The sequence below is a fragment of the Schistocerca gregaria genome, unplaced genomic scaffold (genome assembly GCF_023897955.1).
Source record: "Schistocerca gregaria isolate iqSchGreg1 unplaced genomic scaffold, iqSchGreg1.2 ptg000244l, whole genome shotgun sequence".
NCBI classification, from domain to species: domain Eukaryota; kingdom Metazoa; phylum Arthropoda; class Insecta; order Orthoptera; family Acrididae; genus Schistocerca; species Schistocerca gregaria.
This window is the reverse complement of record NW_026061753.1, coordinates 1,093,889-1,238,067: the sequence shown is the minus strand read 5'-3', so window position 1 is coordinate 1,238,067 and position 144,179 is coordinate 1,093,889.

Here is a 144,179-nt window from a genome sequence, read left to right as displayed (position 1 = left end):
AAGCATCCTGAGTATTGGAGTTATTAGGAAAGATCTCTTTCTTTTCCTAGGTGGATTTTTTTTTATTGTTACCCTTATAACTTATATTCATCTGTTTCTCAGTGGAGTAATGTATTTGAATCGTTAAATGTGTGTAAATGTTTTTTGTTTAGAGCAGGGTCATCTGGTTGTATGACCAGAAAGCAGATTATCCATTCAATGGGTTTTTGGTGCAGTTTGGACACCACTTGCATTTTACTGAATAACAAATGTTAGGAATTTATAATTATTCTTGTTTTCGTATCTCCTTCAATTGCTTTAAATTTTCAAAAATCCTTTTGCAGTGGTCACTAAAAATAATCAATGTGCTGCACAAATTGTGGTACTTGTTTCTTCTCTCTCAACCGGGAGATTCCGTTTCATGACTGCTATGTTTATTCAAACATCGAGTGTGATTATGTTGGATGGAAATCACCTCTCCGAGCGTTCTGACGATTGGAGTTATTAGATATGCTGTTTTCTTTTGCTAGGAGCTTCCTATGATTGTTACCTTTTTCACTTATATTGGTCAATTTCACAGTGGAGTAATTTATTTGATTCGTGAAATGTGGGTAAATATTTGTTGTTTACAGCAGGGTCATATGGTTTTATGGCCAGAAAGCAGATTCTCTATTCAATGGTCTTTTGGTGCAGATTGGACACCACATGCACTTTACTGAGTAACGAATGTTCGGAATTTGATAAATCCTCTTGTTGAGGTATGTCCATGATTTGCTTTATATTTTTAAAAATATTATTGCAATGGTTACTAGAAATAATAAATGTGCTGCACAAATTGTGGTACATGTTTCTTCCTTCTCAACAGGTAGATTCCGTTTAATGGCTGCTATGTTCTACTTTCGAGTGTAATTTTCTTGGATGGAAGCACTAATCCGAGCATTCTGACAATTGGAGTTATTAGGAAAGACTTCTTTCTTTTGCTGTGTCCTGGTTTTGATTGTTACCCTCATCACATATATTCATCAATTTCACAGTGGAATAATATATTTGAATCGTGAAATGTGGGTAAATGATTGTTGATTACAGCAAGGTCATCTGGTTGTATGGGCAGAAAACAGATTCCCCATTAAATCGTCTTTTGGTGCATATTTGACACCACATGCACAAATTGTGGTACATGTTTCTTGCCTCTCAACAGGGAGATACCGTTTCATGACTGCTATGTTTATTCAAACATCAAGTGTGACTATGTTGGATGGAAATCACCACTCCGAGGGTTCTGACGATTGGAGTTATTGAAATACTGTTTTCTTTTGCTAGGTGCTTCCTTTGATTGATACCTTTATCACTTATATTCATCAATTTCACAGTGGAGTAATGTATTTGATTAGTGAAATGTGGGTAAATGTTTGTTGTTTACAGCAGGGTCATCTGGTTGTATGGCCAGAAAGAAGATTCTCTATTCAATGGTCTTTTGGTGCAGATTGGACACCACATGCACCTAACTGAATAACAAATGTTCGGAATTTGATAAATCTTCTTGTGGAGGTATCTCCTTCATTTGCTTTATGTTTTTTAAAATATTATTGCAATGGTCACTAAAAATAATCAATGTGCTGCACAAATTGTGGTACATGTTTCTTCCCTCTCAACAGGGAGATTCCGTTTAATGCCTGCTATGTTCTACTTTCGAGTGTAATTTTGTTGGATGGAAGCACTACTCCGAGCATTCTGACAATTGGAGTTATTAGGAAAGACTTCTTTCTTTTGCTAAGTCCTAGTTTTGATTGTTACCCTCATCACATATATTCATCAGTTTCACAGTGGAATAATATATTTGAATCGTTAAATATGGGTAAATGATTGTTGATTACAGCAAGGTCATCTGGTTGTATGGCCAGAATGCATATTCCCCAATCAGTCATCTTTTGATGCATATTTGTCACCACATGCACAAATTGTGGTACATGTTTCTTGCCTCTCAACAGGGAGATTCTGTTTCATGACTGGTATGTTTGTTCAAACAAGGATTGTGATTTTGTTGGATGGGAACTACCACTCCAAGCACCCTGAGTATTGGAGTTATTAGGAAAGACCTCTTTCTTTTCCTAGGTGGTTCTTTTGATTGTTACCCTTATAACTTATATTCATCTGTTTCGCAGTGGAGTAATGTATTTGAATCGTTAAATGTGTGTAAATGTTTTTTGTTTAGAGCAGGGTCATCTGGTTGTATGACCAGAAAGCAGATTATCCATTCAATGGGTTTTATGTGCAGTTTGGACACCACTTGCATTTTACTGAATAACAAATGTTAGGAATTTGATAATTATTCTTGTTTTCGTATCTCCTTCAATTGCTTTAAATTTTTAAAAATCCTATTGCAATGGTCACTAAAAATAATCAATGTGCTGCACTAATTGTGGTACTTGTTTCTTCTCTCTCAACCGGGAGATTCCGTTTCATGACTGCTATGTTTATTCAAACATCGAGTGTGATTATGTTGGATGGAAATCACCTCTCCGAGCGTTCTGACGATTGGAGTTATTAGATATGCAGTTTTCTTTTGCTAGGTGCTTCCTTTGATTGATACCTTTATCACTTATATTCGTCAATTTCACAGTGGAGTAATGTATTTGATTCGTGAAGTGTGGGTAAATGTTTGTTGTTTACAGCAGGGTCATCTGGTTGTATGGCCAGAAAGCAGATTCTCTATTCAATGGTCTTTGGTGCAGATTGGACACCACATGCACTTTACTGAATAACGAATGTTCGGAATTTGATAAATCTTCTTGTTTAGGTATCTCCTTCATTTGTTTTTTATTTTTAAAACTCTTATTGCAATGGTCACTAAAAATAATAAATGTGCTGCACAAATTGTGGAACATGTTTCCTCCCGCTCAACAGGGAGATTCTGTTTAATGCCAGCTATGTTTGTTCTACTTTTGAGTGTGATTTTGTTGAATGGGAAGCACTACTCAAGCCTTCTGACAATTGGAGTTATTAGGAAAGACTTCTTTCATTTGATGAGTCCTTGTTTTGATTGTTACCCTCATCACATATATTCACCAATTTCACAGTGGAATAATATATTTGAATCGTGAAATGTGGGTAAATGTTTGTTGATTACAGCAGGGTCATCTGGTTGTATGGCCAGAAAGCTGATTCCCCTTTCAATTGTCTTTTCGTGCATATTTGACACCACATGCACAAATTGTGGTACATGTTTCTTGCCCCTCAACAGGGAGATTCTGTTTCATGACTGCTATGTTTGTTCAAACATCGAGTGTGATTTTGTTGGATGGGAACTACCACTCCTAGCACCCTGAGTATTGGAGTTATTAGGAAAGACCTCTTTCTCTTCCTAGGTGCTTCTTTTGATTGTTACCCTTATAACTTATATTCATCTCTTTCGCAGTGGAGTAATGTATTTGAATCGTTAAATGTGTGTAAATGTTTTTTGTTTAGAGCAGGGTCATGTGGTTGTATGGCCAGAAAGCAGATTCTCTATTCAATGGTCTTTTGATGCAGATTGGACACGACATGCACCTTACTGAATAACGAATGATCGGAATTTGATAAATCTTCTTGTTGAGGTATCTCCTTCATTTGCTTTTTATTTTTAAAAATATTATTGCAATGGTCACTAAAATAATAAATGTGCTGCACAAATTGTGGTACATGTTTCTTCCCTCTCAACAGGGAAATTCCGTTTAATGCCTGCTATGTTCTAATTTCGAGTGTGATTTTGTTGGATGGGAAGCACTACTACGAGCATTCTGACAATTGTAGTTATTAGGAAAGACATCTTTCTTTTGCTGAGTCCTTGTTTTGATTGTTACCCTCATCACATATATTTATCAATTTCACAGTGGAATAATATATTTGAATCGTGAAATGTGGGTAAATGTTTGTTGATTACAGCAGGTTCATCTGGTTGTATGGCCAGAAAGCAGATTCCCCATTCAATCGTCTTTTGGTGCATATTTGACACCACATGCACAAATTGTGGTACATATTTTTTGCTTCTCAACAGGGAGATTCTGTTTCATGACTGCTATGTTTGTTCAATCATGGAGTGTGATTTTGTTGGATGGGAACTACCACTCCAAGCATCCTGAGTATAGGAGTTATTGGGAAAGACCTCCTTCTTTTCCTAGGTGCTTCTTTTGATTTTTACCCTTATAACTTATACTCATCTGTTTCGCAGTGGAGTAATGTATTTGAATCGTTAAATGTGTGTAAATGTTTTTTGTTTAGAGCAGGGTCATCTGGTTGTATGACCAGAAAGCAGATTCTCCATTGAATGGGTTTTTGGTGCTGATTGGACACCACTTGCATTTTACTGAATAACAAATGTTAGGAATTTGATAATTATTCTTGTGTTCGTATCTCGTTCAATTGCTTTAAATTATTAAGAATAATATTCCAGTGGACACTAAAAATAATCAATGTGCTGCACAAATTGTGGTACATGTTTCTTCTCTCTCAACAGGGAGATTCCGTTTCATGACTGCTATGTTTATTCAAACATCAAGTGTGATTATGTTGGATGGAAATCACCACTCCGAGCGTTCTGACGATTGGAGTTATTAGAAATACTGTTTTCTTTTGCTAGGTGCTTCCTTTGATTGATACCTTTATCACTTATATTCGTTAATTTCACAGTGGAGTAATGTATTTGGTTCGTGAAATGTGGGTAAATGTTTGTTGTTTAGAGCAGGTCATCTGGTTGTATGGCCAGAAAGCAGATTCTCTATTCAATGGTCTTTTGGTGCAGATTGGACACCACATGCACTTTACTGAATAAGGAATGTTCGGAATTTGATAAATCTTCTTGTTTAGGTATCTCCTTCATTTGTTTTTTATTTTTAAAACTCTTACTGCAATGGTCACTAAAAATAATAAATGTGCTGCACAAATTGTGGAACATGTTTCCTCCCGCTCAACAGGGAGATTCTGTTTAATGCCAGCTATGTTTGTTCTACTTTTGAGTGTGATTTTGTTGAATGGGAAGCACTACTCGAGCCTTCTGACAATTGGAGTTATTAATAAAGACTTCTTTCTTTTGATGAATCCTTGTTTTGATTGTTGCCCTCATCACATATATTCATCAATTTCACAGTAGAATAATATATTTGAATATTGAAATGTGTTTAAATGTTTGTTGATTACAGCAGGGTCATCTGGTTGTATGGCCAGAAAGCAGATTCCCTATTCAATCGTCTTTTGGTGCATATTTGACACCACATGCAGAAATTGTGGTACATGTTTCTTGCCTCTCAACAGGGTGATTCTGTTTCATGACTGCTATGTTTGTTCAAACATGGAGTGTGATTTTGTTGGATGGGAACTACCGCTCCAAGCACCCTGAGTATTGGAGTTATTAGGAAAGACCTCTTTCTCTTCCTAGGTGCTTCTTTTGATTGTTACCCTTATAACTTATATTCATCTCTTTCGCAGTGGAGTAATGTATTTGAATCGTTAAATGTGTGTAAATGTTTTTTGTTTAGAGCAGGGTCATCTGGTTGTATGACCAGAAACAGATTCTTAATTCAAAGGGTTTGTTAGTGCATATTGGGCACCACTTGCATTTTACTGAATAACAAATGTTAGGAATTTGATAATTATTCTTGTTTTCGTATCTCCTTCAGTTGCTTTAAATTTTTATAAACCTTATTGCAATGGTCACTAAAAATAATCAATGTGCTGCACAAATTGTGGTACATGGTTCTTCTCTCTCAACAGGGAGATTCCGTTTCATGACTCCTATGTTTATTCAAACATCGAGTGTGATTATGTTGGATGGAATTCACCACTCCGAGCGTTCTGACGATCGGAGTTATTAGAAATACTGCTTTCATTTGCTAGGTGTTTCCTTTGATTCGTACCTTTATCTTTTATATTCGTCAATTTCACAGTGGAGTAATGTATTTGATTCGTGAAATGTGGGTAAATGTTTGTTGTTTACAGCAGGGTCATCTGGTTGTATGGCCAAAAAGCAGATTCGCTATTCAATGGTCCTTTGGTGCAGATTGGACACCACATGCACTTTACTGAATAACGAACGTTCGGAATTTGATAAATCATCTTGTTTAGGTATATCCTTAATTTGCTTTTTATTTTTAAAAGTCTTATTGCAATGGTCACTAAAAATAATAAATGTGCTGCACAAATTGTGGTACATGTTTCTTCCCTCTCAACAGGGAGATTCCGTTTAATGCCTGCTATGTTCTACTTTCGAGTGTAATTTTGTTGGATGAAAGCACTACTCCGAGCATTCTGACAATTGGAGTTATTAGGAAAGACTTCTTTGTTTTGCAAAGTCCTAGTTTTGATTGTTACCCTCATCACATATATTCATCAGTTTGACAGTGGAATAATATATTTGAATCCCGAAATATGGGTAAATAATTGTTGATTACAGCAAGGTCATCTGGTTGTATGGCCAGAAAGCAGATTCCCCATTCAATCGTCTTTTGATGCATATTTGTCACCACATGCACAAATTGTGGTACATGTTTCTTGCCTCTCAACAGGGAGATTCTGTTTCATGACTGCTATGTTTGTTCAAACATGGAGTGTGATTTTGTTGGATGGGAACTACCACTCCAAGCATCCTGAGTATTGGAGTTATTAGGAAAGATCTCTTTCTTTTCCTAGGTGGATTTTTTTTTATTGTTACCCTTATAACTTATATTCATCTGTTTCTCAGTGGAGTAATGTATTTGAATCGTTAAATGTGTGTAAATGTTTTTTGTTTAGAGCTGGGTCATCTGGTTGTATGACCAGAAAGCAGATTATCCATTCAATGGGTTTTTGGTGCAGTTTGGACACCACTTGCATTTTACTGAATAACAAATGTTAGGAATTTATAATTATTCTTGTTTTCGTATCTCCTTCAATTGCTTTAAATTTTCAAAAATCCTTTTGCAGTGGTCACTAAAAATAATCAATGTGCTGCACAAATTGTGGTACTTGTTTCTTCTCTCTCAACCGGGAGATTCCGTTTCATGACTGCTATGTTTATTCAAACATCGAGTGTGATTATGTTGGATGGAAATCACCTCTCCGAGCGTTCTGACGATTGGAGTTATTAGATATGCTGTTTTCTTTTGCTAGAGGCTTCCTTTGATTGTTACCTTTTTCACTTTTATTGGTCAATTTCACAGTGGAGTAATTTATTTGATTCGTGAAATGTGGGTAAATATTTGTTGTTTACAGCAGGGTCATATGGTTGTATGGCCAGAAAGCAGATTCTCTATTCAATGGTCTTTTGGTGCAGATTGGACACCACATGCACTTTACTGAATAACGAATGTTCGGAATTTGATAAATCCTCTTGTTTAGGTATATCCTTCATTTGCTTTTTATTTTTTATAATTTTATTGCAATGGTCACTAAAAATAATCAATGTGCTGCACAAATTGTGGAACATGTTTCTTCCCTCTCAACAAGGAGATTCTGTTTAATGCCTGCTATGTTTGTTCTACTTTTGAGTGTGATTTTGTTGGATGGGAAGCACTAATTCTTGCATTCTGACAATCAGAGTTATTAGAGAAGACTTCTTTCTTTTGCTCAGTCCTTGTTATGATTGTTACCCTCATCACATATATTCCTCAATTGCACAGTGGAATAATATATTTGAATCGTGAAATGTGGGTAAATGATTGTTGATTACAGCAGGGTCATGTGGTTGTATGGCCAGAAAGCAGATTTTCTATTCAATGGTCTTTTGGTGCAGATTGGACACCACATGCACTTTACTGAATAACGAATGTTTGGAATATGATAAATCTTCTTGTTGAGGTATGTCCATGATTTGCTTTATATTTTTAAAAATATTATTGCAATGGTTACTACAAATAATAAATGTGCTGCACAAATTGTGGTACATGTTTCTTCCTTCTCAACAGGTAGATTCCGTTTAATGCCTGCTATGTTCTACTTTCGAGTGTAATTTTCTTGGATGGAAGCACTAATCCGAGCATTCTGACAATTGGAGTTATTAGGAAAGACTTTTTTCTTTTGCTGTGTCCTGGTTTTGATTGTTACCCTCATCACATATATTCATCAATTTCACAGTGGAATAATATTTTTGAATCGTGAAATGTGGGTAAATGATTGTTGATTACAGCAAGGTCATCTGGTTGTATGGGCAGAAAGCAGATTCCCCATTAAATCGTCTTTTGGTGCATATTTGACACCACATGCACAAATTGTGGTACATGTTTCTTGCCTCTCAACAGGGAGATACCGTTTCATGACTGCTATGTTTATTCAAACATCAAGTGTGACTATGTTGGATGGAAATCACCACTCCGAGGGTTCTGACGATTGGAGTTATTGAAATACTGTTTTCTTTTGCTAGGTGCTTCCTTTGATTGATACCTTTATCACTTATATTCATCAATTTCACAGTGGAGTAATGTATTTGATTAGTGAAATGTGGGTAAATGTTTGTTGTTTACAGCAGGGTCATCTGGTTGTATGGCCAGAAAGCAGATTCTCTATTCAATGGTCTTTTGGTGCAGATTGGACACCACATGCACATAACTGAATAACAAATGTTCGGAATTTGATAAATCTTCTTGTGGAGGTATCTCCTTCATTTGCTTTATGTTTTTTAAAATATTATTGCAATGGTCACTAAAAATAATCAATGTGCTGCACAAATTGTGGTACATGTTTCTTCCCTCTCAACAGGGAGATTCCGTTTAATGCCTGCTATGTTCTACTTTCGAGTGTAATTTTGTTGGATGGAAGCACTACTCCGAGCATTCTGACAATTGGTGTTATTAGGAAAGACTTCTTTCTTTTGCTAAGTCCTAGTTTTGATTGTTACCCTCATCACATATATTCATCAGTTTCACAGTGGAATAATATATTTGAATCGTGAAATATGGGTAAATGATTGTTGATTACAGCAAGGTCATCTGGTTGTATGGCCAGAAAGCATATTCCCCAATCAGTCATCTTTTGATGCATATTTGTCACCACATGCACAAATTGTGGTACATGTTTCTTGCCTCTCAACAGGGAGATTCTGTTTCATGACTGGTATGTTTGTTCAAACAAGGATTGTGATTTTGTTGGATGGGAACTACCACTCCAAGCACCCTGAGTATTGGAGTTATTAGGAAAGACCTCTTTCTTTTCCTAGGTGGTTCTTTTGATTGTTACCCTTATAACTTATATTCATCTGTTTCGCAGTGGAGTAATGTATTTGAATCGTTAAATGTGTGTAAATGTTTTTTGTTTAGAGCAGGGTCATCTGGTTGTATGACCAGAAAGCAGATTATCCATTCAATGGGTTTTTGGTGCAGTTTGGACACCACTTGCATTTTACTGAATAACAAATGTTAGGAATTTGATAATTATTCTTGTTTTCGTATCTCCTTCAATTGCTTTAAATTTTTAAAAATCTTATTGCAATGGTCACTAAAAATAATCAATGTGCTGCACAAATTGTGGTACATGTTTCTTCTCTCTCAACAAGGAGATTCCGTTTCATGACTGCTATGTTTATTCAAACATCGAGTGTGATTATGTTGGATGGAAATCACCACACCGAGCATTCTGACGATTGGAGTTATTAAGAATACTGTTTTCTTTTGCTAGGTGCTTCCTTTGATTGATACCTTTATCACTTATATTCGTCAATTTGACAGTGGAGTAATGTATTTGATTCGTGAAATGTGGATATATGTTTTTTGTTTACAGCAGGGTCATCTGTTTGTATGGCCAGAAAGCAGATTCCACATTCAACCGTCTTTTGGTGCATATTTGACACCACATGCACAAATTGTGGCACATGTTTCTTGCCTCTCAACAGGGAGATTCTGTTTCATGACTGCTATGTTTGTTCAAACATGGAGTGTGATTTTGTTGGATGGGAACTACCGCTCCAAGCATCCTGAGTATAGGAGTTACTGGGAAAGACATCATTCTTTTCCTAGGTGCTTCTTTTGATTTTTACCCTTATAACTTATACTCATCTGTTTCGCAGTGGAGTAATGTATTTGAATCGTTAAATGTGTGTAAATGTTTTTTGTTCAGAGCAGGGTCATCTGGTTGTATGACCAGAAAGCAGATTATCCATTCAATGGGTTTTTGGTGAAGTTTGGATACCACTTGCATTTTACTGAATAACAAATGTTAGGAATTTGATAATTATGCTTGTTTTCGTATCTCCTTCAATTGCTTTAAATTTTTAAAAATCTTATTGCAATGGTCACTAAAAATAATCAATGTGCTGCAAAAATTGTGGTATATGTTTCTTCTGTCTGAACAGGGAGATTCCGTTTCATGACTGCTGTGTTTATTCAAACATCGAGTGTGATTATGTTGGATGGAAATCACCACTCCGAGCGTTCTGACGGTTGGAGTTATTAGATATGCTGTTTTCTTTTGCTAGGTGCTTCCTTTGATAGATACCTTTATCACTTATATTAGTCAATTTCACAGTGGAGTAATGTATTTGATTCGTGGAATGTGGGTATATGTTTGTTGTTTACAGTAGGGTCATCTGGTTGTATGGCCAGAAAGCAGATTCTCTATTCAATGGTCTTTTGGTGCAGATTGGACACCACATGCACTTTACTGAATAAGGAATGTTCGGAATTTGATAAATCTTCTTGTTTAGGTATCTCCTTCATTTGTTTTTTATTTTTAAAACTCTTACTGCAATGGTCACTAAAAATAATAAATGTGCTGCACAAATTGTGGAACATGTTTCCTCCCGCTCAACAGGGAGATTCTGTTTAATGCCAGCTATGTTTGTTCTACTTTTGAGTGTGATTTTGTTGAATGGGAAGCACTACTCGAGCCTTCTGACAATTGGAGTTATTAATAAAGACTTCTTTCTTTTGATGAATCCTTGTTTTGATTGTTGCCCTCATCACATATATTCATCAATTTCACAGTAGAATAATATATTTGAATATTGAAATGTGTTTAAATGTTTGTTGATTACAGCAGGGTCATCTGGTTGTATGGCCAGAAAGCAGATTCCCTATTCAATCGTCTTTTGGTGCATATTTGACACCACATGCAGAAATTGTGGTACATGTTTCTTGCCTCTCAACAGGGTGATTCTGTTTCATGACTGCTATGTTTGTTCAAACATGGAGTGTGATTTTGTTGGATGGGAACTACCGCTCCAAGCACCCTGAGTATTGGAGTTATTAGGAAAGACCTCTTTCTCTTCCTAGGTGCTTCTTTTGATTGTTACCCTTATAACTTATATTCATCTCTTTCGCAGTGGAGTAATGTATTTGAATCGTTAAATGTGTGTAAATGTTTTTTGTTTAGAGCAGGGTCATCTGGTTGTATGACCAGAAACAGATTCTTAATTCAAAGGGTTTGTTAGTGCATATTGGGCACCACTTGCATTTTACTGAATAACAAATGTTAGGAATTTGATAATTATTCTTGTTTTCGTATCTCCTTCAGTTGCTTTAAATTTTTATAAACCTTATTGCAATGGTCACTAAAAATAATCAATGTGCTGCACAAATTGTGGTACATGGTTCTTCTCTCTCAACAGGGAGATTCCGTTTCATGACTCCTATGTTTATTCAAACATCGAGTGTGATTATGTTGGATGGAATTCACCACTCCGAGCGTTCTGACGATCGGAGTTATTAGAAATACTGCTTTCATTTGCTAGGTGTTTCCTTTGATTCGTACCTTTATCTTTTATATTCGTCAATTTCACAGTGGAGTAATGTATTTGATTCGTGAAATGTGGGTAAATGTTTGTTGTTTACAGCAGGGTCATCTGGTTGTATGGCCAAAAAGCAGATTCGCTATTCAATGGTCCTTTGGTGCAGATTGGACACCACATGCACTTTACTGAATAACGAACGTTCGGAATTTGATAAATCATCTTGTTTAGGTATATCCTTAATTTGCTTTTTATTTTTAAAAGTCTTATTGCAATGGTCACTAAAAATAATAAATGTGCTGCACAAATTGTGGTACATGTTTCTTCCCTCTCAACAGGGAGATTCCGTTTAATGCCTGCTATGTTCTACTTTCGAGTGTAATTTTGTTGGATGAAAGCACTACTCCGAGCATTCTGACAATTGGAGTTATTAGGAAAGACTTCTTTGTTTTGCAAAGTCCTAGTTTTGATTGTTACCCTCATCACATATATTCATCAGTTTGACAGTGGAATAATATATTTGAATCCCGAAATATGGGTAAATAATTGTTGATTACAGCAAGGTCATCTGGTTGTATGGCCAGAAAGCAGATTCCCCATTCAATCGTCTTTTGATGCATATTTGTCACCACATGCACAAATTGTGGTACATGTTTCTTGCCTCTCAACAGGGAGATTCTGTTTCATGACTGCTATGTTTGTTCAAACATGGAGTGTGATTTTGTTGGATGGGAACTACCACTCCAAGCATCCTGAGTATTGGAGTTATTAGGAAAGATCTCTTTCTTTTCCTAGGTGGATTTTTTTTTATTGTTACCCTTATAACTTATATTCATCTGTTTCTCAGTGGAGTAATGTATTTGAATCGTTAAATGTGTGTAAATGTTTTTTGTTTAGAGCTGGGTCATCTGGTTGTATGACCAGAAAGCAGATTATCCATTCAATGGGTTTTTGGTGCAGTTTGGACACCACTTGCATTTTACTGAATAACAAATGTTAGGAATTTATAATTATTCTTGTTTTCGTATCTCCTTCAATTGCTTTAAATTTTCAAAAATCCTTTTGCAGTGGTCACTAAAAATAATCAATGTGCTGCACAAATTGTGGTACTTGTTTCTTCTCTCTCAACCGGGAGATTCCGTTTCATGACTGCTATGTTTATTCAAACATCGAGTGTGATTATGTTGGATGGAAATCACCTCTCCGAGCGTTCTGACGATTGGAGTTATTAGATATGCTGTTTTCTTTTGCTAGAGGCTTCCTTTGATTGTTACCTTTTTCACTTTTATTGGTCAATTTCACAGTGGAGTAATTTATTTGATTCGTGAAATGTGGGTAAATATTTGTTGTTTACAGCAGGGTCATATGGTTGTATGGCCAGAAAGCAGATTCTCTATTCAATGGTCTTTTGGTGCAGATTGGACACCACATGCACTTTACTGAATAACGAATGTTCGGAATTTGATAAATCCTCTTGTTTAGGTATATCCTTCATTTGCTTTTTATTTTTTATAATTTTATTGCAATGGTCACTAAAAATAATCAATGTGCTGCACAAATTGTGGAACATGTTTCTTCCCTCTCAACAAGGAGATTCTGTTTAATGCCTGCTATGTTTGTTCTACTTTTGAGTGTGATTTTGTTGGATGGGAAGCACTAATTCTTGCATTCTGACAATCAGAGTTATTAGAGAAGACTTCTTTCTTTTGCTCAGTCCTTGTTATGATTGTTACCCTCATCACATATATTCCTCAATTGCACAGTGGAATAATATATTTGAATCGTGAAATGTGGGTAAATGATTGTTGATTACAGCAGGGTCATGTGGTTGTATGGCCAGAAAGCAGATTTTCTATTCAATGGTCTTTTGGTGCAGATTGGACACCACATGCACTTTACTGAATAACGAATGTTTGGAATATGATAAATCTTCTTGTTGAGGTATGTCCATGATTTGCTTTATATTTTTAAAAATATTATTGCAATGGTTACTACAAATAATAAATGTGCTGCACAAATTGTGGTACATGTTTCTTCCTTCTCAACAGGTAGATTCCGTTTAATGCCTGCTATGTTCTACTTTCGAGTGTAATTTTCTTGGATGGAAGCACTAATCCGAGCATTCTGACAATTGGAGTTATTAGGAAAGACTTTTTTCTTTTGCTGTGTCCTGGTTTTGATTGTTACCCTCATCACATATATTCATCAATTTCACAGTGGAATAATATTTTTGAATCGTGAAATGTGGGTAAATGATTGTTGATTACAGCAAGGTCATCTGGTTGTATGGGCAGAAAGCAGATTCCCCATTAAATCGTCTTTTGGTGCATATTTGACACCACATGCACAAATTGTGGTACATGTTTCTTGCCTCTCAACAGGGAGATACCGTTTCATGACTGCTATGTTTATTCAAACATCAAGTGTGACTATGTTGGATGGAAATCACCACTCCGAGGGTTCTGACGATTGGAGTTATTGAAATACTGTTTTCTTTTGCTAGGTGCTTCCTTTGATTGATACCTTTATCACTTATATTCATCAATTTCACAGTGGAGTAATGTATTTGATTAGTGAAATGTGGGTAAATGTTTGTTGTTTACAGCAGGGTCATCTGGTTGTATGGCCAGAAAGCAGATTCTCTATTCAATGGTCTTTTGGTGCAGATTGGACACCACATGCACATAACTGAATAACAAATGTTCGGAATTTGATAAATCTTCTTGTGGAGGTATCTCCTTCATTTGCTTTATGTTTTTTAAAATATTATTGCAATGGTCACTAAAAATAATCAATGTGCTGCACAAATTGTGGTACATGTTTCTTCCCTCTCAACAGGGAGATTCCGTTTAATGCCTGCTATGTTCTACTTTCGAGTGTAATTTTGTTGGATGGAAGCACTACTCCGAGCATTCTGACAATTGGTGTTATTAGGAAAGACTTCTTTCTTTTGCTAAGTCCTAGTTTTGATTGTTACCCTCATCACATATATTCATCAGTTTCACAGTGGAATAATATATTTGAATCGTGAAATATGGGTAAATGATTGTTGATTACAGCAAGGTCATCTGGTTGTATGGCCAGAAAGCATATTCCCCAATCAGTCATCTTTTGATGCATATTTGTCACCACATGCACAAATTGTGGTACATGTTTCTTGCCTCTCAACAGGGAGATTCTGTTTCATGACTGGTATGTTTGTTCAAACAAGGATTGTGATTTTGTTGGATGGGAACTACCACTCCAAGCACCCTGAGTATTGGAGTTATTAGGAAAGACCTCTTTCTTTTCCTAGGTGGTTCTTTTGATTGTTACCCTTATAACTTATATTCATCTGTTTCGCAGTGGAGTAATGTATTTGAATCGTTAAATGTGTGTAAATGTTTTTTGTTTAGAGCAGGGTCATCTGGTTGTATGACCAGAAAGCAGATTATCCATTCAATGGGTTTTTGGTGCAGTTTGGACACCACTTGCATTTTACTGAATAACAAATGTTAGGAATTTGATAATTATTCTTGTTTTCGTATCTCCTTCAATTGCTTTAAATTTTTAAAAATCTTATTGCAATGGTCACTAAAAATAATCAATGTGCTGCACAAATTGTGGTACATGTTTCTTCTCTCTCAACAAGGAGATTCCGTTTCATGACTGCTATGTTTATTCAAACATCGAGTGTGATTATGTTGGATGGAAATCACCACACCGAGCATTCTGACGATTGGAGTTATTAAGAATACTGTTTTCTTTTGCTAGGTGCTTCCTTTGATTGATACCTTTATCACTTATATTCGTCAATTTGACAGTGGAGTAATGTATTTGATTCGTGAAATGTGGATATATGTTTTTTGTTTACAGCAGGGTCATCTGTTTGTATGGCCAGAAAGCAGATTCCACATTCAACCGTCTTTTGGTGCATATTTGACACCACATGCACAAATTGTGGCACATGTTTCTTGCCTCTCAACAGGGAGATTCTGTTTCATGACTGCTATGTTTGTTCAAACATGGAGTGTGATTTTGTTGGATGGGAACTACCGCTCCAAGCATCCTGAGTATAGGAGTTACTGGGAAAGACATCATTCTTTTCCTAGGTGCTTCTTTTGATTTTTACCCTTATAACTTATACTCATCTGTTTCGCAGTGGAGTAATGTATTTGAATCGTTAAATGTGTGTAAATGTTTTTTGTTCAGAGCAGGGTCATCTGGTTGTATGACCAGAAAGCAGATTATCCATTCAATGGGTTTTTGGTGAAGTTTGGATACCACTTGCATTTTACTGAATAACAAATGTTAGGAATTTGATAATTATGCTTGTTTTCGTATCTCCTTCAATTGCTTTAAATTTTTAAAAATCTTATTGCAATGGTCACTAAAAATAATCAATGTGCTGCAAAAATTGTGGTATATGTTTCTTCTGTCTGAACAGGGAGATTCCGTTTCATGACTGCTGTGTTTATTCAAACATCGAGTGTGATTATGTTGGATGGAAATCACCACTCCGAGCGTTCTGACGGTTGGAGTTATTAGATATGCTGTTTTCTTTTGCTAGGTGCTTCCTTTGATAGATACCTTTATCACTTATATTAGTCAATTTCACAGTGGAGTAATGTATTTGATTCGTGGAATGTGGGTATATGTTTGTTGTTTACAGTAGGGTCATCTGGTTGTATGGCCAGAAAGCAGATTCTCTATTCAATGGTCTTTTGGTGCAGATTGGACACCACATGCACTTTACTGAATAATGAATGTTCGGAATTTGATAAATGTTGTTGTTTAGGTATCTCCTTCATTTGCTTTATATTTTTAAAAATCTTATTGCAGTGGTCACTAAAAATAATCAGTGTACTGCACAAATTGTGGTACATGTTTCTTCCCTCTCAACAGAGAGATTCAGTTTAAATGCCTGCTATGTTTGTTCTACTTTTGATTGTGATTTTGTTTGATGGGAAGCACTACTCTGAGCATTCTGACAATTGGAGTTATTAGGAAAGACTTCTTTCTTTTGCTGAGTCCTTGTTTTGATTGTTACCCTCATCACATATATTCATCAATTTCACAGTGGAATAATATATTTGAATCGTGAAATGTTTGTAAATGTTTGTTAATTACACCAGGGTCATCTGGTTGTATGGCCAGAAAGCAGATTCCCCATTCAATCGTCTTTTGGTGCATATTTGACACCACATGCACAGATTGTGGTACATGTTTCTTGCCTCTCAACAGGGAGATTCTGTTTCTTGACTGCTATGTTTGTTCAAACATGGAGTGTGATTTTGTTGCATGGGAACTACCACTCCAAGCATCCTGAGTATAGGTGTTATTGGGAAAGACCTCCTTCTTTTCCTAGGTGCTTCTTTTGATTTTTAACCTTATAACTTATACTCATCTGTTTCGCAGTGGGGTAATGTATTTGAATCGTTAAATGTGTATAAATGTTTTTTGTTTAGAGCAGGGTCATCTGGTTGTATGACCAGAAAGCAGATTCTCCATTGAATGGGTTTTTAGTGCAGATTGACAACCACTTGCATTTTACTGAATAACAAATGTTAGGAATTTGATAATTATTCTTGTTTTCGTATCTCCTTCAATTGCTTTAAATTATTAAGGATAATATTCCAATGGACACTAAAAATAATCAATGTGCTGCACAAACTGTGGTACATGTTTCTTCTCTCTCAACAGGGAGATTCCGTTTCATGACTGCTATGTTTATTCAAACATCAAGTGTGATTATGTTGGGTGGAAATCACCACTCCAAGCGTTTTGACGATTGGAGTTATTAGAAATACTGTTTTCTTTTGCTAGGTGCTTCCTTTGATTGATACCTTTATCAGTTATATTCGTCAATTTCACAGTGGAGTAATGTATTTGATTCGTGAAATGTGGGTAAATGTTTGTTGTTTACAGCAGGGTCATCTGGTTGTATGGCCAGAAAGCAGATTCTCTATTCAATGGTCTTTTGGTGCAGATTGGACACCACATGCACCTTACTGAATAACAAACGTTCGGAATTTGATAAATCTTCTTGTTGAGGTATCTCCTTCATTTGCTTTATATTTTTAAAAATATTATTGCAATGGTCACTAAAAATAATAAATGTGCTGCACAAATTGTGGAACATGTTTCTTCTCTCTCAACAGGGAGATTCCGTTTAAATGCCTGCTATGTTTGTTCTACTTTTGAGTGTGATTTTGTTTGATGGGAAGCACTACTCCAAGCATCCTGACAATTGGAGTTATTAGGAAAGTCTTCTTTCTTTTGCTGAGTCCTTTCTTAGATTGTTACCCTCATCACATATATTCATCAATTTCACAGTGGAATAATATATTTGAATAATGAAATGTGTTTAAATGTTTGTTGATTACAGCAGGGTCATCTGGTTGTATGGCCAGAAAGCAGATTCCCTATTCAATCGTCTTTTGGTGCATATTTGACACCACATGCACAAATTGTGCTACATGTTTCTTGCCTTTCAACAGGGAGATTCTGTTTCATGACTGCTATGTTTGTTCAAACATGGAGACTACCACTCCAAGCATCCTGAGTGTAGGAGTTAGTGGGAAAGACCTCTTTCTTTTCCTAGGTGGTTCTTTTGATTGTTACCCTTATAACTTATATTCATCTGTTTTGCAGGGCAGTAATGTATTTAAATTGTTAAATGTGTGTAAATGTTTTTTGTTTAGAGCAGGGTCATCTGGTTGTATGACCAGAAAGCAGATTCTCCATGGAATGGGTTTTTAGTGCAGATTGGACACCACTTGCATTTTACTGAATAACAAATGTTAGGAATTTGATAATTATTCTTGTTTTCGTATCTCCTTCAATTGCTTTAAATTTTTAAAAATCTTATTGCAATGGTCACTAAAAATAATCAATGTGCTGCACAAATTGTGGTACATGTTTCTTCTCTCTCAACAGGGAGATTCCGTTTCATGACTGCTATGTTTATTCAAACATCGGGTGTGATTATGTTGAATGGAAATCACCACTCCGAGCATTCTGACGATTGGAGTTATTAGAAATACTGTTTTCTTTTGCTAGGTGCTTCCTTTGATTGATACCTTTATCACTTATATTCGTCAATTTCACAGTGGAGTAATGTATTTGATTCGTGAAATGTGGGTATATGTTTTTTGTTTACAGTAAGGTCATCTGGTTGTATGGCCAGAAAGCAGATTCTCTATTCAGTGGTCTTTTGGTGCAGATTGGACACCACATGCACTTTACTGAATAAGGAATGTTCGGAATTTGATAAATCTTCTTGTTGAGGTATCTCCTTCATTTGCTTTTTATTTTTAAAAATATTATTGCAATGGTCACTAAAATATTAAATGTGCTGCACAAATTGTGCTACATGTTTCTTCCCTCTCAACAGGGAGATTCCGTTTAAAGCCTGCTATGTTCTAATTTCGAGTGTGATTTTGTTGGATGGGAAGCACTACTCCGAGCATTATGACAATTGTAGTTATTAGGAAAGACATCTTTCTTTTGCTGAGTCCTTGTTTTGATTGTTACCCTCATCACATATATTTATCAATTTCACAGTGGATTAATATATTTGAATCGTGAAATGTGGGTAAATGTTTGTTGATTACAGCAGGGTAATCTGGTTGTATGGCCAGAAAGCAGATTCTACATTCAATCGTCTTTTGGTGCATATTTGACACCACATGCACAAATTGTGGTACATGTTTCTTGCCTCTCAACAGGGAGATTCTGTTTCATGACTGCTATGTTTGTTCAAACATGGAGTGTGATTTTGTTGGATGGGACCTACCACTCCAAGCATCCTGAGTATAGGAGTTATTGGGAAAGACCTCCTTCTTTTCCTAGGTGTTTCTTTTGATTTTTACCCTTATAACTTATACTCATCTGTTTCGCAGTGGAGTAATGTATTTGAATCATTAAATGTGTGTAAATGTTTTTTGTTTAGAGCAGGGTCATCTGGTTGTATGACCAGAAAGCAGATTCTCCATTCAATTTGTTTTTAGTGCAGATTGGACACCACTTGCATTTTACTGAATAACAAATGTTAGGAATTTGATAAGTATGCTTGTTTTCGTATCTCCTTCAATTGCTTTAAATTATTAAGAATAATATTCTAATGGGCACTAAAAATAATCAATGTGTTGCACAAACTGTGGTACATGTTTCTTCTCTCTCAACAAGGAGAATCCGTTTCATGACTGCTATGTTTATTCAAACATCAAGTGTGATTATGTTGGGTGGAAATCACCACTCCAAGCGTTCTGACGATTGGAGTTATTAGAAATACTGTTTTCTTTTGCTATTTGCTTCCTTTGATTGATACCTTTATCACTTATATTCGTCAATTTCACAGTGGAGTAATGTATTTGATTCGTGAAATGTGGGTAAATGTTTGTTGTTTACAGCAGGGTCATCTGGTTGTATGGCCAGAAAGCAGATTCTCTATTCAATGGTCTTTTGGAGCAGATTGGACACCACATGCACCTTACTGAATAACAAACGTTCGGAATTTGATAAATCTTCTTGTTGAGGTATCTCCTTCATTTGCTTTATATTTTTAAAAATATTATTGCAATGGTCACTAAAAATAATAAATGTGCTGCACAAATTGTGGTACATGTTTCTTCCCTCTCAACAGGGAGGTTCCGTTTAATGCCTGCTATGTTCTACTTTCGAGTGTTATTTTGTTGGATGGAAGCTCTACTCCGAGCATTCTGACAATTGGAGTTATTAGGAAAGACGTCTTTCTTTTGCTAAGTCCTGGTTTTGATTGTTACCCTCATCACATATATTCATCAATTTCACAGTGGAATAATATATTTGAATCGTGAAATGTGGGTAAATGATTGTTGATTACAGCAAGGTCATCTGGTTGTATGGCCAGAAAGCAGATTCCACATTCAATCGTCTTTTGGTGCATATTTGACACCACATGCACAAATTGTGGTACATGTTTCTTGCCTCTTAACAGGGAGATTCTGTTTCATGACTGCTATGTTTGTTCAAACATGGAGTGTGATTTTGTTGGATGGGAACTACCAATCCAAGCACCCTGAGTATTGGAGTTATTAGGAAAGACCTCTTTCTCTTCCTAGGTGCTTCTTTTGATTGTTACCCTTATAACTTATATTCATCTCTTTCGCAGTGGAGTAATGTATTTGAATCGTTAAATGTGTATAAATGTTTTTTGTTTACAGAAGGGTAATCTGGTTGTATGGCCAGAAAGCAGATTCCCCATTCAAACCTGTTTTGGTGCAAATTTGACACCACATGCACAAATTGTGGTACATGTTTCTTGCCTTTCAACAGGGAGATTCTGTTTCATGACTGCTATGTTTGTTCAAACATGGAGAGTGATTTTGTTGGATGGGAACTACCACTCCAAGCATCCTGAGTGTAGGAGTTAGTGGGAAAGACCTCTTTCTTTTCCTAGGTGCTTCTTTTGATTGTTACCCTTATAACTTATATTCATCTGTTTCACAGGGCAGTAATGTATTTAAATTGTTAAATGTGTGTAAATGTTTTTTGTTTAGAGCAGGGTCATCTGGTTGTATGACCAGAAAGCAGATTCTCCATTCAATGAGTTTTTAGTGCAGATTGGACACCTCTTGCATTTTACTGAATAACAAATGTTAAGAATTTGACAGTTGTGTTTTCGAATCTCCTTCAATTGCTTTAAATTTTTCAAATCTTATTGCAATGGTCACTAAAAATAATCAATGTGCTGCACAAATTGTGGTACATGTTTCTTCTCTCTCAACAGGGAGATTCCGTTTCATGACTGCTATGTTTATTCAAACATCGAGTGTGATTATGTTGGATGGAAATTACCACTCCGAGCATTCTGACGATTGGAGTTATTAGAAATACTGTTTTCTTTTGCTAGGTGCTTCCTTTGATTGATACCTTTATCACTTATATTCGCCACTTCACAGTGGAGTAATGTATTTGATTCGTGAAATGTGGGAAAATGTTTGTTGTTTACAGCAGGGTCATGTGGTTGTATGGGCAGAAAGCAGATTTTCTGTTCAATGAACTTTTGATGCAGATTGGACACCACATGCACATTACTGAATAACGAATGTTCGGAATTTGATAAATCTTCTTGTTTAGGTATCTCCTTCATTTGCTTTATATTTTTAAAAATATTATTGCAATGCTCACTAAAAATAATAAATGTGCTGCACAAATTGTGGTACATGTTTCTTCCCTCTCAACAGGGAGATTCCGTTTAATGCCTGCTATGTTCTAATTTCGAGTGTGATATTGTTGGATGGGAAGCACTACTCCGAACATTCTAACAATTGTAGTTATTAGAAAAGACATCTTTCTTTTGCTGAGTCCTTGTTTTGATTGTTACCCTCATCACATATATTCATCAATTTCAATGTGGAATAATATATTTGAATCATGAAATGTTTGTAAATGTTAGATAATTACAGCAGGGTCATCTGGTTGTATGGCCAGAAAGCAGATTCCCTATTCATTCGTCTTTTGGTTCATATTTGACACCACATGCACAAATTGTGGTACATGTTTCTTGCCTCTCAACAGGGAGATTCTGTTTCATGACTGCTATGTTTGTTCAAACATGGAGTGTGATTTTGTTGGATGGGAACTACCGCTCCAAGCATCCAGAGGATTGGAGTTATTGGGAAAGACCTCCTTCTTTTCCTAGGTGTTTCTTTTGATTTTTACCCTTTTAACTTATACTCATCTGTTTCGCAGTGGAGTAATGTATTTGAATCGTTAAATGTGTGTAAATGTTTTTTGTTTAGAGCAGGGTCATCTGGTTGTATGACCAGAAAGCAGATTCTCCATTCAATTTGTTTTTAGTGCAGATTGGACACCACTTGCATTTTACTGAATAACAAATGTTAGGAATTTGATAAGTATGCTTGTTTTCGTATCTCCTTCAATTGCTTTAAATTATTAAGAATAATATTCCAATGGGCACTAAAAATAATCAATGTGCTGCACAAACTGTGGTACATGTTTCTTCTCTCTCAACAGGGAGATTCCGTTTCATGACTGCTATGTTTATTCAAACATCGAGTGTGATTATGTTGGATGGAAATCACCACTCCGAGCGTTCTGACGATTGGAGTTATTAGAAATACTGTTTTCTTTTGCTAGGTGCTTCCTTTGATTGATACCTTTATCACTTATATTCGTCAATTTCACAGTGGAGTAATGTATTTGATTCGTGAAATGTGGGTAAATGTTTGTTGTTTACAGCAGGGTCATCTTGTTGTATGGCCAGAAAGCAGATTCTCTATTCAATGGTCTTTTGGAGCAGATTGGACACCACATGCACCTTACTGAATAAAAAATGTTCGGAATTTGATAATTCTTCTTGTTGAGGTATCGCCTTCATTTGCTTTATATTTTTAAAAATATTATTGCAATGGTCACTAAAAATAATAAATGTGCTGCACAAATTGTGGTACATGTTTCTTCCCTCTCAACAGGGAGGTTCCGTTTAATGCCTGCTATGTTCTACTTTCGAGTGTTATTTTGTTGGATGGAAGCTCTACTCCGAGCATTCTGACAATTGGAGTTATTAGGAAAGACGTCTTTCTTTTGCTAAGTCCTGGTTTTGATTGTTACCCTCATCACATATATTCATCAATTTCACAGTGGAATTACATATTTGAATCGTGAAATGTGGGTAAATGATTGTTGATTACAGCAAGGTCATCTGGTTGTATGGCCAGAAAGCAGATTCCCCATTCAATCGTCTTTTGGTGCATATTTGACACCACATGCACAAATTGTGGTACATGTTTCTTGCCTCTCAACAGGGAGATTCTGTTTCATGACTGCTATGTTTGTTCAAACATGGAGTGTGATTTTGTTGGATGGGAACTACCACTCCAAGCATCCTGAGTATTGGAGTTATTAGGAAAGACTTCATTCTTTTCCTAGGTGGTTCATTTGATTGTTACCCTTATAACTTATATTTATCTGTTTCGCCGGGCAGTAATGTATTTAAATTGGTAAATGTGTGTAAATGTTTTTTGTTTAGAGCAGGGTCATCTGCTTCTATGACCAGAAAGCAGATTCTCCAATCAATGAGTTATTAGTGCAGATTGGACACCACTTGCATTTTACTGAATAACAAATGTTACTAATTTGATAAATAGTCTTGTTTTCGTATCTCCTTCAACTGCTTTAAATTTTTAAAAATCTTATTACAATGGTAACTAAAAATAATAAATGTGCTGCACAAATTATGGTACATGTTTCTTCCCTCTCAACAGAGAGATTCCGTTTAAATGCCTGCTATGTTTGTTCTACTTTTGATTGTTATTTTGTTTGATGGGAAGCACTACTCCAAGCATTCTGACAATTGGAGTTATTATTAAAGTCTTCTTTCTTTTGCTGAGTCCTTGCTTAGATTGTTACCCTCATCATATATATTCATCAATTTCACAGTGGAATAATATATTTGAATAATGAAATGTGTTTAAATGTTTGTTGATTACAGCAGGGTCATCTGGTTGTATGGCCAGAAAGCAGATTCCACATTCAATCGTCTTTTGGTGCATATTTGACACCACATGCACAAATTGTGGTACATGTTTCTTGCCTCTTAACAGGGAGATTCTGTTTCATGACTGCTATGTTTGATCAAACATGGAGTGTGATTTAGTTGGATGGGAACTACCAATCCAAGCACCCTGAGTATTGGAGTTATTAGGAAAGACCTCTTTCTCTTCCTAGGTGCTTCTTTTGATTGTTACCCTTATAACTTATATTCATCTCTTTCGCAGTGGAGTAATGTATTTGAATCGTTAAATGTGTATAAATGTTTTTTGTTTACAGCAGGGTCATCTGGTTGTATGGCCAGAAAGCAGATTCCCCATTCAATCCTGTTTTGGTGCATATTTGACACCACATGCACAAATTGTGGTACATGTTTCTTGCCTTTCACAGGGAGATTCTGTTTCATGACTGCTATGTTTGTTCAAACATGGAGAGTGATTTTGTTGGATGGGAACTACCACTCCAAGCATCCTGTGTGTAGGAGTTAGTGGGAAAGACCTCTTTCTTTTCCTAGGTGCTTCTTTTGATTGTTACCCTTATAACTTATATTCATCTGTTTCGCAGGGCAGTAATGTATTTAAATTGTTAAATGTGTGTAAATGTTTTTTGTTTAGAGCAGGGTCATCTGGTTGTATGACCAGAAAGCAGATTCTCCATTCAATGAGTTTTTAGTGCAGATTGGACACCACTTGCATTTTACTGAATAACAAATGTTAGGAATTTTGACAGTCTTGTTTTCGAATCTCCTTCAATTGCTTTAAATTTTTCAAATCTTATTGCAATGGTCACTAAAAATAATCAATGTGCTGCACAAATTGTGGTACATGTTTCTTCTCTCTCAACAGGGAGATTCCGTTTCATGACTGCTATGTTTATTCAAACATCAAGTGTGATTATGTTGGGTGGAAATCACCACTCCAAGCGTTCTGACGATTGGAGTTATTAGAAATACTGTTTTCTTTTGCTATTTGCTTCCTTTGATTGATACCTTTATCACTTATATTCGTCAATTTCACAGTGGAATAATATATTTGAATCGTGAAATGTTTGTAAATGTTTGTTAATTACAGCAGGGTCATCTGGTTGTATGGCCAGAAAGCAGATTCCCCATTCAATCCTGTTTTGGTGCATATTTGACACCACATGCACAAATTGTGGTACATGTTTCTTGCCTTTCACAGGGAGATTCTGTTTCATGACTGCTATCTTTGTTCAAACATGGAGTGTGATTTTGTTGCATGGGAACTACCACTCTAAGCATCATGAGTATAGGTGTTATTGGGAAAGACCTCCTCCTTTTCCTAGGTGCTTCTTTCGATTTTTACCCTTATAACTTATACTCATCTGTTTCGCAGTGGGGTAATGTATTTGAATCGTTAAATGTGTGTAAATGTTTTTTGTTTAGAGCAGGGTCATCTGGTTGTATGACCAGAAAGCAGATTCTCCATTGAATGGGTTTTTAGTGCAGATTGACCACCACTTGCATTTTACTGAATAACAAATGTTAGGAATTTGATAATTATTCTTGTTTTCGTATCTCCTTCAATGGCTTTAAATTATTAAGGATAATATTCCAATGGACACTAAAAATAATCAATGTGCTGCACAAACTGTGGTACATGTTTCTTCTCTCTCAACAGGGAGATTCCGTTTCATGACTGCTATGTTTACTCAAACATCAAGTGTGATTATGTTGGGTGGAAATCACCACTCCAAGCGTTCTGACGATTGGAGTTATTAGAAATACTGTTTTCCTTTGCTATTTGCTTCCTTTGATTGATACCTTTATCACTTATATTCGTCAATTTCACAGTGGAGTAATGTATTTGATTCGTGAAATATGGGTAAATGTTTGTTGTTTACAGCAGGGTCATGTGGTTGTATGGCCAGAAACCAGATTTTCTGTTCCATGGTCTTTTGATGCAGATTGGACACCACATGCACATTACTGAATAACGAATGTTCGGAATTTGATAAATCTTCTTGTTTAGGTATCTCCTTCATTTGCTTTATATTTTTAAAAATATTATTGCAATGCTCACTAAAAATAATAAATGTGCTGCACAAATTGTGGTACATGTTTCTTCCCTCTCAACAGGGAGATTCCGTTTAATGCCTGCTATGTTCTAATTTCGAGTGTAATTTTGTTGGATGGGAAGCACTACTCCGAGCATTCTGACAATTGTAGTTATTAGGAAAGACATCTTTCTTTTGCTGAGTCCTTGTTTTGATTGTTACCCTCATCACATATATTCATCAATTTCACAGTGGAATAATATATTTGAATCGTGAAATGTTTGTAAATGTTTGTTAATTACAGCAGGGTCATCTGGTTGTATGACCAGAAAGCAGATTCCCCATTCAATCGTCTTTTGGTGCATATTTGACACCACATGCACAGATTGTGGTACATGTTTCTTGCCTCTCAACAGGGAGATTCTGTTTCAAGTTTGCTATGTTTGCTAAAACATGGGATGTGATTTTGTTGGATGGGAACTACCACTCCAAGCATCCAGAGGATTGGAGTTATTAGGAAAGACCTCTTTCTTTTCCTTGGTGCTTCTTTTGATTGTTACCCTTATAACTTATATTCATCTGTTTCGCAGGGCAGTAATGTATTTAAATTGTTAAATGTGTGTAAATGTTTTTTGTTTAGAGCACGGTCATCTGGTTGTATGAACAGAAAGCAGATTATCCATTCAATGGCTTTTTGGTGCAGTTTGGACACCACTTGCATTTTACTGAATAACAAACGTTAGGAATTTGATAAATAGTCTTGTTTTCGTATCTCCTTCAATTGATTTAAATTTTTAAAAATCTTATTACAATGGTCACTAAAAATAATAAATGTGCTGCACAAATTATGGTACATGTTTCTTCCCTCTCAACAGAGAGATTCCGTTTAAATGCCTGCTAAGTTTGTTCTACTTTTGATTGTGATTTTGTTTGATGGGAAGCACTACTCCAAGCATTCTGACAATTGGAGTTATTATTAAAGTCTTCTTTCTTTTGCTGAGTCCTTGCTTAGATTGTTACCCTCATCACATATATTCATCAATTTCACAGTGGAATAATATATTTGAATAATGAAATGTGTTTAAATGTTTGTTGATTACAGCAGGGTCATCTGGTTGTATGGCCAGAAAGCAGATTCCACATTCAATCGTCTTTTGGTGCATATTTGACACCACATGCACAAATTGTGGTACATGTTTCTTGCCTCTTGACAGGGAGATTCTGTTTCATGACTGCTATGTTTGTTCAAACATGGAGTGTGATTTTGTTGGATGGGAACTACCAATCCAAGCACCCTGAGTATTGGAGTTATTAGGAAAGACCTCTTTCTCTTCCTAGGTGCTTCTTTTGATTGTTACCCTTATAACTTACATTCATCTCTTTCGCAGTGGAGTAATGTATTTGAATCGTTAAATGTGTGTAAATGTTTTTTGTTTACAGCAGGGTCATCTGGTTGTATGGCCAGAAAGCAGATTCCCCATTCAATCCTGTTTTGGTGCAAATTTGACACCACATGCACAAATTGTGGTACATGTTTCTTGCCTTTCAACAGGGAGATTCTGTTTCATGACTGCTATGTTTGTTCAAACATGAAGAGTGATTTTGTGGGATGGGAACTACCACTCCAAGCATCCTGAGTGTAGGAGTTAGTGGGAAAGACCTCTTTCTTTTCCTAGGTGCTTCTTTTGATTGTTACCCTTATAACTTATATTCATCTGTTTCGCAGGGCAGTAATGTATTTAAATTGTTAAATGTGTGTAAATGTTTTTTGTTTAGAGCAGGGTCATCTGGTTGTATGACCAGAAAGCAGATTCTCCATTCAATGAGTTTTTAGTGCAGATTGGACACCTCTTTTTAAAAATCTTATTGCAATGGTCACTAAAAATAATCAATGTGCTGCACAAATTGTGGTACATGTTTCTTCTCTCTGACCAGGGTGATTCCTTTTCATGACTGCTATGTTTATGCAAACATCAAGTGTGATTATGTTGGATGGAAATCACCACTCCGAGCGTTCTGACGATTGGAGTTATTAGAAATACTGTTTTCTTTTGCTAGGTGCTTCCTTTGATTGATACCTTTATCACTTATATTTGTCAATTTCACAGTGGAGTAATGTATTTGATTCGTGAAATGTGGGTAAATGTTTGTTGTTTAGAGCAGGGTCATCTGGTTGTATGGCCAGAAAGCAGATTCTCTATTCAATGGTCTTTTGGTGCAGATTGGACACCACATGCACTTTACTGAATAACAAATGTTAGGAATTTGATAATTATTCTTGTTTTCGTATCTCCTTCAATTGCTTTAAATTTTTAATAATCTTATTGCATTGGTCACTAAAACAATAAATGTGCTGCACAAATTGTGGTACATGTTTCTTCCCTCTCAACAGGGAGATTCCGTTTAATGACTGCTATGTTCTAATTTCGAGTGTGATTTTGTTGGATGGGAAGCACTACTCCGAGCATTCTGACAATTGTAGTTATTAGGAAAGACATCTTTCTTTTGCTGAGTCCTTGTTTTGATTGTTACCCTCATCGCATATATTTATCAATTTCACAGTGGAATATGATATTTGAATCGTGAAATGTGGGTAAATGTTTGTTGATTACAGCAGGGTCATCTGGTTGTATGGCCAGAAATCAGATTCCCCATTCAATCGTCTTATGGCGCATATTTGACACCACATGCACAAATTGTGGTACATGTTTCTTGCCTCTCAACAGGGAGATTCTGTTTCATGACTGCTATGTTTGTTCAAACATGGAGTGTGATTTTGTTGGATGGGAACTACCACTCCAAGCATCCTGAGTATAGGAGTTATTGGGAAAGACCTCCTTCTTTTCCTAGGTGCTTCTTTTGATTGTTACCCTTATAACTTATACTCATCTGTTTCGCAGTGGAGTAATGTATTTGAATCGTTAAATGTGTGTAAATGTTTTTTGTTTAGAGCAGGGTCATCTGGTTGTACGACCAGAAAGCAGATTCTCCATTGAATGGGTTTTTAGTGCAGATTGGACACCACTTGCATTTTACTGAATAACAAATGTTAGGAATTGGATAATTATTCTTGTTTTCGTATCTCCTTCAATTGCTTTAAATTATTAAGAATAATATTCCAGTGGACACTAAAAATAATCAATGTGCTGCACAAATTGTGGTACATGTTTCTTCTCTCTCAACAGGGAGATTCCGTTTCATGACTGCTATGTTTATTCAAACATCGAGTGTGATTATGTTGGATGGAAATCACCACTCCGAGCGTTCCGACGATTGGAGTTATTAGATATGCTGTTTTCTTTTGCTAGGTGCTTCCTTTGATTGATACCTTTATCACTTATATTCGTCAATTTCACAGTGGAGTAATGTATTTGATTCGTGAAATGTGGGTAAATGTTTGTTGTTTAGAGCAGGGTCATCTGGTTGTATGGCCAGAAAGCAGATTCTCTATTCAATGGTCTTTTGGTGCAGATTGGACACGACATGCACCTTACTGAATAACAAATGTTCGGAATTTGATAAATCTTCTTGTTGAGGTATCTCCTTCATTTGCTTTATATATTTTTTTTAAAATATTATTGCAATGGTCACTAAAAATAATAAATGTGCTGCACAAATTGTGGTACATGTTTCTTCCCTCTCAACAGGGAGATTCCGTTTAATGCCTGCTATGTTCTACTTTCGAGTGTAATTTTGTTGGATGGAAGCGCTACTCCGAGCATTCTGACAATTGGAGTTATTAGGAAAGACTTCTTTCTTTTGCTGAGTCCTTGTTTTGATTGTTACCCTCATCACATATATTTATCAATTTCACAGTGGAATATGATATTTGAATCGTGAAATGTGGGTAAATGTTTGTTGATTACTGCAGGGTCATCTGGTTGTATGGCCAGAAATCAGATTCCCCATTCAGTCATCTTTTGGTGCATATTTGACACCATATGCACAAATTGTGGTACATGTTTCTTGCTTCTCAACAGGGAGATTCTATTTCATGACTGCTATGTTTGTTCAAACATGGAGTGTGATTTTGTTGGATGGGAACTACCACTCCAAGCATCCTGAGTATTGGAGTTATTAGGAAAGACCTCTTTCGTTTCCTAGGTGCTTCTTTTGATTGTTACCCTTATAACTTATATTCATCTGTTTCGCAGTGGAGTAATGTATTTGAATTGTTAAATGTGTGTAAATGTTTTTTGTTTAGAGCAGGGTCATCTGGTTGTATGACCAGAAAGCAGATTCTCCATTGAATGGGTTTTTAGTGCAGATTGGACACCACTTGCATTTTACTGAATAACAAATGTTAGGAATTTGTTAATTATTCTTGTTTTCGTATCTCCTTCAATTGCTTTAAATTTTTAAAAATCTTATTGCAATGGTCACTAAAAATAATCAATGTGCTGCACAAATTGTGGTACATGTTTCTTCTCTCTGACCAGGGTGATTCCGTTTCATGACTGCTATGTTTATTCAAACGTCAAGTGTGATTATGTTGGATGGAAATCACCACTCCGAGCGTTCTGACGATTGGAGTTATTAGAAATACTGTTTTCTTTTGCTAGGTGCTTCCTTTGATTGATACCTTTATCACTTATATTCGTCAATTTCACAGTGGAGTAATGTATTTGATTCGTGAAATGTGGGTAAATGTTTGTTGTTTAGAGCAGGGTCATCTGGTTGTATGGCCAGAAAGCAGATTCTCTATTCAATGGTCTTTTGGTGCAGATTGGACACCACATGCACTTTACTGAATAACAAATGTTAGGACTTTGATAATTATTCTTGTTTTCGTATCTCCTTCAATTGCTTTAAATTTTTAATAATCTTATTGCATTGGTCACTAAAACAATAAATGTGCTGCACAAATTGTGGTACATGTTTCTTCCCTCTCAACAGGGAGATTCCATTTAATGACTGCTATGTTCTAATTTCGAGTGTGATTTTGTTGGATGGGAAGCACTACTCCGAGCATTCTGACAATTGTAGTTATTAGGAAAGACATCTTTCTTTTGCTGAGTCCTTGTTTTGATTGTTACCCTCATCGCATATATTTATCAATTTCACAGTGGAATATGATATTTGAATCGTGAAATGTGGGTAAATGTTTGTTGATTACAGCAGGGTCATCTGGTTGTATGGCCAGAAATCAGATTCCCCATTCAATCGTCTTATGGTGCATATTTGACACCACATGCACAAATTGTGGTACATGTTTCTTGCCTCTCAACAGGGAGATTCTGTTTCATGACTGCTATGTTTGTTCAAACATGGAGTGTGATTTTGTTGGATGGGAACTACCACTCCAAGCATCCTGAGTATAGGAGTTATTGGGAAAGACCTCCTTCTTTTCCTAGGTGCTTCTTTTGATTGTTACCCTTATAACTTATACTCATCTGTTTCGCAGTGGAGTAATGTATTTGAATCGTTAAATGTGTGTAAATGTTTTTTGTTTAGAGCACGGTCATTTGGTTGTATGACCAGAAAGCAGATTCTCCATTGAATGGGTTTTTAGTGCAGATTGGACACCACATGCACTTTACTGAATAACGAATGTTCGGAATTTGATAAATCCTCTTGTTTAGGTATCTCCTTCATTTGTTTTTTATTTTTAAAACTCTTATTGCAATGGTCACTAAAAATAATAAATGTGCTGCACAAATTGTGGAACATGTTTCTTCCCTCTCAACAGGGAGATTCCGTTTAATGCCTGCTATGTTCTACTTTCGAGTGTAATTTTGTTGGATGGAAGCACTGCTCCGAGCATTCTGACAATTGGAGTTATTAGGAAAGACTTCTTTCTTTTGCTAAGTCCTAGTTTTGATTGTTACCCTCATCACTTATACTCATCAATTTCACAGTGGAATAATATATATGAATTGTGAAATGTGGTTAAATGATTGTTGATTACAGCAAAGTCATCTGGTTGTATGGCCAGAAAGCAGATTCCCCATTCAATCGTCTTTTGATGCATATTTGACACCACATGCACAAATTGTTGTACATGTTTCTTGCCTCTCAACAGGGAGATTCTGTTTCATGTTTGCTATGTTTGTTCAAACATGGAGTGTGATTTTGTTGGATGGGAACTACCACTCCAAGCATCCTGAGTATTGGAGTTATTAGGAAAGACCTCTTTCTTTTCCTAGGTGCTTCTTTTGATTGTTACCCTTATAACTTATATTCATCTGTTTTGCAGTGGAGTAATGTATTTGAATCGTTAAATGTGTGTAAATGTTTTTTGTTTAGAGCAGGGTCATCTGGTTGTATGACCAGAAAGCAGATTCTCCATTGAATGGGTTTTTAGTGCAGATTGGACACCACTTGCATTTTCCTGTATAACAAATGTTAGGAATTTTTATAATTATTCTTGTTTTCGTATCTCCTTCTATTGCTTTAAATTTTTAAAAATATTACTGCAATGGTCACTAAAAATAATAAATGTGCTGCACAAATTGTGGTACATGTTTCTTCCCTCTCAACAGGGAGATTCCGTTTAATGCCTGCTATGTTCTACTTTCGAGTGTAATTTTGTTGGATGGAAGCACTACTCCGAGCATTCTGACAATTGGAGTTATTAGGAAAGACTTCTTTCTTTTGCTGAGTCCTTGTTTTGATTGTTACCCCCATCACATATATTCATCAATTTCACAGTGGAATAATATATTTGAATCGTGAAATGTTGGTAAATATTTGTTGATTACAGCAGGGTCATCTGGTTGTATGGCCAGAAAGCAGATTCCCCATTCAATCGTCTTTTGGTGCATATTTGACACCACATGCACAAATTGTGGTACATGTTTCTTGCCTCTCAACAGGGAGATTCTATTTCATGACTGCTATGTTTGTTCAAACATGGAGTGTGATTTTGTTGGATGGGAACTACCACTCCAAGCATCCTGAGTATTGGAGTTATTAGGAAAGACCTCTTTCTTTTCCTAGGTGCTTCTTTTGATTGTTACCATTATAACTTATATTCATCTGTTTCGCAGTGGAGTAATGTATTTGAATCGTTAAATGTGTGTAAATGTTTTTAGTTTAGAGCACGGTCATTTGCTTGTATGACCAGAAAGCAGATTCTCCATTGAATGGGTTTTTAGTGCAGATTGGACACCACTTGCATTTTACTGAATAACAAGTGTTAGGAATTTGATAATTATACTTGTTTTCGTATCTCTTTCAATTGCTTTAAATTTTTAAAAATGTTATTGCAATGGTCACTAAAAATAATCAATGTGCAGCACAAATAGTGGTCCATTTTTCTTCTCTCTCAACAAGAAGATTCCGTTTCATGACTGCTATGTTTATTCAAACATCGAGTGTGATTATGTTGGATGGAAATCACCACTCCGAGCGTTCTGACGATTGGAGTTATTAGAAATACTGTTTTCTTTTGCTAGGTGCTTCCTTTGATTGATACCTTTATCACTTATATTCGTCAATTTCACAGTGGAGTAATGTATTTGATTCGTGAAATGTGGGAAAATGTTTGTTGTTTACAGCAGGGTCATGTGGTTGTATGGCCAGAAGGCAGATTCTCTATTCAATGGTCTTTTGATGCAGATTGGACCCCACATGCACATTACTGAATAACGAATGTTCGGAATTTGATAAATCTTCTTGTTTAGGTATCTCTTTCATTTGCTTTTTATTTTTAAAAATTTTATTGCAATGGTCACAAAAAAAAAATCAATGTGCTGCACAAATTGTGGAACATGTTTCTTCCCTCTCAACAGGGAAATTCTGTTTAATGCCTGGTATGTTTGTTTTACTTTTGAGTGTGATTTTGTTCAATGGGAAGTACTACTTCGAGCATTCTGACAATTTGAGTTATTAGCAATGACTTCTTTCTTTTGCTGAGTCCTTGTTTTGATTGTTACCCTCATCACATATATTCATTATTTCACAGTGGAATAATATATTTGAATCGTGAAATGTGTGTAAATATTTGTTGATTACAGCAGGGTTATCTGGTTGTATGGCCAGAAAGTAGATTCCCCATTCAGTCGTCTTTTAGTGCATATTTGACACCACATGCACAAATTGTGGTACATGTTTCTTGCTCTCAACAGGGAGATTCTCTTTCATGTTTGCTATGTTTGGTCAAACATGGAGTGTGATTTTGTTGGATGGGAACTACCACTCCAAGTATCCTGAGCATTGGAGTTATTAGGAAAGACCTCTTTCTTTTCCTAGGTGCTTCTTTTGATTGTTACCCTTATAACTTATATTCATCTGTTTTGCAGTGGAGTAATGTATTTGAATCGTTATGTGTGTGTAAATGTTTTTTGTTTAGAGCAGGGTCATCTGGTTGTATGACCAGAAAGCAGATTCTCCATTGAATTTGTTTTTAGTGCAGATTGGACACCACTTGCATTTTACTGAATACCAAATGTTAGGAATTTGATAATTATTCTTGTTTTTGTATCTCCTTCAATTGCTTTAAATTATTAAGAATAATATTCCAATGGACACTAAAAATAATTAATGTGCTGCACAAATTGTGGAACATGTTTCTTCCCTCTCAACAGGGAAATTCTGTTTAATGCCTCCTATGTTTGTTCTACTTTTGAGTGTGATTTTGTTGGATGGGAAGTACTACTTCGAATATTCTGACAATTGGAGTTATTAGCAATGACTTCTTTCTTATATTCATCTGTTTCGCAGTGGAGTAATGTATTTGAATCGTTAAATGTGTGTAAATGTTTTTAGTTTAGAGCACGGTCATTTGGTTGTATGACCAGAAAGCAGATTCTCCATTGAATGGGTTTTTAGTGCAGATTGGACACCACTTGCATTTTACTGAATAACAAATGTTAGGAATTTGTTAATTATTCTTGTTTTCGTATCTCCTTCAATTGCTTTAAATTTTTAAAATTCTTATTGCAATGGTCACTAAAAATAATCAATGTGCTGCACAAATTGTGGTACATGTTTCTTCCCTCTCAACAGGGAGATTCCGTTTAATGCCTGCTATGTTCTGCTTTCGAGTGTAATTTTGTTGGATGGAAGCACTACTCCGAGCATTCTGACAATTGGAGTTATTAGGAAAGTCTTCTTTCTTTTGCTGAGTCCTTGTTTTGATTGTTACACTCATCACATATATTCATCAATTTCTCAGTGGAATAATATAGTTGAATAATGAAATGTGTTTAAATATTTGTTGATTACAGCAGGGTCATCTGGTTGTATGGCCAGAAAGCAGATTCCCCATTCAATCGTCTTTTGGTGCACATTTGACACCACATGCACAAATTGTGGTACATGTTTCTTGCCTCTAAACAGGGAGATTCTATTTCATGACTGCTATGTTTGTTCAAACATGGAGTGTGATTTTGTTGGATGGGAACTACCACTCCAAGCATCCTGAGTATTGGAGTTATTAGGAAAGACCTCTTTCTTTTCCTAGGTGCTTCTTTTGATTGTTACCCTTATAACTTATATTCATCTGTTTCGCAGTGGAGTAATGTATTTGAATCGTTAAATGTGTGTAAATGTTTTTTGTTTAGAGCAGGGTCATCTGGTTGTATGACCAGAAAGCAGATTCTCCATTGAATGGGTTTTTAGTGCAGATTGGACACCACTTGCATTTTACTGAATAACAAATATTAGGAAATTGATAATTATTCTTGTTTTCGTATCTCCTTCAATTGCTTTAAATTATTAAGAATAATATTCCAATGGACACTAAAAATAATCAATGTGCTGCACAAATTGTGGTACATGTTTCTTCTCTCTCAACAGGGAGATTCCGTTTCATGACTGCTATGTTTATTCAAACATTGAGTGTGACTATGTTGGATGGAAATCACCACTCCGAGCGTTCTAACGATTGGAGTTATTAGAAGTACTGTTTTCTTTTGCTTGGTGCTTCCTTTGATTGATACCTTTATCACTTATATTCGTCAATTTCACAGTGGAGTAATGTATTTGATTCGTGAAATGTGGGTAAATGTTTGTTGTTTAGAGCAGGGTCATCTGGTTGTATGGCCAGAAAGCAGATTCTCTATTCAATGGTCTTTTGGTGCAGATTGGACACCACATGCACCTTACTGAATAACAAATGTTCGGAATTTGATAAATCTTCTTGTTGAGGTATCTCCTTCATTTGCTTTCTATTTTTTAAAATATTATTGCAATGGTCACTAAAAATAATAAATGTGCTGCACAAATTGTGGTACATGTTTCTTCCCTCTCAACAGGGAGATTCCGTTTAATGCCTGCTATGTTCTACTTTAGAGTGTAACTTTGTTGGATGGAAGCACTACTCCGAGCATTCTGACAATTGGAGTTATTAGGAAAGACTTCTTTCTTTTGCTGAGTCCTTGTTTTGATTGTTACCCTCATCACATATATTCATCAATTTCACAGTGGAATAATATATTTGAATCGTGAAATGTAGGTAAATATTTGTTGATTACAGCAGGGTCATGTGGTTGTATGGCCAGAAAGCAGATTCCCCATTCAGTCATCTTTTGTTGCATATTTGACACCACATGCACAAATTGTGGTACATATTTCCTGTCTCTCAACAGGGAGATTCTGTTTCATGACTGGTATATTTGTTCAAACATGGAGTGTGATTTTGTTGGATGGGAACTACCACTCCAAGCATCCTGAGTATAGGAGTTATTGGGAAGGACCTCCTTCTTTTCCTAGGTGCTTCTTTTGATTTTTACCCTTATAACTTATACTCATCTGTTTCGCAGTGGAGTAATGTATTTGAATCGTTAAATGTGTGTAAATGATTTTTGTTTAGAGCACGGTCATCTGGTTGTATGACCAGAAAGCAGATTCTCCATTGAATGGGTTTTTAGTGCATATTGGACACCACTTGCATTTTACTGAATAACAAATGTTAGGAATTTGATAATTATTCTTGTTTTCGTATCTCCTTCAATTGCTTTAAATTTTTAAAAATCTTATTGCAATGGTCACTAAAACAATAAATGTGCTGCACAAATTGTGGTACATGTTTCTTCCCTCTCAACAGGGCAATTCTGTTTAATGCATGCTATGTTCTAATTTCGAGTGTGATTTTGTTGGATGGGAAGCACTACTCCGAGCATTCTAAAAAATTGTAGTTATTAGGAATGACATCTTTCTTTTGCTGAGTCCTTGTTTTGATAGGTACCCTCATCACATATATTTATCCATTTCACAGTGGAATAATATATTTGAATCTTGAAATGTGGGTAAATGTTTGTTGATTACAGCAGGTTCATCTGGTTGTATGGCCAGAAATCAGATTCCCCATTCAATCGTCTTATGGTGCATATTTGACACCACATGCACAAATTGTGGTACATGTTTCTTGCATCTCAACAGGGAGATTCTGTTTCATGACTGCTATGTTTGTTGAAACATGGAGTGTGATTTTGTTGGATGGAAACTACCACTCCACGCATCCTGAGTATAGGAGTTATTAGATATGCTGTTTTCTTTTCCTAGGTGCTTCTTTTGATTTTTACCCTTATAACTTATACTCATCTGTTTCGCAGTGGAGTAATGTATTTGATTCGTTAAATGTGAGTAAATGTTTTTTGTTTAGAGCTGGGTCATCTGGTTGTATGACCAGAAAGCAGATTCTCCATTGAATGGGTTTTTACTGCAGATTGGACACCACTTGCATTTTACTGAATAACAAATGTTAGCAATTTGATAATTATTTTTGTTTTCATATCTCCTTCAATTGCTTTAAATTATTAAGAATAATATTCCAACTGACACTAAAAATAATCAATGTGCTACACAAATTGTGGTGCATGTTTCTTCTCTCTCAACAGGGAGATTCCGTTTCATGACTGCTATGTTTATTCAAACATCAAGTGTGACTATGTTGGATGGAAATCACCACTCCGAGCGTTCTGACGATTGGAGTTATTAGAAGTACTGTTTTCTTTTGCTAGGTGCTTCCTTTGATTGATACGTTTATCACTTATATTTGTCAATTTCACAGTGGAGTAATGTATTTGATTCGTGAAATGTGGGTAAATGTTTGTTGTTTACAGCAGGGTCATTTGGTTGCATGGCCAGAGAGCAGACTCTCTATTCAGTGGTCTTTTGGTGCAGATTGGACACCACATGCACCTTACTGAATAACAAATGTTCGGAATTTGATAAATCTTCTTGTTGAGGTATCTCCTTCATTTGCTTTATATTTTTTAAAATATTATTGCAATGGTCACTAAAAATAATAAATGTGCTGCACAAATTGTGGAACATGTATCTTCCCTCTCAACAGGGAGATTCCGTTTAATGCCTGCTATGTTCTACTTTGGAGTGTAATTTTGTTGGATGGAAGCACTACTCCGAGCATTCTGACAATTGGAGTTATTAGAAAAGACTTCTTTCTTTTGCTGAGTCCTTGTTTTGATTGTTACCCTCATCACATATATTCATCAATTTCACAGTGGAATAATATATTTGAATCGTGAAATGTGGGTAAATGTTTGTTGATTACAGCAGGTTCATCTGGTTGTATGGCCAGAAATCAGATTCCCCATTCAATCGTCTTATGGTGCATATTTGACACCACATGCACAAATTGTGGTACATGTTTCTTGCCTCTCAACAGGGAGATTCTCTTTCATGACTGCTATGTTTGTTGAAACATGGAGTGTGATTTTGTTGGATGGGAACTACCACTCCACGCATCCTGAGTATAGGAGTTATTAGATATGCTGTTTTCTTTTCCTAGGTGCTTCTTTTGATTTTTACCCTTATAACTTATACTCATCTGTTTCGCAGTGGAGTAATGTATTTGAATCGTTAAATGTGTGTAAATGTTTTTTGTTTAGAGCAGGGTCATCTGGTTGTATGACCAGAAAGCAGATTCTCCATTGAATGGGTTTTTACTGCAGATTGGACACTTGCATTTTACTGAATAACAAATGTTAGCAATTTGATAATTATTTTTGTTTTCGTATCTTCTTCAATTGCTTTAAATTATTAAGAATAATATTCCAACTGACACTAAAAATAATCAATGTGCTACACAAATTGTGGTGCATGTTTCTTCTCTCTCAACAGGGAGATTCTGTTTCATGACTGCTATGTTTATTCAAACATCAAGTGTGACTATGTTGGATGGAAATCACCACTCCGAGCGTTCTGACGATTGGAGTTATTAGAAGTACTGTTTTCTTTTGCTAGGTGCTTCCTTTGATTGATACGTTTATCACTTATATTCGTCAATTTCACAGTGGAGTAATGTATTTGATTCGTGAAATGTGGGTAAATGTTTGTTGTTTACAGCAGGGTCATCTGGTTGTATGGCCAGAGAGCAGACTCTCTATTCAGTGGTCTTTTGGTGCAGATTGGACACCACATTCACCTTACTGAATAACAAATGTTCGGAATTTGATAAATATACTTGTTGAGGTATCTCCTTCATTTGCTTTATATTTTTTAAAATATTATTGCAATGGTCACTAAAAATAATAAATGTGCTGCACAAATTGTGGAACATGTTTCTTCCCTCTCAACAGGGAGATTCCGTTTAATGCCTGCTATGTTCTACTTTGGAGTGTAATCTTGTTGGATGGAAGCACTACTCCGAGCATTCTGACAATTGGAGTTATTAGGAAAGCCTTCTTTCTTTTGCTGAGTCCTTGTTTTGATTGTTACCCTCATCACATATATTCATCAATTTCACAGTTTAATAATATAGTTGAATAATGAAATGTGTTTAAATGTTTGTTGATTGCAGCAGGGTCATCTGGTTGTATGGCCAGAAAGCAGATTCCCCATTCAATCGTCTTTTGGTGCATATTTTACACCAGATGCACAAATTGTGGTACATGTTTCTTGCCTCTCAACAGGGAGATTCTGTTTCGTGTTTGCTATGTTTGCTCAAACATGGAGTGTGATTTTGTTGGATGGGAACTACCACTCCAAGCATCCTGGGTATTGGAGTTATTAGGAAAGACCTCTTTCATTTCCTAGGTGGTTCTTTTGATTGTTACCCTTATAACTTATATTCATCTGTTTCGCAGTGGAGTAATGTATTTGAATCGTTAAATGTGTGTAAATGTTTTTTGTTTAGAGCAGGGTCATCTGGTTGTATGACCAGAAAGCAGATTATCCATTCAATAGATTTTTGGTGCAGTTTGGACACCACTTGCATTTTACTGAATAACAAATGTTAGGAATTTGATAATTATTCTTGTTTTCGTATCTCTTTCAGTTGCTTTTAATTTTTATAAATCTTATTGCAATGGTCACTAAAAATAAGCAATGTGCTGCACAAATTGTGGTACATGTTTCTACTCTCTCAATCGGGAGATTCCGTTTCATGACTGCTATGTTTATTCTAACATCAAGTGTGATTATGTTGGATGGAAATCACCACTCCGAGCGTTCTGACGATTGGAGTTATTAGATACGCTGTTTTCTTTTGCCAGGTGCTTCCTTTGATTGATATCTTTATCACTTATATTCGTCAATTTCACAGTGGAGTAATGTATTTGATTCGTGAAATGTGGGTAAATGTTTGTTGTTTACAGCATGGTCATATGGTTGTATGGCCAGAAAGCAGATTCTCTATTCAATGGTCTTTTGGTGCAGATTGGACACCACATGCACTTTACTGAATAACGAATGTTCGGAATTTGATAAATCTTCTTGTTTAGGTATCTCTTTCATTTATTTTTTATTTTTAAAAATCTTATCGCAATGGTCACTAAAAATAATAAATGTGCTGCACAAATTGTGGAACATGTTTCTTCCCTCTCAACAGGGAGATTCCGTTTAATGCCTGCTATGTTCTACTTTCGAGTGTAATTTTGTTGGATGGAAGCACTACTACGAGCATTCTGACAATTGGAGTTATTAGGAAACACATCTTTCTTTTGCTAAGTCCTAGTTTTGATTGTTACCCTTATCACATATATTCATCAGATTCACAGTGGAATAATATATTTGAATCGTGAAATGTGTGTAAATAATTGTTGATTACAGCAAGGTCATCTGGTTGTATGGCCAGAAAGCAGATTCCTAATTCAATCGTCTTTTGATGCATATTTGTCACCACATGCACAAATTGTGGTACATGTTTTTTGCCTCTCAACAGGGAGATTCTGTTTCATGACTGCTACGTTTTTGTTCAAACATGGAGTGTGATTTTGTTGGATGAGAACTACCACTCCAGTCATCCTGAGTATTGGAGTTATTAGGAAGGACCTCTTTCTTTTCCTAGGTGGTTCTTTTGATTGTTACCCTTATAATTTATATTCATCTGTTTCGCAGTGGAGTAATGTATTTGAATCGTTAAATGTGTGTAAATGTTTTTTGTTTTGAGCAGGGTCATCTTTTTGTATGACCAGAAAGCAGATTCTCCATTGAATTGGTTTTTAGTGCAGATTGGACACCACTTACATTTTACTGAATAACAAATGTTAGGAATTTGATAAATATTCTTGTTTTCGTATCTCCTTCAATCGCTTTTAATTTTAAAAAGTCTTATTGCAATGGTCACTAAAAATTATCAATGTGCTGCACAAATTGTGGTACATGTTTCTTCTCTCTCAACAAGGAGATTCCCTTTCATGACTGCTATGTTAATTCAAACATCAAGTATGATTATGTTGGATGGAAATCACCACTCCGAGCGTTCTGACGATTGGAGTTATTAGATACGCTGTTTTCTTTTGCCAGATGCTTCCTTTGATTGATATCTTTATCACTTATATTCGTCAATTTCACAGTGGATTAATGTATTTGATTTGTGAAATGTGGGTAAATGTTTGTTTTTTTCAGCATGGTCATAGGGTTGTATGGCCAGAAAGCAGATTCTCTATTCAATGGTGTTTTGGTGCAGATTGGACACCACATGCACTTTACTGAATAACGAATGTTCGGAATTTGATAAATCTTCTTGTTTAGGTATCTCTTTCATTTATTTTTTATTTTTAAAAATCTTATTGCAATGGTCACTAAAAATAATAAATGTGCTGCACAAATTGTGGAACATGTTTCTTCCCTCTCAACAGGGAGACTCCGTTTAATGCCTGCTATGTTCTACTTTCGAGTGTAATTTTGTTGGATGGAAGCAGGATGATTGCAGCAGGGTCATCTGGTTGTATGGCCAGAAAGCAGATTCCCCATTCAATCGTCTTTTGGTGCATATTTTACACCAGATGCACAAATTGTGGTACATGTTTCTTGCCTCTCAACAGGGAGATTCTGTTTCATGTTTGCTATGTTTGCTCAATCTTGGAGTGTGATTTTGTTGGATGGGAACTACCACTCCAATCATCCTGAGTATTGGAGTTATTAGGAAGGACCTCTTCCTTTTCCTAGGTGGTTCTTTTGATTGTTACCCTTATAACTTATATTCATCTGTTTCGCAGTGGAGTAATGTATTTGAATCGTTAAATGTGTGTAAATGTTTTTTGTTTAGAGCAGGGTCATCTGGTTGTATGACCAGAAAGCAGATTATCCATTCAATAGGTTTTTGGTGCAGTTTGGACACCACTTGCATTTTACTGAATAACAAATGTTAGGAATTTGATAATTATTCTTGTTTTCGTATCTCTTTCAGTTGCTTTTAATTTTTATAAATCTTATTGCAATGGTCACTAAAAATAAGCAATGTGCTGCACAAATTGTGGTACATATTTCTTCTCTCTCAACTGGGAGATTCCGTTTCATGACTGCTATGTTTATTCAGACATCAAGTGTGATTATGTTGGATGGAAATCACCACTCCGAGCGTTCTGACGATTGGAGTTATTAGATACGCTGTTTTCTTTTGCCAGGTGCTTCCTTTGATTGATATCTTTATCACTTATATTCGTCAATTTCACAGTGGAGTAATGTATTTGATTCGTGAAATGTGGGTAAATGTTTGTTGTTTACAGCTTGGTCATATGGTTGTATGGCCAGAAAGCAGATTCTCTATTCAATGGTCTTTTGGTGCAGATTGGACACCACATGCACATTACTGAATAACGTATGTTCTGAATTTGATAAATCTTCTTGTTTAGGTATCTCTTTCATTTATTTTTTATTTTTAAAAATCTTATTGCAATGGTCACTAAAAATAATAAATGTGCTGCACAAATTGTGGAACATGTTTCTTCCCTCTCAACAGGGAGATTCCGTTTAATGCCTGCTATGTTCTACTTTCGAGTGTAATTTTGTTGGATGGAAGCACTACTACGAGCATTCTGACAATTGGAGTTATTAGGAAAGACATCTTTCTTTTGCTAAGTCGTAGTTTTGATTGTTACCCTTATCACATATATTCATCAGTGTCACAGTGGAATAATATATTTGAATCGTGAAATGTGTGTAAATGATTGTTGATTACAGCAAGGTCATCTGGTTGTATGGCCAGAAAGCAGATTCCTCATTCAATCGTCTTTTGATGGATATTTGTCACCACATGCACAAATTGTGGTACATGTTTCTTGCCTCTCAACAGGGAGATTCTGTTTCATGACTGCTACGTTTGTTCAAACATGGAGTGTGATTTTGTTGGATGGGAACTACCACTCCAATCATCCTGAGTATTGGAGTTATTAGGAAGGACCTCTTTCTTTTCCTAGGTGGTTCTTTTGATTGTTACCCTTATAACTTATATTCATCTCTTTCGCAGTGGAGTAATGTATTTGAATCGTTAAATGTGTGTAAATGTTTTTTGTTTTGAGCAGGGTCATCTGCTTGTATGACCAGAAAGCAGATTATCCCTTCAATGGGTTTTTGGTGCCGTTTGGACACCACTTGCATTTTACTGAATAACAAATGTTAGGAATTTGATAATTATTCTTGTTTTCGTATCTCCTTCAGTTGCTTTAAATTTTTATAAATCTTATTGCAATGGTCAGTAAAAATAATCAGTGTGCTGCACAAATTGTGGTACATGTTTCTTCTCTCTCAACAGGTAGATTCCGTTTAATGCCTGCAATGTTCTACTTTCGCGTGTAATTTTCATGGATGGAAGCACTAATCCGAGCATTCTGACAATTGGAGTTATTAGGAAAGACTTCTTTCTTTTGCTGTGTCCTGGTTTTTGATTGTTACCCTCATGACATATATTCATCAATTTCACAGTGGAATAATATATTTGAATCGTGAAATGTGTGTAAATGTTTTTTGTTTTGAGCAGGATCATCTGCTTGTATGACCAGAAAGCAGATTATCCATTCAATGGGTTTTTGGTGCCGTTTGGACACCACTTGCATTTTACTGAATAACAAATGTTAGGAATTTGATAAATATTCTTGTTTTCGTATCTCCTTCAATTGCTTTAAATTTTAAAAAGTCTTATTGCAATGGTCACTAAAAATAATCAATGTGCTGCACAAATTGTGGTTCATGTTTCTTCTCTCTCAACAAGGAGATTCCCTTTCATGACTGCTATCTTAATTCAAACATCAAGTATGATTATGTTGGATGGAAATCACCACTCCGAGCGTTTTGACGATTGGAGTTATTAGAAATACTGTTTTCTTTTGCTAGGTGCTTCCTTTGATTGGTACCTTTATCACTTATATTCGTCAATTTCACCTGGGAGTAATGTATTTGATTCGTGAAATGTGGGTAAATGTTTGTTGTTTACAGCAGGGTCATCTGGTTGTATGGCCAGAAAACAGATTCTCTATTCAATGGTCTTTTGGTGCAGATTGGACACCACATGCACTTTACTGAATAACGAATGTTCGGAATTTGATAAATCTTCTTGTTTAGGTATCTCTTTCATTTGCTTTTTATTTTTAAAAATTTTATTGCAATGGTCACTAAAAATAATAAATGTGCTGCACAAATTGTGGAACATGTTTCTTCCCTCTCAACAGGGAAATTCTGTTTAATGCCTGCTATGTTTGTTCTACTTTTATGTGTGATTTTGTTGGATGGGAAGTACTACTTCGAGCATTCTGACTATTTTAGTTACTAGCAATGACTTCTTTCATTTGCTGAGTCCTTGTTTTGATTGTTACCCTCATCACATATATTCATCAATTTCACAGTGGAATAATATATTTGAATCGTGAAATGTGGGTAAATATTTGTTGATTACAGCAGGGTCATCTGGTTGTATGGCCAGAAAGCAGATTCCCCATTCAATCGTCTTTTGGTGCATATTTGACACCACATGCACAAATTGGGGTACATGTTTCTTGCTTCTCAACAGGGAGATTCTGTTTCATGTTTGCTATGTTTGCTCAAACATGGAGTGTGATTTTGTTGGATGGGAACTACCACTCCAAGCATCCTGAGTATTGGATTTATTAGGAAAGACCTCTTTCTATTCCTAGGTGCTTCTTTTGATTGTTACCCTTATGACTTATCTTCATCTCTTTCGCAGTGGAGTAATGTATTTGAATCGTTAAATGTGTGTAAATGTTTTTTGTTTAGAGCAGGGTCATCTGGTTGTATGACCAGAAAGCAGATTCTCCATTGAATTGGTTTTTAGTGCATATTGGACACCACTTGCATTTTACTGAATAACAAATGTTAGGAATTTGATAAATATTCTTGTTTTCGTATCTCCTTCAATTGCTTTAAATTTTAAAAAGTCTTATTGCAATGGTCACTAAAAATAATCAATGTGCTGCACAAATTGTGGTACATGTTTCTTCTCTCTCAACAAGGAGATTCCCTTTCATGACTGCTATCTTAATTCAAACATCAAGTAAGTTTATGTTGGATGGAAATCACCACTCCGAGCGTTCTGACGATTGGAGTTATTAGAAATACTGTTTTCTTTTGCTAGGTGCTTCCTTTGATTGATACCTTTATCACTTATATTCGTCAATTTCACAGTGGAGTAATGTATTTGATTCGTGAAATGTGGGTAAATGTTTGTTGTTTACAGCAGGGTAATCTTGTTGAATGGCCAGAAAACAGATTCTCTATTCAATGGTCTTTTGGTGCAGATTGGACACCACATGCACTTTACTGCATAACGAATGTTCGGAATTTGATAAATCTTCTTGTTTAGGTATCTCTTTCATTTGCTTTTTATTTTTAAAAATTTTATTGCAATGGTCACTAAAAATAATCAATGTGCTGCACAAATTGTGGAACATGTTTCTTCCCTCTCAACAGGGAAATTCTGTTTAATGCCTGCTATTTTTGTTCTACTTTTATGTGTGATTTTGTTGGATGGGAAGTACTACTTCGAGCATTCTGACTATTGGAGTTACTAGCAATGACTTCTTTCATTTGCTGTGTCCTTGTTTTGATTGTTACCCTCATCACATATATTCATCAATTTCACAGTGGAATAATATATTTGAATCGTGAAATGTGGGTAAATATTTGTTGATTACAGCAGGGTCATCTGGTTGTATGGCCAGAAAGCAGATTCCCCATTCAATCGTCTTTTGGTGCATATTTGACACCACATGCACAAATTGGGGTACATGTTTCTTGCTTCTCAACAGGGAGATTCTGTTTCATGTTTGCTATGTTTGCTCAAACATGGAGTGTGATTTTGTTGGATGGGAACTACCACTCCAAGCATCCTGAGTATTGGAGTTATTAGGAAAGGCCTCCTTCTTTTCCTAGGTGCTTCTTTTGATTGTTACCCTTAGAACTTTTATTCATCTGTTTCGCAGTGGAGTAATGTATTTGAATCGTTAAATGTGTGTAAATGTTTTTTGTTTAAAGCAGGGTCATCTGGTTGTATGACCAGAAAGCAGATTATCCATTCAATGGGTTTTTGGTGCAGTTTGGACACCACTTGCATTTTACTGAATAACTAATGTTAGGAATTTGATAATTATTCTTGTTTTCGTATTTCCTTCAGTTGCTTTAAATTTTTATAAATCTTATTGCAATGGTCACTAAAAATAATCAATGTGCTGCACAAATTGTGGTACATGTTTCTTCTCTCTCAACAGGTAGATTCCGTTTAATGCCTGCTATGTTCTACTTTCGCGAGTAATGTTCATGGATGGAAGCACTAATCCGAGCATTCTGACAATTGGAGTTACTAGGAAAGACTTCTTTCTTTTGCTGTGTCCTGGTTTTTGATTGTTACCCTCATCGCATATATTCATCAATTTCACAGTGGAATAATATATTTGAATCGTGAAATGTGGGTAAATGATTGTTGATTACAGCAAGGTCATCTGGTTGTATGGCCAGAAAGCAGATTCCCCATTCAATCGTCTTTTGGTGCATATTTGACACCACGGGCACAAATTGTGGTACATGTTTCTTGCCTCTCAACAGGGAGATTCTGTTTCATGACTGCTATGTTTGCTCAAACATGGAGTGTGATTTTGTTGGATGGGAACTACCACTCCAAGCATCCTGAGTATTGGAGTTATTAGGAAAGACCTCTTTCTTTTCCTAGGTGCTTCTTTTGATTGTTACCCTTATAACTTATATTCACCTGTTTCGCAGTGGAGTAATGTATTTGAATCGTTAAATGTGTGTAAATGTTTTTTTTTTTAGAGCAGGGTCATCTGGTTGTATGACCAGAAAGCAGATTCTCCATTGAATTGGTTTTTAGTGCATATTGGACACCACTTGCATTTTACTGAATAACAAATGTTAGGAATTTGATAAATATTCTTGTTTTCGTATCTCCTTCAATTGCTTTAAATTTTAAATAGTCTTATTGCAATGGTCACTAAAAATAATCAATGTGCTGCACAAATTGTGGTACATGTTTCTTCTCTCTCAACAAGGAGATTCCCTTTCATGACTGCTATCTTAATTCAAACATCAAGTATGATTATGTTGGATGGAAATCACCACTCCGAGCGTTCTGACGATTGGAGTTATTAGAAATACTGTTTTCTTTTGCTAGGTGCTTCCTTTGATTGATACCTTTATCACTTATATTCGTCAATTTCACCTGGGAGTAATGTATTTGATTCGTGAAATGTGGGTAAATGTATGTTGTTTACAGCAGGGTCATCTGGTTGTATGGCCAGAAAACAGATTCTCTATTCAATGGTCTTTTGGTGCAGATTGGACACCACATGCACTTTACTGAATAACGAATGTTCGGAATTTGATAAATCTTCTTGTTTAGGTATCTCTTTCATTTGCTTTTTATTTTTAAAAATTTTATTGCAATGGTCACTAAAAATAATCAATGTGCTGCACAAATTGTGGAACATGTTTCTTCCCTCTCAACAGGGAAATTCTGTTTAATGCCTGCTATGTTTGTTCTACTTTTATGTGTGATTTTGTTGGATGGGAAGTACTACTTCGAGCATTCTGACTATTGGAGTTACTAGCAATGACTTCTTTCTTTTGCTGAGTCCTTGTTTTCATTGTTACCCTCATCACATATATTCATCAATTTCACAGTGGAATAATATATTTGAATCGTGAAATGTGGGTAAATATTTGTTGATTACAGCAGGGTCATCTGGTTGTATGGCCAGAAAGCAGATTCCCCATTCAGTCGTCTTTTGGTGCATATTTGACACCACATGCACAAATTGGGGTACATGTTTCTTGCTTCTCAACAGGGAGATTCTGTTTCATGTTTGCTATGTTTGCTCAAACATGGAGTGTGATTTTGTTGGATGGGAACTACCACTCCAAGCATCCTGAGTATTGGAGTTATTAGGAAAGGCCACTTTCTTTTCCTAGGTGCTTCTTTTGATTGTTACCCTTAGAACTTATATTCATCTGTTTCGGAGTGGAGTAATGTATTTGAATCGTTAAATGTGTGTAAATGTTTTTTGTTTAAAGCAGGGTCATCTGGTTGTATGACCAGAAAGCAGATTATCCATTCAATGGGTTTTTGGTGCAGTTTGGGCACCACTTGCATTTTACTGAATAACAAATGTTAGGAATTTGATAATTATTCATGTTTTCGTATCTCCTTCAGTTGCTTTAAATTTTTATAAATCTTATTGCAATGGTCACTAAAAATAATCAATGTGCTGCACAAATTGTGGTACATGTTTCTTCTCTCTCAACAGGTAGATTCCGTTTAATGCCTGCTATGTTTATTCAAACATCGAGTGTGATTATGTTGGATGGAAATCACCACTCCGAGCGTTCTGACGATTGGAGTTATTAGATATGCTGTTTCCTTTTGCTAGGTGCTTCCTTTGATTGATACCTTTATCACTTATATTCGTCAGTTTCACAGTGGAGTAATGTATTTGATTCGTAAAATGTGGGTAAATGTTTGTTGTTTACAGCAGGGTCATCTGGTTGTATGGCCAGAAAACAGATTCTCTATTCAATGGTCTTTTGGTGCAGATAGGACACCACATGCACTTTACTGAATAACGAATGTTCGGAATTTGATAAATCTTCTTGTTTAGGTATCTCCTTCATTTGCTATTTATTTTTATAAATTTTATTGCAATGGTCACTAAAAATAATCAGTGTGCTGCACAAATTATGGAACATGTTTCTTCCCTCTCAACAGGGAAATTCTGTTTAATGCCTGCTATGTTTGTTCTACTTTTGAGTGTGATTTTGTTGGATGGGAAGTACTACCTCGAGCATTCTGACAATTGGAGTTATTAGCAATGACTTCATTCTTTTGCTGAGGCCTTGTTTTGATTGTTACCCTTATAACTTATATTCATCTGTTTCGCAGTGGAGTAATGTATTTGAATCGTTAATTGTGTGTAAATGATTTTTGTTTAGAGCAGGGTGATCTGGTTGTATGACCAGAAAGCAGATTCTCCATTGAATGGGTTTTTAGTGCAGATTGGACACCACTTGCATTTTACTGTATAACAAATGTTAGGAATTTGATAATTATTCCTGTTTTCTTATCTCCTTCAATTCCTTTAAATTTTTAAAAATCTTATTGCAATGGTCACTAAAACAATAAATGTGCTGCACAAATTGTGGTACATGTTTCTTCCCTCTCAACACGGAGATTCTGTTTAATGCATGCTATGTTCTAATTTCGAGTGTGATTTTGTTGGATGGGAAGCACTACTCAGAGCATTCTGACAATTGTAGTTATTAGGAAAGACATATTTCTTTTGCTGAGTCCTTGTTTTGATTGTTACCCTCATCACATATATTTATCAATTTTACAGTGGAATAATATATTTGAATCGTGAAATGTGGGTAAATGTTTGTTGATTACAGCAGGTTCATCTGGTTGTATGGCCAGAAATCAGATTCCCCATTCAATCATCTTTTGGTGCATATTTTACACCACATGCACAAACTGTGGTACATGTTTCTTGCCTCTCAACAGGGAGATTCTGTTTCATGTTTGCTATGTTTGCTCAAACATGGAGTGTGATTTTGTTGGATGGGAACTACCACTCCAAGCATCCCGAGTATTCGAGTTATTAGGAAAGGCCTTTTTCTTTTCCTAGGTGGTTCTTTTGATTGTTACCCTTATAACTTATATTCATCTTTTTCGCAGGGCAGTAATGTATTTAAATTGTTAAATGTGTGTAAATGTTTTATGTTTAGAGCAGGGTCATCAGGTTGTATGACCAGAAAGCAGATTCTCCATTCAATGAGTTTTTAGTGCAGATTGGACACCTCTTGCATTTTACTGAATAACAAATGTTAAGAATTCTACAGTTGTGTTTTCGAATCTCCTTCAATTGCTTTAAATTTTTCAAATCTTATTGCAATGGTCACTAAAAATAAGCAATGTGCTGCACAAATTGTGGTACATGTTTCTCCTCTCTCAACCGGGAGATTCCGTTTCATGACTGCTATGTTTATTCAAACATCAAGTGTGATTATGTTGGATGGAAATCACAACTCCGAGCGTTCTGGCGATTGGAGTTATTAGGTACGCTGTTTCTTTTGCCAGGTGCTTCCTTTGATTGATATCTTTATCACTTATATTCGTCAATTTCACAGTGGAGTAATGTATTTGATTCGTGAAATGTGGGTAAATGTTTGTTGTTTACAGCATGGTCATATGGTTGTATGGCCAGAGAGCAGATTCTCTATTCAATGGTCTTTTGGTGCAGATTGGACACCACATGCACTTTACTGAATAACGAATGTTCGGAATTTGATAAATCTTCTTGTTTAGGTATCTCTTTCATTTGTTTTTTATTTTTAAAAATCTTATTGCAATGGTCACTAAAAATAATAAATGTGCTTTACAAATTGTGGAACATGTTTCTTCCCTCTCAACAGGGAGATTCCGTTTAATGCCTGCTATGTTCTACTTTCGAGTGTAATTTTGTTGGATGGAAGCACTACTACGAGCATTCTGACAATTGGAGTTATTAGGAAAGACATCTTTCTTTTGCTAAGTCCTAGTTTTGATTGTTACCCTTATCACATATATTCATCAGTTTCACAGTGGAATAATATATTTGAATCGTGAAATGTGTGTAAATGATTGTTGATTACAGCAAGGTCATCTGGTTGTATGGCCAGAAAGCAGATTCCTCATTCAATCGTCTTTTGATGCATATTTGTCACCACATGCACAAATTGTGGTACATGTTTCTTGCCTCTCAACAGGGAGATTCTGTTTCATGACTGCTATGTTTGTTCAAACATGGAGTGTGATTTTGTTGGATGGGAACTACCACTCCAAGCATCCTGAGTATTGGAGTTATTAGGAAAGACCTCTTTCTTTTCCTAGGTGCTTCTTTTGATTGTTACCCTTAGAACTTATATTCATCTGTTTCACAGTGGAGTAATGTATTTGAATTGTTAAATGTGTGTAAATGTTTTTTGTTTAAAGCAGGGTCATCTGGTTGTATGACCAAAAAGCAGATTCTCCATTGAATGGGTTTTTAGTGCAGATTGGACACCACTTGCATTTTACTGAATAACAAATGTTAAGAATTTGATAATTATTCTTGTTTTCGTATCTCCTTCAATTGCTTTAAATTTTTAAAAATCTTATCGCAATGGTCACTAAAATAATAAATGTGCTGCACAAATTGTGGTACATGTTTCTTCCCTCTCAACAGGAAAATTCCGTTTAATGCCTGCTATGTTCTAATTTCGAGTGTGATTTTGTTGGATGGGATGCACTACTCCGAGCATTCTGACAATTGTAGTTATTAGGAAAGACATCTTTCTTTTACTGAGTCCTTGTTTTAATTGTTACCCTCATCACATATATTTATCAATTTTACAGTGGAATAATATATTTGAATCGTGAAATGTGGGTAAATGTTTGTTGATTACAGCAGGTTCATCTGGTTGTATGGCCAGAAAGCAGATTATCCATTCAATGGGTTTTTGGTGCAGTTTGGACGCCACTTGCATTTTACTGAATAACAAATGTTAGGAATTTGATAATTATTCTTGTTTTCGTATCTGCTTCAATTGCCTTAAATTTTTAAAAATCCTATTGCAATGGTCACTAAAAATAATCAATGTGCTGCACAAATTGTGGTACATGTTTCATCTCTCTCAACAGGGAGATTCCGTTTCATGACTGCTATGTCTATTCAAACATCGAGTGTGATTATGTTGGATGGAAATCACCACTCTGAGCATTCTGACGATTGGAGTTATTAGAAATACTGTTTTCTTTTGCTAGGTGCTTCCTTTGATTCATACCTTTATCACTTATATTCGTCAATTTCACAGTGGAGTAGTGTATTTGATTCGTGAAATGTGGGTATACGTTTGTTGTTTAAAGTAGGGTCATCTGGTTGTATGGCCAGAAAGCAGATTTTCTATTCAATGGTCTTTTGGTGCAGATTGGACACCACATGCACACTACTGAATAACGAATGTTCGGAATTTGATAAATCTTCTTGTTTAAGTATCTCCTTCATTTGTTTTTTGTTTTTAAAAATCTTATTGCAATGGTCACTAAAAATAATAAATGTGCTGCACAAATTGTGGAACATGTTTCTTCCCTTTCAACAGGGAGATTCTGTTTAATGCCTGCTTAGTTTGTTGTACTTTTCAGTGTGATTTTGTTGAATGGGATGCACTACTCCGAGCATTCTGACAATTCGAGTTATTAGGAAAGACTTCTTTCTTTTGATGAGTCCTTGTTTTGTTTGTTACCCTCATCACATATATTCACCAATTTCACAGTGGAATAATATATTTGAATCGTGAAATGTGGGTAAATGTTTGTTGATTACAGGAGGGTGATCTGGTTGTATGGCCAGAAAGCTGATTCCCCATTCAATCGTCTTTTGGTGCATATTTGACACCACATGCACAAATTGTGGCACATGTTTCTTGCCTGTCAACAGGGAGATTCCGTTTCCTGACTGCTATGTTTATTCAAACATTGATTGTGATTTTGTTGGATGGGAACTACCACTCCAAGCACCCTGAGTATTGGAGTTATTAGGAAAGACCTCTTTCTCTTCCTAGGTGCTTCTTTTGATTGTTACCCTTATAGCTTATATTCATCTCTTTCGCAGTGGAGTAATGTATCGGAATCGTTAAATGTGTGTAAATGTTTTTTGTTTAGAGCAGGGTCATCTGGTTGTATGGCCAGAAAGCAGATTCTCTATTCAATGGTCTTTTGGTGCAGATTGGACACCACATGCACTTTACTGAATAACGAATGTTCGGAATTTGATAAATCTTCTTGTTTAGGTATCTCCTTCATTTGTTTTTTATTTTTAAAAATCTTATTGCAATGGTCACTAAAAATAATAAATGTGCTGCACAAATTGTGGAACATGTTTCTTCCCTCTCAACAGGGAGATTCTGTTTAATGCCCGCTATGTTTGTTCTACTTTTGAGTGTGATTTTGTTGAATGCGAAGCACTACTCCGAGCATTCTGGCAATTCGAGTTATTAGGAAAGACTTCTTTCTTTTGATGAGTCCTTGTTTTGTTTGTTACCCTCATCACATATATTCACTAATTTCACAGTGGAATAATATATTTGAATCGTGAAATGTGGGTAAATGTTTGTTGATTACAGGAGGGTGATCTGGTTGTATGGCCAGAAAGCTGATTCCCCATTCAATCGTCTTTTGGTGCATATTTGACACCACATGCACAAATTGTGGCACATGTTTCTTGCCTCTCAACAGGGAGTTTCTGTTTCATGACTGCTATGTTTGTTCAAACATGTAGTGTGATTTTGTTGGATGGGAACTACCACTCCAAGCACCCTGAGTATTGGAGTTATTAGGAAAGACATCTTTCTCTTCCTAGGTGCTTCTTTTGATTGTTACCCTTATAACTTATATTCATCTGTTTCGCAGGGCAGTAATGTATTTAAATTGTTAAATGTGTGTAAATGTTTTTTGTTTAGAGCAGGGTCATCTGGTTGTATGACCAGAAAGCAGATTCTCCATTGAATGGGTTTTTAGTGCAGATTGGACACCACTTGCATTTTACTGAATAACAAGTGTTAGGAATTTGATAATTATTCATGTTTTCGTATCTCGTTTAATTGCTTTAAATCATTGAGAATAATATTCCAATGGACACTAAAAATAATCAATGTGCTGCACAAATTGTGGTACATGTTTCTTCTCTCTCAACAGGGAGATTCCGTTTCATGACTGCTATGTTTATTCAAACATCAAGTGTGACTATGTTGGATGGAAATCACCACTCCGAGCGTTCTGACGATTGGAGTTATTAGAAATACTGTTTTCTTTTGCTAGGTGCTTCCTTTGATTGATATCTTTATCACTTATATTCGTCAATTTCACAGTGGAGTAATGTATTTGATTACTGAAATGTGGGTAAATGTTTGTTGTTTACAGCAGGGTCATCTGGTTGTATGGCCAGAAAGCAGATTCTCTATTCAATGGTCTTTTGGTGCAGATTGGACACCACATGCACCTTACTGAATAACAAATGTTCGGAATTTGATAAATCTTCTTGTGGAGGTATCCCCTTCATTTGCTTTATATTTTTTAAAATATTATTGCAATGGTCAGTAAAAATAATAAATGTGCTGCACAAATTGTGGTACATGTTTCTTCCCTCTCAACAGGGAGATTCCGTTTAATGCCTGCTGTGTTCTACTTTCGAGTGTAATTTTGTTGGATGGAAGCACTACTCCGAGCATTCTGACAATTGGAGTTATTAGGAAAGACTTCTTTCTTTTGCTAAGTCCTAGTTTTGATTGTTACCCTCATCACATATATTCACCAATTTCACATTGGAATAATATATTTGAATCGTGAATTGTGGGAAAATGTTTGTTGATTACAGCAGGGTCATCTGGTTGTATGGCCAGAAAGCAGATTATCCATTCAATGGTTTTTTGGTGCAGTTTGGACACCACTTGCATTTTACTGAATAACAAATGTTAGGAATTAGATAATTATTCTTGTATTAGTATCTACTTCAATTGCTTTAAATTATTAAAAATCCTATTGCAGTGGTCACTAAAAATAATCAATGTGCTGCACAAATTGTGGTACATGTTTGTTCTCTCTCAACCGGGAGATTCCGTTTCATGACTGCTATGTTTATTCAAACATCGAGTGTCATTATGTTGGATGGAAATCACCTCTCCGAGCATTCTGACGATTGGAGTTATTAGATATGCTGTTTTCTTCTGCTAGGTGCTTCCTTTGATTGATACCTTTATCACTTATATTCGTCAATTTCACAGTGGAGTAATGTATTTGATTCGTGAAATGTGGGTAAATGTTTGTTGATTACAGCAGGGTCATCTGGTTGTAAGGCCAGAAAGCTGATTCCCCATTCAATTGTCTTTTGGTGCATATTTGACACCACATGCACAAATTGTGGTACATGTTTCTTGCCTCTCAACAGGGAGATTCTGTTTCATGACTGCTATGTTTGTTCAAACATGGATTGTGATTTTGTTGGGTGGGAACTACCACTCCAAGCACCCTGTGTATTGTAGTTATTAGGGAAGACCTCTTTCTCTTCCTAGGTGCTTCTTTTGATTGTTACCCTTATAACTTATATTCATCTGTTTCACAGGGCAGTAATGTATTTAAATTGTTAAATGTGTGTAAATGTTTTTTGTTTAGAGCAGGGTCATCTGGTTGTATGACCAGTAAGCAGATTCTCCGTTCAATGAGTTTTTAGTGCAGATTGGACACCACTTGCATTTTACTGAATAACAAATGTTAGGAATTTGATACATAGTCTTGTTTTCGTATCTACTTCAATTGCTTTAAATTTTTAAAAATCTTATTGCAGTGGTCACTAAAAATAATAAATGTGCTGCACAAATTGTGGTACATGTTTCTTCCCTCTCAACAGGGAGATTCCGTTTAAATGCCTGCTATGTTTGTTCTACTTTTGAGTGTGATTTTGTTTGATGGGAAGCACTACCCCGAGCATTCTGACAATTGGAGTTATTAGGAAAGACATCTTTCTTTTGCTGAGTCCTTGTTTTGATTGTTACCCTCATCACATAAATTTATCAATTTCACAGTGGAATAATATATTTGAATCGTGAAATGTGGGTAAATGTTTGTTGATTACAGCAGGGTCATCTGGTTGTATGGCCAGATATCAGATTCCCCATTCAATCGTCTTATGGTGCATATTTGACACCACACGCACAAATTGTGGTACATGTTTCTTGCCTCTCAACAGGGAGATTCTGTTTCATGACTGCTATGTTTGTTCAAACATGGAGTGTGATTTTGTTGGATGGGAACTACCACTCCAAGCACCCTGAGTATTGGAGTTATTAGGAAAGACCTCTTTCTCTTCCTAGGTGCCTCTTTTGATTGTTACCCTTATAACTTATATTCATCTCTTTCGCAGTGGAGTAATGTATTTGAATCGTTAAATGTGTGTAAATGTTTTTTGTTTAGAGCAGGGTCATCTGGTTTTATGACCAGAAACAGATTCTTAATTCAAAGGGTTTGTTAGTGCATATTGGGCAACACTTGCATTTTACTGAATAACAAATGTCAGGAATTTGATAAATATTCTTTTTTCCGTATCTCCTTCAATTGCTTTAAATTTTTTAAAATCTTATTGCAATGGTCACCAAAAATTATCAATGTGCTGCACAAATTGTGGTCCATGTTTTTTCTCTCTCAACAGGGAGATTCCGTTTCATGACTGCTATGCTTATTAGAACATCGAGTGTGATTATGTTGGATGGAATTCACCACTCCGAGCGTTCTGACGATTGGAGTTATTAGATATACTGCTTTCTTTTGCTAGGTGCTTCGTTTGATTGATACCTTTACCTTTTTTATTCGTCAATTTCACAGTGGAGTAATGTATTTGATACGTGAAATGTGGGTATATGTTTGTTGTTTACAGCAGGGTCATGTGGTTGTATGGCCAGAAAGCAGATTCTCTATTCAATGGTCTTTTGGTGCAGATTGGACATGACATGCACCTTACTGAATAACGAATGTTCGTAATTTGATAAATCTTCTTGTTGAGGTATCTCCTTCATTTGCTTTATATTTTTTAAAATATTATTGCAATGGTCACTAAAACAATAAATGTGCTGCACAAATTGTGGTACATGTTTCTTCCCTCTCAACACAGAGATTCCGTTTAGTGCCTGCTATGTTCTACTTTCGAGTGTAATTTTTTTGGATGGAAGCACTACTCCGAGCATTATGTCAATTGGAGTTATTAGGAAAGACTTATTTCTTTTGCTGAGTCCTTGTTTTGATTGATACCCTCATCACATATATTCATCAATTTCACAGTGGAATAATATATTTGAATCGTGAAATGTTGGTAAATATTTGTTGATTACAGCAGGGTCATCTGGTTGTATGGCCAGAAAGCAGATTCTCCATTGAATGGGTTTTTAGTGCAGATTGGACACCACTTGCATTTTACTGAATAACAAATGTTAGGAATTTGATAATTATTCTTGTTTTCGTATCTCCTTCAATTGCTTTAAATTTTTAAAAATCTTATTGCAATGGTCACTAAAAATAAACAATGTGCTGCACAAATTGTGGTACATGTTTCTTCTCTCTGAACAGGGAGATTCCGTTTCATGACTGCTATGTTTATTGAAACATCAAGTGTGATTATGTTCGATGGAAATCACCACTCCGAGCGTTCTGACGATTGGAGTTATTAGAAATACTGTTTCCTTTTGCTAGGTGCTTCCTTTGATTGATACCTTTATCACTTATATTCGTCAATTTCACAGTGGAGTAATGTATTTGATTCGTGAAATGTGGGTAAATGTTTGTTGTTTAGAACTGGGTCATCTGGTTGTATGTCCAGAAAGCAGATTCTCTATTCAATGGTCTTTTGGTGCAGATTGGACACCACATGCACCTTACTGAATAACAAATGTTCGGAATTTGATAAATCTCTTTGTGGAGGTATCTCCTTCATTTGCTTTATATTTTTTAAAATATTATTGCAATGGTCACTAAAAATAATAAATGTGCTGCACAAATTGTGGAACATGTTTCTTCCCTCTCAACAGGGAAATTCTGTTTAATGCCTGCTATGTTTGTTTTACTTTTGAGTGTGTTTTTGTTGGATGGGAAGTACTACCTCGAGAATTCTGACAATTGGAGTTATTAGCAATGACTTCTTTCTTTTGCTGAGGCCTTGTTTTGATTGTTACCTTCATCACATATATTCATCAATTTCACAGTGGAAGAATATATTTGAATCGTGAAATGTGGGTAAATATTTGTTGACTTCAGCAGGGTCATCTGGTTGTATGGCCAGAAAGCAGATTCCCCATTCAGTCGTCTTTTGGTGCATTTTTGACACCACATGTACAAATTGTGGTACATGTTTCTTGCCTCTCAACAGGGAAATTCTGTTTCATGTTTGCTATGTTTGCTCAAACATGGAGTGTGATTTTGTTGGATGGGAACTACCACTCCTAGCAACCTGAGTATTGGAGTTATTAGGAAAGACCTCCTTCTTTTCCTTGGTGCTTCTTTTGATTGTTACCATTAGAACTTATATTCATCTGTTTTGCAGTGGAGTAATGTATTTGAATCGTTAAATGTGTGTACATGTTTTTTGTTTAGAGCAGGGTCATCTGGTTGTATGACCAGAAAGCAGATTCTCCATTGAATGGGTTTTTAGTGCAGATTGGACACCACTTGCATTTTACTGAATAACAAGTGTTAGGAATTTGATAATTATTCTTGTTTTCGTATCTCCTTCAATTGCTTTAAATTTTTAAAAATCTTATTGCAATGGTCACTAAAACAATACATGTGCTGCACAAATTGTGGTACATGTTTCTTCCCTCTCAACAGGTAGATTCCGTTTAATGCCTGCTATGTTCTAATTTCGAGTGTGATTTTCATGGATGGGAAGCACTACTCCGAGCATTCTGACAATTGTAGTTATTAGGAGAGACATCTTTCTTTTGCTGAGTCCTTGTTTTGATTGTTACCCTCATCACATAAATTTATCAATTTCACAGTGGAATAATATATTTGAATCGTGAAATGTGGGTAAATGTTTGTTGATTGCAGCAGGGTCATCTGGTTGTATGGCCAGAAAGCAGATTATCCATTCAATGGGTTTTTGGTGCAGTTTGGACGCCACTTGTATTTTACTGAATAACAAATGTTAGGAATTTGATAATTATTCTTGTTTTCGTATCTCCTTCAATTGCTTTAAATTTTTAAAAATCCTATTGCAATTGTCACCAAAAATAATCAATGTGCTGCACAAATTGTGGTACATGTTTCTTCTCTCTCAACCGGGAGATTCCGTTTCATGACTGCTATGTTTATTCAAACATCGAGTGTGATTATGTTGGATGGAAATCACCTCTCCGAGCGTTCTGACTATTGGAGTTATTAGATATGCTGTTTTCTTTTGCTAGGTGCTTCCTTTGATTGATACCTTTATCACTTATATTCGTCAATTTCACAGTGGAGTAATGTATTTTATTCGTGAAATGTGGGTAAATGTTTGTTGGTTACAGCAGGGTCATCTGGTTGTATGGCCAGAAAGCAGATTCTCTATTCAATGGTCTTTTGGTGCAGATTGGACACCACATGCACTGTACTGAATAACGAATGTTCGGAATTTGATAAATCTTCTTGTTTAGGTATCTCCTTCATTTGTTTTTTATTTTTAAAACTCTTATTGCAATGGTCACTAAAAATAATAAATGTGCTGCACAAATTGTGGTCCATGTTTTTTCTCTCTGAACAGGGAGATTCCGTTTCATGACTGCTATGTTTATTAGAACATCGAGTGTGATTATGTTGGATGGAAATCACCACTCCGAGCGTTCTGACGATTGGAGTTATTAGAAATACTGTTTTCTTTTGCTAGGTGCTTCCTTTGATTGATACCTTTATCACTTATATTCGTCAATTTCACAGTGGAGTAATGTATTTGATACGTGAAATGTGGGTATATGTTTGTTGTTTACAGCAGGGTCATGTGGTTGTATGGCCAGAAAGCAGATTCTCTATTCAATGGTCTTTTGGTGCAGATTGGACATGACATGCACCTTACTGAATAACGAATGTTTGTAATTGGATATATCTTCTTGTTGAGGTATCTCCTTCATTTGCTTTATATTTTTTAAAATATTATTGCAATGGTCACTAAAAATAATCAATTTGCTGCACAAATTGTGGTACATGTTTCTTCCCTCTCAACCGGGAGATTCCGTTTCATGACTGCTATGTTTATTCAAACATCGAGTGTGATTATGTTGGATGGAAATCACCTCTCCGAGCGTTCTGACTATTGGAGTTATTAGATATGCTGTTTTCTTTTGCTAGGTGCTTCCTTTGATTGATACCTTTATCACTTATATTCGTCAATTTCACAGTGGAGTAATGTATTTGATTCGTGAAATGTGGGTAAATGTTTGTTGGTTACAGCAGGGTCATCTGGTTGTATGGCCAGAAAGCAGATTCTCTATTCAATGGTCTTTTGGTGCAGATTGGACACCACATGCACTTTACTGAATAACAAATGTTAGGAATTTGATAATTATTCTTGTTTTCGTATCTCCTTCAATTGCTTTAAATTTTTAAAAATCCTATTGCAATTGTCACCAAAAATAATCAATGTGCTGCACAAATTGTGGTACATGTTTCTTCTCTCTCAACCGGGAGATTCCGTTTCATGACTGCTATGTTTATTCAAACATCGAGTGTGATTATGTTGGATGGAAATCACCTCTCCGAGCGTTCTGACTATTGGAGTTATTAGATATGCTGTTTTCTTTTGCTAGGTGCTTCCTTTGATTGATACCTTTATCACTTATATTCGTCAATTTCACAGTGGAGTAATGTATTTGATTCGTGAAATGTGGGTAAATGTTTGTTGTTTACAGCAGGGCCATGTGGTTGTATGGCCAATGGCCTTTTGGTGCAGATTGGACATGACATGCACCTTACTGAATAACGAATGTTCGGAATTTAATAAATCTTCTTGTTGAGGTATCTCCTTCATTTGCTTTATATTTTTTAAAATACTATTTCAATGGTCACTAAAAATAATCAATGTGCTGCACAAATTGTGGTACACGTTTCTTCCCTCTCAACAGGGAGATGCCGTTTAATGCCTGCTATGTTCTACTTTCGAGTGTAATTTTGTTGGATGGAAGCACTACTCCGAGCATTCTGACAATTGGAGTTATTAGGAATGACTTCTTTCTTATGCTAAGTCCTAGTTTTGATTGTTACCCTCATCACATATATTCATCAATTTCACAGTGGAATAATATATTTGAATAATGAAATGTGTTTAAATGTTTGTTGATTACAGCAGGGTCATCTGGTTGTATGGCCAGAAAGCAGATTCCCCATTCAATCATCTTTTGGTGCATATTTGACACCACATGCAGAAATTGTGGTACATGTTTCTTGCCTCTCAACAGGGAGATTCTGTTTCATGACTGCTATGTTTGTTCGAATATGGAGTGTGATTTTGTTGGATGGGAACTACCACTCCAAGCACCCTGAGTATTGGAGTTATTAGGAAAGACCTCTTTCTCTTCCTAGGTGCTTCTTTTGATTGTTACCCTTATAACTTATATTCATCTCTTTCGCAGTGGAGTAATGTATTTGAATCGTTAAATGTGTGTAAATGTTTTTTGTTTAGAGCAGGGTCATCTGGTTTTATGACCTGAAGCAGATTCTTAATTCAAAGGGTTTGTTAGTGCATATTGGGCACCACTTGCATTTTCCTGAATAACAAATGTTAGGAATTTGATAAATATTCTTTTTTCCGTGTCTCCTTCAATTCCTTTAAATTTTTAAAAATCTTATTGCAATGGTCAGTAAAAATAATCAATGTGCTGCACAAATTGTGGTCCATGTTTTTTCTCTCTCAACAGGGAGATTCCGTTTCATGACTGCTATGTTTATTAGAACATCGAGTGTGATTATGTTGGATGGAAATCACCACTCCGAGCGTTCTGACGATTGGAGTTATTAGAAATACTGCTTTCTTTTGCTAGGTGCTTCCTTTGATTGATACCTTTATTTTTATATTCGTCAATTTCACAGTGGAGTAATGTATTTGATACGTGAAATGTGGGTATATGTTTGTTGTTTACAGCAGGGTCATGTGGTTGTATGGCCAGAAAGCAGATTCTCTATTCAATGGTCTTTTGGTGCAGATTGGACATGACATGCACCTTACTGAATAACGAATGTTTGTAATTGGATAAATCTTCTTGTTGAGGTATCTCCTTCATTTGCTTTATATTTTTTAAAATATTATTGCAATGGTCACTAAAAATAATCAATTTGCTGCACAAATTGTGGTACATGTTTCTTCCCTCTCAACAGGGAGATTCCGTTTAATGCCTGCTATGTTCTACTTTCGAGTGTAATTTTGTTGAATGGGAAGCACTACTCCGAGCATTCTGTCAATTGGATTTATTAGGAAAGACTTATTTCTTTTGCTGAGTCCTTGTTTTGATTGTTACCCTCATCACATATATTCATCAATTTCACAGTGGAATAATATGTTTGAATCGTGAAATGTTGGTAAATATTTGTTGATTACAGCAGGGTCATCTGGTTGTATGGCCAGAAATCAGATTCCCCATTCAATCGTCTTTTGGTGCATATTTGACACCACATGCACAAATTGTGGTACATGTTTCTTGCCTCTCAACGGGGAGATTCTGTTTCATGACTGCTTTGTTTGTTCAAACATGGAGTGTGATTTTGTTGGATGGGAACTACCACTCCAAGCACCCTGAGTATTGGAGTTATTAGGAAAGACCTCTTTCTCTTCCTAGGTGCTTCTTTTGATTGTTACCCTTATAACTTATATTCATCTCTTTCGCAGTGGAGTAATATATTTGAATCGTTAAATGTGTGTAAATGTTTTTTGTTTAGAGCAGGGTCATCTGGTTTTATGACCTGAAGCAGATTCTTAATTCAAAGGGTTTGTTAGTGCATATTGGGCACCACTTGCATTTTACTGAATAACAAATGTTAGGAATTTGATAAATATTCTTTTTTCCATGTCTCCTTCAATTCCTTTAAATTTTTAAAAATCTTATTGCAATGGTCAGTAAAAATAATCAATGTGCTGCACAAATTGTGGTCCATGTTTTTTCTCTCTCAACAGGGAGATTCCGTTTCATGACTGCTATGTTTATTAGAACATCGAGTGTGATTATGTTGGATGGAAATCACCACTCCGAGCGTTCTGACGATTGGAGTTATTAGAAATACTGCTTTCTTTTGCTAGGTGCTTCCTTTGATTGATACCTTTATCTTTTATATTCGTCAATTTCACAGTGGAGTAATGTACTTGATACGTGAAATGTGGGTATATGTTTGTTGTTTACAGCAGGGTCATGTTGTTGTATGGCCAATGGCCTTTTGGTGCAGATTGGACATGACATGCACCTTACTGAATAACGAATGTTCGGAATTTGATAAATCTTCTTGTTGAGGTATCTCCTTCATTTGCTTTATATTTTTTAAAATACTATTTTATTGGTCACTAAAAATAATCAATGTGCTGCACAAATTGTGGTACACGTTTCTTCCCTCTCAACAGGGAGATGCCGTTTAATGCCTGCTATGTTCTACTTTCGAGTGTAATTTTGTTGGATGGAAGCACTACTCCGAGCATTCTGTCAATTGGAGTTATTAGGAATGACTTCTTTATTATGCTAAGTCCTAGTTTTGATTGTTACCCTCATCACATATATTCATCAATTTCACAGTGGAATAATATATTTGAATAATGAAATGTGTTTAAATGTTTGTTGATTACAGCAGGGTCATCTGGTTGTATGGCCAGAAAGCAGATTCCCTATTCAATCATCTTTTGGTGCATATTTGACACCACATGCAGAAATTGTGGTACATGTTTCTTGCCTCTCAACAGGGAGATTGTGTTTCATGACTGCTATGTTTGTTCAAACATGGAGTGTGATTTTGTTGGATGGGAACTACCACTCCAAGCACCCTGAGTATTGGAGTTATTAGGAAAGACCTCTTTCTCTTCCTAGGTGCTTCTTTTGATTGTTACCCTCATAACTTATATTCATCTCTTTCACAGTGGAGTAATGTATTTGAATCGTTAAACGTGTGTAAATGTTTTTTGTTTAGAGCAGGGTCATTTGGTTTTATGACCAGAAACAGATTCTTAATTCAAGGGGTTTGTTAGTGCACATTGGACACCACTTGCATTTTACTGTATAACAAATGTTAGGAATTTGATAATTATTCTTGTTTTCGTATCTCCTTCAATTGCTTTAAATTTTTAAAAATCTTATTGCAATGGTCACTAAAACAATAAATGTGCTGCACAAATTGTGGTACATGTTTCTTCCCTCTCAACAGGGAGATTCCGTTTAATGCCTGCTATGTTCTAATTTCGAGTGTGATTTTGTTGGATGGGAAGCACTACTCCGAGATTCTGACAATTGTAGTTATTAGGAAAGACATCTTTCTTTTGCTGAGTCCTTGTTTTGATTGTTACCCTCATCACATATATTCACCAATTTCACAGTGGAATAATATATTTGAATCGTGAAATGTGGGTAAATGTTTGTTGATTACAGCAGGGTCATCTGGTTGTATGGCCAGAAAGCTGATTCCCCATTCAATTGTCTTTTGGTGCATATGTGACACCACATGCACAAATTGTGGTACATGTTTCTTGGCTCTCAACAGCGAGATTCTGTTTCATGACTGCTATGTTTGTTGAAACATGGATTGTGATTTTGTTGGATGGGAACTACCACTCCAAGCACCCTGAGTATTGGAGTTATTAGGAAAGACCTCTTTCTCTTCCTAGGTGCTTCTTTTGATTGTTACCCTTATAACTTATATTCATCTCTTTCACAGTGGAGTAATGTATTTGAATCGTTAAACGTGTGTAAATGTTTTTTGTTTAGAGCAGGGTCATCTGGTTGTATAACCAGAAAGCAGATTCTCCATTGAATGGGTTTTTAGTGCAGATTGGACACCACTTGCATTTTACTGAATAACAAATGTTAGGAATTTGATACATAGTCTTGTTTTCGTATCTACTTCAATTGCTTTAAATTTTTAAAAATCTTATTGCAGTGGTCACTAAAACAATAAATGTGCTGCACAAATTGTGGTACATGTTTCTTCCCTCTCAACAGGGAGATTCCGTTTAAATGCCTGCTATGTTTGTTCTACTTTTGAGTGTGATTTTGTTTGATGGGAAGCACTACTCCGAGCATTCTGACAATTGGATTTATTAGGTAAGACTTCTTTGTTTTGCTGAGTCCTTGTTTTGATTGTTACCCTCATCACATATATTCATCAATTTCACAGTGGAATAATATATTTGAATAATGAAATGTGTTTAAATGTTTGTTGATTACAGCAGGGTTATCTGGTTGTATGGTCAGAAAGCAGATTCCCTATTCAATCGTCTTTTGGTGCATATTTGACACCACATGCTGAAATTGTGGTACATGTTTCTTGCCTCTCAACAGGGAGATTCTGTTTCATGACTGCTATGTTTGTTCAAACATGGAGTGTGATTTTGTTGGATGGGAACTACCACTCCAAGCACCCTGAGTATTGGAGTTATTAGGAAAGACCTCTTTCTCTTCCTAGGTGCTTCTTTTGATTGTTACCCTTATAAGTTATATTCATCTCTTTCGCAGTGGAGTAATGTATTTGAATCGTTAAATGTGTGTAAATGTTTTTTGTTTAGAGCAGGGTCATCTGGTTTTATGACCAGAAGCAGATTCTTAAATCAAAGGGTTTGTTAGTGCATATTGGGCACCACTTGCATTTTACTGAACAACAAATGTTAGGAATTTGATAAATATTCTATTTTCCGTATCTCCTTCAATTGCTTTAAATTTTTTAAAATCTTATTGCAATGGTCACTAAAAATTATCAATGTGCTGCACAAATTGTGGTCCATGTTTTTTCTCTCTCAACAGGGAGATTCCGTTTCATGACTGCTATGTTTATTAGAACATCGAGTGTGATTATGTTCGATGGAAATCACCACTCCGAGCGTTCTGACGATTGGAGTTATTAGAAATACTGCTTTCTTTTGCTAGGTGCTTCCTTTGATTGATACCGTTATCTTTTATATTCGTCAATTTCACAGTGGAGTAATGTATTTGATACGTGAAATGTGGGTATATGTTTGTTGTTTACAGCAGGGTCATGTGGTTGTATGGCCAGAAAGCAGATTCTCTATTCAATGGTCTTTTGGTGCAGATTGGACATGACATGCACCTTACTGAATAACGAATGTTCGTAATTTGATAAATCTTCTTGTTGAGGTATCTCCTTCATTTGCTTTATATTTTTTAAAATATTATTGCAATGGTCACTAAAAATAATCAATGTGCTGCACAAATTGTGGTACATGTTTCTTCCCTCTCAACAGGGAGATTCCGTTTAACGCCTGCTATGTTCTACTTTCGAGTGTAATCTTATTGGATGGAAGCACTACTCCGAGCATTCTGTCAATTGGATTTATTAGGAAAGACTTATTTCTTTTGCTGAGTCCTTGTTTTGATTGTTACCCTCATCACATATATTCATCAATTTTCACTGTGGAATAATATATTTGAATCGTGAAATGTTGGTAAATATTTGTTGATTTCAGCAGGGTCATCTGGTTGTATGGCCAGAAAGCAGATTCCCCATTCAGTCGTCTTTTGGTGCATATTTGACACGACATGTACAAATTGTGGTACATGTTTCTTGCCTCTCAACAGGGAGATTCTGTTTCATGTTTGCTATGTTTGCTCAAACATGGAGTGTGATTTTGTTGGATGGGAACTACCACTCCAAGCACCCTGAGTATTGGAGTTATTAGGAAAGACCTCTTTCTCTTCCTAGGTGCTTCTTTTGATTGTTACCCTTATAACTTATATTCATCTCTTTCGCAGTGGAGTAATGTATTTGAATCGTTAAATGTGTGTAAATGTTTTTTGTTTAGAGCAGGGTCATCTGGTTTTATGACCTGAAGCAGATTCTTAATTCAAAGGGTTTGTTAGTGCATATTGGGCACCACTTGCATTTTCCTGAATAACAAATGTTAGGAATTTGATAAATATTCTTTTTTCCATGTCTCCTTCAATTCCTTTAAATTTTTAAAAATCTTATTGCAATGGTCAGTAAAAATAATCAATGTGCTGCACAAATTGTGGTCCATGTTTTTTCTCTCTCAACAGGGAGATTCCGTTTCATGACTGCTATGTTTATTAGAACATCGAGTGTGATTATGTTGGATGGAAATCACCACTCCGAGCGTTCTGACGATTGGAGTTATTAGAAATACTGCTTTCTTTTGCTAGGTGCTTCCTTTGATTGATACCGTTATCTTTTATATTCGTCAATTTCACAGTGGAGTAATGTATTTGATACGTGAAATGTGGGTATATGTTTGTTGTTTACAGCAGGGTCATGTGGTTGTATGGCCAGAAAGCAGATTCTCTATTCAATGGTCTTTTGGTGCAGATTGGACATGACATGCACCTTACTGAATAACGAATGTTCGTAATTTGATAAAACTTCTTGTTGAGGTATCTCCTTCATTTGCTTTATATTTTTTAAAATATTATTGCAATGGTCACTAAAAATAATCAATGTGCTGCACAAATTGTGGTACATGTTTCTTCCCTCTCAACAGGGAGATTCCGTTTAATGCCTGCTATGTTCTAATTTCGAGTGTGATTTTGTTGGATGGGAAGCACTACTCCGATCATTCTGACAATTGTAGTTATCAGGAAAGACATCTTTCTTTTGCTGAGTCCTTGTTTTGATTATTACTCTCATCACATATATTTATCAATTTCACAGTGGAATAATATATTTGAATCGTGAAATGTGGGTAATTATTTGTTGATTTCAGCAGGGTCATCTGGTTGTATGGCCAGAAAGCAGATTCCCCATTCAGTCGTCTTTTGGTGCATATTTGACACGACATGTACAAATTGTGGTACATGTTTCTTGCCTCTCAACAGGGAGATTCTGTTTCATGTTTGCTATGTTTGCTCAAACATGGAGTGTGATTTTGTTGGATGGGAACTACCACTCCAAGCACCCTGAGTATTGGAGTTATTAGGAAAGACCTCTTTCTCTTCCTAGGTGCTTCTTTTGATTGTTACCCTTATAACTTATATTCATCTGTTTCGCAGTGGAGTAATGTATTTGAATCGTTAAATGTGTGTAAATGTTTTTTGTTTAGAGCAGCGTCATCTGGTTTTATGACCTGAAGCAGATTCTTAATTCAAAGGGTTTGTTAGTGCATATTGGGCACCACTTGCATTTTCCTGAATAACAAATGTTAGGAATTTGATAAATATTCTTTTTTCCGTGTCTCCTTCAATTCCTTTAAATTTTTAAAAATCTTATTGCAATGGTCAGTAAAAATAATCAATGTGCTTTACAAATTGTGGTCCATGTTTTTTCTCTCTCAACAGGGAGATTCCGTTTCATGACTGCTATGTTTATTAGAACATCGAGTGTGATTATGTTGGATGGAAATCACCACTCCGAGCGTTCTGACGATTGGAGTTATTAGAAATACTGCTTTCTTTTGCTAGGTGCTTCCTTTGATTGATACCTTTATCTTTTATATTCGTCAATTTCACAGTGGAGTAATGTATTTGATACGTGAAATGTGGGTATATGTTTGTTGTTTACAGCAGGGTCATGTTGTTGTATGGCCAATGGCCGTTTGGTGCAGATTGGACATGACATGCACCTTACTGAATAACGAATGTTCGGAATTTGATAAATCTTCTTGTTGAGGTATCTCCTTCATTTGCTTTATATTTTTTAAAATACTATTTTATTGGTCACTAAAAATAATCAATGTGCTGCACAAATTGTGGTACACGTTTCTTCCCTCTCAACAGGGAGATGCCGTTTAATGCCTGCTATGTTCTACTTTCGAGTGTAATTTTGTTGGATGGAAGCACTACTCCGAGCATTCTGACAATTGGAGTTATTAGGAATGACTTCTTTATTATGCTAAGTCCTAGTTTTGATTGTTACCCTCATCACATATATTCATCAATTTCACAGTGGAATAATATATTTGAATAATGAAATGTGTTTAAATGTTTGTTGATTACAGCAGGGTCATCTGGTTGTATGGCCAGAAAGCAGATTCCCTATTCAATCATCTTTTGGTGCATATTTGACACCACATGCAGAAATTGTGGTACATGTTTCTTGCCTCTCAACAGGGAGATTCTGTTTCATGACTGCTATGTTTGTTCAAACATGGAGTGTGATTTTGTTGGATGGGACCTACCACTCCAAGCACCCTGAGTATTGAAGTTATTAGGAAAGACCTCTTTCTCTTCCTAGGTGCTTCTTTTGATTGTTACCCTTATAACTTATATTCATCTCTTTCACAGTGGAGTAATGTATTTGAATCGTTAAACGTGTGTAAATGTTTTTTGTTTAGAGCAGGGTCATTTGGTTTTATGACCAGAAACAGATTCTTAATTCAAAGCGTTTGTTAGTGCACATTGGACACCACTTGCATTTTACTGTATAACAAATGTTAGGAATTTGATAATTATTCTTGTTTTCGTATCTCCTTCAATTGCTTTAAATTTTTAAAAATCTTATTGCAATGGTCACTAAAACAATAAATGTGCTGCACAAATTGTTGTACATGTTTCTTCCCTCTCAACAGGGAGATTCCGTTTAATGCCTGCTATGTTCTAATTTCGAGTGTGATTTTGTTGGATGGGAAGCACTACTCCGAGATTCTGACAATTGTAGTTATTAGGAAAGACATCTTTCTTTTGCTGAGTCCTTGTTTTGATTGTTACCCTCATCACATATATTCACCAATTTCACAGTGGAATAATATATTTGAATCGTGAAATGTCGGTAAATGTTTGTTGATTACAGCAGGGTCATCTGGTTGTATGGCCAGAAAGCTGATTCCCCATTCAATTGTCTTTTGGTGCATATTTGACACCACATGCACAAATTGTGGTACATGTTTCTTGGCTCTCAACAGCGAGATTCTGTTTCATGACTGCTATGTTTGTTCAAACATGGATTGTGATTTTGTTGGATGGGAACTACCACTCCAAGCACCCTGAGTATTGGAGTTATTAGGAAAGACCTCTTTCTCTTCCTAGGTGCTTCTTTTGATTGTTACCCTTATATCTTATATTCATCTCTTTCACAGTGGAGTAATGTATTTGAATCGTTACACGTGTGTAAATGTTTTTTGTTTAGAGCAGGGTCATCTGGTTGTATGACCAGAAAGCAGATTCTCCATTGAATGGGTTTTTAGTGCAGATTGGACACCACTTGCATTTTACTGAATAACAAATGTTAGGAATTTGATACATAGTCTTGTTTTCATATCTACTTCAATTGCTTTAAATTTTTAAAAATCTTATTGCAGTGGTCATTAAAAATAATAAATGTGCTGCACAAATTGTGGTACATGTTTCTTCCCTCTCAACAGGGAGATTCCGTTTAAATGCCTGCTATGTTTGTTCTACTTTTGAGTGTGATTTTGTTTGATGGGAAGCACTACTCCGAGCATTCTGACAATTGGAGTTATTAGGTAAGACTTCTTTGTTTTGCCGAGTCCTTGTTTTGATTGTTACCCTCATCACATATATTCATCAATTTCACAGTGGAATAATATATTTGAATAATGAAATGTGTTTAAATGTTTGTTGATTACAGCAGGGTTATCTGGTTGTATGGTCAGAAAGCAGATTCCCTATTCAATCGTCTTTTGGTGCATATTTGACACCACATGCTGAAATTGTGGTACATGTTTCTTGCCTCTCAACAGGGAGATTCTGTTTCATGACTGCTATGTTTGTTCAAACATGGAGTGTGATTTTGTTGGATGGGAACTACCACTCCAAGCACCCTGAGTATTGGAGTTATTAGGAAAGACCTCTTTCTCTTCCTAGGTGCTTCTTTTGATTGTTACCCTTATAACTTATATTCATCTCTATCGCAGTGGAGTAATGTATTTGAATCGTTAAATGTGTGTAAATGTTTTTTGTTTAGAGCAGGGTCATCTGGTTTTATGACCAGAAGCAGATTCTTAAATCAAAGGGTTTGTTAGTGCATATTGGGCACCACTTGCATTTTACTGAATAACAAATGTTAGGAATTTGATAAATATTCTATTTTCCGTATCTCCTTCAATTGCTTTAAATTTTTTAAAATCTTATTGCAATGGTCACTAAAAATTATCAATGTGCTGCACAAATTGTGGTCCATGTTTTTTCTCTCTCAACAGGGAGATTCCGTTTCATGACTGCTATGTTTATTCAAACATCGAGTGTGATTATGTTCGATGGAAATCACCACTCCGAGCGTTCTGACGATTGGAGTTATTAGAAATACTGCTTTCTTTTGCTAGGTGCTTCCTTTGATTGATACCGTTATCTTTTATATTCGTCAATTTCACAGTGGAGTAATGTATTTGATACGTGAAATGTGGGTATATGTTTGTTGTTTACAGCAGGGTCATGTGGTTGTATGGCCAGAAAGCAGATTCTCTATTCAATGGTCTTTTGGTGCAGATTGGACATGACATGCACCTTACTGAATAACGAATGTTCGTAATTTGATAAATCTTCTTGTTGAGGTATCTCCTTCATTTGCTTTATATTTTTTAAAATATTATTGCAATGGTCACTAAAAATAATAAATGTGCTGCACAAATTGTGGTACATGTTTCTTCCCTCTCAACAGGGAGATTCCGTTTAACGCCTGCTATGTTCTACTTTCGAGTGTAATCTTATTGGATGGAAGCACTACTCCGAGCATTCTGTCAATTGGATTTATTAGGAAAGACTTATTTCTTTTGCTGAGTCCTTGTTTTGATTGTTACCCTAATCACATATATTCATCAATTTCACAGTGGAATAATATATTTGAATCGTGAAATGTTGGTAAATATTTGTTGATTACAGCAGGGTCATCTGGTTGTATGGCCAGAAAGCAGATTCCCCATTCAATCGTCTTTTCGTGCATATTTGTCACCACATGCACAAATTGTGGTACATGTTTCTTGCCTCTCAACAGGGAGATTCTGTTTTACGACTGCTACGTTTTTTCAAACATGGAGTGTGATTTTGTTGGATGGGAACTACCACTCCAAGCATCCTGAGTATTGGAGTTATTATTAAAGACCTCCTTCTTTTCCTAGGTGCTTCTTTTGATTGTTACCCTTAGAAGTTATATTCATCTGTTTTGCAGTGGAGTAATGTATTTGAATCGTTAAATGTGTGTAAATGTTTTTTGTTTAGAGCACGGTCATTTGGTTGTATGACCAGAAAGCAGATTCTCCATTGAATGGGTTTTTGTGCAGATTGGACACCACTTGCATTTTACTGAATAACAAGTGATAGGAATTTGATAATTATTCTTGTTTTCGTATCTCCTTCAATTGCTTTAAATTTTTAAAAATCTTATTGCAATGGTCACTAAAACAATACATGTGCTGCACAAATTGTGGTACATGTTTCTTCCCTCTCAACAGGGAGATTCCGTTTAATGCCTGCTATGTTCTAATTTCGAGTGTGATTTTGTTGGATGGGAAGCACTACTCCGAGCATTCTGACAATTGTAGTTATTAGGAAAGACATCTTTCTTTTGCTGAGTCCTTGTTTTGATTGTTACCCTCATCACATATATTTATAAATTTCACAGTGGAATAATATATTTGAATCGTGAAATGTGGGTAAATGTTTGTTGATTACAGCAGGGTCATCTGGTTGTATGGCCAGAAATCAGATTCCCCATTCAATCGTCTTCTGGTGCATATTTGACACCACATGCACAAATTGTGGTACATGTTTCTTGCCTATCAACAGGGAGATTCTGTTTCATGACTGCTATGTTTGTTTAAACATGCAGTGTGATTTTGTTGGATGGGAACTACCACTCCAAGCATCCTGAGTATAGGAGTTATTGGTAAAGACCTCCTTCTTTTCCTAGGTGCTTCTTTTGATTTTTACCCTTATAACTTATACTCATCTGTTTCGCAGTGGAGTAATGTATTTGAATCGTTAAATGTGTGTAAATGTTTTTTGTTTAGAGGAGGGTCATCTGGTTGTATCACCAGAAGCAGATTCTCCATTGAATGGGTTTTTAGTGCAGATTGGACACCACATGCACCTTACAGAATAAGAAATGTTCGGAATTTGATAAATCTTCTTGTGGAGGTATCTCCTTCATTTGCTTTATATTTTATAAAATATTATTGCAATGGTCACTAAAAATAATAAATGTGCTGCAAAAATTGTGGTACATGTTTCTTCCCTCTCAACAGGGAGATTCCGTTTAATGCCTGCTATGTTCTACTTTCGAGTGTAATTTTGTTGGATGGAAGCACTACTCCGAGCATTCTGACAATTAAAGTTATTATGAAAGACTTCTTTCTTTTGATGAGTTCTTGTTTTGATTGTTACCCTCATCACATATATTCACCAATTTCACAGTGGAATAATATATTTGAATCGTGAAATGTGGGTAAATGTTTGTTGATTACAGCAGGGTCATCTGGTTGTATGGCCAGAAAGCTGATTCCCCATTCAATTGTCTTTTGGTGCATATTTGACACCACATGCACAAATTGTGGTACATGTTTCTTGGCTCTCAACAGGGAGATTCTGTTTCATGACTGCTATGTTTGTTCAAACATCGATTGTGATTTTGTTGGATGGGAACTACCACTCCAAGCACCCTGAGTATTGGAGTTATTAGGAAAGACCTCTTTCTCTTCCTAGGTGCTTCTTTTGATTGTTACCCTTATAACTTATATTCATCTGTTTCGCAGGGCAGTAATGTATTTAAATTGTTAAATGTGTGTAAATGTTTTTTGTTTAGAGCAGGGTCATCTGGTTGTATGACCAGAAAGCAGATTCTCCATTCAATGAGTTTTTAGTGCAGATTGGACACCACTTGCATTTTACTGAATAACAAATGTTAGGAATTTGATACATAGTCTTGTTTTCGTATCTACTTCATTTGCTTTAAATTTTTAAAAATCTTATTGCAGTGGTCACTAAAAATAATAAATGTGCTGCACAAATTGCGGTACATGTTTCTTCCCTCTCAACAGGGAGATTCCGTTTAAATGCCTGCTATGTTTGTTCTACTTTTGAGTGTGATTTTGTTTGATGGGAAGCACTACTCCGAGCATTCTGACAATTGGAGTTATTAGGTAAGACTTCTTTGTTTTGCTGAGTCCTTGTTTTGATTGTTACCCTCATCACATATATTCATCAATTTCACAGTGGAATAATATATTTGAATAATGAAATGTGTTTAAATGTTTGTTGATTACAGCAGCGTTATCTGGTTGTATGGTCAGAAAGCAGATTCCCTATTCAATCGTCTTTTGGTGCATATTTGACACCACATGCTGAAAATGTGGTACATGATTCTTGCCTCTCAACAGGGAGATTCTGTTTCATGACTGCTATGTTTGTTCAAACATGGAGTGTGATTTTGATGGATGGGAACTACCACTCCAAGCACCCTGAGTATTGGAGTTATTAGGAAAGACCTCTTTCTCTTCCTAGGTGCTTCTTTTGATTGTTACCTTTATCACTTATATTCGTCAATTTCACAGTGGAGTAATGTATTTGATTCGTGAAATGTGGGTAAATGTTTGTTGTTTACAGCAGGGTCATCTGGTTGTATGGCCAGAAAGCAGATTCTCTATTCAATGGTCTTTTGGTGCAGATTGGACAATACATGCACTTTACTGAATAACGAATGTTCGGAATTTGATATATCTTCTTGTTTAGGTATCTCCTTCATTTGTTTTTTATTTTTAAAACTCTTATTGCAATGGTCACTAAAAATAATAAATGTGCTGCACAAATTGTGGAACATGTTTCTTCCCGCTCTACAGAGAGATTCTGTTTAATGCCAGCTATGTTTCTTCTACTTTTGAGTGTGATTTTGTTGGATGGGATGTACTACTTCGAGTATTCTCACAATTGGAGTTATTAGCAATGACTTCTTTCTTTTGCTGAGTCCTTGTTTTGATTGTTACCCTCATCACATATATTCATCAATTTCAAAGTGGAATAATATATTTTAATCGTGAAATGTGGGTAAATGTTTGTTGATTACAGCAGGGTCATCTGGTTGTATGGCCAGAAAGCTGATTCCCCATTCAATTGTCTTTTGGTGCATATTTGACACCACATGCACAAATTGTGATACATGTTTCTTGGCTCTCAACAGCGAGATTCTGTTTCATGACTGCTATGTTTGTTCAAACATGGATTGTGATTTTGTTGGATGGGAACTACCACTCCAAGCACCCTGAGTATTGGAGTTATTAGGAAAGACCTCCTTCCTTTCATAGGTGCTTCTTTTGATTTTTACCCTTATAACTTATACTCATCTGTTTCGCAGTGGAGTAATGTATTTGATACGTGAAATGTGGGTATATGTTTGTTGTTTACAGCCGGGTCATGTGGTTGTATGGCCAATGGCCTTTTGGTGCAGATTGGACATGACATGCACCTTACTGAATAACGAATGTTCGGAATTTGATAAATCTTCTTGTTGAGGTATCTCCTTCATTTGCTTTATATTTTTTAAAATACTATTTCAATGGTCACTAAAAATAATCAATGTGCTGCACAAATTGTGGTACACGTTTCTTCCCTCTCAACCGGGAGATGCCGTTTAATGCCTGCTATGTTCTATTTTCGTGTGTAATTTTGTTGGCTAGAAGCACTACTCCGAGCATTCTGACAATTGGAGTTATTAGGAATGACTTCTTTCTTATGCTAAGTCCTAGTTTTGATTGTTGCCCTCATCACATATATTCATCAATTTCACAGTGGAATAATATATGTGAATAATGAAATGTGTTTAAATGTTTGTTGATTACAGCAGGGTTATCTACTACTCCGAGCATTCTGACAATTGTAGTTATTAGGAAAGACTTCTTTCTTTTGCTAAGTCCTAGTTTTGATTGTTACCCTCATCACATATATTCATCAGCTTCACAGGGGAATAATATATTTGAATCGTGAAATGTGGGTAAATGATTGTTGAATACAGCAAGGTCATCTGGTTGTATGGCCAGCAAGCAGATTCCCCATTCAATCGTCTTTTGATGCATATTTGTTACCACAGGCACAAATTGTGGTACATGTTTCTTGCCTCTCAACAGTGAGATTCTGTTTCATGACTGCTATGTTTGTTCATACATGGATTGTGATTTTGTTGGATGGGAACTACAACTCCAAGCACCCTGAGTATTGGAGTTATTAGGAAAGACCTCGTTCTCTTCCTAGGTGCTTCTTTTGATTGTTACCCTTATAACTTATATTCATCTGTTTCGCAGGGCAGTAATGTATTTAAATTGTTAAATGTGTGTAAATGTTTTTTGTTTAGAGCAGGGTCATCTGGTTGTATGACCAGAAAGCAGATTCTCCCTTCAATGAGTTTTTAGTGCAGATTGGACACCACTTGCATTTTACTGAATAACAAATGTTAGGAATTTGATAAATAATCTTGTTTTCGTATCTACTCCAATTGCTTTAAATTTTTAAAAATCTTATTGCAGTGGTCACTAAAAATAATAAATGTGCTGCACAAATTGTGGTACATTTTTCTTCCCTCTCAACAGGGAGATTCCGTTTAAATGCCTGCTATGTTTGTTCTACTTTTGAGTGTGATTTTGTTTGATGGGAAGTACTACTGCGAGCATTCTGACAATTGGAGTTATTAGGAAAGACTTCTTTCTTTTGCTGAGTCCTTGTTTTGATTGTTACTCTCATAACATATATTCATCAATTTCACAGTGGAATAATATATTTGAATAATGAAATGTGTTTAAATGTTTGTTGATTACATCAGGGTCATCTGGTTGTATGGCCAGAAAGCAGATTCCCTATTCAATCGTCTTTTCTTGCATATTTGACACCACATGCAGAAATTGTGGTACATGTTTCTTGCCTCTCAACAGGGAGATTGTGTTACATGTTTGCTATGTTTGCTCAAACATGGAGTGTGATTTTGTTGGATGGGAACTACCACTCCCAGCATCCTGAGTATTGGAGTTACTAGGAAAGACCTCTTTCTTTTCCTAGGTGGTTCTTTTGATTGTTACCCTTAGAACTTATATTCATCTGTTTTGCAGTGGAGTAATGTATTTGAATCGTTAAATGTGTGTAAGTGTTTTTTGTTTAGAGCAGGGTCATCTGGTTGTATGACCAGAAAGCAGATTCTCCATTGAATGGGTTTTTAGTGCAGATTGGACAGCACTTGCATTTTACTGTATAACAAATGTTAGGAATTTGATAATTATTCTTGTTTTCGTATCTCCTTCAATTGCTTTAAATTTTTAAAAATCTTATTGCAATGGTCACTAAAAATAATCAATGTGCTGCACAAATTGTGGTACATGTTTCTTCTCTCTCAACAGGGATATTCCGTTTCATGACTGCTATGTTAATTCAAATATCAAGTGTGATTATGTTGGATGGAAATCACCACTCCGAGTGTTCTGACGATTGGAGTTATTGGAAATACTGTTTTCTTTTGCTAGGTGCTTCCTTTGATTGATACCTTTATCACTTATATTCGTCAATTTCACAGTGGAGTAATATATTTGATTCGTAAAATGTGGGTAAATGTTTGTTGTTTAGAGCAGGGTCATCTGGTTGTATGGCCAGAAAGCAGATTCTCTATTCAGTGGTCTTTTGGTGCATATTGGACACCACATGCACCTTACTGAATAACAAATGTTCGGAATTTGATAAATCTTCTTGTTGAGGTATCTCCTTCATTTGCTTTATATTTTTTAAAATATTATTGCAATGGTCACTAAAAATAATAAATGTGCTGCACAAATTGTGGTACATGTTTCTTCCCTCTCAACAGGGAGATTCCGTTTAATGCCTGCTATGTTCTACTTTCGAGTGTAATTTTGTTGGATGGAAGCACTACTCCGAGCATTCAGACAATTGGAGTTATTAGGAAAGACTTCTTTCTTTTGCTAAGTCCTAGCTTTGATTGTTACCGTCATCACATATATTCGTCAGTTTCACAGTGGAATAATATATTTGAATCGTGAAATGTGGGTAAATGATTGTTGATTACAGCAAGGTCATCTGGTTGGATGGCCAGAAAGCAGATTCCCCATTTAATCGTCTTTTGATGCATATTTGTCACCACAGGCACAAATTGTGGTACATGTTTCTTGCCTCTCAACAGGGAGATTCTGTTTCATGACTGCTATGTTTGTTCAAACATGGAGTGTGATTTTGTTGGTTGGGAACTACCACTCCAAGCATCCTGAGTATTGGAGTTATTAGGAAAGACCTCTTTCTTTTCCTAGGTGCTTCTTTTGATTGTTACCCTTAGAACTTATATTCATCTGTTTTGCAGTGGAGTAATGTATTTGAATCGTTAAATGTGTGTAAATGTTTTTTGTTTAGAGCAGGGTCATCTGGTTGTATGACCAGAAAGCAGATTCTCCATTGATTGGGTTTTTAGTGCAGATTGGACACCACTTGCATTTTACTGAATAACAAATGTTAGGAATTTGACAGTCTTGTTTTCGTATCTCCTTCAATTGCTTTAAATTTTTAAAAATCTTATTGCAATGGTCACTAAAAATAATCAATGTGCTGCACAAATAGTGGTCCATGTTTCTTCTCTCTCAACAGGGAGATTCCGTTTCATGACTGCTATGTTTATTCAAACATCGAGTGTGATTATGTTGGATGGAAATCACCACTCCGAGCATTCTGACGATTGGAGTTATTAGAAATACTTTTTTTCTTTTGCTAGGTGCTTCCTTTGATTGATACCTTTATCACTTATATTCGTCAATTTCACTGTGGAGTAATGTATTTGGTTCGTGAAATGTGGGTAAATGTTTGTTGTTTACAGCAGGGTCATCTGGTTGTATAGCCAGAAAGCAGATTCTCTATTCAATGGTCTTTTGGTGCAGATTGGACACCACATGCACCTTACTGAATAACAAATGTTCGGAATTTGATAAATCTTCTTGTTGAGGTATCTCCTTCATTTGCTTTATATTTTTAAAAATATTATTGCAATGGTCACTAAAAATAATACATGTGCTGCACAAATTGTGGTACATGTTTATTCCCTCTCAACAGGGAAATTCTGTTTAATGCCTGCTATGTTTGTTCTACTTTTGAGTGTGATTTTGTTGGATGGGATGTACTACTTCGAGTATTCTGACAATTGGAGTTATTAGCAATGACTTCTTTCTTTTGCTGAGTCCTTGTTTTGATTGTTACCCTCATCACATATATTCATCAATTTCAAAGTGGAATAATATATTTTAATCGTGAAATGTGGGTAAATATTTGTTGATTACAGCAGGGTCATCTTCTTGTATGGCCAAAGAAGCAGATTCCCCATTCAGTCGTCTTTTGGTGCATATTTGACACCACATGCACAAATTGTGGTACATGTTTCTTGCCTCTCAACAGGGAGATTCTGGTTCATGTTTGCTATGTTTGCTAAAACATGGAGTGTGATTTTGTTGGATGGGAACTACCACTCCAAGCATGCTGAGGATTGGAGTTATTAGGAAAGACCTCTTTCTTTTCCTAGGTGCTTCTTTTGATTGTTACCCTTAGAACTTATATTCATCTGTTTTGCAGTGGAGTAATGTATTTGAATCGTTAAATGTGTGCAAATGTTTTTTGTTTAGAGCAGGGTCATCTGGTTGTATGACCAGAAAGCAGATTCTCCATTGAATGGGTTTTTAGTGCAGATTGGACACCACTTGCATTTTACTGTATAACAAATGTTAGGAATTTGATAATTATTCTTGTTTTCGTATCTCCTTCAATTTGCTTTAAATTTTTAAAAATCTTATTGCAATGGTCACTAAAAATAATCAATGTGCTGCACAAATTGTGGTACATGTTTCTTCTCTCTCAACAAGGAGATTCCGTTTCATGACTGTTATGTTTATTCAAACATCGAGTGTGATTATGTTGGATGGAAATCACCACACCGAGCATTCTGACGATTGGAGTTATTGGATATGCTGTTTTCTTTTGCTAGGTGCTTCCTTTGATTGATACCTTTATCACTTATATTCGTCAATTTCACAGTGGAGTAATGTATTTGATTAGTGAAATGTGGGTAAATGTTTGTTGTTTACAGCAGGGTCATCTGGTTGTATGACCAGAAACAGATTCTTAATTCAAAGGGTTTTTAGGGCATATTGGGCACCACTTGCATTTTACTGAATAACAAATGTTAGGAATTTGATAAATATTCTTGTTTCCGTATCTCCTTCAATTGCTTTAAATTTTTAAAAATCTTATTGCAATGGTCACTAAAAATAATCAATGTGCTGCACAATTTGTGGTACATGTTTCTTCTCTCTCAACAGGGAGATTCGGTTTCATGACTGCTATGTTTATTCAAACAATAAGTTTGATTATGTTGGATGGAAATCACCACTCCGAGCGTTCTGACGATTGGAGTTATTAGATATACGGTTTTATTTTGCTAGGTGCTTCCTTTGATTGATACCTTTATCGCTTATATTCGTCAATTTCACAGTGGAGTAATGTATTTGATTCGTGAAATGTGGGTAAATGTTTGTTGTTTACAGCAGGTTCATCTGGTTGTATGGCCAGAAAGCAGATTCTCTATTCAATGGTCTTTTGGTGCAGATTGGACACCACATGCACCTTACAGAATAAGAAATGTTCGGAATTTGATAAATCTTCTTGTGGAGGTATCTCCTTCATTTGCGTTATATTTTTTAAAATATTATTGCAATGGTCACTAAAAATAATAAATGTGCTGCAAAAATTGTGGTACATGTTTCTTCCCTCTCAACAGGGAGATTCCGTTTAATGCCTGCTATGATCTACTTTCGAGTGTTATTTTGTTGGTTGGAAGCTCTACCCCAAGCATTCTGACAATTGGAGTTATTAGGAAAGACGTCATTCTTTTGCTAAGTCCTGGTTTTGATTGTTACCCTCATCACATATATTCATCAATTTCACAGTGGAATAATACATTTGAATCGTGAAATGTGGGTAAATGATTGATGATTACAGCAAGGTCATCTGGTTGTATGGCCAGAAAGCAGATTCCCCATTCAATCTTCTTTTGGTGCATATTTGACACCACATGCACAAATTGTGGTACATGTTTCTCGCCCTCAACAGGGAGATTCTGTTTCATGACTGCTATGTTTGTTCAAACATGGAGTGTGATTTTGTTGGATGGGAACTACCACTCCAAGCATCCTGAGTATTGGAGTTATTAGGAAAGACCTCTTTCTTTTCCTAGGTGGTTCTTTTGATTGTTACCATTATCACTTATATTCATCTGTTTCGCAGTGGAGTAATGTATTTGAATGGTTAAATGTGTGTAAATGTTTTTTGTTTAGAGCACGGTCATTTGGTTGTATGAACAGAATGCAGATTATCCATTCAATGGCTTTTTGGTGCAGTTTGGACACCACTTGTATTTTACTGAATAACAAATGTTAGGAATTTGATAATTATTCTTGTTTTCATATCTCCTTCAATTGCTTTAAATTTTTAAAAATCTTATTGCAATGGTCACTAAAAATAATCAATGTGCTGCACAAATTGTGGTACATGTTTCTTCTCCCTCAACAGGGAGATTCCGTTTCATGACTGCTATGTTTATTCAAACATCGAGTGTGATTATGTTGGATGGAAATCACCACTCCGAGCGTTCAGACGATTGAAGTTATTAGATATGCTGTTTTCTTTTGCTAGGTGCTTCCTTTGATTGATACCTTTATCACTTATATTCGTCAATTTCACAGTGGAGTAATGTATTTGATTCGTGAAATGTGGGTAAATGTTTGTTGTTTACAACAGGGTCATCTGGTTATATGGCCAGAAAGTAGATTCTCTATTCAATGGTCTTTTGGTGCAGATTGGACACCACATGCACTTTACTGACTAACGAATGTTCGGAATTTTATAAATCTTCTTGTTTAGGTATCTCCTTCATTTGTTTTTTATTTTTAACAATCTTATTGCAATGGTCACTAAAAATAATAAATGTGCTGCAGAAATTGTGGGACATGTTTCTTGCCTCTCAACAGGGAGATTCTGTTTCATGACTGCTATGTTTGTTCAAACATGGATTGTGATTTTGTTGGATGGGAACTACCACTCCAAGCACCCTGAGTATTGGAGTTATTAGGAAAGATCTCTTTCTCTCCCTAGGTGCTTCTTTTGATTGTTACCCTTATAACTTATATTCATCTGTTTCGCAGGGCAGTAATGTATTTAAATTGGTAAATGTGTGTAGATGTTTTTTGTTTAGAGCAGGGTCATCTGGTTGTATGACCAGAAAGCAGATTCTCCATTCAATGAGTTATTAGTGCAGATTGGACACCACTTGCATTTTACTGAATAACAAACGTTAGAAATTTGATAAATAGTGTTGTTTTCGTATCTCCTTCAATTGCTTTAAATTTTTAAAAATCTTATTGCAGTGGTCACTAAAAATAATAAATGTGCTGCACAAATTATGGTACATGTTTCTTCCCTCTCAACAGGGAGATTCTGTTTAAATGCCTGCTATGTTTGTTCTACTTTTGAGTGTGATTTTGTTTGATGGGAAGCACTTCTCCGAGCATTCTGACAATTGTAGTTATTAGGAAAGTCTTCTTTCTTTTGCTGAGTCCTTGCTTAGATTGTTACCCTCATCACATAAATTCATCAATTTCACAGTGGAATAATATATTTGAATAATGAAATGCGTTTAAATGTTTGTTGATTACAGCAGGGTCATCTGGTTGTATGGCCAGAAAGCAGATTCCCCATTCAATCGTCTTTTGGTGCATATTTGTCACCACATGTGCAAATTGTGGTACATGTTTCTTGCCTCTCAACAGGGAGATTCTGTTTCATGACTGCTATGTTTGATTTTTTTGGATGGGAACTACCACTCCAAGCACCCTGAGCATTGGAGTTATTAGGAAAGACCTCTTTCTCTTCCTAGGTGCTTCTTTTGATTGTTTCCCTTATAACTTATGGTCATCTCTTTCGCAGTGGAGTAATGTATTTGAATCGCTAAATGTGTATAAATGTTTTTTGTTTACAGCGGGGTCATCTGGTTGTATGGCCAGAAAGCAGATTCCCCATTTAATCTTGTTTTGGTGCATATTTGACGCCACATGCACAAATTGTATTACATGTTTCTTGCCTTTCAACAGGGAGATTGTGTTTCATGACTGCTATGTTTGTTCAAACATGGAGAGTGATTTTGTTGGATGGGAACTACCACTCCAAGCACCCTGAGTATTGGAGTTATTAGGAAAGACCTCTTTCTCTTCCTAGGTGCTTCTTTTGATTGTTACCCTTATAACTTATATTCATCTGTTTCGCAGTGGAGTAATGTATTTGAATCGTTAACTGTGTGTAAATGTTTTTTGTTTAGAGCAGGGTCATCTGCTTGTATGACCAGAAACAGATTCTTAATTCAAAGGGTTTTTAGTGCATATTGGGCACCACTTGCATTTTACTGAATAACAAATGTTAGGAATTTGATAAATGTTCTTGTTTCCGTATCTCCTTCAATTGCTTTAAATTTTTAAAAATCTTATTGCAATGGTCACTAAAAATAATCAATGTGCTGCACAAATTGTGGTACATGTTTCTTCTCTCTCAACAAGGAGATTCCGTTTCATGACTGTTATGTTTATTCAAACATCGAGTGTGATTATGTTGGATGGAAATCACCACACCGAGCATTCTGACGATTGGAGTTATTGGATATGCTGTATTCTTTTGCTAGGTGCTTCCTTTGATTGATACCTTTATCACTTATATTCGTCAATTTCACAGTGGAGTAATGTATTTGATTCGTGAAATGTGGGTATATGTTTTTTGTTTACAGTAGGGTCATCTGGTTGTATGGCCAGAAAGCAGATTCTCTATCCAGTAGTCTTTTGGTGCAGATTGGACACCACATGCACTTTACTGAATAAGGAATGTTCGGAATTTGATAAATCTTCTTGTTGAGGTATCTGCTTCATTTGCTTTTTATTTTTAAAAATATTATTGCAATGGTCACTAAAATAATTAATGTGCTGCACAAATTGTGGTACATGTTTCTTCCCTCTCAACAGGGAGATTCCGTTTAAAGCCTGCTATGTTCTAATTTCGAGTGTAATTTTGTTGGATGGAAACACTACTCCGAGCATTCTGACAATTGGAGTTATTAGGAAAGACTTCTTTCTTTTATATGAGTCCTTGTTTTAGTTGTTACCCTCATCACATATATTCACCAATTTCACAGTGGAATAATATATTTGAATCGTGAAATGTGGGTAAATGTTTGTTGATTACAGTAGGGTCATCTGTTTGTATGGCCAGAAAGCAGATTCCACATTCAATCGTCTTTTGGTGCATATTTGACACCACATTCACAAATTTTGGTACATGTTTCTTGCCTCTCAACAGGAAGATTCTGTTTCATGACTGCTATGTTTGTTCAAACATGGAGTGTGATTTTGTTGGATGGGAACTACCGCTCCAAGCATCCTGAGTATAGGAGTTACTGGGAAAGACCTCCTTCTTTTCCTAGGTGCTTCTTTTGATTTTTACCCTTATAACTTATACTCATCTGTTTCGCAGTGGAGTAATGTATTTGAATCGTTAAATGTGTGTAAAAGTTTTTGTTTAGAGCAGGGTCATCTAGTTGTATGACCAGAAAGCAGATTCTCCATTGAATGGGTTATTAGTGCAGATTGGACACCACTTGCATTTTACTGTATAACAAATGTTAGGAATTTGATAATCATTCTTGTTTTCGTATCTCCTTCAATTGCTTTAAATTTTTAAAAATCTTATTGCAATGGTCACTAAAAATAATCAAAGTGCTGCACAAATTGTGGTACATGTTTCTTCTCTCTCAACAAGGAGATTCCATTTCATGACTGCTATGTTTATTCAAACATCGAGTGTGATTATGTTGGGTGGAAATCACCACACCGAGCATTCTGACGATTGGAGTTATTAAGAATACTGTTTTCTTTTGCTAGGTGCTTCCTTTGATTGATACCTTTATCACTTATATTCGTCAATTTGACAGTGGAGTAATGTATTTGATTCGTGAAATGTGGATATATGTTTTTTGTTTACAGCAGGGTCATCTGTTTGTATGGCCAGAAAGCAGATTCCACATTCAATCGTCTTTTGGTGCATATTTGACACCACATGCACAAATTGTGGTACATGTTTCTTGCCTCTCAACAGGGAGATTCTGTTTCATGACTGCTATGTTTGTTCAAACATGGAGTGTGATTTTGTTGGATGGGAACTACCGCTCCAAGCATCCTGAGTATTGGAGTTACTGGGAAAGACCTCCTTCTTTTCCTAGGTGCTTCTTTTGATTTTTACCCTTATAACTTATACTCATCTGTTTCGCAGTGGAGTAATGTATTTGAATCGTTAAATGTGTGTAAAAGTTTTTGTTTAGAGCAGGGTCATCTGGTTGTATGACCAGAAAGCAGATTCTCCTTTGAATGGGTTTTTAGTGCAGATTGGACACCACTTGCATTTTACTGTATAACAAATGTTAGGAATTTGATAATTATTCTTGTTTTCGTATCTCCTTCAATTGCTTTAAATTTTTAAAAATCTTATTGCACTGGTCACTAAAAATAATCAATGTGCTGCACAAATTGTGGTACATGTTTCTTCTCTCTCAACAGGGAGATTCCATTTCATGACTGCTATGTTTATTCAAACATCAAGTGTGATTATGTTGGATGGAAATCACCATCCCGAGCATTCTGACGATTGGAGTTATTAGAAATACTGTTTCCTTTTGCTAGGTTCTTCCTTTGATTGATACCTTTATCACTTATATTCGTCAATTTCACAGTGGAGTAACGTATTTGATACGTGAAATGTGGGTAAATGTTTGTTGTTTACAGCAGGGTTATCTGGTGGTATCGCCAGAAAGCAGATTCTTTATTCAATGGTCTTTTGGTGGAGATTTGACACCACATGCACCTTACTGAATAACAAATGTTCGGAATTTGATAAATCTTGTTGAGGTATCTCCTTCATTTGCTTTATATTTTTTAAAATATTATTGCAATGGTCACTAAAAATAATAAATGTGCTGCACAAATTGTGGTACATGTTTCTTCCCTCTCAACAGGGAGATTCCTTTTAATGCCTGCTATGTTGTACTTTCGAGTGTAATTTTGTTGGATGGAAGCACTACTCCGAACATTCTGACAATTCTAGTTATTAGGAAAGACTTCTTTGTTTTCTAAGTCCTAGTTTTGATTGTTACCCTCATCACATATATTCATCAATTTCACAGTGGAATAATATATTTGAATCGTGAAATGTGGGTAAATGATTGTTGATTACAGCAAGGACATCTGTTTGTATGGCCAGAAAGCAGATTCCCTATTCAATCGTCTTTTGATGCATATTTGACACCACATGCACAAATTGTGGTACATGTTTCTTGCCTCTCAACAGGGAGATTCTGTTTCATGACTGCTATGTTTGTTCAAACATGGAGTGTGATTTTGTTGGATGGGAACTACCACTCCAAGCATCCTGAGGATTGGATTTATTAGGAAATACCTCTTTCTTTTCCTATGTGCTTCTTTTGATTGTTACCCTTAGAACTTATATTCATCTGTTTTGCAGTGGAGTAATGTATTTGAATCGTTAAATGTGTGCAAATGTTTTTTGTTTAGAGCAGGGTCATCTGGTTGTATGACCAGAAAGCAGATTCTCCATTGAATGGGTTATTAGTGCAGATTGGACACCACTTGCATTTTACTGTATAACAAATGTTAGGAATTTGATAATTATTCTTGTTTTCGTATCTCCTTCAATTGCTTTAAATTATTAAGGATAATATTCCAATGGACACTAAAAATAATCAATGTGCTGCACAAACTGTGGTACATGTTTCTTCTCTCTCAACAGGGAGATTCCGGTTCATGACTGCTATGTTTATTCAAACATCAAGTGTGATTATGTTGGGTGGAAATCACCACTCCAAGCATTTTGACGATTGGAGTTATTAGAAATACTGTTTTCTTTTGCTAGGTGCTTCCTTTGATTGATACCTTTATCAGTTATATTCGTCAATTTCACAGTGGAGTAATGTATTTGATTCGTGAAATGTGGGTAAATGTTTGTTGTTTACAGCAGGGTCATCTGGTTGTATGGCCAGAAAGCAGATTCTCTATTCAATGGTCTTTTGGTGCAGATTGGACACCACATGCACCTTACTGAATAACAAACGTTCGGAATTTGATAAATCTTCTTGTTGAGGTATCTCCTTCATTTGCTTTATATTTTTAAAAATATTATTGCAATGGTCACTAAAAATAATAAATGTGCTGCACAAATTGTGGAACATGTTTCTTCTCTCTCAACAGGGAGATTCCGTTTAAATGCCTGCTATGTTTGTTCTACTTTTGAGTGTGATTTTGTTTGATGGGAAGCACTACTCCAAGCATCCTGACAATTGGAGTTATTAGGAAAGTCTTCTTTCTTTTGCTGAGTCCTTTCTTAGATTGTTACCCTCATCACATATATTCATCAATTTCACAGTGGAATAATATATTTGAATAATGAAATGTGTTTAAATGTTTGTTGATTACAGCAGGGTCATCTGGTTGTATGGCCAGAAAGCAGATTCCCTATTCAATCGTCTTTTGGTGCATATTTGACACCACATGCACAAATTGTGCTACATGTTTCTTGCCTTTCAACAGGGAGATTCTGTTTCATGACTGCTATGTTTGTTCAAACATGGAGACTACCACTCCAAGCATCCTGAGTGTAGGAGTTAGTGGGAAAGACCTCTTTCTTTTCCTAGGTGGTTCTTTTGATTGTTACCCTTATAACTTATATTCATCTGTTTTGCAGGGCAGTAATGTATTTAAATTGTTAAATGTGTGTAAATGTTTTTTGTTTAGAGCAGGGTCATCTGGTTGTATGACCAGAAAGCAGATTCTCCATGGAATGGGTTTTTAGTGCAGATTGGACACCACTTGCATTTTACTGAATAACAAATGTTAGGAATTTGATAATTATTCTTGTTTTCGTATCTCCTTCAATTGCTTTAAATTTTTAAAAATCTTATTGCAATGGGCACTAAAAATAATCAATGTGCTGCACAAATTGTGGTACATGTTTCTTCTCTCTCAACAAGGAGATTCCGTTTCATGACTGCTATGTTTATTCAAACATCGGGTGTGATTATGTTGAATGGAAATCACCACTCCGAGCATTCTGACGATTGGAGTTATTAGAAATACTGTTTTCTTTTGCTAGGTGCTTCCTTTAATTGATACCTTTATCACTTATATTCGTCAATTTCACAGTGGAGTAATGTATTTGATTCGTGAAATGTGGGTATATGTTTTTTGTTTACAGTAAGGTCATCTGGTTGTATGGCCAGAAAGCAGATTCTCTATTCAGTGGTCTTTTGGTGCAGATTGGACACCACATGCACTTTACTGAATAAGGAATGTTCGGAATTTGATAAATCTTCTTGTTGAGGTATCTCCTTCATTTGCTTTTTATTTTTAAAAATATTATTGCAATGGTCACTAAAATATTAAATGTGCTGCACAAATTGTGCTACATGTTTCTTCCCTCTCAACAGGGAGATTCCGTTTAAAGCCTGCTATGTTCTAATTTCGAGTGTGATTTTGTTGGATGGGAAGCACTACTCCGAGCATTATGACAATTGTAGTTATTAGGAAAGACATCTTTCTTTTGCTGAGTCCTTGTTTTGATTGTTACCCTCATCACATATATTTATCAATTTCACAGTGGATTAATATATTTGAATCGTGAAATGTGGGTAAATGTTTGTTGATTACAGCAGGGTAATCTGGTTGTATGGCCAGAAAGCAGATTCTACATTCAATCGTCTTTTGGTGCATATTTGACACCACATGCACAAATTGTGGTACATGTTTCTTGCCTCTCAACAGGGAGATTCTGTTTCATGACTGCTATGTTTGTTCAAACATGGAGTGTGATTTTGTTGGATGGGACCTACCACTCCAAGCATCCTGAGTATAGGAGTTATTGGGAAAGACCTCCTTCTTTTCCTAGGTGTTTCTTTTGATTTTTACCCTTATAACTTATACTCATCTGTTTCGCAGTGGAGTAATGTATTTGAATCATTAAATGTGTGTAAATGTTTTTTGTGTAGAGCAGGGTCATCTGGTTGTATGACCAGAAAGCAGATTCTCCATTCAATTTGTTTTTAGTGCAGATTGGACACCACTTGCATTTTACTGAATAACAAATGTTAGGAATTTGATAAGTATGCTTGTTTTCGTATCTCCTTCAATTGCTTTAAATTATTAAGAATAATATTCTAATGGGCACTAAAAATAATCAATGTGTTGCACAAACTGTGGTACATGTTTCTTCTCTCTCAACAAGGAGAATCCGTTTCATGACTGCTATGTTTATTCAAACATCAAGTGTGATTATGTTGGGTGGAAATCACCACTCCGAGCGTTCTGACGATTGGAGTTATTAGAAATACTGTTTTCTTTTGCTATTTGCTTCCTTTGATTGATACCTTTATCACTTATATTCGTCAATTTCACAGTGGAGTAATGTATTTGATTCGTGAAATGTGGGTAAATGTTTGTTGTTTACAGCAGGGTCATGTGGTTGTATGGCCAGAAAGCAGATTCTCTATTCAATGGTCTTTTGGAGCAGATTGGACACCACATGCACCTTACTGAATAAAAAATGTTCAGAATTTGATAATTCTTCTTGTTGAGGTATCGCCTTCATTTGCTTTATATTTTTAAAAATATTATTGCAATGGTCACTAAAAATAATAAATGTGCTGCACAAATTGTGGTACATGTTTCTTCCCTCTCAACAGGGAGGTTCCGTTTAATGCCTGCTATGTTCTACTTTCGAGTGTTATTTTGTTGGATGGAAGCTCTACTCCGAGCATTCTGACAATTGGAGTTATTAGGAAAGACGTCTTTCTTTTGCTAAGTCCTGGTTTTGATTGTTACCCTCATCACATATATTCATCAATTTCACAGTGGAATAATATATTTGAATCGTGAAATGTGGGTAAATGATTGTTGATTACAGCAAGGTCATCTGGTTGTATGGCCAGAAAGCAGATTCCACATTCAATCGTTTTTTGGTGCATATTTGACACCACATGCACAAATTGTGGTACATGTTTCTTGCCTCTTAACAGGGAGATTCTGTTTCATGACTGCTATGTTTGTTCAAACATGGAGTGCGATTTTGTTGGATGGGAACTACCAATCCAAGCACCCTGAGTATTGGAGTTATTAGGAAAGACCTCTTTCTCTTCCTAGCTGCTTCTTTTGATTGTTACCCTTATAACTTATATTCATCTCTTTCGCAGTGGAGTAATGTATTTGACTCGTTAAATGTGTATAAATGTTTTTTGTTTACAGCAGGGTCATCTGGTTGTATGGCCAGAAAGCAGATTCCCCATTCAATCCTGTTTTGGTGCATATTTGACATCACATGCACAAATTGTGGTACATGTTTCTTGCCTTTCAACAGGGAGATTCTGTTTCATGACTGCTATGTTTGTTCAAACATGGAGAGTGATTTTGTTGGATGGGAACTACCACTCCAAGCATCCTGAGTGTAGGAGTTAGTGGGAAAGACCTCTTTCTTTTCCTAGGTGCTTCTTTTGATTGTTACCCTTATAACTTATATTCATCTGTTTCGCAGGGCAGTAATGTATTTAAATTGTTAAATGTGTGTAAATGTTTTTTGTTTAGAGCACGGTCATCTGGTTGTATGAACAGAAAGCAGATTATCCATTCAATGGCTTTTTGGTGCAGTTTGGACACCACTTGCATTTTACTGAGTAACAAACGTTAGGAATTTGATAAATAGTCTTGTTTTCGTATCTCCTTCAATTGCTTTAAATTTTTAAAAATCTTATTACAATGGTCACTAAAAATAATAAATGTGCTACACAAATTGTGGTACATGTTTCTTCTCTCTCAACAGGGAGATTCCGTTTCATGACTGCTATGTTTATTCAAACATCGAGTGTGATTATGTTGGATGGAAATTACCACTCCGAGCATTCTGATGATTGGAGTTATTAGAAATACTGTTTTCTTTTGCTAGGTGCTTCCTTTGATTGATACCTTTATCACTTATATTCGTCAATTTCACAGTGGAGTAATGTATTTGATTCGTGAAATGTGGGAAAATGTTTGTTGTTTACAGCAGGGCCATGTGGTTGTATGGCCAGAAAGCAGATTTTCTGTTCAATGAACTTTTGATGCAGATTGGACACCACATGCACATTACTGAATAACGAATGTTCGGAATTTGATAAATCTTCTTGTTTAGGTATCTCCTTCATTTGCTTTATATTTTTAAAAATATTATTGCAATGCTCACTAAAAATAATAAATGTGCTGCACAAATTGTGGTTCATGTTTCTTCCCTCTCAACAGGGAGATTCCGTTTAATGCCTGCTATGTTCTAATTTCGAGTGTGATATTGTTGGATGGGAAGCACTACTCCGAACATTCTAACAATTGTAGTTATTAGAAAAGACATCTTTCTTTTGCTGAGTCCTTGTTTTGATTGTTACCCTCATCACATATATTCATCAATTTCAATGTGGAATATTATATTTGAATCGTGAAATGTTTGTAAATGTTAGATAATTACAGCAGGGTCACCTGGTTGTATGGCCAGAAAGCAGATTCCCTATTCAATCGTCTTTTGGTTCATATTTGACACCACATGCACAAATTGTGGTACATGTTTCTTGCCTCTCAACAGGGAGATTCTGTTTCATGACTGCTATGTTTGTTCAAACATGGAGTGTGATTTTGTTGGATGGGAACTACCGCTCCAAGCATCCAGAGGATTGGAGTTATTGGGAAAGACCTCCTTCTTTTCCTAGGTGTTTCTTTTGATTTTTACCCTTTTAACTTATACTCATCTGTTTCGCAGTGGAGTAATGTATTTGAATCGTTAAATGTGTGTAAATGTTTTTTGTTTAGAGCAGGGTCATCTGGTTGTATGACCAGAAAGCAGATTCTCCATTCAATTTGTTTTTAGTGCAGATTGGACACCACTTGCATTTTACTGAATAACAAATGTTAGGAATTTGATAAGTATGCTTGTTTTCGTATCTCCTTCAATTGCTTTAAATTATTAAGAATAATATTCCAATGGGCACTAAAAATAATCAATGTGCTGCACAAACTGTGGTACATGTTTCTTCTCTCTCAACAGGGAGATTCCGTTTCATGACTGCTATGTTTATTCAAACATCAAGTGTGATTATGTTGGGTGGAAATCACCACTCCGAGCGTTCTGACGATTGGAGTTATTAGAAATACTGTTTTCTTTTGCTATTTGCTCCCTTTGATTGATACCTTTATCACTTATATTCGTCAATTTCACAGTGGAGTAATGTATTTGATTCGTGAAATGTGGGTAAATGTTTGTTGTTTACAGCAGGGTCATCTTGTTGTATGGCCAGAAAGCAGATTCTCTATTCAATGGTCTTTTGGAGCAGATTGGACACCACATGCACCTTACTGAATAAAAAATGTTCGGAATTTGATAATTCTTCTTGTTGAGGTATCGCCTTCATTTGCTTTATATTTTTAAAAATATTATTGCAATGGTCACTAAAAATAATAAATGTGCTGCACAAATTGTGGTACATGTTTCTTCCCTCTCAACAGGGAGGTTCCGTTTAATGCCTGCTATGTTCTACTTTCGAGTGTTATTTTGTTGGATGGAAGCTCTACTCCGAGCATTCTGACAATTGGAGTTATTAGGAAAGACGTCTTTCTTTTGCTAAGTCCTGGTTTTGATTGTTACCCTTATCACATATATTCATCAATTTCACAGTGGAATTACATATTTGAATCGTGAAATGTGGGTAAATGATTGTTGATTACAGCAAGGTCATCTGGTTGTATGGCCAGAAAGCAGATTCCCCATTCAATCGTCTTTTGGTGCATATTTGACACCACATGCACAAATTGTGGTACATGTTTCTTGCCTCTCAACAGGCAGATTCTGTTTCATGACTGTTATGTTTGTTCAAACATGGAGTGTGATTTTGTTGGATGGGAACTACCACTCCAAGCATCCTGAGTATTGGAGTTATTAGGAAAGACTTCATTCTTTTCCTAGGTGGTTCATTTGATTGTTACCCTTATAACTTATATTTATCTGTTTCGCAGGGCAGTAATGTATTTAAATTGGTAAATGTGTGTAAATGTTTTTTGTTTAGAGCAGGGTCATCTGCTTCTATGACCAGAAAGCAGATTCTTCATTCAATGAGTTATTAGTGCAGATTGGACACCACTTGCATTTTACTGAATAACAAATGTTACTAATTTGATAAATAGTCTTGTTTTCGTATCTCCTTCAACTGCTTTAAATTTTTAAAAATCTTATTACAATGGTCACTAAAAATAATAAATGTGCTGCACAAATTATGGTACATGTTTCTTCCCTCTCAACAGAGAGATTCCGTTTAAATGCCTGCTATGTTTGTTCTACTTTTGATTGTTATTTTGTTTGATGGGAAGCACTACTCCAAGCATTCTGACAATTGGAGTTATTATTAAAGTCTTCTTTCTTTTGCTGAGTCCTTGCTTAGATTGTTACCCTCATCATATATATTCATCAATTTCACAGTGGAATAATATATTTGAATAATGAAATGTGTTTAAATGTTTGTTGATTACAGCAGGGTCATCTGGTTGTATGGCCAGAAAGCAGATTCCACATTCAATCGTCTTTTGGTGCATATTTGACACCACATGCACAAATAGTGGTACATGTTTCTTGCCTCTTAACAGGGAGATTCTGTTTCATGACTGCTATGTTTGATCAAACATGGAGTGTGATTTTGTTGGATGGGAACTACCAATCCAAGCACCCTGAGTATTGGAGTTATTAGGAAAGACCTCTTTCTCTTCCTAGGTGGTTCTTTTGATTGTTACCCTTATAACTTATATTCATCTCTTTCGCAGTGGAGTAATGTATTTGAATCGTTAAATGTGTATAAATGTTTTTTGTTTACAGCAGGGTCATCTGGTTGTATGGCCAGAAAGCAGATTCCCCATTCAATCCTGTTTTGGTGCATATTTGACACCACATGCACAAATTGTGGTACATGTTTCTTGCCTTTCACAGGGAGATTCTGTTTCATGACTGCTATGTTTGTTCAAACATGGAGAGTGATTTTGTTGGATGGGAACTACCACTCCAAGCATCCTGTGTGTAGGAGTTAGTGGGAAAGACCTCTTTCTTTTCCTAGGTGCTTCTTTTGATTGTTACCCTTATAACTTATATTCATCTGTTTCGCAGGGCAGTAATGTATTTAAATTGTTAAATGTGTGTAAATGTTTTTTGTTTAGAGCAGGGTCATCTGGTTGTATGACCAGAAAGCAGATTCTCCATTCAATGAGTTTTTAGTGCAGATTGGACACCACTTGTATTTTACTGAATAACAAATGTTAGGAATTTTGACAGTCTTGTTTTCGAATCTCCTTCAATTGCTTTAAATTTTTCAAATCTTATTGCAATGGTCACTAAAAATAATCAATGTGCTGCACAAATTGTGGTACATGTTTCTTCTCTCTCAACAGGGAGATTCCGTTTCATGACTGCTATGTTTATTCAAACATCAAGTGTGATTATGTTGGGTGGAAATCACCACTCCAAGCGTTCTGACGATTGGAGTTATTAGAAATACTGTTTTCTTTTGCTATTTGCTTCCTTTGATTGATACCTTTATCACTTATATTCGTCAATTTCACAGTGGAATAATATATTTGAATCGTGAAATGTTTGTAAATGTTTGTTAATTACAGCAGGGTCATCTGGTTGTATGGCCAGAAAGCAGATTCCCCATTCAATCCTGTTTTGGGGCATATTTGACACCACATGCACAAATTGTGGTACATGTTTCTTGCCTTTCACAGGGAGATTCTGTTTCATGACTGCTATCTTTGTTCAAACATGGAGTGTGATTTTGTTGCATGGGAACTACCACTCTAAGCATCATGAGTATAGGTGTTATTGGGAAAGACCTCCTCCTTTTCCTAGGTGCTTCTTTCGATTTTTACCCTTATAACTTATACTCATCTGTTTCGCAGTGGGGTAATGTATTTGAATCGTTAAATGTGTGTAAAAGTTTTTTGTTTAGAGCAGGGTCATCTGGTTGTATGACCAGAAAGCAGATTCTCCATTGAATGGGTTTTTAGTGCAGATTGACCACCACTTGCATTTTACTGAATAACAAATGTTAGGAATTTGATAATTATTCTTGTTTTCGTATCTCCTTCAATGGCTTTAAATTATTAAGGATAATATTCCAATGGACACTAAAAATAATCAATGTGCTGCACAAACTGTGGTACATGTTTCTTCTCTCTCAACAGGGAGATTCCGTTTCATGACTGCTATGTTTATTCAAACATCAAGTGTGATTATGTTGGGTGGAAATCACCACTCCAAGCGTTCTGACGATTGGAGTTATTAGAAATACTGTTTTCCTTTGCTATTTGCTTCCTTTGATTGATACCTTTATCACTTATATTCGTCAATTTCACAGTGGAGTAATGTATTTGATTCGTGAAATGTGGGTAAATGTTTGTTGTTTACAGCAGGGTCATGTGGTTGTATGGCCAGAAACCAGATTTTCTGTTCCATGGTCTTTTGATGCAGATTAGACACCACATGCACATTACTGAATAACGAATGTTCGGAATTTGATAAATCTTCTTGTTTAGGTATCTCCTTCATTTGCTTTATATTTTTAAAAATATTATTGCAATGCTCACTAAAAATAATAAATGTGCTGCACAAATTGTGGTACATGTTTCTTCCCTCTCAACAGGGAGATTCCGTTTAATGCCTGCTATGTTCTAATTTCGAGTGTAATTTTGTTGGATGGGAAGCACTACTCCGAGCATTCTGACAATTGTAGTTATTAGGAAAGACATCTTTCTTTTGCTGAGTCCTTGTTTTGATTGTTACCCTCATCACATATATTCATCAATTTCACAGTGGAATAATATATTTGAATCGTGAAATGTTTGTAAATGTTTGTTAATTACAGCAGGGTCATCTGGTTGTATGACCAGAAAGCAGATTCCCCATTCAATTGTCTTTTGGTGCATATTTGACACCACATGCACAGATTGTGGTACATGTTTCTTGCCTCTCAACAGGGAGATTCTGTTTCAAGTTTGCTATGTTTGCTAAAACATGGGATGTGATTTTGTTGGATGGGAACTACCACTCCAAGCATCCAGAGGATTGGAGTTATTAGGAAAGACCTCTTTCTTTTCCTTGGTGCTTCTTTTGATTGTTACCCTTATAACTTATATTCATCTGTTTCACAGGGCAGTAATGTATTTAAATTGTTAAATGTGTGTAAATGTTTTTTGTTTAGAGCACGGTCATCTGGTTGTATGAACAGAAAGCAGATTATCCATTCAATGGCTTTTTGGTGCAGTTTGGACACCACTTGCATTTTACTGAATAACAAACGTTAGGAATTTGATAAATAGTCTTGTTTTCGTATCTCCTTCAATTGATTTAAATTTTTAAAAATCTTATTACAATGGTCACTAAAAATAATAAATGTGCTGCACAAATTATGGTACATGTTTCTTCCCTCTCAACAGAGAGATTCCGTTTAAATGCCTGCTAAGTTTGTTCTACTTTTGATTGTGATTTTGTTTGATGGGAAGCACTACTCCAAGCAATCTGACAATTGGAGTTATTATTAAAGTCTTCTTTCTTTTGCTGAGTCCTTGCTTAGATTGTTACCCTCATCACATATATTCATCAATTTCACAGTGGAATAATATATTTGAATAATGAAATGTGTTTAAATGTTTGTTGATTACAGCAGGGTCATCTGGTTGTATGGCCAGAAAGCAGATTCCACATTCAATCGTCTTTTGGTGCATATTTGACACCACATGCACAAATTGTGGTACATGTTTCTTGCCTCTTGACAGGGAGATTCTGTTTCATGACTGCTATGTTTGTTCAAACATGGAGTGTGATTTTGTTGGATGGGAACTACCAATCCAAGCACCCTGAGTATTGGAGTTATTAGGAAAGACCTCTTTCTCTTCCTAGGTGCTTCTTTTGATTGTTACCCTTATAACTTACATTCATCTCTTTCGCAGTGGAGTAATGTATTTGAATCCTTAAATGTGTATAAATGTTTTTTGTTTACAGCAGGGTCATCTGGTTGTATGGCCAGAAAGCAGATTCCCCATTCAATCCTGTTTTGGTGCAAATTTGACACCACATGCACAAATTGTGGTACATGTTTCTTGCCTTTCAACAGGGAGATTCTGTTTCATGACTGCTATGTTTGTTCAAACATGAAGAGTGATTTTGTTGGATGGGAACTACCACTCCAAGCATCCTGAGTGTAGGAGTTTGTGGGAAAGACCTCTTTCTTTTCCTAGGTGCTTCTTTTGATTGTTACCCTTATAACTTATATTCATCTGTTTCGCAGGGCAGTAATGTATTTAAATTGTTAAATGTGTGTAAATGTTTTTTGTTTAGAGCAGGGTCATCTGGTTGTATGACCAGAAAGCAGATTCTCCATTCAATGAGTTTTTAGTGCAGATTGGACACCTCTTGCATTTTACTGAATAAAAAATGTTAAGAATTTGACAGTTGTGTTTTCGAATCTCCTTCAATTGCTTTAAATTTTTCAAATCTTATTGCAATGGTCACTAAAAATAATCAATGTGCTGCACAAATTGTGGTACATGTTTCTTCTCTCTCAACAGGGAGATTCCGTTTCATGACTGCTATGTTTATTCAAACATCGAGTGTGATTATGTTGGATGGAAATCACCACTCCGAGCATTCTGACGATTGCAGTTATTAGAAATACTGTTTTCTTTTGCTAGGTGCTTCCTTTGATTGATACCTTTATCACTTATATTCGTCAATTTCACAGTGGAGTAATGTATTTGATTCGTGAAATGTGGGAAAATGTATGTTGTTTACAGCAGGGTCATGTGGTTGTATGGCCAGAAAGCAGATTTTCTGTTCAATGGTCTTTTGATGCAGATTGGACACCACATGCACATTACTGAATAACTAATGTTCGGAATTTGATAAATCTTCTTGCTTAGGTATCTCCTTCATTTGCTTTATATTTTTAAAAATATTATTGCAATGCTCACTAAAAATAATAAATGTGCTGCACAAATTGTGGTACATGTTTCTTCCCTCTCAACAGGGAGATTCCGTTTAATGCCTGCTATGTTCTAATTTCGAGTGTGATATTGTTGGATGGGAAGCACTACTCCGAACATTCTAACAATTGTAGTTATTAGGAAAGACATCTTTCTTTTGCTGAGTCCTTGTTTTGATTGTTACCCTCATCACATATATTCATCAATTTCACAGTGGAATAATATATTTGAATCGTGAAATGTTTGTAAATGTTTGTTAATTACAGGAGGGTCATCTGGTTGTATGGCCAGAAAGCAGATTCCCCATTCAATCGTCTTTTGGTGCATATTTGACACCACATGCACAGATTGTGGTACATGTTTCTTGCCTCTCAACAGGGAGATTCTGTTTCTTGACTGCTATGTTTGTTCAAACATGGAGTGTGATTTTGTTGCATGGGAACTACCACTCCAAGCATCCTGAGTATAGGTATTATTGGGAAAGACCTCCTTCTTTTCCTAGGTGCTTCTTTTGATTTTTACCCTTATAACTTATACTCATCTGTTTCGCAGTGGGGTAATGTATTTGAATCGTTAAATGTGTGTAAATGTTTTTTGTTTAGAGCAGGGTCATCTGGTTGTATGACCAGAAAGCAGATTCTCCATTGAATGGGTTTTTAGTGCAGTTTGGACACCACTTGCATTTTACTGAATAACAAATGTTAGTAATTTGATAATTATTCTTGTTTTCGTATCTCCTTCAATTGCTTTAAATTATTAAGGATAATATTCCAATGGACACTAAAAATAATCAATGTGCTGCACAAACTGTGGTACATGTTTCTTCTCTCTCAACAGGGAGATTCCGTTTCATGACTGCTATGTTTATTCAAACATCAAGTGTGATTATGTTGGGTGGAAATCACCACTCCAAGTGTTCTGACGATTGGAGTTATTAGAAATACTGTTTTCTTTTGCTATTTGCTTCCTTTGATTGGTACCTTTATCACTTATATTCGTCAATTTCACAGTGGAGTAATGTATTTGATTCGTGAAATGTGGGTAAATGTTTGTTGTTTACAGCAGGGTCATGTGGTTGTATGGCCAGAAAGCAGATTTTCTGTTCAATGGTCTTTTGATGCAGATTGGGCACCACATGCACATTACTGAATAACGAATGTTCGGAATTTGATAAATCTTCTTGTTTAGGTATCTCCTTCATTTGTTTTTTTTTTTTTTTTTTTTTTTTTAACAATCTTATTGCAATGGTCACTAAAAATAATAAATGTGCTGCACAAATTGTGGAACATGTTTCTGCCCTCTCAACAGGGAGATTCCGTTTAAATGCCTGCTATGTTTGTTCTACTTTTGAGTGTGATTTTGTTTGTGGGGAAGCACTACTCCGAGCATCCTGACAATTGGAGTTATTAGGAAAGTCTACTTTCTTTTGCTGAGTCCTTTCTTAGATTGTTACCCTCATCACATATATTCATCAATTTCACAGTGGAATAATATATTTGAATAATGAAATGTGTTTAAATGTTTGTTGATTACAGCAGGGTCATCTGGTTGTAAGGCCAGAAAGCAGATTCCCTATTCAATCGTCTTTTGGTGCATATTTGACACCACATGCACAAATTGTGCTACATGTTTCTTGCCTTTCAACAGGGAGATTTTGTTTCATGACTGCTATGTTTGTTCAAACATGGAGACTACCACTCCAAGCATCCTGAGTGTAGGAGTTAGTGGGAAAGACCTCTTTCTTTTCCTTGGTGGTTCTTTTGATTGTTACCCTTATAACTTATATTCATCTGTTTCGCAGGGCAGTAATGTATTTAAATTGTTAAATGTGTGTAAATGTTTTTTGTTTAGAGCAGGGTCATCTGGTTGTATGACCAGAAAGCAGATTCTCCATGGAATGGGTTTTTAGTGCAGATTGGACACCACTTGCATTTTACTGAATAACAAATGTTAGGAATTTGATAATTATTCTTGTTTTCGTATCTCCTTCAATTGCTTTAAATTTTTAAAAATCTTATTGCAATGGTCACTAAAAATAATCAATGTGCTGCACAAATTGTGGTACATTTTTCTTCTCTCTCATCAAGGAGGTTCCGTTTCATGACTGCTATGTTTATTCAAACATTGAGTGTGATTATGTTGAATGGAAATCACCACTCCGAGCATTCTGACGATTGGAGTTATTAGAAATACTGTTTTCTTTTGCTAGGTGCTTCCTTTGATTGATACCTTTATCACTTATATTCGTCAATATCACAGTGGAGTAATGTATTTGATTCGTGAAATGTGGGTATATGTTTTTTGTTTACAGTAAGGTCATCTGGTTGTATGGCCAGAAAGCAGATTCTCTATTCAGTGGTCTTTTGGAGCAGATTGGACACCACATGCACCTTACTGAATAACAAACGTTCGGAATTTGATAAATCTTCTTGTTGAGGTATCTCCTTCATTTGCTTTATATTTTTAAAAATATTATTGCAATGGTCACTAAAATATTAAATGTGCTGCACAAATTGTGCTACATGTTTCTTCCCTCTCAACAGGGAGATTCCGTTTAAAGCCTGCTATGTTCTAATTTCGAGTGTGATTTTGTTGGATGGGAAGCACTACTCCGAGCATTATGACAATTGTAGTTATTAGGAAAAACATCTTTCTTTTGCTGAGTCCTTGTTTTGATTGTTACCCTCATCACATATATTTATCAATTTCACAGTGGATTAATATATTTGAATCGTGAAATGTGGGTAAATGTTTGTTGATTACAGCAGGGTAATCTGGTTGTATGGCCAGAAAGCAGATTCTACATTCAATCGTCTTTTGGTGCATATTTGACACCACATGCACAAATTGTGGTACATGTTTCTTGCCTCTCAACAGGGAGATTCTGTTTCATGACTGCTATGTTTGTTCAAACATGGAGTGTGATTTTGTTGGATGGGTCCTACCACTCCAAGCATCCTGAGTATAGGAGTTATTGGGAAAGACCTCCTTCTTTTCCTAGGTGTTTCTTTTGATTTTTACCCTTATAACTTATACTCATCTGTTTCGCAGTGGAGTAATGTATTTGAATCATTAAATGTGTGTAAATGTTTTTTGTTTAGAGCAGGGTCATCTGGTTGTATGACCAGAAAGCAGATTCTCCATTCAATTTGTTTTTAGTGCAGATTGGACACCACTTGCATTTTACTGAATAACAAATGTTAGGAATTTGATAAGTATGCTTGTTTTCGTATCTCCTTCAATTGCTTTAAATTATTAAGAATAATATTCCAATGGGCACTAAAAATAATCAATGTGTTGCACAAACTGTGGTACATGTTTCTTCTCTCTCAACAGGGAGATTCCGTTTCATGACTGCTATGTTTATTCAAACATCAAGTGTGATTATGTTTGGTGGAAATCACCACTCCAAGTGTTCTGACGATTGGAGTTATTAGAAATACTGTTTTCTTTTGCTATTTGCTTCCTTTGATTGATACCTTTATCACTTATATTCGTCAATTTCACAGTGGAGTAATGTATTTGATTCGTGAAATGTGGGTAAATGTTTGTTGTTTACAGCAGGGTCATCTTGTTGTATGGCCAGAAAGCAGATTCTCTATTCAATGGTCTTTTGGAGCAGATTGGACACCACATGCACCTTACTGAACAACAAATGTTCGGAATTTGATAATCCTTCTTGTTGAGGTATCTCCTTCATGTGCTTTATATTTTTAAAAATATTATTGCAATGGTCACTAAAAATAATTAATGTGCTGCACAAATTGTGGTACATGTTTCTTCCCTCTCAACAGGGAGGTTCCGTTTAATGCCTGCTATGTTCTACTTTCGAGTGTTATTTTGTTGGATGGAAGCTCTACTCCGAGCATTCTGACAATTGGAGTTATTAGGAAAGACGTCTTTCTTTTGCTAAGTCCTGGTTTTGATTGTTACCCTCATCACATATATTCATCAATTTCACAGTGGAATTACATATTTGAATCGTGAAATGTGGGTAAATGATTGTTGATTACAGCAAGGTCATCTGGTTGTATGGCCAGAAAGCAGATTCCCCATTCAATCGTCTTTTGGTGCATATTTGACACCACATGCACAAATTGTGGTACATGTTTCTCGCCTCTCAACAGGCAGATTCTGTTTCATGACTGTTATGTTTGTTCAAACATGGAGTGTGATTTTGTTGGATGGGAACTACCACTCCAAGCATCCTGAGTATTGGAGTTATTAGGAAAGACTTCATTCTTTTCCTAGGTGGTTCATTTGATTGTTACCCTTATAACTTATATTTATCTGTTTCGCAGGGCAGTAATGTATTTAAATTGGTAAATGTGTGTAAATGTTTTTTGTTTAGAGCAGGGTCATCTGCTTCTATGACCAGAAAGCAGATTCTTCATTCAATGAGTTATTAGTGCAGATTGGACACCACTTGCATTTTACTGAATAACAAATGTTACTAATTTGATAAATAGTCTTGTTTTCGTATCTCCTTCAACTGTTTTAAATTTTTAAAAATCTTATTACAATGGTCACTAAAAATAATAAATGTGCTGCACAAATTATGGTACATGTTTCTTCCCTCTCAACAGAGAGATTCCGTTTAAATGCCTGCTATGTTTGTTCTACTTTTGATTGTTATTTTGTTTGATGGGAAGCACTACTCCAAGCATTCTGACAATTGGAGTTATTATTAAAGTCTTCTTTCTTTTGCTGAGTCCTTGCTTAGATTGTTACCCTCATCACATATATTCATCAATTTCACAGTGGAATAATATATTTGAATAATGAAATGTGTTTAAATGTTTGTTGATTACAGCAGGGTCATCTGGTTGTATGGCCAGAAAGCAGATTCCACATTCAATCGCCTTTTGGTGCATATTTGACACCACATGCACAAATAGTGGTACATGTTTCTTGCCTCTTAACAGGGAGATTCTGTTTCATGACTGCTATTTTTGATCAAACATGGAGTGTGATTTTGTTGGATGGGAACTACCAATCCAAGCACCCTGAGTATTGGAGTTATTAGGAAAGACCTCTTTCTCTTCCTAGGTGCTTCTTTTGATTGTTACCCTTATAACTTATGTTCATCTCTTTCGCAGTGGAGTAATGTATTTGAATCGTTAACTGTGTATAAATGTTTTTTGTTTACAGCAGGGTCATCTGGTTGTATGGCCAGAAAGCAGATTCCCCATTCAATCCTGTTTTGGTGCATATTTGACACCACATGCACAAATTGTGGTACATGTTTCTTGCCTTTCACAGGGAGATTCTGTTTCATGACTGCTATGTTTGTTCAAACATGGAGAGTGATTTTGTTGGATGGGAACTACCACTCCAAGCATCCTGAGTGTAGGAGTTAGTGGGAAAGACCTCTTCCTTTTCCTAGGTGCTTCTTTTGATTGTTACCCTTATAACTTATATTCATCTGTTTCGCAGGGCAGTAATGTATTTAAATTGTTAAATGTGTGTAAATGTTTTTTGTTTAGAGCAGGGTCATCTGGTTGTATGACCAGAAAGCAGATTCTCCATTCAATGAGTTTTTAGTGCAGATTGGACACCACTTGCATTTTACTGAATAACAAATGTTAGGAATTTGACAGTCTTGTTTTCGAATCTCCTTCAATTGCTTTAAATTTTTCAAATCTTATTGCAATGGTCACTAAAAATAATCAGTGTGCTGCACAAATTGTGGTACATGTTTCTTCTCTCTCAACAGGGAGACTCCGTTTCATGACTGCTATGTTTATTCAAACATCAAGTGTGATTATGTTGGGTGGAAATCACCACTCCAAGCGTTCTGACGATTGGAGTTATTAGAAATACTGTTTTCTTTTGCTATTTGCTTCCTTTGATTGATACCTTTATCACTTATATTCGTCAATTTCACAGTGGAATAATATATTTGAATCGTGAAATGTTTGTAAATGTTTGTTAATTACAGCAGGGTCATCTGGTTGTATGGCCAGAAAGCAGGTTCCCCATTCAATCCTGTTTTGGTGCATATTTGACACCACATGCACAAATTGTGGTACATGTTTCTTGCCTTTCACAGGGAGATTCTGTTTCATGACTGCTATCTTTGTTCAAACATGGAGTGTGATTTTGTTGCATGGGAACTACCACTCTAAGCATCATGAGTATAGGTGTTATTGGGAAAGACCTCCTCCTTTTCCTAGGTGCTTCTTTCGATTTTTACCCTTATAACTTATACTCATCTGTTTCGCAGTGGGGTAATGTATTTGAATCGTTAAATGTGTGTAAATGTTTTTTGTTTAGAGCAGGGTCATCTGGTTGTATGACCAGAAAGCAGATTCTCCATTGAATGGGTTTTTAGTGCAGATTGACCACCACTTGCATTTTACTGAATAACAAATGTTAGGAATTTGATAATTATTCTTGTTTTCGTATCTCCTTCAATTGCTTTAAATTATTAAGGATAATATTCCAATGGACACTAAAAATAATCAATGTGCTGCACAAACTGAGGTACATGTTTCCTCTCTCTCAACAGGGAGATTCCGTTTCATGACTGCTATGTTTATTCAAACATCAAGTGTGATTATGTTGGGTGGAAATCACCACTCCAAGCGTTCTGACGATTGGAGTTATTAGAAATACTGTTTTCTTTTGCTATTTGCTTCCTTTGATTGATACCTTTATCACTTATATTCGTCAATTTCACAGTGGAGTTAAGTATTTGATTCGTGAAATGTGGGAAAATGTTTGTTGTTTACAGCAGGGTCATGTGGTTGTATGGCCAGAAACCAGATTTTCTGTTCCATGGTCTTTTGATGCAGATTAGACACCACATGCACATTACTGAATAACGAATGTTCGGAATTTGATAAATCTTCTTGTTTAGGTATCTCCTTCATTTGCTTTATATTTTTAAAAATATTATTGCAATGCTCACTAAAAATAATAAATGTGCTGCACAAATTGTGGTACATGTTTCTTCCCTCTCAACAGGGAGATTCCGTTTAATGCCTGTTATGTTCTAATTTCGAGTGTAATTTTGTTGGATGGGAAGCACTACTCCGAGCATTCTGACAATTGTAGTTATTAGGAAAGACATCTTTCTTTTGCTGAGTCCTTGTTTTGATTGTTACCCTCATCACATATATTCATCAATTTCACAGTGGAATAATATATTTGAATCGTGAAATGTTTGTAAATGTTTGTTAATTACAGCAGGGTCATCTGGTTGTATGGCCAGAAAGCAGATTCCCCATTCAATCGTCTTTTGGTGCATATTTGACACCACATGCACAGATTGTGGTACATGTTTCTTGCCTCTCAACAGGGAGATTCTGTTTCTTGACTGCTATGTTTGTTCAAACATGGAGTGTGATTTTGTTGCACGGGAACTACCACTCCAAGCATCCTGAGTATAGGTGTTATTGGGAAAGACCTCCTTCTTTTCCTAGGTGCTTCTTTTGATTTTTACCCTTATAACTTATACTCATCTGTTTCGCAGTGGGGTAATGTATTTGAATCGTTAAATGTGTGTAAATGTTTTTTGTTTAGAGCAGGGTCATCTGGTTGTATGGCCAGAAAGCAGATTCTCCATTCAATGAGTTTTTAGTGCAGATTGGACACCTCTTGCATTTTACTGAATAACAAATGTTAAGAATTTGACAGTTGTGTTTTCGAATCTCCTTCAATTGCTTTAAATTTTTCAAATCTTATTGCAATGGTCACTAAAAATAATCAATGTGCTGCACAAATTGTGGTACATGTTTCTTCTCTCTCAACAGGGTGATTCCGTTTCATGACTGCTATGTTTATTCAAACTTCGAGTGTGATTATGTTGGATGGAAATCACCACTCCGAGCATTCTGACGATTGGAGTTATTAGAAATACTGTTTTCTTTTGCTAGGTGCTTCCTTTGATTGATACCTTTATCACTTATATTCGTCAATTTCACAGTGGAGTAATGTATTTGATTCGTGAAATGTGGGTAAATGTTTGTTGTTTACAGCAGGGTCATGTGGTTGTATGGCCAGAAAGCAGATTTTCTGTTCAATGGTCTTTTGATGCAGATTGGACACCACATGCACATTACTGAATAACGAATGTTCGGAACTTGATAAATCTTCTTGTTTAGGTATCTCCTTCATTTGCTTTATATTTTTAAAAATGTTATTGCAATGCTCACTAAAAATAATAAATGTGCTGCACAAATTGTGCTACATGTTTATTCTCTCTCAACAGGGAGATTCCGTTTAATGCCTGCTATGTTCTAATTTCGAGTGTGATATTGTTGGATGGGAAGCACTACTCCGAACATTCTAACAATTGTAGTTATTAGGAAAGACATCTTTCTTTTGCTGAGTCCTTGTTTTGATTGTTACCCTCATCACATATATTCATCAATTTCACAGTGGAATAATATATTTGAATCGTGAAATGTTTGTAAATGTTTGTTAATTACAGCAGGGTCATCTGGTTGTATGGCCAGAAAGCAGATTCCCCATTCAATCGTCTTTTGGTGCATATTTGACACCACATGCACAGATTGTGGTACATGTTTCTTGCCTCTCAACAGGGAGATTCTGTTTCTTGACTGCTATGTTTGTTCAAACATGGAGTGTGATTTTGTTGCATGGGAACTACCACTCCAAGCATCCTGAGTATAGGTGTTATTGGGAACAACCTCCTCCTTTTCCTAGGTGCTTCTTTTGATTTTTACCCATATAACTTATACTCATCTGTTTCGCAGTGGGGTAATGTATTTGAATCGTTAAATGTGTGTAAATGTTTTTTGTTTAGAGCAGGGTCATCTGGTTGTATGACCAGAAAGCAGATTCTCCATTGAATGGGTTTTTAGTGCAGATTGACCACCACTTGCATTTTACTGAATAATAAATGTTAGGAATTTGATTATTATTCTTGTTTTCGTATCTCCTTCAATTGCTTTAAATTATTAAGGATAATATTCCAATGGACACTAAAAATAATCAATGTGCTGCACAAACTGTGGTACATGTTTCTTCTCTGTCAACAGGGAGATTCCGTTTCATGACTGCTATGTTTATTCAAACATCAAGTGTGATTATGTTGGGTGGAAATCACCACTCCAAGTGTTCTGACGATTGGAGTTATTAGAAATACTGTTTTCTTTTGCTATTTGCTTCCTTTGATTGATACCTTTATCACTTATATTCGTCAATTTCACAGTGGAGTAATGTATTTGATTCGTGAAATGTGGGTAAATGTTTGTTGTTTAGAGCAGGGTCATCTGGTTGTATGGCCAGAAAGCAGATTCTCTATTCAATGGTCTTTTGGTGCAGATTGGACACCACATGCACTTTACTGTATAATGAATGTTCAGAATTTGATAAATCTTCTTGTTTAGGTATCTCCTTCATTTGTTTTTTTTTTTTTATTTTTAACAATCTTATTGCAATGGTCACTAAAAATAATAAATGTGCTGCACAAATTGTGGAACATGTTTCTTCCCTCTCAACAGGGAGATTCCGTTTAAATGCCTGCTATGTTTGTTCTACTTTTGAGTGTGATTTTGTTTGTGGGGAAGCACTACTCCGAGCTTCCTGACAATTGGAGTTATTAGGAAAGTCTTCTTTCTTTTGCTGAGTCCTTTCTTAGATTGTTACCCTCATCACATATATTCATCAATTTTACAGTGGAATAATATATTTGAATAATGAAATGTGTTTAAATGTTTGTTGATTACAGCAGGGTCATCTGGTTGTATGGCCATAAAGCAGATTCCCTATTCAATCGTCTTTTGGTGCATATTTGACACCACATGCACAAATTGTGCTACATGTTTCTTGCCTTTCAACAGGGAGATTTTGTTTCATGACTGCTATGTTTGTTCAAACATGGAGACTACCACTCCAAGCATCCTGAGTGTAGGAGTGAGTGGGAAAGACCTCTTTCTTTTCCTTTTGTGGTTCTTTTGATTGTTACCCTTATAACTTATATTCATCTGTTTCGCAGGGCAATAATGTATTTAAATTGTTAAATGTGTGTAAATGTTTTTTGTTTAGAGCAGGGTCATCTGGTTGTATGACCAGAAAGCAGATTCTCCATGGAATGGGTTTTTAGTGCAGATTGGACACCACTTGCATTTTACTGAATAACAAATGTTAGGAATTTGATAATTATTCTTGTTTTCGTATCTCCTTCAATTGCTTTAAATTTTTAAAAATCTTATTGCAATGGTCACTAAAAATAATCAATGTGCTGCACAAATTGTGGTACATGTTTCTTCTCTCTCATCAAGGAGATTCCGTTTCATGACTGCTATGTTTATTCAAACATCGAGTGTGATTATGTTGAATGGAAATCACCACTCCGAGCATTCTGACGATTGGAGTTATTAGAAATACTGTTTTCTTTTGCTAGGTGCTTCCTTTGATTGATACCTTTATCACTTATATTCGTCAATATCACAGTGGAGTAATGTATTTGATTCGTGAAATGTGGGTATATGTTTTTTGTTTACAGTAAGGTCATCTGGTTGTATGGCCAGAAAGCAGATTCTCTATTCAGTGGTCTTTTGGTGCAGATTGGACACCACATGCACTTTACTGAATAAGGAATGTTCGGAATTTGATAAATCTTCTTGTTGAGGTATCTCCTTCATTTGCTTTTTATTTTTAAAAATATTATTGCAATGGTCACTAAAATATTAAATGTGCTGCATAAATTGTGCTACATGTTTCTTCCCTCTCAACAGGGAGATTCCGTTTAAAGCCTGCTATGTTCTAATTTCGAGTGTGATTTTGTTGGATGGGAAGCACTACTCCGAGCATTATGACAATTGTAGTTATTAGGAAAGACATCTTTCTTTTGCTGAGTCCTTGTTTTGATTGTTACCCTCATCACATATATTTATCAATTTCGCAGTGGATTAATATATTTGAATCGTGAAATGTGGGTAAATGTTTGTTGATTACAGCAGGGTAATCTGGTTGTATGGCCAGAAAGCAGATTCTACATTCAATCGTCTTTTGGTGCATATTTGACACCACATGCACAAATTGTGGTACATGTTTCTTGCCTCTCAACAGGGAGATTCTGTTTCATGACTGCTATGTTTGTTCAAACATGGAGTGTGATTTTGTTGGATGGGTCCTACCACTCCAAGCATCCTGAGTATAGGAGTTATTGGGAAAGACCTCCTTCTTTTCCTAGGTGTTTCTTTTGATTTTTACCCTTATAACTTATACCCATCTGTTTCGCAGTGGAGTAATGTATTTGAATCATTAAATGTGTGTAAATGTTTTTTGTTTAGAGCAGGGTCATCTGGTTGTATGACCAGAAAACAGATTCTCCATTCAATTTGTTTTTAGTGCAGATTGGACACCACTTGCATTTTACTGAATAACAAATGTTACTAATTTGATAAATAGTCTTGTTTTCGTATCTCCTTCAACTGTTTTAAATTTTTAAAAATCTTATTACAATGGTCACTAAAAATAATAAATGTGCTGCACAAATTATGGTACATGTTTCTTCCCTCTCAACAGAGAGATTCCGTTTAAATGCCTGCTATGTTTGTTCTACTTTTGATTGTTATTTTGTTTGATGGGAAGCACTACTCCAAGCATTCTGACAATTGGAGTTATTATTAAAGTCTTCTTTCTTTTGCTGAGTCCTTGCTTAGATTGTTACCCTCATCACATATATTCATCAATTTCACAGTGGAATAATATATTTGAATAATGAAATGTGTTTAAATGTTTGTTGATTACAGCAGGGTCATCTGGTTGTATGGCCAGAAAGCAGATTCCACATTCAATCGCCTTTTGGTGCATATTTGACACCACATGCACAAATAGTGGTACATGTTTCTTGCCTCTTAACAGGGAGATTCTGTTTCATGACTGCTATTTTTGATCAAACATGGAGTGTGATTTTGTTGGATGGGAACTACCAATCCAAGCACCCTGAGTATTGGAGTTATTAGGAAAGACCTCTTTCTCTTCCTAGGTGCTTCTTTTGATTGTTACCCTTATAACTTATGTTCATCTCTTTCGCAGTGGAGTAATGTATTTGAATCGTTAACTGTGTATAAATGTTTTTTGTTTACAGCAGGGTCATCTGGTTGTATGGCCAGAAAGCAGATTCCCCATTCAATCCTGTTTTGGTGCATATTTGACACCACATGCACAAATTGTGGTACATGTTTCTTGCCTTTCACAGGGAGATTCTGTTTCATGACTGCTATGTTTGTTCAAACATGGAGAGTGATTTTGTTGGATGGGAACTACCACTCCAAGCATCCTGAGTGTAGGAGTTAGTGGGAAAGACCTCTTCCTTTTCCTAGGTGCTTCTTTTGATTGTTACCCTTATAACTTATATTCATCTGTTTCGCAGGGCAGTAATGTATTTAAATTGTTAAATGTGTGTAAATGTTTTTTGTTTAGAGCAGGGTCATCTGGTTGTATGACCAGAAAGCAGATTCTCCATTCAATGAGTTTTTAGTGCAGATTGGACACCACTTGCATTTTACTGAATAACAAATGTTAGGAATTTGACAGTCTTGTTTTCGAATCTCCTTCAATTGCTTTAAATTTTTCAAATCTTATTGCAATGGTCACTAAAAATAATCAGTGTGCTGCACAAATTGTGGTACATGTTTCTTCTCTCTCAACAGGGAGACTCCGTTTCATGACTCCTATGTTTATTCAAACATCAAGTGTGATTATGTTGGGTGGAAATCACCACTCCAAGCGTTCTGACGATTGGAGTTATTAGAAATACTGTTTTCTTTTGCTATTTGCTTCCTTTGATTGATACCTTTATCACTTATATTCGTCAATTTCACAGTGGAATAATATATTTGAATCGTGAAATGTTTGTAAATGTTTGTTAATTACAGCAGGGTCATCTGGTTGTATGGCCAGAAAGCAGGTTCCCCATTCAATCCTGTTTTGGTGCATATTTGACACCACATGCACAAATTGTGGTACATGTTTCTTGCCTTTCACAGGGAGATTCTGTTTCATGACTGCTATCTTTGTTCAAACATGGAGTGTGATTTTGTTGCATGGGAACTACCACTCTAAGCATCATGAGTATAGGTGTTATTGGGAAAGACCTCCTCCTTTTCCTAGGTGCTTCTTTCGATTTTTACCCTTATAACTTATACTCATCTGTTTCGCAGTGGGGTAATGTATTTGAATCGTTAAATGTGTGTAAATGTTTTTTGTTTAGAGCAGGGTCATCTGGTTGTATGACCAGAAAGCAGATTCTCCATTGAATGGGTTTTTAGTGCAGATTGACCACCACTTGCATTTTACTGAATAACAAATGTTAGGAATTTGATAATTATTCTTGTTTTCGTATCTCCTTCAATTGCTTTAAATTATTAAGGATAATATTCCAATGGACACTAAAAATAATCAATGTGCTGCACAAACTGAGGTACATGTTTCCTCTCTCTCAACAGGGAGATTCCGTTTCATGACTGCTATGTTTATTCAAACATCAAGTGTGATTATGTTGGGTGGAAATCACCACTCCAAGCGTTCTGACGATTGGAGTTATTAGAAATACTGTTTTCTTTTGCTATTTGCTTCCTTTGATTGATACCTTTATCACTTATATTCGTCAATTTCACAGTGGAGTTAAGTATTTGATTCGTGAAATGTGGGAAAATGTTTGTTGTTTACAGCAGGGTCATGTGGTTGTATGGCCAGAAACCAGATTTTCTGTTCCATGGTCTTTTGATGCAGATTAGACACCACATGCACATTACTGAATAACGAATGTTCGGAATTTGATAAATCTTCTTGTTTAGGTATCTCCTTCATTTGCTTTATATTTTTAAAAATATTATTGCAATGCTCACTAAAAATAATAAATGTGCTGCACAAATTGTGGTACATGTTTCTTCCCTCTCAACAGGGAGATTCCGTTTAATGCCTGTTATGTTCTAATTTCGAGTGTAATTTTGTTGGATGGGAAGCACTACTCCGAGCATTCTGACAATTGTAGTTATTAGGAAAGACATCTTTCTTTTGCTGAGTCCTTGTTTTGATTGTTACCCTCATCACATATATTCATCAATTTCACAGTGGAATAATATATTTGAATCGTGAAATGTTTGTAAATGTTTGTTAATTACAGCAGGGTCATCTGGTTGTATGGCCAGAAAGCAGATTCCCCATTCAATCGTCTTTTGGTGCATATTTGACACCACATGCACAGATTGTGGTACATGTTTCTTGCCTCTCAACAGGGAGATTCTGTTTCTTGACTGCTATGTTTGTTCAAACATGGAGTGTGATTTTGTTGCACGGGAACTACCACTCCAAGCATCCTGAGTATAGGTGTTATTGGGAAAGACCTCCTTCTTTTCCTAGGTGCTTCTTTTGATTTTTACCCTTATAACTTATACTCATCTGTTTCGCAGTGGGGTAATGTATTTGAATCGTTAAATGTGTGTAAATGTTTTTTGTTTAGAGCAGGGTCATCTGGTTGTATGGCCAGAAAGCAGATTCTCCATTCAATGAGTTTTTAGTGCAGATTGGACACCTCTTGCATTTTACTGAATAACAAATGTTAAGAATTTGACAGTTGTGTTTTCGAATCTCCTTCAATTGCTTTAAATTTTTCAAATCTTATTGCAATGGTCACTAAAAATAATCAATGTGCTGCACAAATTGTGGTACATGTTTCTTCTCTCTCAACAGGGTGATTCCGTTTCATGACTGCTATGTTTATTCAAACTTCGAGTGTGATTATGTTGGATGGAAATCACCACTCCGAGCATTCTGACGATTGGAGTTATTAGAAATACTGTTTTCTTTTGCTAGGTGCTTCCTTTGATTGATACCTTTATCACTTATATTCGTCAATTTCACAGTGGAGTAATGTATTTGATTCGTGAAATGTGGGTAAATGTTTGTTGTTTACAGCAGGGTCATGTGGTTGTATGGCCAGAAAGCAGATTTTCTGTTCAATGGTCTTTTGATGCAGATTGGACACCACATGCACATTACTGAATAACGAATGTTCGGAACTTGATAAATCTTCTTGTTTAGGTATCTCCTTCATTTGCTTTATATTTTTAAAAATGTTATTGCAATGCTCACTAAAAATAATAAATGTGCTGCACAAATTGTGCTACATGTTTATTCTCTCTCAACAGGGAGATTCCGTTTAATGCCTGCTATGTTCTAATTTCGAGTGTGATATTGTTGGATGGGAAGCACTACTCCGAACATTCTAACAATTGTAGTTATTAGGAAAGACATCTTTCTTTTGCTGAGTCCTTGTTTTGATTGTTACCCTCATCACATATATTCATCAATTTCACAGTGGAATAATATATTTGAATCGTGAAATGTTTGTAAATGTTTGTTAATTACAGCAGGGTCATCTGGTTGTATGGCCAGAAAGCAGATTCCCCATTCAATCGTCTTTTGGTGCATATTTGACACCACATGCACAGATTGTGGTACATGTTTCTTGCCTCTCAACAGGGAGATTCTGTTTCTTGACTGCTATGTTTGTTCAAACATGGAGTGTGATTTTGTTGCATGGGAACTACCACTCCAAGCATCCTGAGTATAGGTGTTATTGGGAACAACCTCCTCCTTTTCCTAGGTGCTTCTTTTGATTTTTACCCATATAACTTATACTCATCTGTTTCGCAGTGGGGTAATGTATTTGAATCGTTAAATGTGTGTAAATGTTTTTTGTTTAGAGCAGGGTCATCTGGTTGTATGACCAGAAAGCAGATTCTCCATTGAATGGGTTTTTAGTGCAGATTGACCACCACTTGCATTTTACTGAATAATAAATGTTAGGAATTTGATTATTATTCTTGTTTTCGTATCTCCTTCAATTGCTTTAAATTATTAAGGATAATATTCCAATGGACACTAAAAATAATCAATGTGCTGCACAAACTGTGGTACATGTTTCTTCTCTGTCAACAGGGAGATTCCGTTTCATGACTGCTATGTTTATTCAAACATCAAGTGTGATTATGTTGGGTGGAAATCACCACTCCAAGTGTTCTGACGATTGGAGTTATTAGAAATACTGTTTTCTTTTGCTATTTGCTTCCTTTGATTGATACCTTTATCACTTATATTCGTCAATTTCACAGTGGAGTAATGTATTTGATTCGTGAAATGTGGGTAAATGTTTGTTGTTTAGAGCAGGGTCATCTGGTTGTATGGCCAGAAAGCAGATTCTCTATTCAATGGTCTTTTGGTGCAGATTGGACACCACATGCACTTTACTGTATAATGAATGTTCAGAATTTGATAAATCTTCTTGTTTAGGTATCTCCTTCATTTGTTTTTTTTTTTTATTTTTAACAATCTTATTGCAATGGTCACTAAAAATAATAAATGTGCTGCACAAATTGTGGAACATGTTTCTTCCCTCTCAACAGGGAGATTCCGTTTAAATGCCTGCTATGTTTGTTCTACTTTTGAGTGTGATTTTGTTTGTGGGGAAGCACTACTCCGAGCTTCCTGACAATTGGAGTTATTAGGAAAGTCTTCTTTCTTTTGCTGAGTCCTTTCTTAGATTGTTACCCTCATCACATATATTCATCAATTTTACAGTGGAATAATATATTTGAATAATGAAATGTGTTTAAATGTTTGTTGATTACAGCAGGGTCATCTGGTTGTATGGCCATAAAGCAGATTCCCTATTCAATCGTCTTTTGGTGCATATTTGACACCACATGCACAAATTGTGCTACATGTTTCTTGCCTTTCAACAGGGAGATTTTGTTTCATGACTGCTATGTTTGTTCAAACATGGAGACTACCACTCCAAGCATCCTGAGTGTAGGAGTGAGTGGGAAAGACCTCTTTCTTTTCCTTTTGTGGTTCTTTTGATTGTTACCCTTATAACTTATATTCATCTGTTTCGCAGGGCAATAATGTATTTAAATTGTTAAATGTGTGTAAATGTTTTTTGTTTAGAGCAGGGTCATCTGGTTGTATGACCAGAAAGCAGATTCTCCATGGAATGGGTTTTTAGTGCAGATTGGACACCACTTGCATTTTACTGAATAACAAATGTTAGGAATTTGATAATTATTCTTGTTTTCGTATCTCCTTCAATTGCTTTAAATTTTTAAAAATCTTATTGCAATGGTCACTAAAAATAATCAATGTGCTGCACAAATTGTGGTACATGTTTCTTCTCTCTCATCAAGGAGATTCCGTTTCATGACTGCTATGTTTATTCAAACATCGAGTGTGATTATGTTGAATGGAAATCACCACTCCGAGCATTCTGACGATTGGAGTTATTAGAAATACTGTTTTCTTTTGCTAGGTGCTTCCTTTGATTGATACCTTTATCACTTATATTCGTCAATATCACAGTGGAGTAATGTATTTGATTCGTGAAATGTGGGTATATGTTTTTTGTTTACAGTAAGGTCATCTGGTTGTATGGCCAGAAAGCAGATTCTCTATTCAGTGGTCTTTTGGTGCAGATTGGACACCACATGCACTTTACTGAATAAGGAATGTTCGGAATTTGATAAATCTTCTTGTTGAGGTATCTCCTTCATTTGCTTTTTATTTTTAAAAATATTATTGCAATGGTCACTAAAATATTAAATGTGCTGCATAAATTGTGCTACATGTTTCTTCCCTCTCAACAGGGAGATTCCGTTTAAAGCCTGCTATGTTCTAATTTCGAGTGTGATTTTGTTGGATGGGAAGCACTACTCCGAGCATTATGACAATTGTAGTTATTAGGAAAGACATCTTTCTTTTGCTGAGTCCTTGTTTTGATTGTTACCCTCATCACATATATTTATCAATTTCGCAGTGGATTAATATATTTGAATCGTGAAATGTGGGTAAATGTTTGTTGATTACAGCAGGGTAATCTGGTTGTATGGCCAGAAAGCAGATTCTACATTCAATCGTCTTTTGGTGCATATTTGACACCACATGCACAAATTGTGGTACATGTTTCTTGCCTCTCAACAGGGAGATTCTGTTTCATGACTGCTATGTTTGTTCAAACATGGAGTGTGATTTTGTTGGATGGGTCCTACCACTCCAAGCATCCTGAGTATAGGAGTTATTGGGAAAGACCTCCTTCTTTTCCTAGGTGTTTCTTTTGATTTTTACCCTTATAACTTATACCCATCTGTTTCGCAGTGGAGTAATGTATTTGAATCATTAAATGTGTGTAAATGTTTTTTGTTTAGAGCAGGGTCATCTGGTTGTATGACCAGAAAGCAGATTCTCCATTCAATTTGTTTTTAGTGCAGATTGGACACCACTTGCATTTTACTGAATAACAAATGGTAGGAATTTGATAAGTATGCTTGTTTTCGTATCTCCTTCAATTGCTTTAAATTATTAAGAATAATATTCCAATGGGCACTAAAAATAATCAATGTGTTGCACAAACTGTGGTACATGTTTCTACTCTCTCAACAGGGAGATTCCGTTTCATGACTATTATGTTTATTCAAACATCAAGTGTGATTATGTTTGGTGGAAATCACCACTCCAAGCGTTCTGACGATTGGAGTTATTAGAAATACTGTTTTCTTTTGCTATTTGCTTCCTTTGATTGATACCTTTATCACTTATATTCGTGAATTTCACAGTGGAGTAATGTATTTGATTCGTGAAATGTGGGTAAATGTTTGTTGTTTACAGCAGGGTCATCTTGTTGTATGGCCAGAAAGCAGATTCTCTATTCAATGGTCTTTTGGAGCAGATTGGACACCACATGCACCTTACTGAACAACAAATGTTCGGAATTTGATAATTCTTCTTGTTGAGGTATCTCCTTCATGTGCTTTATATTTTTAAAAATATTATTGCAATGGTCACTAAAAATAATAAATGTGCTGCACAAATTGTGGTACATGTTTCTTCCCTCTCAACAGGGAGGTTCCGTTTAATGCCTGCTATGTTCTACTTTCGAGTGTTATTTTGTTGGATGGAAGCTCTACTCCGAGCATTCTGACAATTGGAGTTATTAGGAAAGACGTCTTTCTTTTGCTAAGTCCTGGTTTGATTGTTACCCTCATCACATATATTCATCAATTTCACAGTGGAATAATATATTTGAATCGTGAAATGTGGGTAAATGATTGTTGATTACAGCAAGGTCATCTGGTTGTATGGCCAGAAAGCAGATTCCACATTCAATCGTCTTTTGGTGCATATTTGACACCACATGCACAAATTGTGGTACATGTTTCTTGCCTCTTAACAGGGAGATTCTGTTTCATGACTGCTATGTTTGTTCAAACATGGAGTGTGATTTTGTCGGATGGGAACTACCAATCCAAGCACCCTGAGTATTGGAGTTATTAGGAAAGACCTCTTTCTCTTCCTAGGTGCTTCTTTTGATTGTTACCCTTATAACTTATATTCATCTCTTTCGCAGTGGAGTAGTGTATTTGAATCGTTAAATGTGTATAAATGTTTTTTGTTTACAGCAGGGTCATCTGGTTGTATGGCCAGAAAGCAGATTCCCCTTTCAATCCTGTTTTGGTGCATATTTGACATCACATGCACAAATTGTGGTACATGTTTCTTGCCTTTCAACAGGGAGATTCTGTTTCATGACTGCTATGTTTGTTCAAACATGGAGAGTGATTTTGTTGGATGGGAACTACCACTCCAAGCATCCTGAGTGTAAGAGTTAGTGGGAAAGACCTCTTTCTTTTCCTAGGTGCTTCTTTTGATTGTTACCCTTATAACTTATATTCATCTGTTTCGCAGGGCAGTAATGTATTTAAATTGTTAAATGTGTGTAAATGTTTTTTGTTTAGAGCACGGTCATCTGGTTGTATGAACAGAAAGCAGATTATCCATTCAATGGCTTTTTGGTGCAGTTTGGACACCACTTGCATTTTACTGAATAACAAACGTTAGGAATTTGATAAATAGTCTTGTTTTCGTATCTCCTTCAATTGCTTTAAATTTTTAAAAATCTTATTACAATGGTCACTAAAAATAATAAATGTGCTGCACAAATTATGGTACATGTTTCTTCCCTCTCAACAGAGAGATTCCGTTTAAATGCCTGCTAAGTTTGTTCTACTTTTGATTGTGATTTTGTTTGATGGGAAGCACTACTCCAAGCATTCTGACAATTGGAGTTATTATTAAAGTCTTCTTTCTTTTGCTGAGTCCTTGCTTAGATTGTTACCCTCATCACATATATTCATCAATTTCACAGTGGAATAATATATTTGAATAATGAAATGTGTTTAAATGTTTGTTGATTACAGCAGGGTCATCTGGTTGTATGGCCAGAAAGCAGATTCCACATTCAATCGTCTTTTGGTGCATATTTGTCACCACATGCACAAATTGTGGTACATGTTTCTTGCCTCTTGACAGGGAGATTCTGTTTCATGCCTGCTATGTTTGTTCAAACATGGAGTGTGATTTTGTTGGATGGGAACTACCAATCCAAGCACCCTGAGTATTGGAGTTATTAGGAAAGACCTCTTTCTCTTCCTAGGTGCTTCTTTTGATTGTTACCCTTATAACTTATATTCATCTCTTTCGCAGTGGAGTAATGTATTTGAATCGTTAAATGTGTATAAATGTTTTTTGTTTACAGCAGGGTAATCTGGTTGTATGGCCAGAAAGCAGATTCCCCATTCAATCCTGTTTTGGTGCAAATTTGACACCACATGCACAAATTGTGGTACATGTTTCTTGCCTTTCAACAGGGAGATTCTGTTTCATGACTGCTATGTTTGTTCAAACATGGAGAGTGATTTTGTTGGATGGGAACTACCACTCCAAGCTTCCTGAGTGTAGGAGTTAGTGGGAAAGACCTCTTTCTTTTCCTAGGTGCTTCTTTTGATTGTTACCCTTATAACTTATATTCATCTGTTTCGCAGGGCAGTAATGTATTTAAATTGTTAAATGTGTGTAAATGTTTTTTGTTTAGAGCAGGGTCATCTGGTTGTATGACCAGAAAGCAGATTCTCCATTCAATGAGTTTTTAGTGCAGATTGGACACCTCTTGCATTTTACTTAATAACAAATGTTAAGAATTTGACAGTTGTGTTTTCGAATCTCCTTCAATTGCTTTAAATTTTTCAAATCTTATTGCAATGGTCACTAAAAATAATCAATGTGCTGCACAAATTGTGGTACATGTTTCTTCTCTCTCAACAGGGAGATTCCGTTTCATGACTGCTATGTTTATTCAAACATCGAGTGTGATTTTGTTGGATGGGAACTACCACTCCAAGCATCCTGAGTATAGGAGCTATTGGGAAAGACCTCCTTCTTTTCCTATGTGCTTCTTTTGATTTTTGCCCTTATAACTTATACTCATCTGTTTCGCAGTGGAGTAATGTATTTGAATTGTGAAATGTGTGTAAATGTTTTTTGTTTAGAGCAGGGTCATCTTGTTGTATGACCAGAAAGCAGATTCTCCATTCCATGAGTTATTAGTGCAGATTGGACACCACTTGCATTTTACTGAATAACAAACGTTAGGAATTTGATAAATAGTCTTGTTTTCGTATCTCCTTCAATTGCTTTAAATTTTTTAAAATCTTATTACAATGGTCACTAAAAATAAAAAATGTGTTGCACAAATTATGGTACATGTTTCTTCCCTCTCAACAGGGAGATTCCGTTTAAATGCCTGCTGTTTGTTCTACTTTTGAGTGTGATTTTGTTGGATGGGAAGCACTACCCCGAGCATTCTGACAATTGGAGTTATTAGGAAAGTCTTCTTTCTTTTGATGAGTCCTTGTTTTGATTGTTACCCTCATCACATATATTCACCAATTTCACAGTGGAATAATATATTTGAATCGTGAAATGTGTTTAAATGTTTGTTGATTACAGCAGGGTCATCTGGTTGTATGGCCAGAAAGCTGATTCCCCATTCAATCGTCTTTTGGTGCATATTTGACACCACATGCACAAATTGTGGTACATGTATCTTGCCTCTCAACAGGGAGATTCTGTTTCATGACTGCTATGTTTGTTCAAACATGGATTGCGATTTTGTTGGATGGGAACTACCACTCCAAGCACCCTGAGTATTGGAGTTATTAGGAAAGACCTCTTTCTCTTCCTAGGTGCTTCTTTTGATTGTTACCCTTATAACTTACATTCATCTGTTTCGCAGGGCAGTAATGTATTTAAATTGTTAAATGTGTGTAAATGTTTTTAGTTTAGAGCAGGGTCATCTGGTTGTATGACCAGAAAGCAGATTCTCCATTCAATGAGTTATTAGTGCAGATTGGACACCTCTTGCATTTTACTGAATAACAAACGTTAGGAATTTGATAAATAGTCTTGTTTTCGTATCTCCTTCAATTGCTTTAAATTATTAAGAATAATATTCCAATGGACACTAAAAATAATAAATGTGCTGCATCAATTATGGTACATGTTTCTTCCCTCTCAACAGGGAGATTCCGTTTAAATGCCTGCAATGTTTGTTCTACTTTTGAGTGTGATTTTGTTTGATGGGAAGCACCACTCCGAGCATTCTGACAATTGGAGTTATTAGGAAAGACATCTTTCTTTTGCTGAGTCCTTGTTTTGATTGTTACCCTCATCACATATATTTATCAATTTCACAGTGGAATAATATATTTGAATCGTGAAATGTGTTCAAATGTTTGTTGATTACAGCAGGGTAATCTGGTTGGTTGGCCAGAAAGCAGATTCCACATTCAATCGTCTTTTCGTGCATATTTGACACCACATGCACAAATTGTGGTACATGTTTCTTGCCTCTCAACAGGGAGATTCTGTTTCATGACTGCTATGTTTGTTCAAACATGGAGTGTGATTTTGTTGGATGGGAACTACCACTCCAAGCATGCTGAGTATAGGAGTTATTGGGAAAGACCTCCTTCTTTTCCTATGTGCTTCTTTTGATTGTTGCCCTTATAACTTATACTCATCTGTTTCGCAGTGGAGTAATGTATTTGAATCGTTAAATGTGTGTAAATGTTTGTTGTTTACAGCAGGGTCATCTGGTTGTATGACCAGAAAGCAGATTCTCCGTTCAATGAGTTTTTCGTGCAGATTGGACACCACTTGAATTTTACCGAATAACAAATGTTAGGAATTTGATAAATAGTCTTGTTTTCGTATCTACTTCAATTGCTTTAAATTTTTAAAAATCTTATTGCAGTGGTCACTAAAAATAATCAATGTGCTGCAAAAACTGTGGTACATGTTTCTTCTCTGTCAACAGGGAGATTCCGTTTCGTGACTGCTATGTTTATTCAAACATCAAGTGTGATTATGTTGGATGGAAATCACCACTCCAAGCGTTCAGACGATTGGAGTTATTAGATATGCTGTTTTCTTTTGCTAGGTGCTTCCTTTGATTGATACCTTTATCACTTATATTCGTCAATTTGACAGTGAAGTAATGTATTTGATTCTTGAAATGTGGGTAAATGTTTGTTGTTTACAGCAGGGTCATCTGGTTATATGGCCAGAAAGCAGATTCTCTATTCAATGGTCTTTTGGGGCAGATTGGACACCACATGCCCTTTACTGAATAACGAATGTTCGGAATTTGATAAATCTTCTTGTTTAGGTATCTCCTTCATTTGTTTTTTATTTTTAACAATCTTATTGCAATGGTCACTAAAAATAATAAACGTGCTGCACAAATAGTGGAACATGTTTCTTCCCTCTCAACAGGGAGATTCCGTTTAACTGCCTGCTATGTTTGTTCTACTTTTGAGTATGATTTTGTTTGATGGGAAGCACTACTCTGAGCATTCTGACAATAGGAGTTATTAGGAAAGTCTTCTTTCTTTTGATGAGTCCTTTCTTAGATTGTTACCCTCATCACATATATTCATCAATTTCACTGTGGAATAATATATTTGAATAATGAAATGTGTTTAAATGTTTGTTGATTACAGCAGGGTCATCTGGTTGTATGGCCAGAAAGCAGATTCCCTATTCAATCGTCTTTTGGTGCATATTTGACACCACATGCACAAATTGTGCTACATGTTTCTTGCCTTTCAACAGGGAGATTCTGTTTCATGACTGCTATGTTTGTTCAAACATGGAGAGTGATTTTGTTGGATGGGAACTACCACTCCAAGCATCCTGAGTGTAGGAGTTAGTGGGAAAGACCTCTTTCTTTTCCTAGGTGCTTCTTTTGATTGTTACCCTTATAACTTATATTCATCTGTTTCGCAGGGCAGTAATGCATTTAAATTGTTAAATGTGTGTAAATGTTTTTTGTTTAGAGCAGGGTCATCTGGTTGTATGACCAGAAAGCAGATTCTCCATTCAATGAGTTTTTAGTGCAGATTGGACACCACTTGCATTTTACTGAATAACAAATGTTAGGAATTTGACAGTCTTGTTATCGTATCTCCTTCAATTGCTTTAAATTTTTACAAATCTTATTGCAGTGGTCACTAAAAATAATCAATGTGCTGCACAAATTGTGGTACATGTTTCTTCTCTCTCAACAGGTAGATTCCGTTTCATGACTGCTATGTTTATTCAAACATCAAGTGTGTTTATGTTGGATAGAAATCACCACTCCGAGCGTTCTGACGATTGGAGTTATTAGTAATACTGTTTTCTTTTGCTAGGCGCTTCCTTTAATTGATACCTTTATCACTTATATTCGTCAATTTCACAGTGGAGTAATGTATTTGATTCGTGAAATGTGGGAAAATGTTTGTTGTTTACAGCAGGGTCATGTGGTTGTATGGCCAGAGAGCAGATTTTCTGTTCAATGGTCTTTTGATGCAGATTTTACACCACATGCACATTACTGAATAACGAATGTTCGGAATTTGATAAATCTACTTGTTTAGGTATCTCCTTTATTTGCTTTATATTTTTAAAAATATTATTGCAATGGTCACTAAAAATAATAAATGTGCTGCACAAATTGTGGTACATGTTTCTTCCCTCTCAACAGGGAGATTCCGTTTAATGCCTGCTATGTTCTAATTTCGAGTGTGATTTTGTTGGATGGGAAGCACTACCCGAGCATTCTGACAGGTGTAGTTATTAGGAAAGACATCTTTCTTTTGCTGAGTCCTTGTTTTGATTGTTACCCTCATCACATATATTCATCAATTTCACAGTGGAATAATATATTTCAATCGTGAAATGTTTGTAAATGTTTGTTAATTACAGCAGGGTCATCTGGTTGTATGGCCAGAAAGCAGGTTCCCCATTCAATCGTCTTTTGGTGCATATTTGACACCACATGCACAGATTGTGGTACATGTTTCTTGCCTCTGAACAGGGAGATTCAGTTTCATGACTGCTATGTTTGTTCAAACATGGAGCGTGATTTTGTTGGATGGGAACTACCACTCCAAGCACCATGAGTATTGGAGTTATTAGGAAAGACCTCTTTCTCTTCCTAGGTGCTTCTTTTGATTGTTACCCTTATAACTTATATTCATCTCTTTCGCAGTGGAGTAATGTATTTGAATCGTTAAATGTGTATAAATGTTTTTTGTTTACAGCAGGGTCATCTGGTTGTATGGCCAGAAAGCAGATTCCCCATTCAATCCTGTTTTGGTGCATATTTGACACCACATGCACAAATTGTGGTACATGTTTCTTGCCTCTCAACAGGTAGATTCTGTTTCATGACTGCTATGTTTGTTCAAACATGGAGTGTGATTTTGTTGCATGGGAACTACCACTCCAAGCATCCTGAGTATAGGTGTTATTGGGAAAGACCTCCTTCTTTTCCTAGGTGCTTCTATTGATTTTTACCCTTACAACTTATACTCATCTGTTTCGCAGTGGAGTAATGTATTTGAATCGTTAAATGTGTGTAAATGTTTTTTGTTTAGAGCAGGGTCATCTGGTTGTATGACCAGAAAGCAGATTCTACATTGAATGGGTTTTTAGTGCAGTTTGGACACCACTTGCATTTTACTGAATAACAAATGTTAGGAATTTGATAATTATTTTTGTTTTCGTATCTCCTTCAATTGATTTAAATTATTAAGGATAATATTCCAATGGACACTAAAAATAAGCAATGTGCTGCACAATCTGTGGTACATGTTTCTTCTCTCTCAACAGGGAGATTCCGTTTCATGACTGCTATGTTTATTCAAACATCGAGTGTGATTATGTTGAATGGAAATCACCACTCCGAGCGTTCAGACGATTGGAGTTATTAGATATGCTGTTTTCTTTTGCTATGTGCTTCCTTTGATTGATACCTTTATCACTTATATTCGTCAATTTCACAGTGGAGTAATGTATTTGATTCGTGAAATGTGGGTAAATGTTTGTTGTTTACAGCAGGGTCATCTAGTTATATGGGCAGAAAGCAGATTCTCTATTCAATGGTCTTTTGGGGCAGATTGGACACCACATGCACTTTACTGAATAACGAATGTTCGGAATTTGATAAATCTTCTTGTTTAGGTATCTCCTTCATTTGTTTTTTATTTTTAACAATCTTATTGCAATGGTCACTAAAAATAATAAATGTGCTGCACAAATAGTGGAACATGTTTCTTCCCTCTCAACAGGGAGATACTGTTTAATGCCTGCTATGTTTGTTCTACTTTTGATTGTGATTTTGTTGAATGGGAAGCACTACTCCGAGCATTCTGACAATTGGAGTTATTAGGAAAAACTTCTTTCTTTTGATGAGTCCTAGTTTTGATTGTTACCCTCATCACATATATTCACCAATTTCACAGTGGAATAATATATTTGAATCGTGAAATGTGGGTAAGTGTTTGTTGATTACAGCAGGGTCATCTGGTTGTATGGCTAGAAAGCTGATTCCCCATTCAATCGTCTTTTGGTGCATATTTGACACCACATGCACAAATTGTGGTACATGTTTCTTGCCTCTCAACAGGGAGATTCTGTTTCATGACTGCTATGTTTGTTCAAACATGGATTGTGGTTTTGGTGGATGGGAACTACCACTCCAAGCATCCTGAGTATAGGAGCTATTGGGAAAGACCTCCTTCTTTTCCTATGTGCTTCTTTTGATTTTTGCCCTTATAACTTATACTCATCTGTTTCGCAGGGCAGTAATGTATTTAAATTGTTAAATGTGTGTAAATGTTTTTTGTTTAGAGCAGGGTCATCTGGTTGTATGACCAGAAAGCAGATTCTCTATTCAATGAGTTTTTAGTGCAGATTGGACACCACTTGCATTTTACTGAATAACAAATGTTAGGAATTTGACAGTCTTGTTTTCGTATCTCCTTCAATTGCTTTAAATTTTTAAAATTCTTATTGCAATGGTCACCAAAATTAATCAACGTGCTGCACAAACTGTGGTACATGTTTCTTCTCTCTCAACAGGGAGATTCCATTTCATGACTGCTATGTTTATTCAAACATCGAGTGTGATTATGTTGGATGGAAATCACCACTCGGAGCGTTCTGACGATTGGAGTTATTAGAAATACTGTTTTCTTTTGCTAGGTGCTTCCTTTGATTGATACCTTTATCACTTATATTCGTCAATTTCTCAGTGGAGTAATGTATTTGATTCGTAAAATGTGGGAAAATGTTTGTTGTTTACAGCAGGGTCATGTAGTTGTACGGCCAGAAAGCAGATTTTCTGTTCAATGGTCTTTTGATGCAGATTGAACACCACATGCACATTACTGAATAACGAATGTTCGGAATTTGATAAATCTTCTTGTTTAGGTATCTCCTTCATTTGCTTTATATTTTTAAAAATATTGTTGCAATGGTCACTAAAAATAATAAATGTGCTGCACAAATTGTGGTACCTGTTTCTTCCTTCTCAACAGGGAGATTCCGTTTGATGCCTGCTATGTTCTAATTTCGAGTGTGATTTTGTTGGATTGGAAGCACTACTCCGAGAATTCTAACAATTGTAGTTATTAGGAAAGACATCTTTCTTTTGCTGAATCCTTGTTTTGATTGTTACCCTCATCACATATATTCATCAATTTCACAGTGGAATAATATATTTGAATCGTGAAATGTTTGTAAATGTTTGTTAATTACAGCAGGGTCATCTGGTCGTATCGCCAGAAAGCAGATTCCACATTCAATCGTCTTTTGGTGCATATTTGACACCACATGCACAGATTGTGGTACATGTTTCATGCCTCTCAACAGGGAGATTCTGTTTCATGACTGCTATGTTTGTTCAAACATGGAGTGTGATTTTGTTGCATGGGAACTACCACTCCAAGCATCCTGAGTATAGGTGTTATTGGGAAAGACCTTTTTCTCTTCCTAGGTGGTTCTTTTGATTTTTACCCTTATAACTTATACTCATCTGTTTCGCAGTGGAGTAATGTATTTGAATCGTTAAATGTGTGTAAATGTTTTTTGTTTAGAGCAGGGTCATCTGGTTGTATGACCAGAAAGCAGGTTCTCCATTGAATGGGTTTTTACTGCAGATTGGACACCACTTGCATTTTACTGAATAACAAATGTTAGGAATTTGATAATTATTCTTGTTTTCGTATCTCCTTCAATTGCTTTAAATTATTAAGGATAATATTCCAATGGACACTAAAAATAATCAATGTGCTGCACAAACTGTGGTACATGTTTCTTCTCTCTCAACAGGGAGATTCTGTTTCAAGTTTGCTATGTTTGCTAAAACATGGAGTGTGATTTTGTTGGATGGGAACTACCACTCCAAGCATCCAGAGGATTGGAGTTATTATCAAAGACCTCTTTCTTTTCCTTGGTGCTTCTTTTGATTGTTACCCTTATAACTTATACTCATCTGTTTCGCAGGGCAGTAATGTATTTAAATTGTTAAATGTGTGTAAATGTTTTTTGTTTAGAGCACGGTCATCTGGTTGTATGAACAGAAAGCAGATTATCCATTCAATGGCTTTTTGGTGCAGTTTGGACACCACTTGCATTTTACTGAATAACAAACGTTAGGAATTTGATAAATAGTCTTGTTTTCGTATCTCCTTCAATTGCTTTAAATTTTTAAAAATCTTATTACAATGGTCACTAAAATTAATAAATGTGCTGCACAAATTATGGTACATGTTTCTTCCCTCTCAACAGAGAGATTCCGTTTAAATGCCTGCTAAGTTTGTTCTACTTTTGATTGTGATTTTGTTTGATGGGAAGCACTACTCCAAGCATTCTGACAATTGGAGTTATTATTAAAGTCTTCTTTCTTTTGCTGAGTCCTTGCTTAGATTGTTACCCTCATCACATATATTCATCAATTTCACAGTGTAATAATATATTTGAATAATGAAATGTGTTTAAATGTTTGTTGATTACAGCAGGGTCATCTGGTTGTATGGCCAGAAAGCAGATTCCACATTCAATCGTCTTTTGGTGCATATTTGACACCACATGCACAAATTGTGGTACATGTTTCTTGCCTCTTGACAGGGAGATTCTGTTTCATGACTGCTATGTTTGTTCAAACATGGAGTGTGATTTTGTTGGATGGGAACTACCAATCCAAGCACCCTGAGTATTGGAGTTATTAGGAAAGACATCTTTCTCTTCCTAGGTGCTTCTTTTGATTGTTACCCTTATAACTTATATTCATCTCTTTCGCAGTGGAGTAATGTATTTAAATCGTTAAATGTGTATAAATGTTTTTTGTTTACAGCAGGGTAATCTGGTTGTATGGCCAGAAAGCAGATTCCCCATTCAATCCTGTTTTGGTGCAAATTTGACACCACATGCACAAATTGTGGTACATGTTTCTTGCCTTTCAACAGGGAGATTCTGTTTCATGACTGCTATGTTTGTTCAAACATGGAGAGTGATTTTGTTGGATGGGAACTACCACTCCAAGCATCCTGAGTGTAGGAGTTAGTGGGAAAGACCTCTTTCTTTTCCTAGGTGCTTCTTTTGATTGTTACCCTTATAACTTATATTCATCTGTTTCGCAGGGCAGTAATGTATTTAAATTGTTAAATGTGTGTAAATGTTTTTTGTTTAGAGCAGGGTCATCTGGTTGTATGGCCAGAAAGCAGATTCTCCATTCAATGAGTTTTTAGTGCAGATTGGACACCTCTTGCATTTTACTGAATAACAAATGTTAAGAATTTGACAGTTGTGTTTTCGAATCTCCTTCAATTGCTTTAAATTTTTCAAATCTTATTGCAATGGTCACTAAAAATAATCAATGTGCTGCACAAATTGTGGTACATGTTTCTTCTCTCTCAACAGGGAGATTCCGTTTCATGACTGCTATGTTTATTCAAACATCAAGTGTGATTATGTTGGGTGGAAATCACCACTCCAAGTGTTCTGACGATTGGAGTTATTAGAAATACTGTTTTCTTTTGCTATTTGCTTCCTTTGATTGATACCTTTATCACTTATATTCGTCAATTTCACAGTGGAGTAATGTATTTGATTCGTGAAATGTGGGTAAATGTTTGTTGTTTACAGCAGGGTCATGTGGTTGTATGGCCAGAAAGCAGATTTTCTGTTCAATGGTCTTTTGATGCAGATTGGACACGACATGCACATTACTGAATAACGAATGTTCGGAATTTGATAAATCTTCTTGTTTAGGTATCTCCTTCATTTGCTTTACATTTTTAAAAATATTATTGCAATGCTCACTAAAAATAATAAACGTGCTGCACAAATTGTGGTACATGTTTCTTCCCTCTCAACAGGGAGATTCCGTTTAATGCCTGCTATGTTCTAATTTCGAGTGTAATTTTGTTGGATGGGAAGCACTACTCCGAGCATTCTGACAATTGTAGTTATTAGGAAAGACATCTTTCTTTTGCTGAGTCCTTGTTTTGATTGTTACCCTCATCACATATATTCATCAATTTCACAGTGGAATAATATATTTGAATCGTGAAATGTTTGTAAATGTTTGTTAATTACAGCAGGGTCATCTGGTTGTATGGCCAGAAAGCAGATTCCCCATTCAATCGTCTTTTGGTGCATATTTGACACCACATGCACAGATTGTGGTACATGTTTCTTGCCTCTCAACAGGGAGATTCTGTTTCTTGACTGCTATGTTTGTTCAAACATGGAGTGTGATTTTGTTGCATGGGAACTACCACTCCAAGCATCCTGAGTATAGGTGTTATTGGGAAAGACCTCCTCCTTTTCCTAGGTGCTTCTTTTGATTTTTACCCTTATAACTTATACTCATCTGTTTCGCAGTGGGGTAATGTATTTGAATCGTTAAATGTGTGTAAATGTTTTTTGTTTAGAGCAGGGTCATCTGGTTGTATGACCAGAAAGCAGATTCTCCTTTGAATGGGTTTTTAGTGCAGATTGACCACCACTTGCATTTTACTGAATAACAAATGTTAGGAATTTGATTATTATTCTTGTTTTCGTATCTCCTTCAATTGCTTTAAATTATTAAGGATAATATTCCAATGGACACTAAAAATAATCAATGTGCTGCACAAACTGTGGTACATGTTTCTTCTCTCTCAACAGGGAGATTCCGTTTCATGACTGCTATGTTTATTCAAACATCAAGTGTGATTATGTTGGTTGGAAATCACCACTCCAAGTGTTCTGACGATTGGAGTTATTAGAAATACTGTTTTCTTTTGCTATTTGCTTCCTTTGATTGATACCTTTATCACTTACATTCGTCAATTTCACAGTGGAGTAATGTATTTGATTCGTGAAATGTGGGTAAATGTTTGTTGTTTACAGCAGGGTCATCTTGTTGTATGGCCAGAAAGCAGATTCTACATTCAATCGTCTTTTGGTGCATATTTGACACCACATGCACAAATTGTGGTACATGTTTCTTGCCTCTCAAGAGGGAGATTCTGTTTCATGACTGCTATGTTTGTTCAAACATGGAGTGTGATTTTGTTGGATGGGTCCTACCACTCCAAGCATCCTGAGTATAGGAGTTATTACGGAAGACCTCCTTCTTTTCCTAGGTGTTTCTTTTGATTTTTACCCTTATAACTTATACTCATCTGTTTCGCAGTGGAGTAATGTATTTGAATCATTAAATGTGTGTAAATGTTTTTTGTTTAGAGCAAGGTCATCTGGTTGTATGACCAGAAAGCAGATTCTCCATTCAATTTGTTTTTAGTGCAGATTGGACACCACTTGCATTTTACTGAATAACAAATGTTAGGAATTTGATAAGTATGCTTGTTTTCGTATCTCCTTCAATTGCTTTAAATTATTAAAAATAATATTCCAATGGGCACTAAAAATAATCAGTGTGTTGCACAAACTGTGGTACATGTTTCTACTCTCTCAACAGGGAGATTCCGTTTCATGACTGCTATGTTTATTCAAACATCAAGTGTGATTATGTTTGGTGGAAATCACCACTCCAAGTGTTCTGACGATTGGAGTTATTAGAAATACTGTTTTCTTTTGCTATTTGCTTCCTTTGATTGATACCTTTATCACTTATATTCGTCAATTTCACAGTGGAGTAATGTATTTGATTCGTGAAATGTGGGTAAATGTTTGTTGTTTACAGCAGGGTCATCTTGTTGTATGGCCAGAAAGCAGATTCTCTATTCAATGGTCTTTTGGAGCAGATTGGACACCACATGCACCTTACTGAACAACAAATGTTCGGAATTTGATAATTCTTCTTGTTGAGGTATCTCCTTCATGTGCTTTATATTTTTAAAAATATTATTGCAATGGTCACTAAAAATAATAAATGTGCTGCACAAATTGTGGTACATGTTTCTTCCCTCTCAACAGGGAGGTTCCGTTTAATGCCTGCTATGTTCTACTTTCGAGTGTTATTTTGTTGGATGGAAGCTCTACTCCGAGCATTCTGACAATTGGAGTTATTAGGAAAGACGTCTTTCTTTTGCTAAGTCCTGGTTTGATTGTTACCCTCATCACATATATTCATCAATTTCACAGTGGAATAATATATTTGAATCGTGAAATGTGGGTAAATGATTGTTGATTACAGCAAGGTCATCTGGTTGTATGGCCAGAAAGCAGATTCCACATTCAATCGTCTTTTGGTGCATATTTGACACCACATGCACAAATTGTGGTACATGTTTCTTGCCTCTTAACAGGGAGATTCTGTTTCATGACTGCTATGTTTGTTCAAACATGGAGTGTGATTTTGTCGGATGGGAACTACCAATCCAAGCACCCTGAGTATTGGAGTTATTAGGAAAGACCTCTTTCTCTTCCTAGGTGCTTCTTTTGATTGTTACCCTTATAACTTATATTCATCTCTTTCGCAGTGGAGTAGTGTATTTGAATCGTTAAATGTGTATAAATGTTTTTTGTTTACAGCAGAGTCATCTGGTTGTATGGCCGAAAGCAGATTCCCCTTTCAATCCTGTTTTGGTGCATATTTGACATCACATGCACAAATTGTGGTACATGTTTCTTGCCTTTCAACAGGGAGATTCTGTTTCATGACTGCTATGTTTGTTCAAACATGGAGAGTGATTTTGTTGGATGGGAACTACCACTCCAAGCATCCTGAGTGTAAGAGTTAGTGGGAAAGACCTCTTTCTTTTCCTAGGTGCTTCTTTTGATTGTTACCCTTATAACTTATATTCATCTGTTTCGCAGGGCAGTAATGTATTTAAATTGTTAAATGTGTGTAAATGTTTTTTGTTTAGAGCACGGTCATCTGGTTGTATGAACAGAAAGCAGATTATCCATTCAATGGCTTTTTGGTGCAGTTTGGACACCACTTGCATTTTACTGAATAACAAACGTTAGGAATTTGATAAATAGTCTTGTTTTCGTATCTCCTTCAATTGCTTTAAATTTTTAAAAATCTTATTACAATGGTCACTAAAAATAATAAATGTGCTGCACAAATTATGGTACATGTTTCTTCCCTCTCAACAGAGAGATTCCGTTTAAATGCCTGCTAAGTTTGTTCTACTTTTGATTGTGATTTTGTTTGATGGGAAGCACTACTCCAAGCATTCTGACAATTGGAGTTATTATTAAAGTCTTCTTTCTTTTGCTGAGTCCTTGCTTAGATTGTTACCCTCATCACATATATTCATCAATTTCACAGTGGAATAATATATTTGAATAATGAAATGTGTTTAAATGTTTGTTGATTACAGCAGGGTCAACTGGTTGTATGGCCAGAAAGCAGATTCCACATTCAATCGTCTTTTGGTGCATATTTGACACCACATGCACAAATTGTGGTACATGTTTCTTGCCTCTTGACAGGGAGATTCTGTTTCATGACTGCTATGTTTGTTCAAACATGGAGTGTGATTTTGTTGGATGGGAACTACCAATCCAAGCACCCTGAGTATTGGAGTTATTAGGAAAGACCTCTTTCTCTTCCTAGGTGCTTCTTTTGATTGTTACCCTTATAACTTATATTCATCTCTTTCGCAGTGGAGTAATGTATTTGAATCGTTAAATGTGTATAAATGTTTTTTGTTTACAGCAGGGTAATCTGGCTGTATGGCCAGAAAGCAGATTCCCCATTCAATCCTGTTTTGGTGCAAATTTGACACCACATGCACAAATTGTGGTACATGTTTCTTGCCTTTCAACAGGGAGATTCTGTTTCATGACTGCTATGTTTGTTCAAACATGGAGAGTGATTTTGTTGGATGGGAACTACCACTCCAAGCATCCTGAGTGTAGGAGTTAGTGGGAAAGACCTTTTTCTTTTCCTAGGTGCTTCTTTTGATTGTTACCCTTATAACTTATATTCATCTGTTTCGCAGGGCAGTAATGTATTTAAATTGTTAAATGTGTGTAAATGTTTTTTGTTTAGAGCAGGGTCATCTGGTTGTATGGCCAGAAAGCAGATTCTCCATTCAATGAGTTTTTAGTGCAGATTGGACACCTCTTGCATTTTACTGAATAACAAATGTTAAGAATTTGACAGTTGTGTTTTCGAATCTCCTTCAATTGCTTTAAATTTTTCAAATCTTATTGCAATGGTCACTAAAAATAATCAATGTGCTGCACAAATTGTGGTACATGTTTCTTCTCTCTCAACAGGGAGATTCCGTTTCATGACTGCTATGTTTATTCAAACATCGAGTGTGATTTTGTTGGATGGGAACTACCACTCCAAGCATCCTGAGTATATGAGCTATTGGGAAAGACCTCCTTCTTTTCCTATGTGCTTCTTTTGATTTTTGCCCTTATAACTTATACTCATCTGTTTCGCAGTGGAGTAATGTATTTGAATTGTTAAATGTGTGTAAATGTTTTTTGTTTAGAGCAGGGTCATCTGGTTGTATGACCAGAAAGCAGATTCTCCATTCCATGAGTTATTAGTGCAGATTGGACACCACTTGCATTTTACTGAATAACAAACGTTAGGAATTTGATAAATAGTCTTGTTTTCGTATCTCCTTCAATTGCTTTAAATTTTTTAAAATCTTATTACAATGGTCACTAAAAATAATAAATGTGTTGCACAAATTATGGTACATGTTTCTTCCCTCTCAACAGGGAGATTCCGTTTAAATGCCTGCTGTTTGTTCTACTTTTGAGTGTGATTTTGTTGGATGGGAAGCACTACCCCGAGCATTCTGACAATTGGAGTTATTAGGAAAGTCTTCTTTCTTTTGATGAGTCCTTGTTTTGATTGTTACCCTCATCACATATATTCACCAATTACACAGTGGAATAATATATTTGAATCGTGAAATGTGTTTAAATGTTTGTTGATTACAGCAGGGTCATCTGGTTGTATGGCCAGAAAGCTGATTCCCCATTCAATCGTCTTTTGGTGTATATTTGACACCACATGCACAAATTGTGGTACATGTATCTTGCCTCTCAACAGGGAGATTCTGTTTCATGACTGCTATGTTTGTTCGAACATGGATTGCGATTTTGTTGGATGGGAACTACCACTCCAAGCACCCTGAGTATTGGAGTTATTAGGAAAGACCTCTTTCTCTTCCTAGGTGCTTCTTTTGATTGTTACCCTTATAACTTACATTCATCTGTTTCGCAGGGCAGTAATGTATCTAAATTGTTAAATGTGTGTAAATGTTTTTAGTTTAGAGCAGGGTCATCTGGTTGTATGACCAGAAAGCAGATTCTCCATTCAATGAGTTATTAGTGCAGATTGGACACCACTTGCATTTTACTGAATAACAAACGTTAGGAATTTGATAAATAGTCTTGTTTTCGTATCTCCTTCAATTGCTTTAAATTATTAAGAATAATATTCCAATGGACACTAAAAATAATAAATGTGCTGCATAAATTATGGTACATGTTTCTTCCCTCTCAACAGGGAGATTCCGTTTAAATGCCTGCAATGTTTGTTCTACTTTTGAGTGTGATTTTGTTTGATGGGAAGCACTACTCCGAGCATTCTGACAATTGGAGTTATTAGGAAAGACATCTTTCTTTTGCTGAGTCCTTGTTTTGATTGTTACCCTCATCACATATATTTATCAATTTCACAGTCGAATAAAATATTTGAATCGTGAAATGTGTTCAAATGTTTGTTGATTACAGCAGGGTAATCTGGTTGGTTGGCCAGAAAGCAGATTCCACATTCAATCGTCTTTTCGTGCATATTTGACACCACATGCACAAATTGTGGTACATGTTTCTTGCCTCTCAACAGGGAGATTCTGTTTCATGACTGCTATGTTTGTTCAAACATGGAGTGTGATTTTGTTGGATGGGAACTACCACTCCAAGCATGCTGAGTATAGGAGTTATTGGGAAAGACCTCCTTCTTTTCCTATGTGCTTCTTTTGATTGTTGCCCTTATAACTTATACTCATCTGTTTCGCAGTGGAGTAATGTATTTGAATCGTTAAATGTGTGTAAATGTTTGTTGTTTACAGCAGGGTCATCTGGTTGTATGACCAGAAAGCAGATTCTCCGTTCAATGAGTTTTTCGTGCAGATTGGACACCACTTGAATTTTACCGAATAACAAATGTTAGGAATTTGATAAATAGTCTTGTTTTCGTATCTACTTCAATTGCTTTAAATTTTTAAAAATCTTATTGCAGTGGTCACTAAAAATAATCAATGTGCTGCAAAAACTGTGGTACATGATTCTTCTCTGTCAACAGGGAGATTCCGTTTCGTGACTGCTATGTTTATTCAAACATCAAGTGTGATTATGTTGGATGGAAATCACCACTCCAAGCGTTCAGACGATTGGAGTTATTAGATATGCTGTTTTCTTTTGCTAGGTGCTTCCTTTGATTGATACCTTTATCACTTATATTCGTCAATTTGACAGTGAAGTAATGTATTTGATTCGTGAAATGTGGGAAAATGTTTGTTGTTTACAGCAGGGTCATGTAGTTGTACGGCCAGAAAGCAGATTTTCTGTCAATGGTCTTTTGATGCAGATTGAACACCACATGCACATTACTGAATAACGAATGTTCGGAATTTGATAAATCTTCTTGTTTAGGTATCTCCTTCATTTGCTTTATATTTTTAAAAATATTGTTGCAATGGTCACTAAAAATAATAAATGTGCTGCACAAATTGTGGTACCTGTTTCTTCCCTCTCAACAGGGAGATTCCGTTTGATGCCTGCTATGTTCTAATTTCGAGTGTGATTTTGTTGGATTGGAAGCACTACTCCGAGAATTCTAACAATTGTAGTTATTAGGAAAGACATCTTTCTTTTGCTGAATCCTTGTTTTGATTGTTACCCTCATCACATATATTCATCAATTTCACAGTGGAATAATATATTTGAATCGTGAAATGTTTGTAAATGTTTGTTAATTACAGCAGGGTCATCTGGTCGTATCGCCAGAAAGCAGATTCCACATTCAATCGTCTTTTGGTGCATATTTGACACCACATGCACAGATTGTGGTACATGTTTCATGCCTCTCAACAGGGAGATTCTGTTTCATGACTGCTATGTTTGTTCAAACATGGAGTGTGATTTTGTTGCATGGGAACTACCACTCCAAGCATCCTGAGTATAGGTGTTATTGGGAAAGACCTTTTTCTCTTCCTAGGTGGTTCTTTTGATTTTTACCCTTATAACTTATACTCATCTGTTTCGCAGTGGAGTAATGTATTTGAATCGTTAAATGTGTGTAAATGTTTTTTGTTTAGAGCAGGGTCATCTGGTTGTATGACCAGAATGCAGGTTCTCCATTGAATGGGTTTTTACTGCAGATTGGACACCACTTGCATTTTACTGAATAACAAATGTTAGGAATTTGATAATTATTCTTGTTTTCGTATCTCCTTCAATTGCTTTAAATTATTAAGGATAATATTCCAATGGACACTAAAAATAATCAATGTGCTGCACAAACTGTGGTACATGTTTCTTCTCTCTCAACAGGGAGATTCTGTTTCAAGTTTGCTATGTTTGCTAAAACATGGAGTGTGATTTTGTTGGATGGGAACTACCACTCCAAGCATCCTGAGGATTGGAGTTATTAGGAAAGACCTCTTTCTTTTCCTCGGTGCTTCTTTTGATTGTTACCCTTATAACTTATATTCATCTGTTTCGCAGGGCAGTAATGTATTTAAATTTTTAAATGTGTGTAAATGTTTTTTGTTTAGAGCACGGTCATCTGGTTGTATGAACAGAAAGCAGATTATCCATTCAATGGCTTTTTGGTGCAGTTTGGACACCACTTGCATTTTACTGAATAACAAACGTTAGGAATTTGATAAATAGTCTTGTTTTCGTATCTCCTTCAATTGCTTTAAATTTTTAAAAATCTTATTACAATCGTCACTAAAAATAATAAATGTGCTGCACAAATTATGGTACATGTTTCTTCCCTCTCAACAGAGAGATTCCGTTTAAATGCCTGCTAAGTTTGTTCTACTTTTGATTGTGATTTTGTTTGATGGGAAGCACTACTCCAAGCATTCTGACAATTGGAGTTATTATTAAAGTCTTCTTTCTTTTGCCGAGTCCTTGCTTAGATTGTTACCCTCATCACATATATTCATCAATTTCACAGTGTAATAATATATTTGAATAATGAAATGTGTTTAAATGTTTGTTGATTACAGCAGGGTCATCTGGTTGTATGGCCAGAAAGCAGATTCCACATTCAATCGTCTTTTGGTGCATATTTGACACCACATGCACAAATTGTGGTACATGTTTCTTGCCTCTTGACAGGGAGATTCTGTTTCATGACTGCTATGTTTGTTCAAACATGGAGTGTGATTTTGTTGGATGGGAACTACCAATCCAAGCACCCTGAGTATTGGAGTTATTAGGAAAGACCTCTTTCTCTTCCTAGGTGCTTCTTTTGATTGTTACCCTTATAACTTATATTCATCTCTTTCGCAGTGGAGTAATGTATTTGAATCGTTAAATGTGTATAAATGTTTTTTGTTTACAGCAGGGTAATCTGGTTGTATGGCCAGAAAGCAGATTCCCCATTCAATCCTGTTTTGGTGCAAATTTGACACCACATGCACAAATTGTGGTATATGTTTCTTGCCTTTCAACAGGGAGATTCTGTTTCATGACTGCTATGTTTGTTCAAACATGGAGAGTGATTTTGTTGGATGGGAACTACCACTCCAAGCATCCTGAGTGTAGGAGTTAGTGGGAAAGACCTCTTTCTTTTCCTAGGTGCTTCTTTTGATTGTTACCCTTATAACTTATATTCATCTGTTTCGCAGGGCAGTAATGTATTTAAATTGTTAAATGTGTGTAAATGTTTTTTGTTTAGACAGGGTCATCTGGTTGTATGGCCAGAAAGCAGATTCTCCATTGAATGGGTTTTTAGTGCAGATTGGACACCACTTGCATTTTACTGAATAACAAATGTTAGGAATTTGATAATTATTCTTGTTTTCGTATCTCCTTCAATTGCTTTAAATTATTAAGGATAATATTCCAATGGGCACTAAAAATAGTCAATGTGCTGCACAAACTGTGGTACATGTTTCTTTTCTCTCAACAGGGAGATTCCATTTCATGACTGCTATGTTTATTCAAACATCGAGTGTGATTATGTTGGACGGAAATCACCACTCGGAGCGTTCTGACGATTGGAGTTATTAGAAATACTGTTTTCTTTTTCTAGGTGCTTCCTTTGATTGATACCTTTATCACTTATATTCGTCAATTTCTCACTGGAGTAATGTATTTGATTCGTGAAATGTGGGAAAATGTTTGTTGTTTACAGCAGGGTCATGTAGTTGTACGGCCAGAAAGCTGATTTTCTGTTCAATGGTCTTTTGATGCAGATTGGACACGACATGCACATTACTGAATAACGAATGTTCGGAATTTGATAAATCTTCTTGTTTAGGTATCTCCTTCATTTGCTTTACATTTTTAAAAATATTATTGCAATGCTCACTAAAAATAATAAACGTGCTGCACAAATTGTGGTACATGTTTCTTCCCTCTCAACAGGGAGATTCCGTTTAATGCCTGCTATGTTCTAATTTCGAGTGTAATTTTGTTGGATGGGAAGCACTACTCCGAGCATTCTGACAATTGTAGTTATTAGGAAAGACATCTTTCTTTTGCTGAGTCCTTGTTTTGATTGTTACCCTCATCACATATATTCATCAATTTCACAGTGGAATAATATATTTGAATCGTGAAATGTTTGTAAATGTTTGTTAATTACAGCAGGGTCATCTGGTTGTATGGCCAGAAAGCAGATTCCCCATTCAATCGTCTTTTGGTGCATATTTGACACCACATGCACAGATTGTGGTACATGTTTCTTGCCTCTCAACAGGGAGATTCTGTTTCTTGACTGCTATGTTTGTTCAAACATGGAGTGTGATTTGGTTGCATGGGAACTACCACTCCAAGCATCCTGAGTATAGGTGTTATTGGGAAAGACCTCCTCCTTTTCCTAGGTGCTTCTTTTGATTTTTACCCTTATAACTTATACTCATCTGTTTCGCAGTGGGGTAATGTATTTGAATCGTTAAATGTGTGTAAATGTTTTTTGTTTAGAGCAGGGTCATCTGGTTGTATGACCAGAAAGCAGATTCTCCTTTGAATGGGTTTTTAGTGCAGATTGACCACCACTTGCATTTTACTGAATAACAAATGTTAGGAATTTGATTATTATTTTTGTTTTCGTATCTCCTTCAATTGCTTTAAATTATTAAGGATAATATTCCAATGGACACTAAAAATAATCAATGTGCTGCACAAACTGTGGTACATGTTTCTTCTCTCTCAACAGGGAGATTCCGTTTCATGACTGCTATGTTTATTCAAACATCAAGTGTGATTATGTTGGGTGGAAATCACCACTCCAAGTGTTCTGACGATTGGAGTTATTAGAAATACTGTTTTCGTTTGCTATTTGCTTCCTTTGATTGATACCTTTATCACTTATATTCGTCAATTTCACAGTGGAGTAATGTATTTGATTCGTGAAATGTGGGTAAATGTTTGTTGTTTAGAGCAGGGTCATCTGGTTGTATGGCCAGAATGCAGATTCTACATTCAATCGTCTTTTGGTGCATATTTGACACCACATGCACAAATTGTGGTACATGTTTCTTGCCTCTCAAGAGGGAGATTCTGTTTCATGACTGCTATGTTTGTTCAAACATGGAGTGTGATTTTGTTGGATGGGTCCTACCACTCCAAGCATCCTGAGTATAGGAGTTATTGGGGAAGACCTCCTTCTTTTCCTAGGTGTTTCTTTTGATTTTTACCCTTATAACTTATACTCATCTGTTTCGCAGTGGAGTAATGTATTTGAATCATTAAATGTGTGTAAATGTTTTTTGTTTAGAGCAGGGTCATCTGGTTGTATGACCAGAAAGCAGATTCTCCATTCAATTTGTTTTTAGTGCAGATTGGACACCACTTGCATTTTACTGAATAACAAATGTTAGGAATTTGATAAGTATGCTTGTTTTCGTATCTCCTTCAATTGCTTTAAATTATTAAGAATAATATTCCAATGGGCACTAAAAATAATCAATGTGTTGCACAAACTGTGGTACATGTTTCTACTCTCTCAACAGGGAGATTCCGTTTCATGACTGCTATGTTTATTCAAACATCAAGTGTGATTATGTTTGGTGGAAATCACCACTCCAAGCGTTCTGACGATTGGAGTTATTAGAAATACTGTTTTCTTTTGCTATTTGCTTCCTTTGATTGATACCTTTATCACTTATATTCGTCAATTTCACAGTGGAGTAATGTATTTGATTCGTGAAATGTGGGTAAATGTTTGTTGTTTACAGCAGGGTCATCTTGTTGTATGGCCAGAAAGCAGATTCTCTATTCAATGGTCTTTTGGAGCAGATTGGACACCACATGCACCTTACTGAACAACAAATGTTCGGAATTTGATAATTCTTCTTGTTGAGGTATCTCCTTCATGTGCTTTATATTTTTAAAAATATTATTGCAATGGTCACTAAAAATAATAAATGTGCTGCACAAATTGTGGTACATGTTTCTTCCCTCTCAACAGGGAGGTTCCGTTTAATGCCTGCTATGTTCTACTTTCGAGTGTTATTTTGTTGGATGGAAGCTCTACTCCGAGCATTCTGACAATTGGAGTTATTAGGAAAGACGTCTTTCTTTTGCTAAGTCCTGGTTTGATTGTTACCCTCATCACATATATTCATCAATTTCACAGTGGAATAATATATTTGAATCGTGAAATGTGGGTAAATGATTGTTGATTACAGCAAGGTCATCTGGTTGTATGGCCAGAAAGCAGATTCCACATTCAATCGTCTTTTGGTGCATATTTGACACCACATGCACAAATTGTGGTACATGTTTCTTGCCTCTTAACAGGGAGATTCTGTTTCATGACTGCTATGTTTGTTCAAACATGGAGTGTGATTTTGTCGGATGGGAACTACCAATCCAAGCACCCTGAGTATTGGAGTTATTAGGAAAGACCTCTTTCTCTTCCTAGGTGCTTCTTTTGATTGTTACCCTTATAACTTATATTCATCTCTTTCGCAGTGGAGTAGTGTATTTGAATCGTTAAATGTGTATAAATGTTTTTTGTTTACAGCAGAGTCATCTGGTTGTATGGCCGAAAGCAGATTCCCCTTTCAATCCTGTTTTGGTGCATATTTGACATCACATGCACAAATTGTGGTACATGTTTCTTGCCTTTCAACAGGGAGATTCTGTTTCATGACTGCTATATTTGTTCAAACATGGAGAGTGATTTTGTTGGATGGGAACTACCACTCCAAGCATCCTGAGTGTAAGAGTTAGTGGGAAAGACCTCTTTCTTTTCCTAGGTGCTTCTTTTGATTGTTACCCTTATAACTTATATTCATCTGTTTCGCAGGGCAGTAATGTATTTAAATTGTTAAATGTGTGTAAATGTTTTTTGTTTAGAGCACGGTCATCTGGTTGTATGAACAGAAAGCAGATTATCCATTCAATGGCTTTTTGGTGCAGTTTGGACACCACTTGCATTTTACTGAATAACAAACGTTAGGAATTTGATAAATAGTCTTGTTTTCGTATCTCCTTCAATTGCTTTAAATTTTTAAAAATCTTATTACAATGGTCACTAAAAATAATAAATGTGCTGCACAAATTATGGTACATGTTTCTTCCCTCTCAACAGAGAGATTCAGTTTAAATGCCTGCTAAGTTTGTTCTACTTTTGATTGTGATTTTGTTTGATGGGAAGCACTACTCCAAGCATTCTGACAATTGGAGTTATTATTAAAGTCTTCTTTCTTTTGCTGAGTCCTTGCTTAGATTGTTACCCTCATCACATATATTCATCAATTTCACAGTGGAATAATATATTTGAATAATGAAATGTGTTTAAATGTTTGTTGATTACAGCAGGGTCATCTGGTTGTATGGCCAGAAAGCAGATTCCACATTCAATCGTCTTTTGGTGCATATTTGACACCACATGCACAAATTGTGGTACATGTTTCTTGCCTCTTGACAGGGAGATTCTGTTTCATGACTGCTATGTTTGTTCAAACATGGAGTGTGATTTTGTTGGATGGGAACTACCAATCCAAGCACCCTGAGTATTGGAGTTATTAGGAAAGACCTCTTTCTCTTCCTAGGTGCTTCTTTTGATTGTTACCCTTATAACTTATATTCATCTGTTTCGCAGGGCAGTAATGTATTTAAATTGTTAAATGTGTGTAAATGTTTTTTGTTTAGAGCAGGGTCATCTGGTTGTATGGCCAGAAAGCAGATTCTCCATTCAATGAGTTTTTAGTGCAGATTGGACACCTCTTGCATTTTACTGAATAACAAATGTTAAGAATTTGACAGTTGTGTTTTTGAATCTCCTTCAATTGCTTTAAATTTTTCAAATCTTATTGCAATGGTCACTAAAAATAATCAATGTGCTGCACAAATTGTGGTACATGTTTCTTCTCTCTCAACAGGGAGATTCCGTTTCATGACTGCTATGTTTATTCAAACATCGAGTGTGATTTTGTTGGATGGGAACTACCACTCCAAGCATCCTGAGTATATGAGCTATTGGGAAAGACCTCCTTCTTTTCCTATGTGCTTCTTTTGATTTTTGCCCTTATAACTTATACTCATCTGTTTCGCAGTGGAGTAATGTATTTGAATTGTTAAATGTGTGTAAATGTTTTTTGTTTAGAGCAGGGTCATCTGGTTGTATGACCAGAAAGCAGATTCTCCATTCCATGAGTTATTAGTGCAGATTGGACACCACTTGCATTTTACTGAATAACAAACGTTAGGAATTTGATCAATAGTCTTGTTTTCGTATCTCCTTCAATTGCTTTAAATTTTTTAAAATCTTATTACAATGGTCACTAAAAATAATAAATGTGTTGCACAAATTATGGTACATGTTTCTTCCCTCTCAACAGGGAGATTCCGTTTAAATGCCTGCTGTTTGTTCTACTTTTGAGTGTGATTTTGTTGGATGGGAAGCACTACCCCGAGCATTCTGACAATTGGAGTTATTAGGAAAGTCTTCTTTCTTTTGATGAGTCCTTGTTTTGATTGTTACCCTCATCACATATATTCACCAATTACACAGTGGAATAATATATTTGAATCGTGAAATGTGTTTAAATGTTTGTTGATTACAGCAGGGTCATCTGGTTGTATGGCCAGAAAGCTGATTCCCCATTCAATCGTCTTTTGGTGTATATTTGACACCACATGCACAAATTGTGGTACATGTATCTTGCCTCTCAACAGGGAGATTCTGTTTCATGACTGCTATGTTTGTTCGAACATGGATTGCGATTTTGTTGGATGGGAACTACCACTCCAAGCACCCTGAGTATTGGAGTTATTAGGAAAGACCTCTTTCTCTTCCTAGGTGCTTCTTTTGATTGTTACCCTTATAACTTACATTCATCTGTTTCGCAGGGCAGTAATGTATTTAAATTGTTAAATGTGTGTAAATGTTTTTAGTTTAGAGCAGGGTCATCTGGTTGTATGACCAGAAAGCAGATTCTCCATTCAATGAGTTATTAGTGCAGATTGGACACCACTTGCATTTTACTGAATAACAAACGTTAGGAATTTGATAAATAGTCTTGTTTTCGTATCTCCTTCAATTGCTTTAAATTATTAAGAATAATATTCCAATGGACACTAAAAATAATAAATGTGCTGCATAAATTATGGTACATGTTTCTTCCCTCTCAACAGGGAGATTCCGTTTAAATGCCTGCAATGTTTGTTCTACTTTTGAG